Source organism: Hippocampus guttulatus, chromosome 15 (genome assembly GCF_054856545.1).
Source record: "Hippocampus guttulatus isolate MCC_2025c chromosome 15, RoL_Hgut_1.0, whole genome shotgun sequence".
Taxonomy (NCBI): domain Eukaryota; kingdom Metazoa; phylum Chordata; class Actinopteri; order Syngnathiformes; family Syngnathidae; genus Hippocampus; species Hippocampus guttulatus.
In genome coordinates this window covers 10,297,609-10,428,329 of record NC_141275.1, presented here as the reverse complement: position 1 = coordinate 10,428,329, position 130,721 = coordinate 10,297,609, and the positions used below count along the sequence as shown (strand labels likewise).

The 130,721-nt window shown below is 41.7% G+C and overlaps 4 protein-coding genes and 1 long non-coding RNA gene across 8 annotated transcripts; 1 reads left to right on the top strand and 4 right to left on the bottom strand.

The window, feature by feature from the left end:
- Positions 1-12,551: 12,551 nt before the first annotated feature.
- Positions 12,552-17,137, bottom strand: LOC147193819 (fibroblast growth factor 1-like). The gene is made up of 4 exons (XM_086130986.1): positions 17,047-17,137; positions 15,182-15,409; positions 14,231-14,334; positions 12,552-13,788 (listed from the first exon to the last, which is right to left on the bottom strand). Exons 2-4 carry the CDS (start codon positions 15,402-15,404, stop codon positions 13,549-13,551), a joined length of 567 nt encoding a protein of 188 aa, XP_085987112.1. The 5' UTR covers positions 15,405-15,409; positions 17,047-17,137; the 3' UTR covers positions 12,552-13,548.
- Positions 17,138-17,913: 776 nt separating this feature from the next.
- Positions 17,914-68,482, top strand: LOC147193817 (rho GTPase-activating protein 26-like). Of its 2 annotated transcripts, XM_086131011.1 has the most exons (25): positions 17,914-18,223; positions 18,304-18,560; positions 37,933-38,028; positions 39,830-39,891; positions 40,013-40,084; positions 43,642-43,743; positions 43,834-43,944; positions 44,052-44,156; positions 44,617-44,746; positions 45,027-45,127; positions 46,603-46,697; positions 46,918-46,996; positions 48,229-48,265; positions 48,538-48,603; positions 48,763-48,837; positions 49,137-49,221; positions 49,924-49,982; positions 53,438-53,543; positions 55,934-56,093; positions 56,421-56,565; positions 56,847-57,048; positions 65,237-65,272; positions 66,046-66,156; positions 66,480-66,571; positions 66,754-68,482. In XM_086131011.1, exons 2-25 carry the CDS (start codon positions 18,407-18,409, stop codon positions 66,840-66,842), a joined length of 2,370 nt encoding a protein of 789 aa, XP_085987137.1. In that variant the 5' UTR covers positions 17,914-18,223; positions 18,304-18,406; the 3' UTR covers positions 66,843-68,482. The 2 variants fall into 2 exon arrangements, with proteins under 2 accessions (XP_085987137.1, XP_085987138.1); XM_086131012.1 differs by lacking the exon at positions 37,933-38,028.
- Positions 46,715-55,916, bottom strand: LOC147193818 (uncharacterized). Its single transcript, XR_015103062.1, has 3 exons — positions 55,506-55,916; positions 50,017-50,082; positions 46,715-47,144 (listed from the first exon to the last, which is right to left on the bottom strand). It is a non-coding gene; the product is annotated as an uncharacterized LOC147193818 (long non-coding RNA).
- Positions 68,483-68,834: 352 nt separating the features above from the next.
- On the bottom strand, positions 68,835-111,760 carry LOC147193816 (glucocorticoid receptor-like). 2 transcript variants are annotated; one of them, XM_086131013.1, is made up of 10 exons: positions 111,308-111,760; positions 105,571-106,750; positions 83,079-83,251; positions 82,187-82,213; positions 78,941-79,057; positions 76,288-76,560; positions 75,230-75,374; positions 74,677-74,807; positions 73,114-73,271; positions 68,835-72,949 (listed from the first exon to the last, which is right to left on the bottom strand). In XM_086131013.1, exons 2-10 carry the CDS (start codon positions 106,740-106,742, stop codon positions 72,797-72,799), a joined length of 2,349 nt encoding a protein of 782 aa, XP_085987139.1. In that variant the 5' UTR covers positions 106,743-106,750; positions 111,308-111,760; the 3' UTR covers positions 68,835-72,796. The 2 variants fall into 2 exon arrangements, with proteins under 2 accessions (XP_085987139.1, XP_085987140.1); XM_086131014.1 differs by having other exon boundaries at positions 111,565-111,760.
- A 12,229-nt stretch (positions 111,761-123,989) lies between these two features.
- Positions 123,990-126,768, bottom strand: yipf5 (Yip1 domain family, member 5). Of its 2 annotated transcripts, XM_086131930.1 has the most exons (7): positions 126,644-126,768; positions 126,026-126,138; positions 125,565-125,737; positions 125,342-125,487; positions 124,953-125,134; positions 124,696-124,872; positions 123,990-124,565 (listed from the first exon to the last, which is right to left on the bottom strand). In XM_086131930.1, exons 2-6 carry the CDS (start codon positions 126,130-126,132, stop codon positions 124,710-124,712), a joined length of 771 nt encoding a protein of 256 aa, XP_085988056.1. In that variant the 5' UTR covers positions 126,133-126,138; positions 126,644-126,768; the 3' UTR covers positions 123,990-124,565; positions 124,696-124,709. The 2 variants fall into 2 exon arrangements, with proteins under 2 accessions (XP_085988056.1, XP_085988055.1); XM_086131929.1 differs by having other exon boundaries at positions 123,990-124,872.
- Positions 126,769-130,721: the final 3,953 nt, after the last annotated feature.

Here is a 130,721-nt window from a genome sequence, read left to right as displayed (position 1 = left end):
GCGACTCCCAGTTCCAAAGCCGCATCGGCGCTCCGCGCTAACGCTCCTTTCTTCTCATCGTCGGCTCCTCAAGCCTTACATCCATCCAGACGCAGACCGTTCAACAGCACCGATCTCTCCGCTGAACAAAGCGGGGCTGTGAAAAATGCTGCCCATTCCAGGCGCAAGACACAAGCGCCCCGGGACTGTCCAGCAACGACAGTCAAATGGCGCCGACATTCCTCCCAGTCAAAAACAGTGCTGGTATACCCATGCTGCTGAGAAGGCGCAACCGCCAAGCACGGAGTCTCCTCCTTGATGAATGTTGTGGCCAAAAAATGCTGAAAAAAGTCCACATCAGGTCCACACGACGTAACAACAAACACAAAGTGACAAAACAAACACAAAAACAAAAAAAAAAAAGCAAGGCTCATGAGAGCACTTGCTGACGGCTGCCTACTCGGGCGCCATCTTGACTTCAAAGTCAAGGAACAACAATGCCCCAAAAATAGTTTTACTCTTTTGGAATGCAAAACGATAGTCGTGAACACAGTGGAACCTCGATTCAGTGCACCCAGAACACACAGTCTCGGTTGAATAAACGAAAAATAGTGTCCAATGCATTCAAAACAATTGTTGGTATTGTGTTTATGAAAGTCTGGCCACAACAGACTGGATCATTTGTTTCTAGACTCGAGCAGGCTTATGTGCCTATGTGGCGGCCATGTTGGTAGGGGCAACATTCCCATCAAAGGCAATACATGGAAATGGGTGGCGGCCATATGGTTATTTTTTTCGGGGGGGGGGGGTGGTGGGGGAAATATATTTATTTATTTTGTTTAGTCTTTTATTGGTTTTAGTCTTAGTTTTATTTTTTTCTCGTCTTTTTTTGTTATAATTAGTTTTAGTTAGTTTTAAAAGCGTAACGAAAATGTTTCTTCAATTTTGTTCCTTTTCATCTAGTACAGTTGATCAATTTTGTTGTGGGATCGATCCCAAAGTCAATCTTTCATTTTTTTGTTTTGTTTTGTTCAGACTGCCCTCCATCCGTCCCCTTTCTTCCCATTCACTGTCTTCTGCTATCACATCCACAGTGCTGCGTTGCCATGTGCACATTTTGCACATCGTACAACCTCCCTCATGCACTGCGATACCCCCCACCCCCCCACCCCCCGCGACCGGTGGCACACCGCAAGACTTGTGGATGCGGTACAAAAGCCATTACTGATTGTTACGCCTGGCTGATGGTTCGCTTTCGTCCACTCAAAGGAGCTCAGATAAAGCCTTCATGCATGTTGGCCGTGATGGGATGTAATGTCATATTTATTCAGATGCATTCGAGTCTGCATTTACATGAACAAAAGTGCCTTTGGAGGATGATGTGCTCACACTGTAAGTGTGATCCTCAGGTGTTACCAGGGAAACAAGGCTATATTTAATAATTCACTGACACTCTCTCTCACCCGCAGATAAATGCACGCCTGTGTGTTTCCTCACTTCCCATTGAATATGATATTCCATTCAGTGATTTTTTTTTTTTTGGTGGGAGGGGGGGGGGGGGGGTCGGGTGGCATTAAGTCAGGATTGAAGCCTGGTGGGGATGTGTTGCAGTGTATGACGCAAGCACTTTTGAGGGTAACCCCGATCAGGAAGCATGCGAAGGCCACAGAGAGAGCGAGCGAGAAAAGGTCAGAACCTTCTCGGTGTCGGCTGGCGGTGCCTTCCGCCCACCATCCCATCCGATGAGGCTATAAATAGCGCAGGGGATCCATTTATAGCTCAATGCCACATTGTGATGCAGAGCGGATGACATGCCTCAGTCAATTGCGTTGCTGGAAAATAGGATTATGACTCCCCCCTTGAAAGGTCTCGAGGGTGTTTTTGGTTCACCTTGGATATTAACACAACCTTGTTAGCCATATTTGAAATCGGAGTCAAATTATGAATGTTACATATCTTAGGCTGTATTTCTTTTCCATGATAGTGGTAGGCCACTTGACTATTGACATTTTGCTCAACCAAACCCTAGAAACACTGTGCAGACACAAATTATGAACGTCCACTGAGCAAAAAGAAACCTCCCTTGGTTGCCATGGTAACAAAGGCCATACTGTACATTGGCTATGCTGCACTAGAGAGGGTGTGGGTTAAGTAGTCGTTTGCATTCAAACAAATTGAGAGTTAAGAAGTGGGGTATAAACGTAAAAAAAACTGGTTATAAACTGTCAGAAAATTATAATTTATAATTAAAGCTTTTTCTAATGTATATTACAGCTATTTCTATATTACAGGTGCTTTAATTGATTAATTGAATGATGGCTAATTGATTATCAAATCAATTGATAATTTTTGATGAACGATCCCTCTCTCTCTCTCTCTCCATATAATGCACAGCCGCAAATTATCCTTCATTTCTTGGCATAAGCAAAGTCATGATGATGCTCATCCTATTAGTCTTTCTTTTGTCTTAGTGGAGATCGTTGGCTGATTGCTCATTTCCCCGTGTGGGAAATGTGGTGCCCCCTTCCCATTCTGTGCCCTTATGGCCTATGATGACGTGGGTTGTGTGCCTTGATGCGTACTTTTCTATGCGCCAACATTGGTATTGTGTGGGAATTTTAGCAAGCTTCCTTTCACAGCTTTATTGTGAAATGAAACGACATGCTTCAGCGTGTTTCGTGCCACTTCCTGTGCAGACATTTAGACTACCTGGTGCTGTTTGTGTATATCCAGTACGTGCTTGTGTGTGTGTGTGTGTGTGTGTGTGTGTGTTTGTGTGTGAGGTAGACCGATACTGTGTCCCTTACAATTTACCTGAACCCTCTGAAACACGGAAAAATATATTCTATAATATCTGATATTATGGCCTCCACCACACCCCCCATTTAAAACAGTTCCGATGTGTCTTAGCATCCTTGCTGAAATCATCTCTCATGCAAATGAGCCACTGCTCACCTTGCCCTACTCTACAGTATGGCCATCGTTACCATGGCAACATTGCAACAAGGCGAGCGGCTACTGTTGTCGTCATTCAAATTGTCAATGAAACGTGAGTATGTAATAATAACTGGATTGCATTTTCACTTGTGGAGGCAGCACTTCATCGCCTATCAGCTCATGAGTTTGTTATTCCACTCACGTTTGAAGAAAGAGGTCAACTTCAAATAGAGAGTTTTGTGATTTTTGAATGACTATTATATAATACGTTTGGGTTATTAACATTTTTTTTTTTTTTACTCATATGACAAACCCACACTTGCCTTATTGCACTCATGCATATTATGGTCTGTCATTCCCCAGCCAGTCGGATAAGAGTGCGACTGACTCAACACTCAGACGCTGCATTATTTCCTGTCATTGTCTCTCTTCCAAGCAGTTATCGTGCACAATGATGATGAATTTTCCTGTGAACTCGTATTTGTGTTTCTATTTCCACCCATCAGTGACGTTAATCCCATTTATTTTGGGTATTTGTATTGTGGACGGAGGGTTAAGTATAGCTTTTCGTGACGTAATGGAGTTGTTTTTAATGTACTGTATTCCAAGCATTTTGGCTATAGCCACTATATTTAACTGAAGTCAGTGTGACATCAGGTGCAGAAACACGCAATCAATTCACATATGATCAAGTCATATTTTTGTCTTTAGACTTGGTGATGCAGCATGTGGTTCATTGTCTAACATTCTACAGTATGCTGTGTTACAAGTAAATAATTGGATGTTGGTGGGCACGTTGAATGACTGATGATTTTGTTTCTATTGGGATTTTGCTATGTTCATGGCATACAGTGTATAATGAGAGTATTCGAGTTTTAACAAAACACAAAGCGACTTTGTATGAGAAAATGTTTTCTTTTAGAATTGGAACTTTATTTTGGAAATATTGTGACTTTTTCCATCTCAAACTGTTGTTCTTTTTATGACTTTTTTTATTCTTTTTTTTTAATCTGGATGTTTCATCGTCATTTGTGACTTTTTTTGTGGTGGGATTCTGATTTTGTTTTACAGCTATGTTTTGGTATTTATACATTTACTTAATTATTCTGCCTTTGTATTTGTCATATAAAAACTAAAGTTATAAAATTGTGACTTTATTCTCATGACAGTAAAACCTTTCTTGTAATATGATTACACCATTCGCCAATATCTCAACTACTATTACAACGTGGGCGGCCCGGTAGTCCAGTGGTTAGCACGTCGGCTTCACAGTGCAGAGGTACCGGGTTCGATTCCAGCTCCGGCCTCCCTGTGTGGAGTTTGCATGTTCTCCCCGGGGCCTGCGTGGGTTTTCTCCGGGTGCTCCGGTTTCCTCCCACATTCCAAAAACATGCATGGCAGGCTGATTGGATGCTCTAAATTGTCCCTAGGTGTGAGTGTGGGCGTGGATGGTTGTTCGTCTCTGTGTACCCTGCGATTGGCTGGCAACTGATTCAGGGTGTCCCCCGCCTACTGCCCGAAGACGGCTGGGATAGGCTCCAGCACCCCCCGCGACCCTAGTGAGGATCAAGCGGTTCGGAAAATGGATGGATGGATGGATATTACAACGTTGTACTTACACTGATGAGATTCTATGGCTTTATTCGCGATAATACCACAATATTTTGAAATGTCATGCATTGGTTGTGCTTCAGGAGAGAAATGTTAATTTTCCAAATTTCCTTTTGCGTTGACTTTATTTTTTTTGTGCAAACAACTTATTTTGCGCCATACCGTGTCCATATATGACATCACAAACACTCAAAGGATGCCCGGTGGAATACAACCATACTTTTGTGCGTTTATAACAAACGTTGAAAGGAATACGTTGGGGGCAGCTTGTTGGCTCGGCCTGTATTTTAACTTCCACGGGTTAGTAAAGACCTGACTTGACTGTCACTCCCGATAACAAGTGTGTGTCCGTCATGTGTGAGTAATAAAAGCCAGCAGCGCGTTTATTTCCTCAACCTGACCTCCTTTCCGAGAGCAGGCCTAACTGGATTAAAACGCCCACCGCAGTGAAGGTCTGTTTTTAACGCACGCCAAGTTAAGTGTGTGCGTGTGTGTGTGTCGTTATGTGATTGACAGCTACAGCTTGACTAATTGCGTGTGTGTGTGTGTGTGTGTTGTCACAGGAAGTCAACATGGCCTGTGATGTCACCTGCTCCTTGCTGCCCTTTTTGGCTTATCTTTTTCTTGGCTTTATCTTTTTTTTTTTTTTCTTCCGCTCTCCAGTCTGCCATCCCTTCCTCAACCCCCACCTACCCCCTCCCCACGCCTCACAGACCTCCACCCCCACCCTTCGGGCGCCCACAGGAGATGATAAGGTGATGTCATACCTCCGCTTCCTGGGGATATGAGTAACTGTACACTGTTGGCCTCAGCCATCTCGGCCATGGCAGGCCGTGCGTGTGCGTTGCGATTGTGTTGCGCTTGTCTGAAGATGAAAAAGATGAGTGAAAAAATACAAAAGCACATTCTTTTTCAATTACTCTTAAGTTGGCTAAAAAGTTCGGTGCTTAATGAAAAAAAACAAAGCGAACAAATCTCTACATTTGCTTTGTTTATTTTGGTCAAGAAATACATTGAAATAATAAATGGGGAAGTTCAAAGAAATTATTGAAATCAATGAGATATTTTTCAAATTGTATTCATTTTATTTGTATTTTCCTTTTTTTGCTTATTTCTTTTTTGTTTTACTAGCCTATGATATACTGATTTAAAAAATGAATTGTCAGTTACTTAAATATTATTACAATTTAATTTATTGTATGATAATTTTTGTTGTTGTCATTATATATATTTTTAACGTCATTTCCATTTGTTTTGCATATCGGTCTCATTTATTTCTTTTGATTTATTAAAAAAAATAATCCAATCATTATTTTTAACAATAATGTAAATGCTGCTTTGCTTCTCGATGCTGTTATTATTGTACTAGATCTCAAACGGTACATTGAAGTATTTAAATCGTTTTTGTATTTTATTATGTTTATTCATACTTGATATTCACATTCCAAAAATTTGTGAAAAAACAAAACAAAACAATGAAATGTTCCCGGGAAACTTAAAGAGAATAAATAGCTCCCAAAAAATATAGAAGGATGAACATGTGTAAACAATAAGAAAATAAGTCAAAGTACTACAAAGTAAATAAGCACAATTTAACCACTTGTATTTGTCTATTGCAGCTTTCCAAACTGCATTCAGTGACTGTAAACAGATAAACACACAAACAAGCGTCCGCTGTTTGTCTTCCCAGAAGGGAACAGCACACACACTTGTCCTGTGGGCTCCACCTCACCACCATCTGCAACCACACTGCCACTCTTTTCTTAGGTCTTGGCACGCAAATCGTTCATGCTCCAAAATAAAGCGCACAGCGGACCACGAGGCACATTTCTTTCTTTTTTTTTTTTTGGTAAAACCCCATGTTTCTTTCAAATGCGGACCACTGCTTCAATGACAGCAAACACAGTTTACAAGACCGGCACATAAAAAGCCGCTTATCATCAGTGTTGATGGGGTTGAATTGTCTGAAATCATCCCAAAACTTTTTTTCGAGTAAATTATAACCTTTTTTGAAATTGAAAATGTATGTTTGTAAGATGACATATTTGTTTTGTAAAAACAAAAAGAATAATGTAAAAGAAAAAAAAGATTACTACAATTATTGACTTTTTTCAAAATTTCTGTAAAATTAAAAATTAACTCGTGCGTAATTACCAGTAATATTTAAGGGTGGCCTGGTGGTCAACGGGTTACTACATCTGCCTTACAGTGCACAGGTGTAGAGTTTGATCCCGGCTCTGGCCTTCCTGTGTGGAGTTTGCATGTTCTTCCCGTGCCTGCGTGGGTTTTCTCCGGGTATTCCGGTTTCCTCCCACATTCCAAAAACATGCATGGCAGTTTCACAGAACACTCTAAATTGTCCCTAAAGGTGATTGTGAGCGCGAATGGTTGTTCGTCTCCGTGTGCCCTGCGGTTTTTGTAAATTAAAAACTTTTATTTTACAACTTGATTGTTGTCAAAATATTTACAGCAAAAAATTTAGCATTTTCTTTTCATTAAAAAAAAAAATTATGTATTCTTGCAAAATGACAGCCTAATTATTAGTATCATTAACTCAGATAAAATTCACATTATTGTTGTTACATAACAAATGTATTCTGATAAAACTGCAGATGAATCAAATATTAGTACTAAATAATAAATTTGGCTCCAGCTGACTTTGGGCACTAGGGAGCGTAATCCTGGACTGGGCGGTCGGCATTCACTCGCAGGGCAAACAGGCAAGCATCTATTCACACTGAAGCTGGATGCTGCTGTTTTTCTTAGCAACAGACTTCAAATACTAACCACTGGTCCACTGTGCCGCCTCACATTTTCATCCCGCTCCTTCCTTGCGATTGAGTGCGTGTGCCTCCCACTGCCATGTAACAGTACAGATGTGCTACTTTATTTGTGCGGGCAGTTCGCGGTGTTCATTTTTAGTTAAATTATACATCCTGAATTTATGGGAAGGGAGAACGGGCTAGAGTCTGAAAATAACTGAACCCTTCCAAAAAAAAAAACAAAAAAAACAGTGGGGGGTGGGGTGGGGGGGCCAATTTCGTTGGACCCCGCTTGAGCCCCGAGTCCCCCGGCGGCAGCACCAAGCCATAAAATAACATTGAGAGTGTGCCCCGAGCGTTTCCAAAGGAAACGAGAGCGAAAAGCCCGCTGGAGCTGCAGCAGCACTTTGAAGCGCCACCGTCATGCGGAGCTGTCCCCCTCCGACAAGAATAGAGCGGCGTTCAGCATGGATGCTCCACTTGAAAGAAGCGAGCAGCAGTTGTTTTAAACGCGTCTGTTCGGATCGGCCCGGCCTGAGCCGCCCGACTTGCTTCGTGGAAGTTCAAAACAACCAGACGTATGATATAACTCAGTGTTTTTTGGTCTTCCGTCGGGATTTATTTTTTTCCTCATTGGTCTCCAGGGGTCAGCTTTGGTTCTGATCGTGCGCCTTGCTAGGTGCTGCTGTTTGAGTTAGCAACGGGGCTCAAATGAGTTCAGATGCTAATGGCCGCGTAGCATAATATAATTTTTTTTTTTTTTAATACTGCGCAGGAAAGTCAGTCACGACCTGCTAGACTTGAATTCACAGATTGTTTATTTGCCGCTGGTGTTTTTCTTGGCAAAAGATTTTCAACTGGCTCAATTGTTAACTCTGCGAACATTGTGGTTCGTTCTTTTGTTTTCTGATTGCAAGAAAAGGAAGTCGTTCATTTGTTAAAGTGCTGCTGTTTTGTTTTTGTTTTTTGGGTGAGCAGCACGGTTCAAATGCAAATTCCACAGATTGTACGATTATTTTTGATACTGCATAAGGGTTATAACATCCCCTACCTGCACTCCTCTCACTTGACGTCATCTTACATCATGTTTATCTTATTTGAAGTTTCCGTTAGCAACAGGGTTCAAATCAGTTCAAAATAACTGTGTAGTGTAATCTCACGATTTATACCGAGTAGCCAACTCGTCGACAACACGTGGCGTGTCACCACTCCCCAATACGAGAGACGGCTTGTGTGCCTCGTTCGGTGCTGCCGTTTTGCTTAGCATCCGAGTTTAAACAGGCTCAGTTGTCAACACTTGACCGTCTGCGTGTGAACCACAGCATTCATATATTTTAAAAAAAGGGAGTGGTCCATTTGGAGAGAGATGTTTATTAGGGTGGGGGGGGGCACTATTTGAGGAAATGTACTGTTGGCGCCCCTTGTATCACTTCCTCAGTCGCCTCCTCACCTCCAGACAATGGAGCACTTCAAAAGGTTTGCATTAGACATTCCTCTCGACAATTATAGCTGCTTCTCGAGTCAACACACACACACACACACACACACATGAGGATGTGGCCTGAAAAGAGCCAGGAAGTAAAGCGGGGACAAGTTATAAAAAAAGGTGGGAGCAGTGACATGGCCAGAGCCACATTCAAACCGTCGTGGCCAATCCGGGGACCTGTGGAATGAGAGCTATTTGCCTGAAATAGCCCTCTGAAGTGATCTATGTTTCCTTTTGCTTTTCATGTTGTCAATGACAGGAAAAGGGGAAGAGGAAGAGATAAGAGGTTCAACTCAGACGTTTCTTTCCCAGAAAGGAGGCGCAGGGGGGTGGGGGGGGGGTCGTCCTGGCTTTGCTTACGCACACGTGGGCCAAAATAGGACTTGTTCCATGGAAAGAGAATTTGTCCTTTTTGCATCACATCCTCTCGAAAAGTGGGCTCATCACGGGCTCGATTGTGTTTTACAAAATGACCGTTCTGTCTTTTTGCACATGACATGACGTCCACGTCGATGCAAAAACCCCCAAACCCTTTTTGCATACTTGAACATTCTCTGCTCTATGTACAGTCTGGTAAGTAACTGAAGTAGCTGCTCAAAATAGACCCCTCTACTCTTCGAGCATGTGTGATTTACCCCCTGCTCCTCACTGAAGACAAATAATGGTAACGTTGTCGTTATTTACCGTCAAGTTAAACATTTACAGTTGTGTTCAGAAGTTTACATAGGCTAACCTGGGGTATGTAAACTTCTGAGCACAACTGCACTATACTGTATGTATATACAGTATATATATATACAGTATATATATACTGTATATACAGTGTATATATATAAAAAAATCGAATCTGCTTGTTCTCACATATATACATGCACAGACATACTGTAGATTTACAAACAATATCACAAGGCACATAGAAATTCAATCCAGCTCGTATAAACCAATCATCCCCAGGATGTTAAAGGACCAGAAAGAGGAATTTCAGAGATATTTTTGACCAGGATATTTTTCCCACAATGTGTCACAGAAATAGTCATCCGCAATTTTCCCAGAAGAAGTCTACTTTCCACGAATGGACAGACATTTTGTTCTCCGTTCAGTTAGCCTACATGCTAATCTCTTTGTGGTCATACCAAGCTGGTTTCCAAGTTCATTTATCCTATAAAAGTTGGAAGCATCTTTTTTTTTTTTTTTTAATCTGGCAGCTGACGTAATCGGTTACATTATTGATTTCAAGGTTTGACCAAAATGGCGTTCCTATTCTCAGCATTTCCGAAGCGCTCGCAAAGCTGTTCTTGATCGTTAAGGGAACACAAAGGAAGTTTAAATCTCGCGTTGTTTTTGGCCCCTTTGGCTTTATTTTGCTTGGAGGTGCCAAGCCTCAGCTCAAATGCTTTGCGCCGGCCTTTTTATGTGACTGCAGCATCACAGCAGCGGGCTCAACTCATGCCCTGCACGGGAAGTCGACTCGAAGATATGTCTCAGTGGGTTTATAAACTCCCACAATGCTTTGCTCAGAAGACTTCAGAAGTCATTAGAAGGCGACACTTGTTGATTGTGTGAATAATTTGCTGTCAAATCAAGAACCTTAAAATTCAGAATTCTACTGGTACTTTGTCTTCTTCTCTGCTGCCCTCACGTTTTTTTGTTTTTTGCTTGAGGATCAGCTGTCACATATGCACCCTCTGTTTCCGCTTGTGCATGCACATTTGTGTTTGTGTGCCCGTGCGTGTGTGTGCCTGCAAAGAACAGAGTGACCTTTTTAATTCCCATCACAAATCAGATCATTTTGCGTCTGCAATGTGATTCAGTGGTAAATTCTCTGATTAACTCGAACACAACATTGCTTTGTGTAATGATTGGCCTTAATAATGGGCTTCAATGGACCTCGATGATCTTTGCCAAGGTTGTTCATGATTATATTTTTAATATCCCTCCATTTTGTATAATATCCATCCATTATTAGGATCTTTTGGAACCTATCCCAGATGACTTTTGGTGAGAGGCAGGGTACACCCTGGACTGGTTGCCAGCCAGTTGCATCAAGACAATATAGTGTGACAATGAAGTATAACAATTGCGGTTGACAGAGTTGAATTTCCACATTTTAGTAATACGTTGATTTGAAGGAGGTAATGTTTTTTTGAGGATGTTTCGATATGAAAAGGGAGATACAGAGACTTGTGCACAGAAAATATATGATCTATATTAAAAAAAAAAAACGAACAGGAAAGGGAAAAGAGGCGACGAAATGCAAAAGGGAGCAAAGCAAAAAGACAGACGGACGTTGGAGGAGATACAGGCAGGAAGGACGAAGAAGAAAGAAAGATGGAAATAAGGAGAGAGAAAGAGGAGTAACAGATGAGAGAATGGCTCTGTGCGCACGCACGTGCGTGTGCGTGTATGTTTGTGTGGTGGAGGATCTTGGCCGCTGTCGGGCTTCGGGACTCCCAGAGGAAGCCGGCCCTTGTTCAGTTTACAGTATATAATTCCCTTCCTGCTCCGCACAGACCCACAGGCCAACGGCCAACCAACACTCCATGTGTGTATTCGTGGTTTTGTGTGTGTGTGTGGGAGAGAGAGAGAGAGAGAGAGAGAGAATATGTGTGTGTATGCAGTCTTGTATTCTGTGTTTGTGAGACAAAACCTTGACATCAACCATATTTTTTCCCCCTTTGTCGGGGCATTTTGGTCAGTTCACGCAAGTGCTATGATGTTTGTGCGTGTATGCGCGTGCATGTGTGAGTTTCTTCTCAGGGAGAGGTCACAGGTTGCATAACTTGGATGGGCCTATTTTAGATTCGGTTTAAACTTATGATGCTTGATAAGACGTTTGTAAATGGCGTTTTAATATGCTCATCATTTGTCATGTAAATATTTAGATATTTGTAACTCACATCTACGACACAGTAAATATATATATATATATATAATTTCAAACTAAAACAGTCATTTCAATTGGAACTACTTCATAAAAGAAATTATTGACATTTATGGCAACAATGTTAATGAACAAAACAAAGCCAGTAAGTTGTTTGCTCGAAAATAATTTGGTGAGTTGCTTTTATTTCAAGTTGGGCGGCCAGCCCAAGGGACAATTAGTCCTGTAAACTTTTTTTTGTTGTTGTTGTTGAAAATGTGGGGAAGCCAATTTTCACATGAACAGAAACTTGAAATAATTTGTCGAATTGTCTATCTTAAAATTGTATCCATTTTTATGCCTTGAAAATTTGATCTCACTCAACGCCCCCCCCCCCCGCCACCCCCACCCCACAAAGTGTAGTGAAAAGCTCACAAACATACTACAAAACAGCTTTTCCTCAGCACAGAGACATTTGAGACAAGGTTTAAGTGCGCCTTGTTTGCGTTCAGCTGTTACAGATTAAATACACATTATGTGGAAAAAAAGGACCGATTCTTCTCGATCCGGGGTGAACTGAGGTCGCTGTCGTCTGAGCTGTTGTCATTTGCGCTGAATTTACATTCGCCTACATTTCATCATCAGAACCAGACTTGTTTTTGTCCGGATGTAACTCATTTTAGCTGCATTAAGAACATAAAAAAAGTTAGATATTCAAAATTCATATTGGCTTTAATGCATCCATTATTTACACGAATTATGATTGCGTTACCACAACAAACTGCAAGCTTTAAACAGAGCTCGAGCCGAGTGAACGACACAAAAATTCTGTTTATCTTAGTTGATATTTAGACGATGCTGCCCTCTTGTGGCCATATATAAATTGCAAGGGAGAGAAACTTGTCCTGACATGTCGAGACTTTTTAGCAGGGGTCACCTGCCTTTTTTTTTTAATTGAACATTAACAATAGAATACATAAGAGTGTAATGTATTTATTTCAGTAAACAACAGCACAAAATACAAGATGAAAGATGATCACATTAACAATGTGTGAGTATAAATCATTTTCAGAAACGATATCCAGGGACAGTAAAACTTTATTAAAAATTTTAAAAATAATAATGTTCCATAAATAATAATAAAACAACATGACTCATTCAAACAATAATGTTACTTTTTATAGTGTCAGTAAATGTCACATTTGGGGGGGGGGGGGCTGCTATTGCGCTCCAGCTTTTATATTTTATGATTTATAAAAAAATTTTGCACGGCTCCATCTCAGACTTACCAAAAATAAAATACATCATATATATATAAAACTGTAGCATATAATATCATGAAAAGTATCATACAAATATCATTCAAGAGCGAAGGTATGTGAAAAAAGTGTCAAACCTGTAAATATTTGGTGATCAATAAGACATTTGTATCAGTCGATACTGTACTGTATTGTAAAAAAAAACCCTCAATATGCTGACATTGTCTATGAGAAGCTATATCATAAATATCATGATGTTAATGCAATTACAATCGCATACCCTAATGCAAATTTGAGTTGAAGGAACTTCATAAGTAGTTAGCAAAGAAAAGTAGCTTGAAAGTTTTGCATATTTTGAAGGCAGAGTGCTTTAGTGTTAGCTTTTTTACCCACTTTTCTGACCAAAGTCAGCACAAGACCTATTAATGGATATCTCAAAGAGACAATGCTGAGTGATTATGATGTGGTGTGGCATGTGTTGAATAATTATTCCTCCGCAATGCGTGACTCAGGGTTATCTGTGGAGTTGTCATTATGTGTATGATGTGCTGTGTTGGTCATCGCGTATTTATTTATTTTTCTCTCATCATGTGTGCAGTGCCTCACATTCCAAAAATAAAATCTGTTATGAGTCCACTTGGATTACTCGGTGTGCTAATGGTACAAACAAAAGTCTGTCTGATCCTTCGGTTCGGTTTCACCGGCGGCATAATGCCCGTCCGCCGACCTCGGCAGGAAGAAGACGGCCTTCTGACTCAGGTCCGCCTTGGGGCCCAGTTTGGGTTTTCCGTTCTTCTTGAGCGCCACGAACCACTGGTACTTCCGTGACCGATATGTGTTGTAGTGGTTCTCCTCATATTTCTCCGAGAAGTAACACTCATCATTGAGCGTCAACTGCAACAAATAGGGAGGATACCGCTTATCCATCGCGATGCATCACTAAATTTCCTCGTAAACTTGTTTTATGTGACACGTGTGTCATAACTTGCCTCTAACCGTGAATTTCATGAAAAGCTTCCCAAAATAGCTTCATAGCACTTTGAAACAGTAATGCATGCCTTCGTCACATCTCAGCTGGATTACTGTAATGCACTTTACTCTGGAGTCAGACAATCCTCCATTAAGGGTTTCCAGTTGGTCCACATTGCTGCTGCCTGCCCCTTGACTGGTACTCATAAGAGGGAGCACATAACTCCTACTCTGGCATCCCTTCACTGTCTCTCTATACATTTTCGAGTTCTTTTTAGGATCCTATTCTTTGTTTTCAAATCTTTAAATGGCCTCGCCCCTCCTTACCTCTCTGAGCTGCTAAAAAAGTAATTAGATTCATACTTACTGTTCCATAGAGGCGCCCTTTCTTGTTCATGGCTAGGTACTTCTTGGTATTCTCACCCATCAGCACAACCTCACCCACATTTGTAGCCCGCAGCCTCAGGATGTCTGCATCACATAGGACATGTCGCACATTGTGTTACAGTAAATGGGTTTCATCAAGCAGATCTTAACATAAATCCGCGATATACCTTTACAGTGGTGCTTTGACTTCGTAGCATAATTCATAACGTTGTAACTTAAAACCACTATATTGCAAATCATCTTTCCCTATTGAAATGAATGGGAATTCCATTAATCTGTTCCATCCCCAGAGGAAAAACACCACCCAATTTTTTTTAAATAAGACAAATAGCACTCTACTTCATAAAATCAGACAGTAAAACCATAATTAAAGTGAAGAATTAAACTAAATGCGTCATGATTTCATGAGTCAGTGCCCATTGACACAATGCTGCTCCGCAGACAATAAACGATATTACATTGTTACACTGTCCGTTTCTTGTCTGTACTTTCATACAGTTTGTGTTCGACAATCTGTTGCTCAAGGTGGTATAACTAAAGCAATACCAATGCTAAGCCTTTTTGTGGCATTTTAAATTGTGTTTTAGCCTTAAGCTATTGGACTTTTGTAACCCCAATTGGGCTTGGTTAACTTATTCTTCAATCACAATCCAACGAGATATCGCATCAAGCCACTGGGCCTTTTCTAAAAATCGCTCATGACACCTAGGAATGCTGTTGATCATTTGAAAATGTAAACTCTTGCTGATCTTTATCTCAATTAAGTGTTGGACACTGACAGATATTTATCTATTTCCCACCTTGTGAAACAATTGATAATAAATCAAACATGCACGGTCAGTGTCTTCACATAAATGGATATTATTAAATCATGTAAAGAATAATAGAGGGGAAAAAATTGTAGTTAAGTACTGGTTAAAAATGTACTTACCATATGGGTCATTGTCCAGGAGACCACCAGAGACACTCCCATCTGGCATAATCCTCAGCTGGTAGCCCCCATTGAGACAGTGCAGCCGAGTGAGAGTGCGAGGCTCATGCCGGGACAAGTCACCCTGCGGGTTGCTCGGCAGTGTCATCACATCTCCTTCAGACATCCTCCCGGAGCGTCGAGGCTCATGATGTGAAGCAGACGCACTGCCTTCTCCGCTCATGTCACCTGGAGAATGTTTTACAGAGGGAGAGGAAGTTTGGTCCAAACAACTCCTTTTGAGATAGGAGCACAGGAAATGCTTCACCGAGTCCACGCGTGATCAAACGTGATTTCACAATTACCCAAGTAAACAAACACAAATGGTTCCAGATGGCAGCGATGTAACGTTTGAGTGAGATTAGTAAAAGAGGCAGACAAGACCATTAACGTGAAATAAATGATGTAACAATGCGCAACATCGTTTTTTTTAACTAACAATGGGGAGTTGACTGGAAATTGTTCAACTCCATTCATGTTTAAATGTTATTATGGGAAACCTAAAATAGAGAAGTATCGATACTTTCATATACTCGTACATATTTAAGACATCAAACATTTTTCTCAAGCAAATTCTTGTAAACTTAAGTCTGTATATGGATGGATAAATGGTTGGATGGGATATTCTGTTTTGTCTATCTAACTGGCTGAACAAAATTATTTGCTCAAATGAATAACCCAAATAGCCAGCTAAGATACTGTACTCTAGATAGATAAGCAAATTAGCTAGCTGTGAAAAGTTAGATTCGACTACCTTAGTTATTTGCTTGCTAAAAGAGAGAGGGCCTAAATAATTAGATTTGTTACTGTGGGAAAATAATTTTAGTCATCACATCGGATGTGATTGCGGAATAACGAGTCATCGGCCATAATTCCGATGCAGCAATTTTCCCGGCATGTCATCAGCCATAATTCCGATGCAGCGGCATGTTGAATAGAAGTAGCTCAGGCGCAGAAACAGCAAGTCAGCTGTTGACGTGACAAGTTTGGTATTTACTCAATAACACCGCGAGAAGAAGGGTACTTGGGAATAGTGACAGCATGTGTCAAGAGTTCACATATGGCTCTGTAGGAGGAGTGAATATAAAAGGACTTGGGGGGGGGGGGAAAAACTGTTTTCCCCTCTTCTGTCTTCAGCCTTGTCCAGGCAATAACCTTGTGGGTATTAATTATCTGGCCTCACAATATCTAAGGTAACTGAGATTAAATTTCAGATCAAGAGTTGAATGTTCCCCCTCTGTTGTACTGGCGGATACATATATAGATATATATTTTTACCAGCTTTCCCTAAAAAGGCAAATTGAGTTTTAGGGTCAGATTTGGATTTACATGTTAATTGTTTAAAGTTCATATGGTTAAAATGTTTGATAAGTATTTCTCCAAAATGTCTCTAAGGAAATCGTATTAGTACCCCAAGTCCTTCATTCCCTCTGCCTTTATACTTTTAATTCTTACCTTATTTGCTTTTATGAATGATATTCGACCTTATTCTACTACCAAAGTAACTGAACTAAACATCAGATCAGGACTTAGATGCTCATTGCCATCAATCTCCTGGGTGCAATTTTTATGCAATCCTTTCCATGAACTAGAACCCGATTGATGTTTATACTAAAAAATGGTTTTCAGGATGAGTGAGGTAGCCTTGCCAATGTTCTACCAGGTGCAATTTTCAGCCATTAAGCAAGAACCACATTGATTTTTTTTTATGCTATCCTGTGCAGTGCTTGACTATCATTCACATGAATGCCACTTATATCAAAACATTCTCAACAAATCAAAAATCAAAACAATGAGACTTGCTCACCATGCGAACATCTCCTTACCTGTGAGCAAATGAAGTAATTGTGCAGTGTAGCAATCCTGCCTTTTAAAAACGTTTTTCTTTTCAACACAGCTGCCTCCCCGTCTTACCCTGCAGGCTCATTTTAACAGGCTCATGCCAAGACTAAAATTATCACGGCAGGAAAAAAAAGGGAGAGCGGCATCCTCACATGGTGCAACTCAACTCAAGTGTCCTGTTATTATATATACTGTATTTATATACCTTATTTATTTCAGGCTTTTTAAAATATATTTTTTAGGAATCCATGTATTTGTGTGAAAGTATGCTAAACGTGAGAATATCTACAACGCATACGTACAAACTGGCCCAAATCCTATTCCGTTTCAAAGGTACAACTGAATCAAATTAAAAATAGATGTAGTGCCTCCTTAAGGACAAGAGATGACGCCAGATAGCTGCGAAAAGTGTTCAACTGAGCCTTTGTGAAATCTTCTCATTTATGGTTGTGCTGACGTCACCATGACCCCCTTCAAAACAAGTGAATCCCCCTACTGTAGGCAAAATGGGACTCCACATAGTTAGTAATAATAATAATAATACCCTAAAGTGTGTGACAGCAAGATCATCGCAAACAACTGGAGAGGGAGATTTCTATTTTATGTGTATTTTTTTTCTTATTAAAACACACATATATGGGATTAAACTAAATTGTCACATAATCTCAACGCTTTTAGTGTGAGGACACCGTGGTGCGGTATTTTAGGGAGGGAAATGGCAGTAGGTTCCTTTTCCCATGTGCATATCGTGGGGGAGAAAAGGTCCGCCCCCCTAATCCTTCAAACGCATCGGATTGGGCAAGTGAGACGTCAGTCAAATGATTAGCCCTGTGGCGGTAGGTTGACCGCGAGCTGTCGAAACGAAGCCTTCACGCGAAGAGTCCACAATTTGTACGGGTCTCAGTCGTATATTGCATTGGCAGCCTCCCTCCCGCCCTCATCATCTCCCTCGTCGGACTGTCCGCTCCGGAATGACTCGGTCGACAGGAATGCAGCACTGGTTTACATGAGCATCCGGACGCTATATTGCAATATTGGATTTATTCTGAGAACTTTTTACATTCACAGTTCTTCCATTGGATATTGCACTGGTGTCGTTTTCAGAGAAGCGCTTGAATCAAACCGGGGTTTTGCAGGAGGTATTAACGCCAGGTTATGCAGGTAAGGCTCCCGCCTTATCTGATCTTAACATTTCACGCGTTGTTTACATGTAATCGGATTTTTGCATCCTTCCTTAATAGCCGCTATAGCAGCCCACGTCAGGGATTGCTCCTCTGGTTCCTCCTCGGAGCTTTTATTGTTGCCGGCTCGTCCTAGCAGCTTGTGTGCAAGCAGGGGGCGAAGATGGGATTGCCCGCCCTGGAGTTCAGTGACTGCTACCTGGATAGTCCGCAGTTCAGGGAAAGACTCAAGTCTCACGAGTTAGAGCTGGACAAGACCAGCAAGTTCATCAAGGAGCTCATCAAGGATGGCAAGGCGCTCATCCAGGCGCTCAAAAGTAAGTTTGATGTCTGCACACTTCATGTCCAGGGAGACAAATACATTTGGTGACTCTCACAGATCACCATTATTAGGTACACCTGCACCATCCAAAGATTATGCAACATCCACCAATATGAGAATGATGTTACATGAAACATTTTATCCATGATCATGGCCATGTGGGATGAATAAATGTGCTCATGTCGTAATTGTGAATGAATCGGTCAAAATGTGTTGCAATAATTCTCTAAATTGAAAACAAAGAGCAGTGGAAATGGGGTGGGGGAAATAACAGCAACAGAAAAGGGCTCAAGATCTAAGATTCAAATAATACTGCAATAAAACACACTCAACGCTTTGACATTCAGAGGCCCTCTACAAAGGCAGCAAAACCTGAATCACAGAGCGACATCTGCAATTACTGTACAAAAAAACAAAACAAAGAAAAGCAACATCACAATTGAAAAACAACTTATTGACAGTCGGTCCGAAAACTGAAAACAAGCATGTCAGAATGAACTCAAACAACTAACCTATCTCTTTTCACGCTGTAATAGCCTAATTAGATGTTCGTTTATTGTTGGTTAAATTCTAAAATGACACATTTCTTAACTTCTAATAAAGAAGCCCGTGGCTCTGAGCTTAACTCTGTCACATTCAAAGGTACAATACAATGGCAGATCTAGAAGCTTTTAGCTAAACTAATGTAATAATAATGTAATAATAATGTAATAAACGATTAAAAAAACATCTCCCTATGGAAAAGCAGCTGAGTTATGGGTTCCTAACTTACCGCATTTCACAATGGAGAAATACGCGTTTTCAGAAGTAATTGTCCCTTGTGTTGTCGCGAAATTTAAAAGACATACATAAAACAACTCAGAAAACTGTTTTGGAGAGCTTGCTTGATTTGTTGTGCTAACTACTAGTTTTTTTTTTTTTTACAGTATGTTTGCTGCCTCATTGTCGTTGCATGACTTTTGCCGCCGCTCTTTGACTGGATCTCACTTGATGTTGCCGGCGCACTTAATGTTGTGACACGCCAGCATATTTTTCAAGACTCACATTGGAAGTTACAGTGTCCCAATGTGCGCTTGGGAGTAGCACCTCACCCCTCTTGTTCAAGTGCTCCTTGTTCGTGGTGAAGGTGTAAAAATGCCAGTGTCTGCCCCCCCCCCCCCCCAAAAAAAAGTTGTCAGCACCTCTATTCTCATTATTAGCTTATTCTTGGGAGACACCGGGAACGCTGTGCTCTTGTGTATCACAGACTTATGAGTGCTGGTATGTGCGAGAGGGTGTAAAGAGGCTCCCGTGTCTGTCTGGATGTCGATAACGGATTGAGCTACAATGAAGTTCATCTTGTACATAAGATGCTAACGGCTGGTGCTAGTCGATTTCCACGTGAATGTGGTCCATGTCATAGTTAAAGGGAGTCCCTGTTGGCAGTACTGATCTGTAGCCTCTTTTTCACCAAACCTACTGAAAAGATGTGCTAGTTTCAATACGCTAACTTTGCTAGCCAGGGGAACCTCACTTTATTCAAAAATACAAACTTGAACTTTCCGCTGTGTGTCAGCGGCAGTGTTTTTTTTTTCTTTCTTTCTTCCCGCCCCCAACTGTGTCATCTCTTTCTGGTGTTGTCTATCTATTTTGTTCATTGGTGAGATCTGGAAAATCCAAACGAATGCCCATTGTGACCTTTCGCCGCTGTTCTAGCAATGCTGCAGCTCATCAGGAGACATTGCATGTACTGTTTCCCGCCATTGGATCACGTAGTCGCCTTAGCTATTGCTGATGTTATTTTGTTGGGATGATTGTTTCCCAGTGTAGACATCAAATGAGGCAACCTGCACGACAATTGTTTTTTTTTTTTTTTTTTTTAGGAGAAGCCTGACATCAAAATGTTCCTTTCTCTTTTTAAATTGAATTTTTGGAACATCTGACAGAATAGAGTCTCGGTCACTGCTGGTTTGTCTTTTGTTTGGAATGCATGTCTTTGTAATTCTGTGCACATATGTTGTAAATATGGATATAGTGCATTCCTTATGAGCCCTGGAGCTGTGCGTGTGTGCAGTGTGCACACATGCTGTGGGAGTGATGAGGTGTTAGGACAACGCCTTAGGATGCATTGAATTGATTAGGATGTGAGAAAATGCATCACCTCCTGCTTTTATTCCATACGTTAGCCCAGGAAATTATACGCCACCCCGGAAATTGAATCCCCGGTCACAAGAATGGGAATCTTGGATGATCTGGCATCCATTCCCGTAACCAGTCCCACTTTTTCAGTTGGACTATCCGGATGTTAGACTAAACATGCTCTTCCCCTAATATGGCAGATGCAACGCCCGAGGAGTGACTATTGTCCTCAAAGGAATACTGTTGCCGTACGCATTCATATCACATCTTATAAAAAGTGGGCATTGTGATGTTTCTTTGAAATTGTCGAAATAATTATTGTCTATCTTGTCCTAAATTAAGAGTAACAGTGTTTTGAAATGACAAAAGCTGAAATTTGCAAACGTATACTCCAAGGCCTATAATGACAGCCCCGCAGCCTCAATTACAGCACGCAGTGTGTCCGCGCACACACACTCATATTTTGCGGCACGTGAACGAAGCATGCGGTCGCTTAAAAACAGCCCTCCATCCCGACCATTAGCACTGTCTTGATAATGGCCTTGCCTTTTTGCCCTTTGCGCGACTTCAAACCAGACCTTTAACATTCGAGCTTTTGTGTAAATGACTCGGTGCTGAATAGGAATTCTTTCCTCCTGTGACCTTTTGCCCTCCTGTCATCTGACTTCTTTACTTTACGCCTTTGTCTTTCCGCCGCCACCCGCTGTGTCGTTGGCGACATATAATGCGGCTAATAGCAGCCGTTGCGTAGCGAGCGAACGTCAACTGTGCTGATAGATGAGGGCCTGGCACGCACACACACACACACACACACACACACACACACACATGCATGCACACCGCACCATAAGTAATTGTCAATTATGGGCGACAGAGGGAGTCGGACGTTCTTTTCAAAGGTCCTCCTGCAGTATGTGCCAAGGGGCAAATGGAAAAAGAGAGAAAAAAAAGGACACCATGGCCTTATTATTTTTGTTTTTTTTTCCCCTTTTGAATATGGAATCTCGTTTGTGGAGGAGAGAATTGGAGCGCTGAGAAGGAAGCCTGCGTGCCAGTGTCCATGCAGCAGCACTTGAAATATGAATATTACGTATTTGAAGCAGGATCTTAAAATATTTGGACTCCCAAGGGACGTGCATCTATTGTAATAGCTATGTGCATATCCTGTGTGTGTGTGTGTATGTGTGTGCCCGCAAATGAAATGCAACAACAGCACCAGAGCAGAGCTCAGTCCTGCCCTATTTTCCTTCACCGGCAAAGTACATCACAGCTTGAGGAAGACCCCCAACCCCCCACTATGCTCCGCTGCGATGACACACTCACGCACGCATGCATGTACACAAATGCAAAAACTGGATGCAAATTGCCAGCATCAGCGGGTGCAGCGTCTCTGATTCGAAGAGCTTCAAAAATGTGTTTAATTGCTAATATCAGTAGATTGCAACTTAGTCTCCAATAGTTGGCAAGCAGGATCACATGATATCGGTGTCGCCTTGCACCAGCGCCTCTGCTGCTGCTGTTGTCATCATGCAGATTCGCCATGATCGGAAACTGGGTTTGATTCCTGGGCGATGAATGCTTTCAAAACGGGCCGGTACTTCAAGTAACTTGGTTTGAATGCGGCAGACTTGAAACTCGCTAGAATTGGGCGTCTGTGTTAAAAATCAAACATGACAATTAACTTCCCCTTTAGGATTTATTGAGGATATATTTTTTAAGAATTTCCCGAGACATACTTTTTTACCGCAGACATTTAAAATCACAGTATCCCAAAATTGATTTAATTCTTAAACCCAACATTATGCATGTCGTTTTCTCACGTCACGGGTTGACTTTTGAATATTTCATCATGTCAACTCATCAAGTTACACCGCCTGACGCGACGACGGTGACTCAGCCTCTCGATGCATCGCGGTATCGCAGGCGTTCTCGTTTCTGTGCACATAAACTCCTCGCGTCGACCTCGTTACCACAGCAACCGCTTTCAAAAGGACTCGCGAATGTCTGGGCGCAGCAACACATTCGAAGCGGGTGAGGAAATGTTTCCAGGCAAGTGACATAAAGTGTAATTGTGTCACTGAAGTCGAGTCACAGTGCTGATTGCAGAGTTATCCCTTTGCATCTGACCCTTTATCCTGAACCTCCTTGGTCCACGTCGAAAAATCTCCATCTTCATCTAATTTTAACGCGTGAGTTTACACTCCGACCAAAGTGTCGTGAGAACTGCCTCCCAGACTATACCAACGTGATAGCGCCGCAGCCTTCAGGGAAAAGAAGGAAGAAAAAACAGCAGAGGAAGCCAGGGGTGATTTATTTCATCCTCTGAACCTCTTAAAAGGGAATTTGCGGCTTGAGGTCTCCATTTGCCTCTCAGCCTTGCGGGCGCGGATTCAAAACGAGTGCACGATAATGAACTTGGAAGCTTTCGGCAACACCAAGGTGTGGCTCTAATTTTTCAAGCAGCTAAAAAGGAAGCTAGCGAGGAAGCAAGCGAGGAAGGAAGGAAAGAGAACCTCGGGCTTATTGGGAACTGACTGCCCAGACTTGCAAGAGTGCAAGCTAGCTGCGATGTTCCCATGTCGCGCCACAGGCGGGGCTTAAATGGCACAGAAACGCAACATTTGCACGCATATTCCCCAGACGTGCATGTCGGCGCACGTTAACATTAAAACAATCGCCGGCCTCCCACATCAAAGCTTCGAACGCGAATGGAGAAGAGCCGGTTTCACGCGCTCGAGGCCGTCGTGGACCTTCCGCGTCTCACGTCCGCGTGGCCTCACACGTGGGAACAGCAAGCATGCCAGTGATGTCATACTTTAATCGAGCTAGCTTGAGTTTGGCTGGATGAGATGAGTTGTCGTGGAAACGAAAAGAATATGATCGAACTGGTTATTTCACTATTCGGGAAATATGGAATAACTCTCCTTGAAGTTCAGCGATTATGACATACTTCATCCAAATGTTTTTGACGACCGCTTGCTGCGTCATGAATACATCTGTAGGTTGTTTCGTGGGCATTCCGGTTGGGCGAAAAAAAATCATGAAGCAAAGTAACCGACGTTTGCGTGAAAACAAAGTCAACATCCCTCTGAGCTCCCCGTCAAGGCGCCGTCTGCTAGGATACTTAAAACATGTCAAGAAAGAATGCTGAGTAAGCTTTCCTTTGTGTTCACTCAAGTGGCCTTGAAGAGACGCCTTTTTTTTTCGCTCGCTTTCCGTTCAGCTGTGGCGGTGCTGAAGCTATTAATCCAATCCACTTTCATGAAAACATGTCTATTAACTCATTCACTCCCAAAGACGTTTTTAAACGTCTTTTCAGACTTGGTCCAGAATTGGCTGGTACTGAATGAGTTAAAGGCCATGTAGCATATTTTAGCAATTTTCCTCATAGCCCGTTGCCCGAGGGGTCTTGAAAATCCCTGACGTAACAAAAAAAAATTTAACACGACAATGTTCACGTCTTCCTTCATGTACTGAAATCACTGCACGCTTAAAACAACCGCGAAAATGATTTTATTTCATTTTTTTTACATGTATCACAGCTAGCTATTTGCATTGCAGTGTTGAAAAAGACAGTCAAGACAAGAACGTGGTGCTAAGAAAATTAAAAAAACAAAACAAAACAAAAAAAATCCAAAAGAACAGGTGGATAAATTAGCCATTATAATTTATGTTGAATTTTGAATGATGAATTTGTCAAAAACATTTCAGCCACATGATTACCAGCAAATACAGGAAGTTCTTTGTCGGATGGTTTTATTAAAAGCACGTGCGCGTTTTGTCAAACAATTTTTGAAATAGTCCTCAAAATCAACGCGCGGATGTTCATTCATGTGTTGTATTGATCAGTGAGCAAAGTTATTTACGGTAGTCAGAAGATGCTGTAGAAACATAACGGTTGTTCTTAAAAGTGCCTGGAATGATCTGTGGTTTGTGTCAACTTCTTTCATGGCGTCAAGGTTTCAATTCACCATTTTTTAAATGTGCTTATCCGATCCGCTTAATCCTCACAAGGGTGGCGAGGGGTGCTGGAGCCTATCCCAGCCGTCTTTGGGCATTGGCGGGGGACACCCTGAACCGGTTGCCAGGCAATCCGGGGGTAAATGTGATTATTCATACCATAAAGTTGGCAGTATTGCATCTTGTCATCTTTGTGTTGATAGCGAGGCCGAGAACATGTCGTCGGGCGTGACTAAAAGTGACGGAGCACGCGTCCCGTGTGGTGGTGAAGACGCGCCTCCACTACTGCCAGAGGCCAACCCAAACAAACCAAAACCCACTGGCATGAATTTGTGCGTGTGTGTGTGTGTGTGTGTTACACGTACAGCTTCCCATCCGTTTTACTACTCTTAAAATAACGGCCGCTAAGAATATTTAATCCTCGTTTTATCACACTGTCGTGCTCACTCTGCCTGATCACCCCCCCCCCCCCCCTGCACATTTGGTCACTCTGCCTGATCACCCCCCCCCCCCCCCCCTGCACATTTGGTGCGCATCCTGTACACACACATGCGGTATGGCTTCATTTCGGGCGGGGTTGGGAGTGTGTGTGTGTGTGGCGGGGGGGGGGGGGGGTGACCGTAGCCCCCTCTGCAAAGCCAGCCAGAGCTCAGCTTTAATGGGGTAATCTGGTTGGAGTGTGGGTGGTTCGACTGCGTGTGCCGATGTATAGTGTGGGGGGGGGGGGCAAAGCTGCCTTACTTTGGGCTGGTGTCTGGTTCACGAGTGAGGAGGGGGTGTTAATTATTTATTCACATCAATTTACATTTGTATATGAAGTCTCCATAATCCTCACGTTGATTGAATGGTGTTTATGAACCTAGATGCTGTAGAATTATTTCTATGGTAAACTTTCGCACCTCATTAATTCAGACAAATGGATCAAACAGTTCACAAAAGTTTTAAGGGTGGTGGGGGGGGGGGGGTCAAAAATAAAAACTCTCACAAACAGCATTTCCATACTTTTACGTTTGGCTCCTGTAACTTTGGTGCTTTAAGCATGGAGACACAAACCAAAAAATGTTGAATAAAAGAACAAAAGACGCTTGAAGCGTATTTGGTCACGGCCAAAATGTTGCAGGGAATGAAATTTTGAAATGGCGCTGAAAACACGGCGATGATGTAAGGTTCATTTATCGGACTCGGGCAATGCGCTGCGGCTCAACAGACCATCACGTTGCTCTCTTTTAACTAATTTCTGCATGATTGTGACGACTCTATATATTTTTTTAAGCCCAAAACGACATAACACGGCAACACCGCATACCGCTCAGATCAGGGTACAGTGAACTGGAATCGATCACTTTGCTGCCAACATTGCTTTATTAACCCCCATATTTAAATCAAGATAAGAATTGTAAAGATTAAAGACAGTCCTCGTGCCCTGTGGCTGCTGTTCACCAATCTGATCCGTTCATGATGCTAATGAATAGATTGTATTGTCAAGCTTTTTTTTTTTTGTACAATAACGTGTGGTTGAGTACTAACAAAGCATGCGATGGTGCCTTCGGGCCCGCTTTGAAATTCCCATCGGGACCAAGAATCACTGCGAGTCCCTTTTTAGGCTGCCTATAAAAAACGGCGGGGAACTGCCGGGTCCTCAGTTATGTCTCTGATGCGGCCATTTTGTGTACTCTGCGCAAATGAGGTTTTGTAGGAGGCATGCCAAACGGATGCCGTATTTTCTCTCGTAAATTTGATTTATTTGACATCAAATTAGAAGTAGCTTTTATTGCCCTTTCTTACCAAAGAGGTGGTTTCGTACATCCCTTTCTCCCATTCACTTCGCGCTTGTCCTATCGCAGCTGCCTTTTTGTGAGAGGCAAATAAATATTCACATTCACACGTATACACCGGGGGGAAAACAATATGTGTTGAATTTACTCCATTTTATTTTGTCAAGTGCTTGCAGGAAATAAATTCAATCCATCGCTGAATAACGGCCTTGAAAAAAAAAATACAATTCCATCAGCCACTTCTCGGCCGCTTTTGCTTTTGACTCTTCATTCAGAGCAGCAGCAGGTGTCAGAGACAGCTTGCTCTCATGCATCCACGAGCGTTCACCCGAGCGTGAACGCACGAGCGCCGCGGCGTACGCACACGCACCGGTGCCGTTGTGCGAAACGAGAGCGTTTGTCGTCGCTCAAGTGCCGATGCAAGTCAGCACGGGAGGGGAACGATCGCCGGAGGTGTCAAACATAAGAATCTTAACCTGCGAATGTTCTGAACTGTTGACAGAAAGAAAGTCAGCAAATGATTGCGCCGGTAATATGATACGAGAGCTTTGGCTCCAAAACAGGCAGTGTGAGACATACTTAGTCATTCTAAGAATTGGAGACAGGAGAGCAGTCAAGGTTCAACCCTTGGCAGACTGGTGGTGAGCTTCAGATGGCTTTCCAAACACAAGCGATGACTTCCCAGTTTGCAAAATACGGTGCACAGAAGACCTCATGTTTGACAATTACGTGTTTGCAGGCCTTGAACTGTTGATTTCCACGGCATTGTTTCAACCGCGTTCCCATTCTGTCGTAATGTCGGTAGCGTGCACGCCTGGATGTGGGATTTACTTCCTCATCCTGTTCTAGTTTTAGGACTTCCCGCTTCATACTTCCCAAGAACAAAGAAAGTGAGCAGAAAGGAAAAAAGCTCATACTTTGTGCATGTTCTGTGTAATACAGTACATGTATGTGGAGTTGTTCCAGTTGTCATGGAAACGTCGCGGCTGTCATCGCTGTCCAAAGGGACCGTAAATTAAAACAATCCCCGCTAATTTAGACCAAGAAAGAACTCTTCACGTTCAATTCCTTTGTTTTTTATTTCACTGACAGTGTTCATCACTGTACGTGTCGTCGTATTGAGCGATTTGAAGATAAACGAGAACAGGACGTCACATTCCTTCCTACCGCAAGCAGTTAGGTCAGCCAAGCTGCAAAAAATGTCTCGTTTTGTCTTCCACGGCGTCTCCGGGAGTCCAAAGAGGGAGAGATGAGCAATCAAATAAAGTCAGGAAGGACTCAGGCCAAGACTGTTGGAGGCTGCTCTTTAGGGGTCATTGTCTTCAGCGCTCTAGTCAGCGCCGGCACTCGGGTCGCCCGCCCCGCTCGTAGGCTCATCCTAGGTTTGGCGGGAGGACGTTTTGTTCCGCTGCAGATACTTTGGCATATCTCGGGCATAATCCATCAAACAAGTTTCAACCCGGCACATCACATTCAAACAAAAAGCTCTTTGAAGGTATTTTTACGCAACATTTGCCAGGTGCGCGTCTGAACAGTTCTCTTGAGAAATGCGCGACACAAACATCACGGCAGATGTTACCAATTCTTTGGGTATTTTATTCCAGAGCAGCAGGATCACAAACGCAGAGTCCAAAAAAAAAAAAGAACCAAACATGCAGACTGTGGTTTTGTCCACTGATTACACAGAAAATGTACAAAATTGGAAAACACGGCACACACTGGGGCTAATACATCCCAATTTGACCAACAATGTGACTACGGTGGAACCCCTGAAATTGAGCATAATCCCTCTGTGACGCTGGTTGACTTCCAAGTGTTTCGAATTTCAGTGCAAAATTTCCCATCGGAAATACTGCGAACTGAATTAATTTGCCTTTGCCTTAATCTACCACAATCCTAAAACCTTTAACAACTGTACAGAGACTCTTAACAACACGAGGAGCTTTTACAAGTACAAAGAGCGGTGAACCACTGTATCAAACATTCGTCAGTACCAAGTGAAACCTGCTTTCACCTACCTGCTATTTGCATTAGCATCCGCTTCGTAAAATACATTTTTATGTACAATTTATGGTGTTTTTCATATTGTAATGAGCAACAGAGACGTGTTTGGCGTTTTCCGAAAATAACTTCTGTTTCTGGTTCAGTTGATGTTGTTGTTATCGTTGCTGTATTGCTGCTTCTGTAAACTTATGTTAAATTATTGATCATCTTCATTTTATATGTAAGCATTATATTCCTTTATATTATAGTTACCTAAATTATATTCTGTTTTAATAATTGTCGAAACATTCTTATGTTGCTTGCGTCCGATTGGCTGAAGAGAAGCAGGAAGTGTTTTCATGCGTTCGTTCGGGAGTTGCGGCGGTGCACAACGTTGAAAAATAAAATCTGCATTCAAACGAAGTCCATCTCTCCTTTTTGCCCAATTCCCAACGTAGAGCCATCCATTCAAAACCTACGAACCCCCTCAACTTACACTTCAGTGAATCGGGCAGCTCAAAGGCTAGCAAAGGAGAACTTGCAAACGGCTCACTGCCAAATGCATCGCTCGCATTTAATCTGGTCAGCAGCGCCGCCGTCCTTTGCCGCGATGCAGTGTTTGCCACCAGACATTTGAGGCGTTTTACTGTATTTTTTTTTGTGCGTGCTGTCTGGGACAGAGTTCAGGCTTATGTTGGGCGACGGAGAGGAAGTGGACGAAGGCTATTTTAGAAACTGGCTCTAATCTGGTTATTGTGGTTTCCATGCTCTCTCTGCCTTCTCTCGCTGTCACTACTACGCTCGAGCTGACCTGATAAGTAACATGCACATGAGTGCGACGAGTCGCCTTCATGGGTTGTTTTTACCTTGCGCTAATGCTCGGATGTTACAGTCTTCAGTATGTTTTTTTTTTTTTTTTTTTTGTCAGACGCGACACAATGCCCATTTAGAAAGGCATGTTAAGTGGTCAGAACAACACAATAGGTTTGCCGATGATCATTAAATACGTGCTAACATCTCGTTATATATTTTCTAATAGTCATGTCGCTGCACACTGAAATGTAACAAACACCCCCCACCCCCACATGATAGTACGCAAGCGTAGCAACCCTGATCACGTGATGTAAATGTAAACAATGGCGATAACAGCGTGCCAAGACATATCACAGCAAACACCATCTTGACAAAAAAGGCTTCATTCTGTGACAGCAAAGTGTGACTATCAACCCATCATTCAGCATGACTTTCGAATTTGCCTGATCATGTGATACCAGAAGAGCGCCACCATTGTTAATCTTATTATTTTTTTCATCTTGGGTTCAGCAGTGTAGCATGCAATGTCTGCGAAAAATGCTCATTTGTGTGACAGTTATAGGTAAGACAATCCTCCACTGGAGCATGCAATGTGACATCCTACTATCTCGTTCAATAATGTGTATTGCTCAAACAAAATCCTGTTTAAATCTCGGGTGATTTCCTCAAAATTACAAGGCTGTCCATTTGTAGGCCAAATGAGCTCATCACGCATTCCTGTTGTAGATTTTTCCAGAGGCGGCCGGCGGTCCGCGAGGCGATTTCACCCCACAGGCGCTCTTTTTAAAAGAGATGAGGGGGGGGAAAAAAAGGAAAATCGTCCCTTGTTGTCTGAGTTGGCTGTGTCAGCAGCAGGCGTGGCAGAAAATTCCAAAATGAGGGCGGGAGACCGAGGTCAAAGGGGGCTACAGAATAAATGAGGGTAGGGAGCGGGAGGGTTTTGGGGTGGAGTGGTGTGTTGATTAGTGCCGGCGAAAAAAAAAGACAAACTGTTCCATGCCAAATCTAAATATCAGTGAAGAGGGAGCTTGACAGAAAAGACAAAGCCACAAGGAATACGAGCTACTGTAAGAAAAAAAAAAAACATGAAACGGAGAAACAGAACTTCCTTCTTGTGGTGTCATGGCCTCTTTGTACCCGTTGCTTGGATACCAAAGTTATTTGGCCTGGAACAAGAGGAGGGAGAATATAAAAGCCTCACTGATGTTTACGGTGTTTTTCTTCCTTATGTCAAACTCAATTCAATAGATAATAGTGTTGTCTCAAACTAAGTGAATAAAAAGATTTGCCATTTCGGATTTTTTGGAAATTATTGGCTAATTTAGCATCCATCAACTGGAATGACATTTCACAAATTTTGACACTGTCGAGATGGTACAATTTAAAAACGGATATGTTAAAAAACAGAAATATCTTGCAAGCCTCCAAAATTGATTGATCAAAACTCTAATGAATCATTTTTAATTCATAATCGTGAATTAATGTTTTGGTCCATGTTTGGTCCCTTCCGTGTCATTGATGGAATAATCGAAAAGATAATCAGTTCTAAAAAAAAGTTTGTTCGTGACAGCCCTTTTTATGGTATCTGGCAGTTACAAACGTCAAAAATCGTACCGGAGCTCGGTGAAGGAGGACGTGTGCCGTAGCTTCAGATCTTTCCTGTGCACTCCTGTTGATATAGCGCCTCCATAGTGGCTTAACGCTGCAACTGCACTTAAAATACAAAGCTGCCGCAGAGGGACATCAGTGCCTCAATGAGTACAGGTGGAACTTTATGCTGTGTTGAGCGATATCAATCGGTCTGGCTGGGGGTGGCCCAGCATTAGCCGAAGGCAGCTGCCGCACAATTTTGAACGCATGAAAAACCCAGATTGATACATGCGTGCACCGTACTCATGACGATTGGGGCTTGTAACAAATTCATTCCATTTCCATGACTTCTTGCGCCTTGGACCAGAGTTTGTTCAATCTTTAAGCTTCACTGTAATTCCCAGAAACACCCAATGGCGCTTGACTTCAACATGGCCCACATTTTTACACTAGAGAAACCGTAAAAGCTTTTCAGCGGCAAGAACCATAAATTGGCATGTGACATTTGTGGTGCCTCTCAGGGTTGTTTCTCTGCTCAGCTCCTTGCATCCCTCACTCGCGTCACTCCCTTTCCCTTGTCTCTGCCTCTTTTTTTTTTTTTTTTTTCAAACAATTGCTGCCCCCTATTCACCATCGCATTCACAGTTCATTCTGCCGGGGGGACTTTATGGGCGACTATTGTCGTCCCCCCCCCCCCCCCCCCGGCTTTATATGTTCATTGTTCCGTCGGCGTGTGTTGCGCCCTGACCGCCATTCATTCATTCAGTTTGGGGTGAGCAAAAGAAGTGTGGTGAGTGAAAAAACCCCCACCATAAACTCAACAGATTTTCCTTGTATGAGATTCATCTCTGGTGTGTACGCGCGCTTCGGTACACACAAAATTGTAGGCTTTTTGTGCGTGTGTTTGTGGGTTCTTTCCAAATGGTGGAAGTGCTCAGTAACATGCACAGATTTTTCACGTATCAAAATTTTTTTTTGCTCACACTTCAAGGCACAACTGTAGACGTAAAAGAAGAAATAGAAGAAGCTATGTTAACCTTTAGCTTGGCTACACTGTGGTGACACATTCTTATAATTTTCATTGGGGGCGGGGTGAAGCAAATACAGTATTCAACAATACAAATTAAAACAGCACAAGCTTCGAGTTTGCTTCCTAATTGACTATCGTTCCGTTTCACGTCACAATCATGGAACAGTTTAAATTCTTGGGCAATTTCTGAATAAATTGGAGAGGAAAAATGTTGGGATGGACCTATTTTTGGCAGTGGCGGGGGGGGGGGCTGGATTTTGGCTGCCATATTTAAAATTTTGAAGGCAATCGGCATTGGCATTTGCAAAAATTGCAAGGCCAATAAGAGATCAATTTAAAACTATTTTGGAATTGCAGTCGAGCAAAAAATGCTGGGAACTTCCTGCACTCTTTGTTTTTGTTTGAACTTAAAACAAACATTTCAGTGATACAGTATTGAAATTGTAGAACTTTATTGACCCGAGAAAACTAGCCCACCCTAACAAGTCGGACTCGTCAAGATGTGATGAAAGCCATCTGCCGAGACAGACAAAAGAATCGCTTTCCAGTGTGTGCACGCTAAATTTGCTTTGTCAACCGGCATGCTGTGTCATGCGTTGGTCTCTGTTTGCATTTTAAGTGAATCCAAATGCGGGCTATTTTTGGGCTGCTGCTCTTGGTCCTTTTCTCTTCATCTGTGTGTGAAGAGAATGAGCGTGCGAGAGTGTGCGTGCGTGCGTGCGTGCGTGTGTGTGTGCGTGCGCGTGTGTGTGTGTGTGTGTGTGTGTGTGTCCACTGTCAATCCTCCCCTATTTAAGGAGCGCTTTTCACACAAACGTTTTCACAACATTGTTCTCATAAATATTTTTAAAAATATACATTTTCTCGACACGTGTTTCAAATTTCCCTTGACAGTTAAAGTATCTCTTCAGTCTTTTTTTTCTTACCGGGTGGACTGTCAAAATAGGGTAAAGTGTCCATCTCTGGAGTCACGTTACGGATAGTATAACCAACCGTTAAATGCCTCTGTTAATGGTAACATCCAAGAATAAATAAAACAGTCAGTCTTAATTTAAAGAAACAAGTGTGCGTAAAAATCTGTCTCCTTTAATGACGAACCATTTCCTTTCTTCTCCCTTGCGCTCCCTTATCATAACATACAATCCGATGATGTATAACACCGATCATTTTAGTCGCCATCTTCGAAAAATGCGTTTGTGATGCATGCTGACGTTCCAGATGTCGCTCGAAAAGACATTAAAGTGGGTGTTTTTTTTGTTGTCGTTGTTTTTTTGTTTTGTTTTTTGACGGTTCGGCTGAGCTAATTACGTCTCAGCTGTTTTATTGCTGTGTGTGCATAAGAGGATACAGTATATGCGTGTGCATTTGTAGGCCGTAGCTTGGCCGCGGCTCGCCCTGATGACGTCTTTACTGCTCTTGGAAGGTGAAGGAAAAAAAGAAGCTACTTTCCACTTTTACTCCTCATTTCTCTTGCTTTCTGCGCTCCTCAATTGACTTCATGGTGACCCGAGCTTACGAGGTGTTGATAGGCGAGCGGATAAGTTTGCTCTCGGGACACCGCAATTCATTTAAGTGGACTTTCTTGTTTGGACACACTCTTACATCACGTTGAGAGACATGTGTAACACCTGCCTGCCTCGCTCTCATACATCACCGAAAAGACGTCATGCTTTCATGAGCTCAGCAGTGTACCTTTAACCTTTAAACATTCACCAACTGAACGCTGTGATGTTATTTAAAAGGAAATCAAGTCACTATTTCCGAGTGATTCTGCTGTTCTCCACAGCTGTGTTTCTGGATCACATGGCAACCAGACGATGCCCCTGAGATATATATATATATTTTCCCCTAACGCGATCTGCATTGGCGTGACAGAACTGACCCCTAAAGACAGCCGCACACCGAAGGAAAACGGACAGTTTGTTGCTTCGGCGAACAATTTTTCAACCCAAATATTTGTGTAATGTTTCCCATTGAAATATATGTTCCAGCCTCAGAACAAAGTTGTTAATATGCCCCAGACTACCTCATATCAAATGTAAGCCACCCCCCCCCCCCCCACACTAAACGTTATCTTAACTACACAGTCGGTGTCCGATCTCCACTAATATGCTAAATTGCTGATTCATGGTCGCCATTGCATCAACACAGACTTAAATCGCCTTATTGCAAGCCAACCAAATGAGGACACCCTGTATCGTATTGTTGTGTTTTGTTATTCTATTATTGAGCAACACAATAATACATTTGATTTATTTTCTTAAACGTTTATTGATCCAGGCTACTGAATTTCAAAGCCCTAAAATTAGCTTAGCGTCGTGTCTTGTAAATACAGTATCCTCTCAGCAATATGTCCGTGTGCATCATAACTCAACACAGGAGAAATCCTTGCTGGTCCACTAATAGGAATGACTCCTAAAACTGCCACTCATAATATTTATTCCCAGAAAGATTTTTTAAAAAATGGCTGATGCTAACGCAAGTAAGTGCTGCCCTGTTGATTTGTGATCGAGTTCAGACACTGATCTCCAGGTTCCAAGCCGTGATACCACCTAAATGTTATTGAACGCGTAACTCAAAGGTCAAACAGACACACATTGTCGTTTAAAACCTCCAAACAATCACGTCATCCGAGGATGCTTTCCGTCAGTTGTTTCCTGTTTGCCAGCAGATTGTCATGACTCTTGTTGAAAGCTTGGAGGAAGAAGCCATCAAATTATGGATGCGATGGGCATTTTCACTACTTTCACAGGAAATATACAAAGGGTCCATGACGTACATCCGAGCTCTTTTAAAGTCAAATGCAAGTCCGGTCACACACACACACACACACTAAGCTCTGATATAAAATTTCAACCGAGTGTTGGAAAAGTCGTTCTAAAGTGTAAATCATTGACTGGTCTGGAGTCTCACGGTCCGATTCAGTTTTATGTTCTTCTTGGCCGTTGTGTGTGTTGTGTGTGTGTGTGTGTGTGTGTGTGTGTGTGTGTGTGTGTGTGTGTGTGTGTGTGTGTGTGTGTGTGTATGAGTGCGGGTCTGTGCCACTCAATGTCAAAAAGGGTTATCTATTCGTTCGCATTCTCGTGTGACAAAGATGCTCCAGAGTTCCAGCCACGGCTCGACATCCTGTTCATATCACACAGGCCCATTCTTTTGACTTTTTGTGTGTGCGCGATAATACGCATTGTACAGTGTTTCACCACAGTTGTACTTACACAGTTCCTTTTGTTTAGTGTATAGAGCTTTCTCTCTCTCACACGCACTCTCTCGCTCCCTCTGGGCTCATTCCAGCCACTCAAATGACCTTCACATGTCTTTTTTTTTTTTTGACAAATGGGCTGCCATGTGATTTTCTATCCTGTACTACATATGACATGAAAATTCTATCAAGTGGAACATGATTTCTGTGCAGTGGCGTGCGGCTGACTAGGTAAAGTGGTCTGGATGTTGGCTGCTGTATGACTGATTACCAGGTTGGATACTTTGATAGCATTTGTTACTCATGAGTCAGCATGTCAACACGATGGTGCGATCTCCACCGCATGGATTATGCAGTTATGCAATCGGGCCGGGTGATCTATCCATTTGTCGGCATCAATCAGGACAAAAATGATCTCCTTTCCATTAGCGCTAGCATACCGTATTCCTTTGCTTAACTCATTCAGTACCAGCCAATTCTAGACCAAGTCTGAAAAGACGTTTAAAAACGTCTTTGGGAGTGAATGAGTTAAGTTCTGGATTCAATTCCAGTCTGTTTGTAGCTATACTGGGCCCTTTTCGTGTCGCCATTAACCATGAAATTAGTCGAAATAAAACCCAGGTACCCTGAATCTTTTCTGTTGTTGCTTCTTGTGATGTCTCGTTTCGAACGGAATGAGAGCGAGCGCCGTGTCAGCCCTTATATATAGCACCGCTTTTTTTTAGCATGCGTGCATTGACAAATGATCTATATTTGCATGTACATGCACCAGTAATTGGTTAAGGACCTCATCATATGACTTGTCAGCCGTCATCTGCCAAAACAACAAGTGCATCCCGTTTTTCCCTCGCCGATGAGTGATGCAGTCGGACCGCAGAGCACAACAAAGTCATCATTCACAGCTGAGCCTAGAGTGATAACAAATGGAGATGAACTTGCTGATGTTCTGGAATATCGTGTAACCCAACTACACTGTGATTATACAACAATATCATGAGATCCAATACGGGAGCCGTATCAAAATTCCTTCTCCAACAATAATAACGCTCAGTTTTATATGAGATCGGTATTGATTCGATAGTAGCACGAGGACTGCGATGTGCTGTGTGTGTTCCTGCTATATTGATGACCTTGTTTAGAGTCACGAGCTGCTGCTATTGTTGTGTTACCGGAGAATGGTTTTTTTTTTTTAAATGGCCACCTCTCTTTTGGAGCACGAGGACGTGGAGCATGGCTCAAGAAGAAGAAGAAGACGAAAAAAAGGGCACGCTCTGTACTCTCATGGAGCTGAGTGGAGCTGTCACTGACAGGAAGCAGAAGATGAAGCAGTTTGAGATACCGGCCAAAAATAAGAAAGCCAGCAGTAAGCTGGGGGGAGTGGAGAAAGAAGATGTATTGTGTGTTTAGAAGTGCATTACATCAGTGGAGCCAGCTCTGATCCCTGAATGAGGCCACCCAAAAAGTAAAAAAAAAAAATATTTTTTTTTTACCTTAACTCGTGTATTCAGTTGGATTACAGAACAAAGAAGAAGCTTTCCACTGTACTGTCTGTCCACTTATCTGCGTGGGTCTGCCTTCCTGTCATGTCATTCTCACTCTCCTTTAGGACATTATTAGTTGCAGTTGCTCTCTTTACCCCGTGTTAGCTTGCAATACTACTACTACTACTACTAATAATAATAAGAATAATAATAAGAAGAATGAATTCCGGCCTTCTACAGGATCTCATTAGAATTGTGCTTGTCCACCTCACGTCATGGCCGTATTGAGTGTAGATTGTGCAGTAGGCAGCCATTTGGCACCCGATAGCCGGCTGTGAAGGAAAAAAAAAAAAGAAAGAAAAGAAACGGTTTTGACAATAACAGCAGCTGGTGATAAATTGAGCTTTCCCGAAAGTCAACAGTCATTTTCCATGAATTATTAACAAGTGAGATTTTTGCTGTCGTTTGGTAACTCAACCCTGGTATTGTCAGTTGTGCATCCAAAGGGTTGATGAATCACTCATTAGTAACACATGGATGGCGTCCACACATTTAGCTGCAAGTAGGCTTCATTATACTGTTTGAGTACGATCTCAAAAGATGGAAAAGGTGGTTAAAAAAATAAAAAAGTGACACACAAAAGCATCCTGGCTTGCAGGGATTTTATAATTTCTGTTGTTTCCTGTCATGCAGGAAGGTGACCCCGTCCTGACTTTCACGGCGGGGGAAGCTACCTTCAAAATCCGTTCGTCTGTGGCGTAGAGCCACTCGAATGGAATTTTTGCACTCGACGTGCCGAGGTTTTAGGAGCCGACACCCTGACCATAACTGTTACTGATGGATGACTCCCAGAGTGATCTGCCCCTTCGCTTTGACTTTGACTGATGAAGGCCATAAAATATCACCCGCACTTCCCGCTCCGCTTTTATGACAGCCTTTAAACAAAGATCACAAGTACCATGGATATGCTTCTTGTATATAGTTCTTGGCTGCATCATCTGGAATGATCAATGAAATATGACTTGTTTTTAACGTTTGTTTTTAACCGTTGTTAGCGAGAAACTAGATCTATTTCACTTTGCGGAGGCGGGAAGCATGGGCCAATAGGGAAGCCATTCCATTTTCCATCCGTAGCGCTTGTCCACATTATCACAGGTGAGCACATGTATGTTTTTGGAATGTCGACAGAAGCCGGAGTCTCTAGAGAAAACGCGCGCAAGCGCTGGGACGTCATGCAGAGTGCTTATTGTAAAGTTTGTTTCCAGACAGGTGACACATGTGGAAATATACAGTATATGTTGGCTATTAAGAAACATAAGACCCCCGTTTACGCCGCTCCTTAACGCACTCGCCGCTGCGCGATAAAAATCGGATCCATCGCTAACTCCCTCTTGTCTCGCCGTTCTCTGTCGTGTCAGGTTTGTCTACGGCCAAGAGGAAATTCGCCGACTCGCTCAACGACTTTAAATTCCAGTGCATCGGGGACGCCGAGACGGATGATGAGATATGCATAGGTGAGCTCGCTGATGTGAAATCCAACGTTGCACGGGTGCATCACAATAAAGTAGAGCATCGTGGAGAACTTCAAGGATTTCAGTCGGCGTCGGTTTGGGATGACGTCACTTGGTCATTGTGTAATTGGGCTTCGAAAGAGTGTCATTGTGCACTGTGTGGTCAGTCCATGTGGAGCCTGTTGGTCATGTGACTTACAGCAGATGTATCATCAGTGCTTGTACTAGAGCCTCTTGTTCACCACAAGTGTCATTATCTACTGTACAAGTGAAAGATGTTCACGTCAGTGGTCGCTTTGGCTCATATTATACCATACAATTAATGTATACAGCACGCAAACACAGTCAACGTGCACGTTATGTGGTTCTCTCTGACAAAACGCACAAAGCATCCGGAGAAACATGCTGAGTCGGACCCAACCCTGACATGAAAGTCAAGGCTATTGTTTTGTATTGAGAATTGCATCATTATTCATTCCATCAACTCACCAAGGTCCCTATTGGTGTCTTCGGAAACTTGTAAGTAACAGTCACCACACCCCGTGTGTGTGTGTGTGTGTATGTGTGCGCGTGCGTGCGTGCACAACCCACCCACTGCTGACCATCTCCAGCTATCTTGCTTGAACAGCTTTGCAGGACTGCACTTTTTTGTTTTTAGAATATTATCACACATACAGTGAATTTAAAAAAAAAAACACCCCTGTTCCAATGGGACTGTTAAATGACGAGAACAAACAAGAACAACAAGAACACCCTCCCTACTGTGAAGCATGATGGTGGCAGCATTTATGCTTTGTGCCTATGTGGGAATTTTGCCCAATCCAAGTCCTCTGAGAGAAAGCTAAATCAATTCAGGAAAAGCCTACTAGAACAGCTAAGACTGCACTGACTCTCGTTTAACGTGAGTTTGAATGCGACGGGTTAATCCTAAACACAGTCACATAACCGGTTACAAGAGGGTGTGCTCACTTGTGCAACGAAATGATCCCGATCAGAATCAGAACCATCTTGATTGGCCAAGTATGTAGAACGCACGAGGAATTTGTCTCCGGTAGTACAGGCTGCACGAGTATTGCAATAACAAGCAAGAGTATCGAGCAGAGATCAAGTGATCATTGGTGCAATACAATTCTATGACCGTCGTGCAGATCATCATCGTTGCATCTTTTTTTTTTTTTTTTTTTAAGTGACCAGTAGCAGTAATTGTAGTGCAATTATATAGAAAGTCCTTGAGCTCGTTTTTGTTCTCGTTTGTTTGTACAGGGGTGTGTAGACTTTTTATATCCACCGTATATGGTTGCCCTTGAATTTCCTGTTATCGTAACTTAAAGTGAGAGAAGCAATTTCAGTTTCCACAAACTGTTATATACTGTAATACAATTTCAGCTTCATTTCACTCAAACGATGGCCTACTTGGCAAACAAATGGAAATGAAAGAGGTTCTTCCGAGTTTCAAACCCACATCAAAAACCCATTGAAAAAAAAATCGGCACTTCCAACCAAGTCCGTCTCATCGTTTCCCACTGTTGACTTTGTGATTGATTGATTGAGTGACTAAGACGAGCAGAACTCGAAAACAGCTTTGTTAAAGGTCGCTTTCATTTTAATGCATTCCAAAGTTCTGATACTCTGCGCTTGGATGGAACTTAAAAGACAAACGTGGTCACAAAACAGTTGCGTTTCTCCGCTGCCTCGCGGCTTTTAATGGAGTCTGTTCAAGATCCAAAGGGGAAAAGACGGAACACCTTCATCCCCCGCTACCTTCTGCATATTCTCTGATTTTTTTCACAATTGTCCTCCCCAGCCAAGTCTCTTCAGGAATTTGCAGCTGTTCTCCAAAACCTGGAGGATGAGAGGACACGGATGGTAAGTTGGCTGCCGTACACTTCATCAGTAACGTTTCGTCTATAACGTCATGTTTGGAAAAAGATAGATGTGTCGTCATAATTCGCTTTTTTTTTTTCCCCCTCAATGTGTGTGTCCTCAGATTGAAAACGCCAATGATGTGCTCATTATGCCTCTGGAGCGGTTCAGGAAAGAGCAGATCAGCGCAGCTAAGGTAAACCTGTGAGACCTTTGTCACCACAAACTTGCACTGTACAACACATACTAATCTATACCGTACATCAGCATCCATCATGTCCTTCCGCTAATCAATAAAGAACCTTTTAGCATCATTAAAGAACCGGCCTCACATCCGCTCTGCCGGTTATGTAAGAGTGGCAGTAGCTCATTGTCTGAGGCTTAGGGATTGCTTACAAAAGGTGTTTGGTGTCAGGCCAGTTCACGTGTACACACGCAAAATGTGGGAGGGGGTGCAACCTTTCTCATGAAGAGTAAATGCGATGGAAGTCATCGTCGACGACAACATGATGCTTTCAGAGTTGCAGACGCTGCCGCGTTTCTCCGCCGCTGGTTTAAGAGTCCCTGTCTCGAAGGACCAAGTCCCATTCGAAACAAAGTTTTAACTCTACTTCTTTTTATAAATAGAAATTTTTAAAAATTAATTCAAGTGAACACTTTCATTTACAAATCCAATCATATTTTTCAGTATGATCAAACCATTTTAATGAAACGTTTATTTTAAAATGGAGACATTTGGGCTAAATTACAAAATTGGGTAATATTGTTACTAACAACTTTCAACATGTGTACATAATGTAATTGAATGTATTAATTTACAGCACAAATTATTGTTTTTAAATAGTTTACTAAACCTTATGTTTATCAATTTTAGAAAAAAAATACATATCATTAAATCTACATTTCAAGAAATATTTTTCTTGCTAAATACCAAAGAAATAATGTAAATGTAAAGTTTGAAGCACAATTTCTAACTAGTACCCGCATCACTCAGCTCGACTCTTTCAGCCTGCAGGCATCCATATGCAAACAAGCCAGGCGTTTTATCCTCCAGCTGTACAAGCGTTCCTTTATTACCTCTCCTAAATTACATGCAACTACGTATACAACATTCCTAGTTTTTATCACGCTTGTAACAGAAATTTAGAACACAAATAAGCTGCGCTTCTCCTTTCGCCGAGCCCATGGTGTCATTCAAAGCATCACAACATGACCTTCTTTACAGCTTAAATAACGCTGACATAATAACCCATAATAATGCCATGAATAGGGAGTGGCGTGTTTGTGCATTTTTGTAGATGTTGGGGGTGAGGGGGCTGGCTGCCTTGTGGCATCTTGTCACAGCGAATATACATCTCTGTGTCCCCCTTTACAAGCATTCAACGTGAGCTACGCTGTCCATTAGCTGCTCGTTAGTCACTCCTGCAGAAACATTCACGTACCTTGACTTTACGACTTTAATTCATTGCGTTCCATGACCAAATGGCAATGCCATTAATCCATTGCAGCTAAAAAAACAAAACAAAACAAAACAGAAAAACCAAACAACACATTTTTAAAATAAGACAACGTAGCTACAGTATTCTACTTCATAAAACATACTGTAATAACAATTCAACAGAAGGTTTGTGCATTCTGATTTCTTGCTTAAATCCTCATTGACATGACTTGGCGATTGCACCTTGGAAAACCAGGGGGAAGCATAATACTGACATTCGTAATAAATGAAGACATGGTAAAATGCATAACATTAGTTGGCTTTTACAGAGGATAAAGAATATATGCCGTGGCACGTTGTCTGTCTACATGTGCTGCTGTACTGATGGTGTTCAATTATCTGTTACATTGATGCTGGTTTCGCTTTGCCTTGTGTGTTAGCATTAAGACAGCAGACTTTACAAATCGCGTGGTTTGATGACAGACAAAAGGTCATTCTCTTCTGTACGCACTCAGTTGTATGTTCATTAGCCATGATGTTGTGACCCAGAAAGGTCACCGTAGGGGTTCATCAACTATGGCTGAAGACATCTCCCCCTTTGACAGCAGGTCATGGCTTGATTGCAACATGGTGGGCAGATTAAGGAGTGATCGCACGTAATCTGGGTGGTGAGGACATGGTGAGCACTAATCCCAGTTTAGCCTTGAAAGAAGTGACATTTTAGCCCGGCACACGCCTTCTCACCTTGCCTTTAGGTCTCGCCCACTTTGGCAAAACTTCAGCGGGAAGCACATCAGTTGATGTATTTGAAACAGGCGGGGCTGTTTTGTCATACGGTATTTAGAGCATGACTCTGGTCAAGGTTATTTTATGATGGATTGCACGCATGGCAAATCTCCAAGCAGTCCACCGTTGAGATTTATATCTACTGGTGTTGTAGATGTGATGAAAAATTCAGTGCTGTTCAACATTCATGTTTTTCACACCCGCCCTTGATTTTGTGGATTTGATCGGATTTCAGGAAGTGGCAATCTGGGAAAATACTGCTCTCTGCTGGCTGGTTTAGGAAGTACTATTAGATTTTTTTTTTCCGTTTTGTTTTTATTTTTATTTATTTTGTTTTTTTAGCCCAGTGATTTATGGCAGTGGTTCTCGTACTGTTTACACGAACTATCACCACAAAAAGACATGACCTTTCAAGAATAACTGTACTGATCAACATTAACATACAGTAGCTTAGTAGTTTCAGGTATTCATGTAAAAAAAAGCAAAAAAAACAAAACAGGTTTTACAACGAAAAAAAATAATTTAATTGTATTGCACGCCGGTGTAACTTTCATTATGTTCAGGATGAACATTAATGCTGCTTTTCCATATCGGAAAAATAAAATCAGCACTTTGAGAATCAATGATAAAAGTGTTTTTTTTTGTTGCTCTTTTTAGTCTGATCTTCTTTAAGTGATTACTGTACTACCATAGTGAGAAAGAGTCCTTTTAGTTCGTCTCTGATGCGTCACCCAGCTGTTGACTAATCCTCTTTCCTTGGACACTTGTTAAATCTGGTCGGGAGGAGGGGGGGGGGGGCGTGAACAAGGAATCGTTTTATTGCTTTTACTTGTGCATTCTCATCTTTTGGAATTTACAAGAAGTCGGAAAAGATTTGGGTGGCTAAAGACTTGGCCTTCAGAAAGAGCACGGTGGTACTGTGGTTACAGCCTGCGCCTCACAGTTGAGGAATCATGGGTTAGAATCCGCATTCCAAAAACTTGCATGTTAGTTTTATTGAAGACTTTAAATATAGCCAAGTGTGAATGTGGATGGGAATGGTGGTTTCGCCGCTTGCCGAAAGTCAGCACAGATTGGCCCAAAGCTCCCGTGACTTTGGACTGGGTGAGCGTGACAGCAAACGGATGGACGGTTCTCTTCCGAGTAGAAATATCGAAATGCTTAACAGACAACAGCACATGCACGGCATGTTTCGTGTTCGTTTCAGTTTCTCCGTCTGTGCTTTATTATCCGTGTGTCACTTAATGACAGATAGCTTCATGAAACAGCCTATTATTTAACAGACAGCTGCACTCCCCTGAGGAGCACAACTCGAGTAAATCACAACACACTCGTTCCAAATTCACATTCGGCGTTTCTTCTGCAGCGCAAAAACACTTGTCCACTCTGTCTACCTGGCTACAACATTAGCCTGAACATCCATACTAAAAAAAAAAAAAATTAAAGATTCAGTAGGCGGATTTAGATTTCTACTTCATTTGTCCATCAACACCTGCCCATGTGCGTTTTATTTATTTTTTTCTTCAAAGGAAGCCAAGAAAAAGTACGACAAAGAGACAGAGAAGTATTGTGCAGTACTAGAGAAGCATTTGAGTCTTTCGGCAAAGAAGAAAGAATCACATCTGCATGAGGTAAAAATTTGTTTTATTTTTTTTCTCCGTATCATCATATGTCTCATAACGCAACTGTGCCATCTGTCCTTTTGGTCTCGTTCTCTGCAGGCGGACAACCAGGTAGATCACGTGCGGCAGCATTTCTATGAGGTTTCTTTGGAGTATGTCTTCAAAGTGCAAGAGGTCCAAGAGAGGAAGATGTTTGACTTTGTGGAGCCCGTAAGATTACGTTTGGAATTTTTTTTCATGGCCGCGTTGAAACCCGTCGTCGCCGGACATTTCATTAGGTACACTGGATCATGCATTAAACGCTTTTGCTCCCTCAGCTGTTGGCTTTCCTCCAAGGCCTCTTCACCTACTATCACCACGGCTACGAGTTGGCAAAGGACTTCAACCACTTCAAGACGGACCTTACAATCAGCATACAAAATGTAAGGTCACCTGTGCTTGTTTTTCCTGGATTACCTTTTAATATTTCTTTGCCTTGATCGAAAGTAGAATTGGAAGTGAAAGAATGTTTCCCCCATTCCTCCCCAACTTTTGCTTAATTTTTTCGTGTGCCATCTATGATGGATTTGAGATTTTTTTTTTACTGCTGTTTTTTCCATTTTTCACGGAATCCCTTTTTCGATCCTTTTGACCATTATTTTCCGTTTTCCCCATTTTCCCTTTATTTTTAAAGTTTTTCTTTTTTCGTCTTTTCCATCTTTTCCGTTTTGCATCTGTGACCCTGTTTTTCTTGACCTTCACCTTTCATGATTTGATATTTTTCCGAGAAAAAAGACTCTCCGATGTGAAGCACCGCCCGCGCCAGTAGCAGTGACTTAAATCCTGTGCTTCAAGTGCTCATAGTCGATCTCACTTTTTTTTCTTTTTTTTTTTTGTGCACAGACGCGGAATCGTTTCGAGAGCACGAGGTCCGAGGTGGAGAGTCTGATGAGAAAGATGAAGGAGAATCCGCATGAGCACAAGAGCATCAGCCAGCACACGATGGAGGGATACCTTTATGTGCAGGAGAAGCGTATGTACCAACACACAACACAGAAACACACTCACTTGATTCCTGCAGACTAGGCCAATTTTTTGGAGGCATAACAGCAGCTCTTATCACAACTAGTCATCACAGGATCACGTTGAACTCAAGCGTAATGCACATACAGTGTATACATATTTACCTACCGTAGTAGCACAAACCCAGAAATGATACAAAGAAGCAAACAAGCAAAATACGCTGGGTCTTTCTTTCCACACAGTCAGTAATACATCTCTATTTTGTTTTGTTTTTTTTACCCTTTTCTCAGGCTCTTTTGTGTCTACCTGGGTGAAGTACTACTGCACGTACCACAGGGAGCCTAAGCGGGTCACCATGGTCCTGTATGACCCGAAATCAGGGGGCAAAACTGTGAGTGGCGCTTAATCATTTCTGCATTTTGCTCCATCGTCACGGCACAGTACCACCGCAGCAATGTCAAGTTCTGACTCATCCAGCGTCGTGTTTTGGTAGCGCACAGTCATACCTGTTGAGACCCATGTAACAAACGAAACAAACACACACACACACAAAAAAAAAGTGCTATCTTCACATAACCACAGAAATACTGTAAATGCGTAAGCAGCTTGACTCTCAACGGTGGTTTTCGCCCACGCACCAGATGAGCCACAGCTGATACAAGTTCAGGCCTGATCTCCGAGGAAACGGCTATCGCTAGTCGTTTTGTACAAGCGGCGGAGAAGACAAGCTAAAGCGTAGCCTGTTTAAGCCGGCAGTTGTGTAAAGGGCTCGGAAAAGTCTTCACAGATGTAATTGTCTGATGTCAGAATTTATTTTATTGATTTATTTTTTTGGGCTTCAAAGCATTCAATGTTCATTCAATTCAATGTTAAAAAAAGTATTTATTAATTGACTCAAACATTAACATTATGTCTGTTTATTTAAAAAAAAAAATTTCGAACATTAATTTACCAAAGATAAAAGAAAGACGGTCAAAAAAAAAAAAATTGGCCAACTTCTACAAAAAGATACACGTGAATATAATTACAGTAAATATCTCACAATGCCATGCAATGTTGTACATGTCATTGGTTTATTTATATTGAATTAAAATAGCACACTCCCATGTATTTCAATGCCGGCTCGAAATAGAGCAAAGGTGAGGGAAAACATGTTCCATCATCTGCTATCTGACATGTGAAAACCATAACACATAACACAGGAAACACAAAGGGGTCAGGGAATTTCCACACGCGGACACGCCCTCCTCGCATGTGGATGATAAAAACATATTGTCCCCTTCGTAGCGTTGGGTAATGTTCCCATTCATGTTCGATTTTGGAGCGAGGTTAAATTTAGATTGATGTGCATAAATTATACCCCGCTGAAAGTGTGTGTTGGGGGGGGGGGGGCGGGAATCAGACTGTGAAGGTTTGGATGGCATTAGTTCTAAATGTAGTCTTTTGATATATAAGACTCAATTGCACATTTGTCTTGGGCAGAATAGCAGGGTGCACAAATACAATTATTCTTTTCAATGTTTTTTTTTTTTTTTTTTTTTTTTACAGTTTTTAACATCTTAATCAGTTTTTTAAAATGTGAAAGACCCTCAATATGTCATGGGTGCTCATATAGTATGTATTGACCGCAAGCATAAGAATCTGCAAAAACACCGGAACTGATTTAACTTATCCAATTGTCGGCCTTAATCATTTGGGGGAGGGAACATCACCGTTAACTCACCTTTTACTTTCGTATCATCTTTATTTAAACAATCTTTTTACAGGTTTTATGCTGCGTACAAAACATTCAGCAATACAACATTTGAGTAAAGCAAACGTATTTTCCTGAAAACACCACTTTTTTTTGTGTCTTGTGGCTGACAGGGTGATGAGGAGAGCTTCATCCTCAAGTCCTGCACCAGGAGGAAAACAGACTCGATTGAAAAAAGATTTTGCTTTGACGTGGAGGCCGTGGACAGGTGAGATTTCAAGACCTCAAAATTCCTCTTGACAAGCCCAGTTGCAGTGAACATACTGTACGCAAGGGGGAGCCACTACTCAAATTTTTGGAGTTTGTACACTGGCATGGTTGTGTAGATCCCTGAAATTTACAAGGTAATTTCAATCTGTAAATATTTATGGTATATTAACTTTATTTGGATGAGTCAAATGTTTTTTTTTTCTGTTCTTTGTGTTCAGACCGGGAATGATTACAATGCAGGCTCTGTCAGAGGAAGACCGCCGGTTGTGGATGGAGGCCATGGATGGGAGAGAGCCAGTATGTTGTCACGGCTACCATTAGGCACTGTTACACGACGACAACACGAAGCGGTACTGAAGGTTCAGGACAGAATGCAGACAAAACTCCCTGGTGGCTGGAGAGGGAGATCATTTACTCCACTGCAGATGGGGCCGGGGGGCACAATCTATGGAATTGGAATAATACTAAACAAACGTTGCCGGTATATTATCATATGTGAAACTGAGGCTTAAAAATTAAAGAGCACAAATACAGAACATAAACCTGGATGCATGCAACATGTTGAGTGATCCACGTGGAAGTCATTTCATCGTTTCGGACCAGGCAGGAGTCGTGCGGAAGACCGTTTAAAGATTTAGAAGGAGGCTAGAATCGGTGTTACTCTCTGTGCTCCCTCTTATGTGCGCCAGTTAAGAGGGGAAGCTGCAGCGTTTTGAGGCAACAGAGGCCTTTGTTATCAAGTTTTCACACTGCTCCTGACTGTTTCATGCCTCAGTCGGTGCTACCGTTTTGGTTGGGCAACACAAATAGACTGATTTTGTGGAGAAAAAAAATGAGATGGTTACCCATACTGCCATTTTTTTCCCCCTCCCTGATGAAAATTGAAGGTGTACTCTTTAGCTACGGTATGACTACTTCTGCAGTTTAATGCCACGCTTTTAAGGTGTGGATGCAGGATCTTGAGCTTTCCGTTTCCACGGCAACTGAAATCAAGAAGCCCGCTAGCTAGAAACGTGACATTTATTTATGTTCCATTAGTTGCATTTGTGCAGTACAATTCAAAGAAGCAGAAAAAAAAACAAAAAAACAAAACAAATGGACTGCACTGGTACATCCTGGATCCAATAGACCACAGGTGTCAAAGTCAAGGCCTGGGGGCCAGATCTGGCCCGCCACATTATTGTATGTGGCCCACGAAAGCAAATCAAGCATGTCAAGTTTCATGATGCTTGCTAAAGTCTGAACCAAAATTTCAAATTGTCATATGTAATCCATAATTAATGTAAACAGTGTTGAAACAATCCATTATTCTTGACTTCTGATTTTAAAACTAGTTATCTATCAACTTGTTGTGCACTGCGTATGTAAGATGCGGAGGCGATTAAACATTTTTATGGTTTCACAAAATTCACCGTCATAACGGCCCCCCGAGGGAAACCGTAACTACAATGTGCCCCTTGACAAAAATGAGTTTGACACCCCTGCTTAAATCGACCACTTACTGATTTGAATCTATGTTCTATTCTTAGGTGTACAATCTCAACAAGGATAACCAGACGGAAGGCAGTAAGTTGTAACTTTTCTTCAGGACTTTATATTAAGTACAGATTGATCTTATTTTGTTTCTTTTTCGTGTATAGTCGAATTCCTTTGAATGCAGCTTTTGCAAGATCAATTTGCTTGCGTGGCTAAATGTAACCGACAAATGCAGCTTGTGTGCATAATAGATTGCCGGTGCAATATTCAATTAGGTTGTGTAATTGGTATTGTATTTTATTGATTTTTTTTTTCACTAACTCTGTTCTGTCTCCCTCCCTTCCTCCCTCCCTCTTTCTCAGTGGCCCAGCTTGATGTGACTGGTTTCAACGTGATGAAAAAATTTATTTACGCTGTGGAGACTCGAGGTAGAGTCCGCGCTTACCTGCCCCAAACAACTTGTTTTATCTATTGTGTAAACTTGCGATACAATTCTTCGTCTGCAAGCTGCGTTCATGCTTTTGCATGAGTGAAGTGATGTCGGGCGGATGAAAAGCCTCAGAGACATTTTTTGGATATCTTTTCAGGTATTGACGAGCAAGGCTTGTACAGAATCGTCGGCGTCAGCTCTCGAGTGCAGAAGCTATTGAGCCTCGCCATGGGTGAGCGCAAAAATACACAGTAAAAACACTCATGTTCACACACACAAACATGTTTTTTTTAAAAAAAATTTTTAACCCCCTTCTTTGTGGGGACCTCCGCCCTTTTTACCAACAACTAAACACATCAATTCACACAGCTCAATACTGAAAAAAAAGGTATCTATAGCAGTCTGTCTGTCGTAACAATAATCAAGGACTCACATCAGGCTCCTTTCAAATGACAACACAAAACCCAACAATCATCGTCTGCATTTCCTTCGATTTAGTAACATTACCGTCAACATTTTTTGTCCCGTCAGATCCAAAGACATGTGCTGATGTGGAGCTGGAAAACCCCGAGTGGGAAATTAAGACGATCACGAGTGCGATCAAGCACTATCTCAGGTATGTTTAAAAGAAAGGGGGAAAAAAAAAAAGCTTGCATAAGTGTTCAAACAACAACAACAACAAAAAAATCATCTTCAATGTTTCTCTTTTTTTCTACTCCACAGCGCTATGATTGTGTTGAGTATGTAAAAAACTGAGGTTGTTATTCAGATTTTTTTTTGTTGTAATGCTTACTAAATACTATAAATGCTTCATTAAGACTTTCTCTTGCTCTTAAGTAAACACAACAGAATACAGTAAGCCTTTATCGAGGGAAATTCTAGTTTTATGGCAGCAAAATAAAGGGGAGGAGCCCAAAAATTTTTTTTTCCAAAGAGCAATTCATATATTTACAACATCAGGCGATAAGACTGAATGATTGACTGGACTATCCGCTACATGGATCAACAATATTATACTATTCCCGGTACAGTATACATTCAGCAATGAAGTCCCCACTGTGCATGAATAAATCATCTACACGGGTGTGTACAAGCTTTTTGAGAAGCAGCGTTTGTCCGTTACTTCCTGTATCAAGGTATGGCCCGGTTGAAGTGGGATGAAAAATGACGCGTTCAAAGATGCGTGTCACCTACTGTAACTGAATGGAGCCACTGTGCACACGCTAATATACAAAGTACATCTGTTGCACATATTTGATAACCTGCCATTGGTCAGTGCTTTGCTTTTTCAATTTAGCTTTTTTTTTTTTTCTTTTAGGGTTCTGCCTGCACCTCTCATGACATATCAGTATCAGAGGAGTTTCATCAAAGCTGCCAGTGAGTATTCTTCCTTCCTCGCCGGGCACCTTACCTGACCCTCGAATGTCACTCTGTGAAGTTCTATCTCTCGTGGCTGTTTGTTCCACATCAACATCACCTGGGGGGGAAGAAAAAAAAAAGCACACATCCTGAACGATAAAGGGAGATTAAGATTCTCATGGGTACTTGAAACTGGGAACAAAAAGCTTCAATTTTACATTTATATTTGGTGTTAAAATGAAGCCAATCTTTCACATCCAACCAAGTCGTCCATTTCTGGGAATAAATAAGATCAAGGAACTGAAATAAGAGATTAAGTGCAGGAAACTTGGTTGTGGTTGAGATTAAAAAAAAATAAAAAATCCTTTGCTATGAAAGAAACGGAATTTATGATGGCAATAATAAATGATCAAATGAGGCTGCATGGTGGACCATACTTGGATAACGCAGTCAAGAAAATTGATGCATGCATAATAAATTTTAAATTATCTTTTTTTTTTTTTTTACGTGTCGAGGAGAATGTTAAAGGTATGTATGCTCGAGGTCTTGACATGAACTCGCCGGCTAATTTATTGTGCCACCCACTGAGCTTTGGCGGGTATTCCGTTCTTCAACCACCGCAGGCGATCGGTGGGCCGATATTGCCGTGACTCACGTTTTTGATTGATACGGATTCTCTCTACGCTTTTACTTCATTCTTCGAAACACGCCATGTTTGAACATAACTTTTCTTTTGATGAGAAAAGTTGCACTGCATATCAAGGCTTCATCTCCTTTTTGTTTTGGGCTCAAAAAGCTCCGGTTTATGCGAGTATAGAGTCGTGCGCACTACTTTCCAGAATCTGTCACTGGCCTGTGTTCCCTGTTTGTGTGCGGTGAAGCCTCTCCAAAACGAAGCTATCACACAAAGGAAGTCCAGGAAATGACAGAGTGTCTGGCTAGGCCACCAGGAAACGGCCCAGCGGCAAGAAAAACGAGAGAAAAGGCAAGCTGACGTCCATCCGTAGTGAATTGAAGCCAGCCGTCTTACTTTTAGGATTTTCTACCAATCATAAAAAAAAAAAAAAGAACATGTAGCAGTTTTTAAATACAGAGTTCAGGTTCCTCTCTCACCGTTCAAGGCATCTGGTTTCGTTTATGCGTCTGCCTTAATTTGCATGACTTTGTGTGAATTCATATGTGCAGATCCCTGGCGTTTACGGCACTGTTTTCGGGCCAAGCCGTTTTTTTTTTCCTTTCTTAACAACGCAGGCGAGCTCCAAGGTGATTTAAGGACAGCGTCCCGACGTGAACTCTCTGCCACGCTCCTTCTCTGTTTTGTTGCACTTACTCCCGCCCAGCCCCCAGGCCCCCATCTGGCTTTTCACTCCTCATCTGGCCTCAAATCTGCTACTCTCAGTCTGTCTGTAAATGCAGAAGCATCGGCACGGCACAGCGGGATAGCGTCGTGGACACCTTACAGAAGTGCACCATATGTACAAAAACATTGGGACACATTTTCTTGGCATCTTTTAGCGGTTACCAGAGCGGTAGTAGTTCATCTGTGAGGACTTTAGAACTGGAAAGTGTCAAGTACTGCTGCGGGTAGTTTGTTGTTGAAGAAATGGTCATAATAACCGATTAGGAATGACGTGGTGAACTGATTATTGTTGATTCATGTCTTAAGGCGCTTAAGACAAAATGCAAATGCACTACCTGGCTGCAAAGCAACGGGGGTGCTCTGGATTCGGTCTCAACCAGTTCATGCTGATCCACACGTCTGCACTCAAGAGACAATAATTTTCTGTTGCCTGAGAAGGCAAAACTGCTACTGAGGAGACATTTCTGTTGTGGCTGCGTCTATTTGCAGAAAGTGGGTGTGAGTCTGAGTATCTTGCCGAGGTGAGCTCCACTGTAGTTTTGTGCTTATTGTTGCGTGTTGACAGCGACGGCATCTACTGCCATTTTTTTTAAATGTGATTGATTAATTGCTCATCAGTAATGTGTGACTCAACTTTTCAATCGTTTTTTTTTTTAATCTTCCACTTCAAATTCCTGTCATCGACACAGGATGTTTTTACCTCGTTCCAACTGAACTGACCAAGCACCAAAAACCAAGGGCGGGTCACTCCACCTCTCAGCGCTTTTTACGACTTCCTTAGTATGCCTTTGGCACTTTGCTGCTATTGAGCGAAGCCCTGGAAAACTGGTTGGAAAATAAATAGGTCATGTGGAAAACAAAAAATGGTAACGCAGCAGTGAGGAGCAAATTGTCCAATAGGAATCCATTTCCATGTCTAAACTTAACTTATTAACTTGTACAGTGATACCTCTACTTACGAACGTCTCTTCATACGAAATGCTCAAGTTACGAAACGCCTCAACAGGAAAATGTTGCCTCTTGTTACGAAAGAAATTTCAAGATACAGTAAGGGCTGCTACTCGTAACTCCGAGTTTCCTGAACGCAACATACTTATAGCTAGCTGCTCTGCCATTGGCTATTACCGAGCATCTTCCTGGCATCCCGTTGACTAAGAGGGACCTCAACCGGTGTGTCCGTGTGAAGATAGGCAAATAAATATGTGTCTATGCAGCGTCCTCGACGGGCCATGAGACGTTCTGATAGTTTCACGTAAATGTCGATCACCGAGAAAAAATGTTCACCAGTCGGGCGATCGTTCACTATGCTGATGTTTGCCTTGGATATTTTTCAAGGATTGTTAAAAGCCGACAAAAGCGAACGTCCTTGGATCAGTTCTTTTCAAAACGCCAGGCAAAAACCACTTCTGAGAGAGAACATGAACTAAAGAGGGCAAAAAATGATGAGGGTGCAGTTCAAAGTTAAATGACCATCATTTTTATTCTTTATTCTTTGTCTTTTTTTACACGATGCACAACTCTTTTATTTTGCAATAATCAAATTCTAACATGTATTTTTTTTAACATATTTTGATGCATTGTTATGCTTCAGAAAACATTTATGTCTGAATTGTGGGGGGGCTTGGAACGGATTAGGGCATTTACATGGAAAATGTGTCTCTACTATCACAATTTTCTAGTTAAGAAATTTCTTCCAGAACCAATTAATTTCGTAAGTCGAGCTGTCACTGTACTTATTTTGTTGCATTTCAAGGCACGGTCAGTTTAGTACCCGCTGGAATCTTCTTGTGGGCTTTCTCAACGTTTAATTAAGCCTTTCACGCACCCTGTAACCTGATAACATGATAAAGCTGTTCACTGTCGTCACCGCTGTGCCTGAAAGGGTTCACAGAAAGTAATAAGCTCAAAATGTTTGGTTAGTTTCTTTAACATTCCAAGAACGCATTTTTTTTTTTTTTTTTGGAAGACCTGAAAGTGTTCAAGGAAACGTCGTTTAGCCTTCAAAATTCATGCAGCAATCGCTTTGCTGCGTGCGTCAACTAGCACCTGAATATCCAAACTTCAGCATCTTGTCATTTATTCCACTAACAACTTCCCCTCCCCTGCTTTGCAGAGTTGGACAACCCAGAGGCCAGGGTGACAGAGATCCACGGTCTGGTGCACCGACTGCCTGAGAAGAACCGGCAGATGTTGGAGCTGCTCATGAAACATCTGTCCAAGTAGGTGGAACTTGAGTAGAAGAGAAAAACAAAGCATGAAAGTCGTCACGTTTGCCGTTTTCAACACTTCGCGGACTTCAACGCTCTGATGTGAGCCAAATTGAAGCTTGAGACTTTGCCGGATGGTTGTTCTCCATCCTCAGGAAGGTGTCAAGTTCGATCAAATCTTTTTTTTTCCCCCTCTAAATGGAGGTTTGCCCCGAAACACTATCCCGCATTCAGTGCAACGATTCTATGACCTTCTTTGGCCAAGTAGCGTGTGAGCCAGACTGCAATTAGTCAAGGAAGCTAACATTTCATGTCAATAGACAGAGCCAAACTTTATGGAAAAGTTGTAAACCGCGGAATGGGCTACTTTCACTTGGAAAACCAACTTCATCCAGAGGCCAGTGGGCCGATATTAGTGAAGCATTATTTAAAATGAGCTTTTTTTTTTTCCCAACGTGAAGTCCAAATGTAATAGGAGGCATTTCATGTGTTTTAGTGCGCCAATCACCAAGTCAGTGTTCATTTAAGATGCAGCCAACGCTGTAAGATGATAGCAAGTCCATTTGTCTCCCCTCATGGCAGACAATGTTCAGATGAGTTCACCAGAGGATCGTCTGTGAAGAGCTTCATGCTTCATGAGAGATTTTACACTAAAATGATTGGCCCAGTGACGCCTCTTCACGTATGTTTGCCGTAGACTGTTTATGGGATGTTTCTTTGGGGTTTGGGTGAATTATCTTGCGGTTTCTTGGAATTGGCCGGCTAAATGGTTCAGTAGACTTCTGTTTCCTTTCCACTTTTGACACCGTGTGTTGGATCTAAGTCTCCAAACTACGGCCCCGGGGCCATTTGCGGCCCGTCGGCCATTTTTCAACGGCCCGCTGTTACTAAAAATGACATTTGGGCAGAGTGAGGAAAGGAGTAATACCATCATTTCGCTTCTGAACACTGGTGAATAAAGACCATTTAAAGTTGAGAGGCAACAAGTTTCTGCTGTGTTATGTTATGAATGATACTCAAGTAACTGATTAAAAAAAAAAAGTCATCTTACTACTGTTTGCCGGGCAGCACGTTGGTCGACTGTTTTGGTCAGTGTAGAAGTGCAGGGTTCGATTCCGGCTCCCGTGCGGAGTTTACATGTTCTCCCCGTTCCTGTGTGGGTTTTCTCCGGGTACTCCGGTTTCATCCCACATTCCCAAAACATGCATGGCAGATTAATGGAACACTCGAAATTGTCCTTAGATGTTTATGTGAGCGCGACTGCTTGTTCGTCTGTGTGTGCCCGGCGATTGCCTGGCAACCAATTCAGGGTGTACCCCGCCTACAGCCCAAAGACAAGCACACCCGTGATCCTTGTGAGGATAAGCAGCTGAGAAAATGGATGGATTGTGAAGAGGCCCTTGCATGCCTCTTGCATTTCTGTAAAGGTTTCTGTCTGTTTTTTTTTCCTCTTTTTTTCTACCTGTATGATGTCTGTTACATCTCAGTACTCAATTGAATTTATTTCGTCCCCGGGGCATTCCTAAGCTCTGACTGATTTTTCCATCTTGTCTCAGCTTCTCAATTGATTTGGTTTTTCCACCCTTGAGCAGCTCTCTGCTTTTCATGTTGGTTTCACCTCTGACGAGTATCAATGCAGTTTTCACAAACAAAGCCCAAATTACAAAACGAGTGTGTGTGTGTGTGTGTGTGTGTGTGTGTGTATGTGTGTTCTAAGTATGTTCCAATACTTTTGCTTATGCTAAAAATAATTTCGTTCAAGTTCAGGTTTTGTATTAGTTGCAGATGCAAATTCCTGGAACTAAAAGCTGAACAGGGTCATTATTCTTTTATGAATAGTTTTTTCAGGGAGTGTATGTGACATGATGCTTCGAGGCAGTTCAAATTGACAAAGGCATCAATTGTCTGTCAGTCGGCTTTGGAAGTTCAACAACTCAAATCTGCTACTGTGACAGCACATCCTTTAACACTTACCTTGTGTTGAATTCGATGTCCGATCCTGGCTAGCGGACTTGTGGTGACACTCTCGACTGCCCTCTCATCTCTCTAGTTTATGTAGCTTACTTCAGGAACAGAAACATGAAATCTCTAAAGTTCCAGTCTGAAAAGGCATTAAAAAAATGTCATGGGGACTTTATATACAGCCCTGGCAAAAATTAGGAGCCCAAAAAGACACTCGCCAGACTTTGAACTTTTTCACCAATGTTTGTTTTTCTGCAAATAAGCTCCCAAAATGACAATATTGTACTTGGAACCTGGGCCGGTATTATTTATTTATTTATTTATTTTTGTCAGTTGTTTATAAAATACTGACTTGAAGTAGTAATAAGGACTGTTCAGTCTTTCCTTTCGAAGGTTTCACAAAAGTTGGAAGCATTCCTCATTCTCGTTCTTGACCACAGTGTGGCCAATCACCACCAGCACAACCTGATGACTGTGGCCAACCTGGGCGTGGTTTTTGGGCCGACTCTACTCCGCCCACAGGAAGAGACGGTGGCAGCCATCATGGACATCAAGTTCCAGAATATTGTCGTTGAGATCCTCATCGAGCACCACGAGAGAGTACGTCAAATGAATGTGTGTGTGTATGCTATACATATGCAGTGAATCGACAAAATACAGTAAATACATTTTGGATTTATTTCTTTTTATTTTTTTTGGTTGTAGGGAGTGAAAATCCTCCCTAAGACTGCATGCAAATGTGTCAAAACAAAATGCATGCGCACACATAATGACAGGCTCTAAACTGTATTTTTGTTTCATTTTTTTACACCGATTAAGTCACATTCAGCCACGTCATTCTGTGCACAGCAAGCCTTAGCTATACCCCCGCTTTGTTCCACTGACTGATTGACAGCATATCTCGATATTCCGGATTGATTGACGCAGATATTCAAAGATGCGCCAAGTTCCGCTGGTGTTTCAACCAACTCTCAGCTCAACCAGACCAGGAGGAGAAGCACTGAGAGCAAAGCTCCGTCCTGCATTGAAAGACCTCTCACACTCTTCCAGACACCAACGCATTCTCTTAAAGGTGAGCCACGAAGCTACTTATGCAAATTTGACATTTTATCATTATTGCCAGAACATTCTTCAATCTCAAAATTCTGCTTACTCATACTCATCCATGTGCCGACTGACAGTCAATTTCGTGATAGTCTTCGCATCATCTCCTGGCTGCGCAAAAAAAAAAAAAAAGTGGAATAGACATGCTGAGAATGAATGCTTGTTTTGAGGGGCGCTGCGGTGATGTCTCATGTGACTTCACTGGGACTAAAGCGCACCGTCCTTCCTCACCGTCCGTGTTCAATGAAGGTGAGAAAAGGAACAGTGTCGTCAGCGCCGCAGTGGGCGAGCCACAGCAGGCCGTGTCGTCCTCCGCCAATTGCAACAGCAACAGCACCAGCAGCACCAGTAGCAGCAGCAGTAGCGGCGGAAGCCAAGGTCTGACACCCAGACACAGCCTTACCAGCAACGACGGCGAGCACAACACCAGGCACGGCCGTCCCAGCTCACTGTGAGTGCCACCAATTGAAATATTGACGTCTAAGGACATGATCACTTCGATCCCAACTACCAAGTGCTAAATTGCATGTTCACTCACTCTTAAACAGACAGTGTGTACTGTTGGCAATGAATGGATACTTTCGATACTTGGGATTGACCTGCTAAAGAGAGGTCACTATTGGTCTACCCGATGAGATGCATGCTCCCCCAACACACACACACATACACACACACACACACACACACAGACACACACACACAGACACACAGACACACACACACACACACACAATAAGTCAACGTTATTTAGAAGAAGGAACCCTCCGATCTTCAGTGTTGTGTGTTTGCTGATTTTTTGGGTCTAAAAACGCAAACTATTCATGGTCGTTTTTTTCGGCTAAAAATGCCTGAAAATACATGGTCTTTTTTTTTCGGCTAAAACGCCTTACGATATACAGTACATGGTTGTTTTTTTCCCGCTAAAATTGCCTTACTATACATGGTCGATTTTTTGGCTGAAAACGCTTTACAATACATGGTCGTTTTTTTCGGGCCAAAAACGGCTTAGTATACTGTACATGGCCGCTTTTTCGGGCCAAAAACGCCTTGTATATATGGCCGCTTTTTCGGTGCAAAAAAGCCTGAGTATACATGGCCGCTTTTTTCGGGCCAAAAATGCCTTAGTATACCTGGTCGTATTTTTCAGGCTAAAAACGCCTTATGATACATGGTCGTTTTTTTTTTTTTTCGGCCCAAAAACGCCTTACTATACTTGCTCGTATTTTTCGGCCCAAAAACGCTTTACTATATATACATGGTCGTTTTTTTCAGGCCAAAAGCGCCTTATTATACATGGTCGTTTTTTTCGGCCCAAAAACGCCTTACTATACATGGTCGTTTTTTTAGGGCCAAAAACGACTTACTATATATACATGGTCATTTTTTTCGGCCCAAAAACGCCTTACTATACATGGTGGGGTTTTTTCGGGCCAAAAACGACTAACTATCCATGGTTGTTTTTTTCGACCCAAAAACGCCTTACTATGTATACATGATCGTTTTTTTCGGCCCAAAAATTCCTTATGATACATGGTCGTTTTTTTCAGCTAAAATCGCCTTACTATACATGGTCGTTTTTTTCGGCTAAAATCGCCTTACTATACATGGTCGTTTTTTTCGTCTAAAAACGCCTTACTATACATGGTCGTTTTTTTCGGCTAAAAACGCCTTACTATACATGGTCGTTTTTTTCGGGTCAAAAACGCCTTACTATACATGGTCGTTTTTTTCGGCCATAAACGCCTTACTATACATGGTCGTTTTTTTTAGGTAAAAAATGCCTTACTATACATGGTCGTTTTTTTCGGGTCAAAAACGCCTTACTATACATGGTCGTTTTTTTGGGCTAAAAACGCCTTACTATACATGGTCGTTTTTTGGGGGCTAAAAATGCCTTACTATACATGGTCGTTTTTTCGGCTAAAAACGCCTTGCTATATATACATGGTCGTTTTTTTCGGGTCAAAAACGCCTTACTATATATGGTCGTTTTTTTCGGCTAAAAATGCCTTACTATATATACATGGTCGTTTTTTTCGGCTAAAAACGCCTTACTATACATGGTCGTTTTTTTCAGCCAAAAACGCCTTACTATACATGGCCGTTTTTTTCGGGCCACAAACGCCTTACTATACAAGGTCGTTTTTTTCGGCTAAAAACGCCTTACTATACGTGGTCGTTTTTTTCGTCTAAAAACGCCTTACCATGGTCGTTTTTTTCAGCCAAAAACGCCTTACTATACATGGTCGTTTTTTTCGGCTAATAATGCCTTACTATACATGGTCGTTTTTTCGGCTAAAAACGCCTTACTATACATGATCGTTTTTTTCGGCCAAAAACGCCTTACTATACATGGTCGTTTTTTTCGGGCCAAAAACGCCTTACTATACATGGTCGTTTTTTTCGGCTAAAATCGCCTTACTATACATGGTCGTTTTTTTCGGGCCAAAAACGTCTTACTATACATGGTCGTTTTTTTCGGGCCAAAAACGCCTTACTATACATGGTCGTTTTTTTCGGCTAAAAATGCCTTACTATACATGGTCGTTTTTTCGGCTAATAACGCTTTACTATACATGGTCGTTTTTTTCGGGTCAAAAACACCTTCCTATACATGGTCGTTTTTTTCAGCCAAAAACGCCTTACTATACATGGTCGTTTTTTTCAGGTCAAAAACGCCTTACTATACATGGTCGTTTTTTTTCAGCCAAAAACGCCTTACTATACATGGTCGTTTTTTTCGGGTCAAAAACGCCTTCCTATACATGGTCGTTTTTTTCAGCCAAAAATGCCTTACTATACATGGTCGTTTTTTTCGGGCCAAAAACGCCTTACTATACATGGTCGTTTTTTTCGGCTAAAAATGCCTTACTATACATGGTCGTTTTTTCGGCTAATAACGCTTTACTATACATGGTCGTTTTTTTCGGGTCAAAAACACCTTCCTATACATGGTCGTTTTTTTCAGCCAAAAACGCCTTACTATACATGGTCGTTTTTTTCGGGTCAAAAACGCCTTCCTATACATGGTCGTTTTTTTCAGCCAAAAACGCCTTACTATACATGGTCGTTTTTTTCGGCTAAAATCGACTTACTATGCATGGTCGTTTTTTTCGGGCCAAAAACACCTTACTATACATGGTCGTTTTTTTTCGGCTAAAATCGCCTTACTATACTTGGTCGTTTTTTTCGGGCCAAAAACGCCTTACTATAAATGGTCGTTTTTTTCGGCTAAAAACGCCTTACTATACATGGTCGTTTTTTTCGGGCCAAAAACACCTTACTATACATGGTCGTTTTTTTTCAGCTAAAATCGCCTTACTATACATGGTGGTTTTTTTCGGCTAAAAACGGCTTACTATAAATGGTCGTTTTTTTCGGCTAAAAACGCCTTACTATACATGGTCGTTTTTTTCGGCTAAAAATGCCTTACTATACATGGTCGTTTTTTTCGGGTCAAAAACGCCTTACTATACATGGTCGTTTTTTTCGGCCAAAAACGCCTTATTATACATGGTCGTTTTTTTCAGGTAAAAAATGCCTTACTATACATGGTCGGTTTTTTTTCGAGTCAAAAACGCCTTACTATACATGGTCGTTTTTTTCGGCTAAAAATGCCTTACTATACATGGTCGTTTTTTTCGGCTAAAAACGCCTTACTATACATGGTCGTTTTTTTCGGGCCAAAAACGCCTTACTATACATGGTCGTTTTTTTTTTGCTAAAAATGCCTTACTATACATGGTGGTTTTTTCGGCTAAAAACGCCTTGCTATACATGGTCGTTGTTTTCGGGTCAAAAACGCCTTACTATACATGGTCGTTTTTTTCGGGTCAAAAACGCCTTACTATACATGGTCGTTTTTTTCAGCCAAAAACACCTTACTATACATGGCCGTTTTTTTCGGGCCACAAACGCCTTACTATACAAGGTCGTTTTTTTTCGGCTAAAAACGCTATACATGGTCGTTTTTTTCGGGTCAAAAACGCCTTACTATACATGATCGTTTTTTTCGGCCAAAAACGCCTTACTATACATGGTCGTTTTTTTCGGCTAAAATCGCCTTACTATACATGGTCGTTTTTTTTTCGTCTAAAAACGCCTTACTATACATGGTCGTTTTTTTCAGCCAAAAACGGCTTACTATACATGGTCGTTTTTTTCGGCTAAAAACGGCTTACTATACATGGTCGTTTTTTTCGGCTAAAAACGCCTTACTATACATGGTCGTTTTTTTCGGCTAAAAACGCCTTACTATACATGGTCGTTTTTTTCGGCTAAAAACGCCTTACTATACATGGTCGTTTTTTTCGGGTCAAAAACACCTTCCTATACATGGTCGTTTTTTTCGGGCCAAAAACGCCTTACTATACATGGTCGTTTTTTTCGGCTAAAAATGCCTTACTATACATGGTCGTTTTTTCGGCTAATAACGCCTTACTATACATGGTCGTTTTTTTCAGCCAAAAACGCCTTACTATACATGGTCGTTTTTTTCGGGCCAAAAACGTCTTACTATACATGGTCGTTTTTTTCGGGTCAAAAACGCCTTACTATACATGGTCGTTTTTTTCGGCTAAAATCGCCTTACTATACATGGTCGTTTTTTTCGGGCCAAAAACGCCTTACTATACATGGTCGTTTTTTTCGGCTAAAATCGCCTTACTATACATGGTCGTTTTTTTCGGCCAAAAATGCCTTACTATACATGGTCGTTTTTTTCGGCCAAAAACGCCTTACTATACATGGTCGTTTTTTTCGGCTAAAAACGCCTAACTATACATGGTCGTTTTTTTCGGCTAAAAACGCCTTGCTATATACATGGTTGTTTTTTTTCGGCTAAAAACGCCTGACTATACATGGTCGTTTTGTTCACGGCTAAAAACGCCTTACTATATACACATGGTCGTTTTTTTCACGGCTAAAAACGCCTTACTATATATGGTCGTTTTTTTTCGGCTAAAAACGCCTAACTATACATGGTCGTTTTTTTCACGGCTAAAAACGCCTTGCTATATACATGGTTGTTTTTTTTCGGCTAAAAACGCCTGACTATACATGGTTGTTTTTTTCGGGCCAAAAACGCCTTACTATATATACATGGTTGTTTTTTTCGGGCCAAAAACGCCTTCGTACACATGCTTTTTTTTTCGGGCCAAAAATGCCTTCCTATATATATATTTACATATATATATATATATACATGGTCGTTTTTTGGGGGCCAAAAGCGTTGTTTTTTTAAAGCTAAAAATGCTTTACTATTCATGCTTGTTTTTTTCGGCGAAAAATGCCTTGCTATACATGGATTCAAACCGGCATCTTCCCACTGTTAAACTGATGCCCTAACCAGTGGACCACGGTGGCATGCCAATCCCAAGCTCATAAGTAACAACCAATAAAGATCTTTACATAACTGGTCATTCAAAAAAAGCTTAATATGCAAACTCTGCAGATGATGGCCAAGACCTGGATTCGAACCGGCATCTTCCCACTGTTAAACTGACGCCCTAACCAGTGGACCATGGTGGCGCTGCTATGCAAACCTCATAAGTAACAACCCAAAAGTCGTATACATATGTGGTCATTCAAAAAGGTTTGATATGCAAAGTTTGCAGATGATGGCCAAGACCTGGATTCGAACCAGCATCTTCCCACTGTTAAACTGACACCCTAACCAGTGGACCATGGTGGCGCTGCTATGCAAACCTCATAAGTAACAACTCAAAAGTCCTATACATATGTGGTCATTCAAAAAGGCTTGATATGCAAAGTTTGCAGATGATGGCCAAGACCTGGATTTGAACACTGCACCTCTGCGCTGGTAAGCCGACACAGTAACCACTCGACCAGAGTGGGGCTGCTTTAAAAAGCTTGTAACAACCCAAAAAGGTCTTCATATATATGGTCGTTTCCATGAAAGCTACGCAGAGGAAGGCCGAGATCTAGATTTGGCTTTTTTGGTTTTTTGGTATGGTCGTTTTTTTCGGGTCAAAAACACCTTCCTATACATGGTCGTTTTTTGGGGGCTAAAAACGCCTTACTATACATGGTCGTTTTTTTCGGCTAAAAACGCCTTACTATACATGGTCGTTTTTTTCGGCTAAAAACGCCTTACTATACATGGTCGTTTTTTGGGGGCTAAAAACGCCTTACTGTACATGGTCGTTTTTTTCGGCTAAAATCGCCTTGCTATACATGGTCGTTTTTTTTGGGCTAAAAACGCCTTACTATACATGGTCGTTTTTTTCGGGTCAAAAACGCCTTACTATACATGGTCGTTTTTTTCGGCCATAAACGCCTTACTATACATGGTCGTTTTTTTTAGGTAAAAAATGCCTTACTATACATGGTCGTTTTTTGGGGGCTAAAAACGCCTTACTGTACATGGTCGTTTTTTTCGGCTAAAATCGCCTTGCTATACATGGTCGTTTTTTTTGGGCTAAAAACGCCTTACTATACATGGTCGTTTTTTTCGGTTCAAAAAACGCCTTACTATACATAGTTACTTACTATACAAAACACAGACGTCTTGTGAGTCAGCAAACTCCATGCTACTCCCGGTTTAGTAATATTCTTATTTCTCCTTGTATTCCCGCTGATTTTAAAAAAAAAGTTGGTGTGTCACATTCTTGAGATATATGCTGTATTGGTCATCATTTCCTAAGATGTCTTTCAACTGCACCCCTAACGGCAACAACGGAAAGACTGATTCTTCCCGAGACCACGGGATAAGAAAATCGCGCAAGCCGACCTGCAATTGGCGGCTTGTATCTTCATCTGCAGCAATTTGCATGCAATTTAGCTGTAATAACTCGCTTTATATGAGCACCAAGTGACGTCGTGATTGGGATTTTGTGCTCGAACGAGATCGCACGCGCACAAAAAAAACAGCCGCGGAGTCTCTAACCAAGCAGAGGTAAAAAAAAAAAAAAAAAAGAAATCAAAGATTCAAAGATGTGCCTTTAATGGATCTGAACCTCAGACCAGTGAGGCGGGCACGCGAACAGCTTGTCCACTGCAGTGCCCTCTGCGCATATGTGCAATTTAACTGAATTAATGCAACATTGACCTGGCTCAACTGTCTCACGCCTACGCGCACTGCTGGCGGCGTTCATTTCAAAACATGTTTCCCCGTAGGAACAAATGGAAGTTCATCCAGCCATCCAGTTTCCTTACCACTTATCCTCATTAGGGTCCCAAGTGTGCTGGAGCCTCTCTAATGGACATGAATTAATTTATTCTGTGGTCAAACCGCATTTTTTTTTTTTTTTGGTTGACATTCTTAATTGCCTTACAAGTGTAAAAATATGTTACCCTCTGTATAAAAAAAAAAAAAGACTCACTCCTTGAAGGTGCCATAATAAGAGAGAAAGATCTTTATGAGTACTGTGTGCTCATGACATTGGATTGGTTAAACAGAGTCATGTGACACAAGACACAGACGACCCCAAATAAAAATACAAGTAATGTGTCTTCCGGAATATAACTCCTCCAATAAAAGTAAAAAGAAGGTTGTATTAAAACTACTCTGACAAGTATGGTTGAAATAAGTGTCATGGAATAAATGTAACTTGTTACCATGGAATTTTTCTAGATGCTATTGGCTAGCAGCCTGTCCAGATTCTATGACAACCTCTCGCTCAAAAGCAGCTGCGACAAGCTGACAATAGACAGACGGCTGACTGGAACATGTGAGGAATCTGTCTGCCAGAGCAGCAAAGCGGAGAGGCAAAAAAATAAATAAAAGCACACCCTTTGAAATCCTTTTTGACGTCTGTTTTCAATGCCTTGTCGTGTGCACGCGCTGTCACTCGACTGTCACCCAGTATGCTGCAAGTAAATGAGGTAAACCTGCGTCGGGTGGTGTTTGTGTGGGCACGTTCAATCATCGACTGTCAACAGATTGTAGGACGAGATAAGACAGCTCTTTTGATGGAATCATGCTTGTCCAAAAAAAAAACGTCAGCCTGATATAAAACCTCCATCTGTCGTAACGTTGAGGATTATTCCAGCAGTTCTGCTTTTCCGAAGCCAGATCAACATCTTGAGCTGCCAGAAAGTAATACGACAGTCAAGATGTGCGGCTTCGAAGAGGAACAGATTTTAAAGATGATATATTAACCGGAAAAGTTTCGTGAGGGCACAGAGCCCTCATTTGAAAAGGCCCAAAACTTTCAAGATCACCTCCTGAGTACTGCGGTACCTTGAGTTGAAGACCACAATTTATCCTGTGACCACGCTCATAATTTAATTTTACTCACGAGGTGTGGAAAACGAACACCATTTTTAATCACAAAATCGGTTTGGATTTAAAGAATATGGGCGTATAAAAAGTGAACCACTGGAAAAACAATTAACACACTTCAGCAATACCAATCGTGTGTATGGGGTGGAACAGCTTTGAACGTGAGTCCAGTTCTGTCAGGTGGTTTAGACTACATCCCCAAAAAAAGACACATATCAACATGCAAGACTCTCTTTTCATTCTGTGCGGAGCCGTGTTAAGAGCGAGTGTTGGAACTTTCTGTCGACGGGCGGCGGGGGCATGAACGCAGCCAACCACAGAATTTGCTCACAATCCAAATGGCTCCTCTCATTCCTTTTGTCTGTCAAATGAATCGTCATTTTTGTCTTTTTAGGTTGAACCCCAAAACGCGCAGCAGCATGCCAGCATGGTAAGCAGAGAATAACAACACATCAAATGTGATGTCATTTTGAGAACATTTATTGTGCACATCTCAAACGATTGTAAAAACATACAACATGACTGGTGTTATGAATATTTTATACGGGGAGCAATATTCTTTTAAGATTATAGGCCACTCCTCCTGGTTGACGTACATAGTAACGGAACTTCATTTATGTTCATTTCCCAGTTCTGTTACGGAAGTCGGATTTTTGAGTCCAGACACATTTATTTGACTCTTAAAAGTTTTCCAAAGTTGGATGCTCTCCGCTTTAATGCGGTTCTAGCCAGTCCTTGGCGAAAAGTTAATCACCCAAGCACTTAACTCCGGTGTTCAACGGTCACGTGTCAACCTGAGGCTATCTCAGCGATTAGCATGACGTCTTCGTGTTTCGTCATCATTCCCTTGTGCGAATGATAACGTTTGGAGGATAATTTGCTCGAATGATTTGACTTATTTGCGATTCCGCAACGTGTTTTTGCTGCACTCGCGAGCCAGCCGAAGCTCTTTGCTAGCTATTCGTTGCGCCATCGATAGCGCACCGCGCTTGCCTCAACAACTTGCGGAGAAGTGACCAATCAGTGCTATTCTGTGTTGATGAAGCAAAAGAGCGCAAGGTTTGACTCGCAAACTGCAAAACAAAACATTATTTCGAGCCTTGGAACATATGTATCACTGTAAGTTATTATTAGCGTTATTATTATGATTGTTAAGACCAGACCATGATGACCGAAGCATCTACATATTCTGTGACTCTTCAGTGCATCATCCTCCAGTCCAAACTCACCACGGTCTCCATCCTGGCCCATGTTCTCAGCCCCGTCCAGTCCGCAGCCGGTTTCTTCAGCATCCAGCGACTCGTCCCCAATCAGGTCGGTCATCACGTTGACGTCTGCGCCGCTTAAACGACACGCACGTCCGCCGTTGCCCATTGTCTCCTCGGTTGCTCGGGAAACAGAGCACGTAATCTTTTTGGCATCAAAATGTTTCTCTTTTAATTATCGGGAATAGTATTGCCAACTTTGTGATCATTATCTTATCGTAAGTTTCAAATCGTGGTATCATATCGTGACGTTGGGATGTGGTTGCATCCCGAGCACATAGGCATGTGTCTTCATATGATAACCGGTAGATACAATGACAAGCAATTCCAAAAGCATTGTGTGTCTGATGTTGGCTCTTTCTGTCCATGCAGCATTTCTGGCAAGCGAGCTCGGGCACTTTATGCCTGCAAGGCGGAGCATGACTCCGAACTGTCCTTTATTGCTGGAACGATCTTCGACAATGGTGAGTCACACCTTTGCACTTCTCACTTGGAAGGGGGGAAAAAAAATGAGCAGAGTGCACTCACTGGTCACATTTGGTGGCACAGGAGTGGAAATTTTCTGCAAAGTATTGTGGAACCGTTTGCCGAACAACAGCAGAGTAGTAAATGTATTTTGGTTTGCTTTGTGTACTTTCTTGTGTAGTTCATGCCTCCAGAGAGCCGGGCTGGCTGGAAGGAACGTTGGATGGTCGAATAGGACTGATTCCTCAGAACTATGTGGAATTTCTATAGCACACCAACTGAACTGGCGGACGACACTGGACTTGGACGAGACCAAACTGGACTGCAAGTGCGAGGGGACATGGGGGCATGCTGAGGGCCCAGACTTGATCATCTACACCAGTGGGAATTCAATTCAATACACTTTTTTGGGGGCGGGCTAGGGGGGGGGGGGCTGATGTGGCGCATTGCACAGACTTTGGTGAGATCTCAGAGTTGCACTGGAGGGAGCCTCTGCGGCTCCAGCTGTTATTGGATTAGTTTGAATGGCTTCCCAAGTCCTTGCAAAGACGATGTGCTAATGAGTTTGGAATGTGTGTGTGTGTGTGTGAGAGAGAGACTGAGAGAGAAAATGAACTGATATATGCTAGCTTGTTTCTCCCCTATTGTCTTCAACTGCACTGACTGCTTATGGAAATCTTCCTGCAGATGCTGATGACAAATTTAAGTGTCCTGTCACATCGGATTTGAATACAGTGTCTCCCTCCCCACCCCCCACCAAGGTCAGGAGCATTTTTAAAATGATTCTCCTCTCCACAAGCCTGAGCCTGGATAGTGTTTGAGGCGATTAGAACCCCCCCCCCTCCACTCCACCCCCCCCCCCCCCCCCCACACACACACACACACCGTGGGCAGCTCACTGCAAGGTGGCCTCCGCGGGAGTTCATCCAAAGGTCATTCCACTTCTCTTCACTGACACACTAGAGGCCACGTAAAAAAAATAAAAATAAAATGCAAACAATTTCAAACGAGTGCCCAGCCGTTGATAAGAAAGCGCTCAGCACTGAGGCGCTTTTATGGAGGGGGCAGATGCTTGACCCCATATGTGCATTGACTTGTACAATCACTCAAGGGATTCTTATCAAGTCATTGGAAGGAACCAAATTCAAATGTTTCTTCAATTTCAATCACAATGTATCCATCACTACATTTTTGATCCAAAAAATGACCGAAACAAAAGTAAACAAATATTGTTTCGTATTATGCTCTAAACATCTCTGAAATAAACACTGATAAATGAGGAAAAGAGTCATACAAAAACAAGGATTGTAAACCTTCCGAAAGGTGAACACTGTAGCTCATTTTCAATAACGTGAACTGAATGAAATTATGTTTTGTTCCTCCTACAGTACATATTTGGAATAAATAAGCATAAGCTACCCTGCCGTTGGGACTCCAACATGCTCCTGTGTACAAAGTTGACATTTTTCTTTTGCCCTCCAAGTGTGTCCAAAGTATTGCGCTAACATCGTCAATGTGAAATGAGACTACTTTTATTTAAGACTTTCTTGTAATCTGAACTGAGGCGTTTTATTCACTTTGTACATATATACTTACATACACATTTGATAAGATTTTTTTTTAAAGTATGAAATTTTTATATTTGGTATTCTTAGCATACTAACTTAATTCCTTGATCTTGATTCCAGCTTTGATTCTCAGATTTTTTTAAATTGTATTTTATTTTTTTTGTCACTTAAGTTTATTTACAGCCTTAAAAAGTGGTGGAATTGCAGACTTGTTTGATGCTGCAGGAGTTCTTCTGGATTCTTTTTTTATTAATGCCTACTTTCAGTTTTTAATGGGACAGTCACATTTGTCAAGTGTTTGGGGAGCCAGAAAAAAATCAAATAAAATATTTCCAATATTTATTTTGTTGTGTGTGGAAATACATATTCTACGTGTATTGAAACGTAAGAAGCAATTACCGTATTTTCTGCATTACAAGGCGCACCTAAAAACATTCTAATGTCTCAAAATCCGACAGTGCGCCATATAATCTGATGCGCCTTATATATGGATCAATATTCAGATTTCTTGGACTTCCGTAAAGTGCTTTGTTACAGCTGCAGCGGTTGTGAAAGCTCTTCAAAAATGTTGTATTGTATTTCCTGTAACGCAATTGCAGCCACGATTGTAGCTTCTATTCTATGGGCCTTATAATCCGGAAAATACGGTAAGTATTTTTAGCACATTTTTTGTCAGAGAAAGAGCTCAAACGGGTTGGAAAAAAACTGTTGACTTTATTGTGTCATCGGCCTCAAGTCAAATCACTTACCGCAAGTCAACCAAATAACAACACAGAGAATTCAACATTGAATCAAAGAGGTGAAAATATCGACATTGACTACAAGGTGGGCGTACTTTAAATAATACACAAGTCATATCAGAAACCATTTGTCTTTTTTTGTTGTTGTTTTTATACCCTCCTCCCACTCAAACAAACATTGCTGTGTTTGCATTTATTACATCGAAAGTGAAATGCGAAGAAAACAAACCCGCCATACACACCAGCAAAACTTGATCGGCCCTTTAAAATCTTAAAAGATGATACTTTATACAAAATAGACTCTTATCGACCTACAGGAGCGTAAGTGCAGTTTTGTCCGGCTCCGGTCGCTTTACAAGTGATTTACATTCCATTTTTTTTATTTACCATATCTGGGGGGGGGGGGGGGGGGGGGAGGGTAGGGGATTAAAGTGACCAGTATTCCTCACATCAATAGCGATGAGATCCAAAGCCTGGACGGTTACAAGAAAGAAAAGATGCCTTTCAAAATAAGAAGAAACCTCAGTGATACTTCAAATGTAACTGAATACTTTTTGTTGTTTTTGTTTTTAAAGAGTTGGTTCCTCAAGCTTTGGTCACAAATCTTACCTCAACGAAACAAACCCGTCACACAATATCCCGTAGCATTTACATTGGCCTCACAAGACAGGCACCCGCTCATGTCGTCACCACGTTGACATTTTTAGCACAACTCGACAGCAATTCGCAAATTCACCAGAATAATTACGATTGAACAGCTATATTGAAAACAAATATTCTTCACAGTTTCCTGATTTGGAATTTCTGTTATGGCTCTCTGTCTCCTCTTTTTGTTTAGTAGATATGTGTACATCTTGAAGCTGAACGCATTTCATATGAGGTTGACGATATGGTAACCTCACAAAAAGTTTGGGGTCATCACACTCCCCTTCGAGTTACAAGCGCTTGTTAAGTGTCTAATTATCTGCATGCACTAAGCCGCAACGGCATGTGTGAATTTGGGCGAATTTAGTCTGAAAGTGATTTACAAGATAATTGAAGTCCGATGTCACACAAGGTTGTGTGTGAAAATGAGCCGTTATGTGACTGAGTGTCTGTTTGCGTGCTGCTCTTTTGGTTAGCAACATAAAAACTGAAGTCTACCGTTTTTTTGTTTTTTTCCTGGACGGGAAAACGGGGACGGGTCAATATCACTATGAAGTGCCTTAGACATCCTCATCAGAACGTTAGTCTTATTGTAAGTGGTCAAACGGTCTCTCAGTCTCCTGAAACGTGTTTCCTTCATTTTACACCCTTATTTTTTTCATTGGAAGTACATACTTTTGGCATAAGCCACACAGGGCTCAGCTAAATATAGCGTGTGTAATCGGGGGTTAAAATGACACTAAATAATTTCCTTTACATGGTGTTTCGTGCATACTAAAGTGATTTGCCAAAATGAGTCCCTTTGCTCATATACATTCTATTTTTAAAATCATAATGAACATTTTGCGTGCATCTCTGAAATGTCCGCCCTGTCATTACGGGGTAATTGCTTCTTTAAGGAACCCTCTGATACTTTCAGCGGCATTATGACCATCATGTTGTCTTTCTTCAATGGAGGCTGAAACTGTGGATAGTTGCAGACTGAATATATTTTGGAATATATGTGTAAATATAATACAATATAAAATCATTTGTATGTAGATGGATGGTGTCAAGCTTAACATGTTCACGCTGTCCTGTAGGGAAATATAAATCTGATACTAAAACCTTTCAGAAATGTGATTATTTTGTTTCACGATACAGCGTCGGCTCACTAACGGACTCGTGTTGCTCAATCAAGACCTGCTATCTGCTCATAAAATGTGTGCCAAAAATGTTCAATGTGCATTTTTAACAGCATACCCAATTACAATGATGATATGATGAAGTTTAGTGGAAAATGTCCATTGTTTTGGTGACATGAGGACAGTGACTCTTTAAGGTGTGATTTTTTTTTTTCCTGAAGTCAAAGTGGTTTACTTCTTTACAACAGAACAAAACAAAGTTGTTGTTTTTTCTTTTATTTCCCACACAGGTAGAAGCTGTTGCCCACACCCCCCTATGTACACCGACTAGATGTTACATTTCCATGTCGAGGCTGGTTTCTAAGCATCGGGGGGAAAAAAATGTGTGTGTGTGTGTGTGTGTGTGTTTGAATGTATGCGCCTAAGGCATGCTGTGCGGTTATCCCTAAGTAACACACAAATGACCAGTCGCCATGGCAACCCCCCCTACTGCTCAGTTCACTCCTCCAGAGCCCAACAATGAAAATCAATGGGCTCCAGGTAATGTCGAAAGAAAGAAAATTATCCAACAAGTTGTCCATCATTGGTTGACAGACCCATCTATATGCGTGCTTGCGCGCGTGTGTGCGTGTCTAAAATGCGCGTGGGAGCAGTAAAAAGACAATTTCGAAACCCATCCCGAAACACTACCGGATTTCATATGACCTGCATGATAATACCAGTTAATAATCAGTACATTGAAGCTGGTGTACATTGTGAGAATCTCGTATAGGAGCACCCTGAAGCAAAAGGTCACAATTGGAGCAATCACGCACACACAAGTCCACTGAAACATCAAACCAATAGAAGCCACCAAGTACAAATCTCCTGTGACTTTTGGCACCAGTGACCAAGCCTGAGCTTTTCGTTTTTTTTGTTGTTTTTTTTTTTTACCTCTTTCAAAGTGATTTTGCATTTGAAAATAGCAGAGAATAGAACTTTATGGGCATATTTTTTAAACAATTTGGAAGGTAACAAAAAATATTTCATATATATATATATATATATAATATCTATATATAACTCTCTTTTCTTTGACATGGTCTCTTGTGTCATGACACCTTGTAAGGGACTAAAGGGTTCATTCGCTTTATATGACAACTATTGAATGGAGATGATTGTTGAAATACAAATGACGCGTTAGACGTCATGTCTTTTAGCTTATAAAAACGGGAGAAACAAGACAACCCAGTGTCATTCTTGTTATATTTTGACTTTTTCCTGTTAGTATGATGACTTTTATTCTTGCAATATGCCAACTTGATTGGTGTTTTTTTTTTTTTACTTTTCACAACTTTCATTCTTGTAATAGTACGACTTGTGTTGTAGTATATTTTTTCTTGTAAAATTTTAACTTTATTCACTCAAAAAAAATAATACCCAGGAAAATGTTTTTCATGAAAATGGCTTATTTCTTGAGTAATATTGTGATTCATGATAGATTCCCCACAATAATATGCGATACTATATAATACGAGGAAAAAAAAATGATGTTTGAGTTTGAGTTTTTTAAGTGAAGAATTTTTTTCACGCGGCGAAAAGTTGGGGGCAAAGTTTAGCGTGTCAAAGAAAGAGAAAAAAATAGCACTCAAATTGAACGGATATGAAGAGCATTTGGAGCTGAAAGGCACTGGTTTCCCTTCTCACTTGTACGTGCTGTTGTTGAATTGGCTTAAAAGCGAGAGTGTGTGCAATACGACAAAGACGAAAATATATATACTGTATATATTTTTTTTGTTTCTTTTTTCAGTTACTGTGTTTTTGTGGCTTGTTACAAGCTTAAAGCAGTTTGGGGTATACAGTATTATATACACGCAGAGGAAAAAGAATTAATCACATAGTTGACACGTTACATTCTGAGGGTCGGCGGCGGGTGATGGGGTGGGAGCGTGAACGGCACGTGACTGTTTTTAGCTGTCGGCGGTGAAAGCGTGTGACCACCAAATTGCACACCCTTCAGTCTCGGGGGAGTAGGAGGGGTCAAAAATATTTCCTCTGTGGATCCAAATTGACAGGCGGTTGTCAAACCTGAGCAAGGATGCGGCGGTCTAGCGAAGGGTCGGTGGAGCTTTTTTTTTTTAAGGCATGGCTTGTACGCCCGACGGCGCTCACTTCTGATGAAAGAGGAGCTGCTTGACGCTGCCGTCTTTGACTTTTGGTATCTGGTTGGTGATGATCTCCGCCAGCATCTCGGGGAACTCCACACTCAGCGTCTTGTTCATGAATGTGTAGAAGCAAATGTGGAGGAGATCCTCCACCATCTGCCAAAAGACACATTTTGGCTATGGATTGACCCGTACAGTATATGATATTTTACGTATTGATTTGGCTTCATGGTTAAGTCGTGTTAGCTTGTAAGGTTCTTGGTTCAGACCCGTTCGCCCAAATGGTGAGCGTGTGTGTGTGAGTGCATCCGCGTGCTCACCCCCTGCATGGAATCCAGTAGCTTAGTCAGCTGGTAGAAGCGTTGCCAGTTCTGGCTGGTGTTCTCCTCTCGCTTGACGATGGCTTTTCCCAGCTCTTTGATGTACGTCATGCGGATCTCGTCGAACACCGCCTGACTCTTCAGCCCGTCTTTCGGCACTGAACACACATGCACAGTTAAAAAAAAAAAAAAAAAAAAGTCAATTTCGGCATTCACCCAAAATCTTTCAAAGCCAAACAAAACGTAGGTATTGAAACCACCGCTGGTGTGACAGTAAATCTCGTGAGACATCAGCTTTCGCTTCTTGACACCTATGCAAAATGTGACGGTGGCTTACAATAATATTAGATACATTTAGAAATCTTTGTGTGAGCATTTGCAGCAGGTCCTAAGCACCCCACGGGAACCTGGAGCCCGAGTGTGATGATGCTAATGAATTGCCAGTGAACACAAACATGGCTCCTCACAGAAACGCTCACATTTGACTCCCGTGCTGCTCGTATACTGTCGGCTGCGATACGGGAACATAACTCAGGAGAAGATTAAGCTAGCTCAGAAAATGAGCTTGATAAAATAAAGATAATATCCATTTAACTCATTCAGTACCAGCCAATTCTAGACCAAGTCTGAAAAGACGTTTAAAAACGTCTTTGGGAGTGAATGAGTTAATATTCTGTTTTATCCTGTTCAGGCTCGTGGGATTTTATTTTTTTATATGTTGATGAGCTAAGTTTCTAGCGCTGTACGCTAGGTCTGAAAACTAGTGGGCTACGCCATATAAGCTAAGTAGTGAGCTAAAATTGGTATTTCAATAGATAGGCAAACTAGCTCAGCTTGCTAAAAAATATACAGTAGCTAAAAGACAGTACGGAAGCATGGAACTGCCTAGGAACATTTTTAACTGTCAAACTTCTTTGATTGTATATGCAAATATGTTCAAATGTACTTGTAGGCTATATGCTAAAAACATTTCCTTTCATGCCAAGGGGTCTTGGATAGTTTTTCTAAATATCCTCAAAATCAATCATTTATTGATAACGTTTATGCGATTATCATTTTGGAGTTTCAGTGGAGGGAAAAAATAATAATAAATCCCTGTTCCACATAAAGCCTGCGACAGGTGACGTCAGTCGTCATGAATCCAACCGAATGAACCCGGGAGCGAATTAGAAATGATTCAAAGTTGTCGTGACCTGATAGTGTCGAAAAGCCTCCGGGGAGCAGATGGAAATAGCTTTGGAGTCAGCATAGAAAAGTCATTCTCCTTTCTGAGTGCACCCATTAGCTTGCCAATCATCCCCCCAGTGAGGCGCAAGCAACATATTCTCATTTTCCATCCATCCATTATCCTAGCCGCCTGTCCTCACGAGGGTCACGAGCGTCCTGGATCCTATTGAAAAGTTTTCCGGCACGGATTCGAACCCTGCAACTCTGCACCGTGAAGCGGACGTGCTCAACGGTCATCCTCCGCCTATTCTCATTTTCCTATGTATTGATCATTTGTATCTTTTAATTTGCCACTTATCATAAGAGCAATACTGCACCAAATGCTTGATAATTTACCTGTGCTGAGAAGCATCAGTACTTTCATGCACAGGTACTCGTCGTAGGACACTTTCAGACGCACAAACTCCGTGCAGATCTTCAGCATCTGCTCGCACTGCTCCGTCATGTAGGGAAGCTTCATCCGTTCTCTGAGGAAGGGCGAGACAACAAGACGGGTCACATGGTCGGTACTGGAAGAGCCACTGTTGTTATCATCTGTCCTGATATGCTATCCAGACCTAACTAAGTTGCACAAAAGCTGGATGGATAAAATGGGTCTTTTAGTTTGACTTTTATAACACTTTCTGGAAAAGTATAATTCATGTATTATTCTTCCTAAAAAAATATACGAAAACCCCCCAAAACAAAACACTATATGGTTTTCATTAAACGTCCATATGGAGTAGTCCAGCGGACTAACTTATCTATTGCTATTGAAACAAAAACAGAAAATTGGTGTCCAAAAAACAAGGAAAAGTCATTTTGTTTTTGTGTTGGTTATAATGGCAAAACTCGTAAATGTCATTAGCGAGAGAAAGCGCGAGATACGCTAGCATCCGACGATACACACTGGTTGATGACGAGGTCGGGGGCGAAGCAGAGCATGCTCCCATTGCACTGCTTGTACGACCTCCAGCCCAGACTGAAGGACATGAGGAAGAGCCACGAGCACTGCAACAACGTCATCTGGTCGTCCAAGTGCAGGTTACGGAAACCTGGGGAGGACAAAAGTTATACCTGGCATCAGATCCACTACATACTTTTTCATGTGTGAGAAATGTGAACTGTGGTTATTGTGGAGCAGTATTAGCAATCAGAGGACGGGAGCAAATCCTCAAGCGAATACTTGTAGCGATTAGCGAGTCATGTGACTGCTTTTTTTTTCATGATCAACGCATGGCAAAGCACGACTTTTAATTCTCCACAGCTTGCTGTTATCTTCGAACGATTTCTCCCCTGCACATGTTTTTTTTGCGCACAGCATAAGTCGTGTTGTCAATCTCTGCACTTTCAGTGGATGTCATGCAGCGAGGATAAACTACGCGGGGGACCATTTTGCATTGTTGTTTAATAATGCAAAGCCATTTAGTATCCGATTACTCCATTAATACTGGGAGAGTACTCGGTTTTGGAGAATAGTCGATAGCTGCAGCTATGGATTCTTGTGTTTATTTTTTTTCAATTATCTGAATATCTCATTTTTAAAATGATACTATTTCAAATAAATATTACAATTAAATGACCAACAATACAATTAACTTAACTCATTCAGTACCAGCCAATTCAAGACCAAGTCTGAAAAGACGTTTAAAAACGTCTTTGGGAGTGAATGAGTTAATTAGGTCATTTTTTTTTAAAGTACATGAAATCAATAATCAAGTACTTTTGAATTACCAAATTTTAGGGGAAATTTTTTAAAAAGCTGAATTGATGCAACTAATATTACAACAGTCTTGATCGTGTAACTCCTTAGTTGGCCAAGGCCCCATGCAAAAAAAAAAAAGCCGGAGAAATTTGTCTGTGTTTTCTGCCTAGACTCGGCTCATGTTTCCACCTGTCTGTGTCAATTCAAAGCCAGACGGCAAATGAGAAGGCGAGCGCTGCCCGACCGAAACGGCTTCTCATTACCTGGCAGCGACTTGGCCCACTTGACGGCCGAGATGACCTGCTGCCCTCCGAGCTTGTTGAGCGTGCTCATCAGGCGCGACGACGTGTCGGGCAGCGTTCCGTCGTAGCCCGAGTAGATGATCTCGGGCTCGATGGCCTGCAGCACCGACAGCATGGCGGGCACCAGCTGGGGCATGCAGGCGGGGATGACCGCCACGGGCATGGCGGGGACGGCGGGCTCCAACGCTCGCATGCTCTGCTGCTCTCTCCTCTTCAGCTTCTTGTTCTTCCTCGCTGGTGGGACAATGAGAAATATACAATACTTGATACAAAGCCAAATTTGTATCGAACAAGATATGGGCGAAAGATGTCAGATAATAAACAGTGCACAGAGATAGTCCGTCGCGCTTCCTCGCGCTCTCCCTATTTTTTATTCCCTCGCCTCTTCCACGGTTTCCATGACAACTCGTAGTCCCACAACAACAGCGGTGTCCATCAAATAACTATACTTGCCTTTTTTTTTTCCCTTTCCCTCACAGAGATATCAAATTGATTACACGTCCTCTTTTTCAAGCCCCGATGGAACGTCAGGCGAACGACACGACAGAATTGGGGGAATTTCTCGTATGTCTTTATGAAGTTAATTGTACGTCCAATTTGACTTGAGCCGCGATGATTCCTGGACACTAAATGCAAAACTTGGATTTTTAGGCTGTCTTGTCTATTTGCTTTTTTTCTTTTAAAAAAGATGTTCGCGAACCTTTGACCTCCCCCAAAAAAAAAATAAAGTACGACCAAAATAAATTCCAAGATCCACGATCGTCGGGCAAAAGACAAGATACATACACATCCGCAATCAGTAAAGTCAGTCACAATAATTTAATTTGCATTATATCAACAGCCTTCCGTTTTGTTTTCTTGCATGGAACAAAATGCCCTCGCATGAGATTTTTTTGGGGGAACCTGTTTTAGCCAACGGTGATCTTTTTACACGTGCATTCCTCTGCCGCAGTGTCTCCATCAAATTGATAGGCGTCTGCCACACATCTCTGAGGTTCCTTCCAAATTGTTACGCTCTGACTCACCACTGTGAGTTGTATTCTTGGGTTGGATGGCCTGCTTTGGCGAGCCACCGGCTCATTCACTGGCACGCCTTCAGATATCATTTCTGCGACTGCTTTTCCCCCTTATCTTTGTGCTTTTATCCGGCAGAAAAGTACACGGCATTATTCACTGCGTTATTAGGACCTCTTTTTGCGTGCTGTTCCCAACGTCCGGACTCAAGGATCTCATGTCCTTAAACGTTTTTAAATCTAAATTGAAAGACATGGGAACAGTTTCAGTAGACTGTCGTTTTAGCTTGGTTGATTGAGCAATTTATGATTATTTTTAACTTTGGGTGTTCTCTCTCTGAACGTCTGTGTTTTGCTGCTGCTTGTCTCTCTTGGAAAAGAGGTTCTTAACGTCACTGGGACCAACCTGGTTAAATAAAGGTTAAACGCTCAAAATTGATTGGTGAGCTTTAGCGGTTTAGCGCAAGTGGAGGTGCCCTTTGGACAGAGGCAGCGTGGCCGTGAATCAAGTCTTTGTGCCAAGCTAATTCGCCGTCGGTCATTTGATATTTAGAGGCCACAAACAGGAGCCGTGTTATCTCTCACTGTTATTTTGGATTTAGCCGTGTCTTATTACCTCCGCTTTGCAGGAGGAGCTGCGTGAACTCTGAGCATGTACGGTTGGAGGTGCGCCCGATCATGTTTCCAGAGTGAAAAATCCGTCCAACAGTCTGTGCGATCACGTAATTCAACACAGCTGCCTCCCCGGAGATATTAGAACATACTTCCACAATGTAAAACCGTTCCCAGGTGTCGTAATAACACGTCTGTGTCTTTGAAACGCGTTGGTCAAAACAAGCCAAAGAAACAGCAATTACAGGACTTTTATCGGCCCTTCAACAACGCTGTTGAAAGTTGCAGGATGTCACTTGGCCAAACGGCAAAACAAACGTTTTGCAGGTTGGAACGTAGGCCAAATACCTCACTGTAAGGCTGAGAGGTCGTTCGTAAAGCAATCATTAAATCATCATTTTCGTACTCTTTAGACGAATCTTATCATATTGTGCATTGCCATTTGAATGGGTATAGTTAGCCAGCTAAATGAGCATTAGACGGACTCTCCAGAAGTGTCTCGGCAGTGGATCAGTGCCTTTGTCATTTGTTTGCTGCCGGCCTCTCACTCAGTCCGTCATGCATGGCAACAAAAGAAGGGCGTGAGACAACTTCAGATCCCTCGCCAGCTAGCGAGCGTCACTATAGAATGGATTACATGTCTGAACTCAGTTACCAACTATAATGACTGTTTTTCATTCCACTGCTTTATATTTATGGCCAAAAAGTGTTTTCTCATTCTCTCGGCTTCATCATTGCGGTATCCAATTTGTTTGGTTGACGATCAACTTTGATCTTGTAAAACGTTAACATTTCACGGTAACATTTGTTTTGACATCAAATGAAAGATGGTGGGTTTTTTGAGGGGGTTTATTTTTCCTCATTAAATGACACTATTCATGGTTTTTTTCTTTTACATCAGTTTTTTTGGTCATTTTATTGTTACTTATTCATGATATATATATATTTAAAAAATATGTATCCCCTTATTCCAAATTGTGAAGTTTTACCTTCCAAATTCATTCCAGCCTGAAGGCATTTGCGGAAGCGGCAGGCTGGACAGTTTTTCCTGCGGATCTTATCGATGATGCAGTCATTCCTTCCTGCGCACAGGTAGTTGTGCTGGCCTGTTAAAAAAAAAAAAAGTAAAAGAAAGAAAAAAACAGACCCCAAAAAAAATAATGTATTCGCAAGCGAAAAGACTAGCAAGCGAAAGTAAAAGTGTGCGAGAGATTAAGCTCGGCAACGTCAGACGTCTGCCATCCAGCGCAGTCAAGTCTGAACATGAGGAAGGTGAGCCTTCACTCTCCCTTCGCACGACATGTAATAATTCATGACAAAAGGGTCATTAGTACGAGGCATGACCTTTTCAGGTTAACCATATTTTGCATGCAACTCCATTTTGAACAAAGAGACCACAGCCCGCAAAGAAGCAAACGCAGGCAAACGTGAGAACGACGGCGCTAAACGCTGGGTTATGTCTTTTGATGTGGGATGCATATAAACAGAAAGAAATGACGATAACAACGCATGGAATCACCGGTGTATACGGGCGGATGGGTTGTAGAATAAGTCACTGCAAATGCGACGGACATGACAATGAATACGTAAGTAAGAAGCTAAGTTGAGAAAGAAACGGGACTTTTGTTGGAAAGGTTGTTCAAAGAGGTCTTCGAGGTAATTTCATGATAAAACCTGACAACCCCAAAGTTATCGCATGACTACAATTACAGCGTAAGTAATAGGCATGGGACGATGACCGGTTTGACGGTCTAATGTGGTTTCATAATGTCAGGTTTCAATAACGGCAAATACTGTCACTGGTCATTTACTTTTGTTTTTGACTTCGAAGGAGGGCACAATAAGATTGTCTGCTTGCAGAGATGGGTAAACAAGACCTCTTTGAAAGTACTTGCCTCCAATTAAGTCTTTTTTAACTCCATCTCGGCGAGCAGAGAGGTGAGGTCTGAGCAGTTACGCACGGAGGAAGAGGAGGGATGAGGTCCATGGTTTATATGATATATCTGACCCTACCTACCCAATGGACTTTGGCACAATGGTGAATGTTGTTTTCAAATCCAATATCTAGCGGCTGGTATGTGAGCCCACCTTGAGTGCTTCTCATTGTGCTTCTTCAGCATCTCACGCGGGCAATGCAAGAGAGACGTCGCGGATACAGTGAACAACCGAGTGTTGCCGAGAACGCTACAAGGCGCAAGAGCGGCATGTTTTAAAAGTGCTGCTCATAGAGAGGCGTCTGAGCGCATTTGCTGGATGAGTCACAAGCTCAGCAAATGGCTTCATATCGCATGTTGGGATCAGGTTGTGGCAAGCAAATCAAATGCCTGCTTTGCAAAGACTTCATTTCAAAATTATAGTCGTAGAAACATAGAAATACTAAAAGCTTTTTACTATAGACGTTACAATCACGTTTTTTTTTTTTTGCACCCAAGTCTGAGTGAGTTGTTTCTCGACCCATTACCGCGGGAAAGCATTTTGAAGAAAAAAAATGAGTGCCTCTCCACTATCTTCATTTTTTTTTAGATTTGAGTGAAGTATCCCAACATAACTTTTTATATCAGCAGTGTTTGAAATCCAGCAAACATTTTATTTGTGACTTTCAAAATTGAGAAAATCCGATCTCCCCCTCCCCTCATCCACAGACACCGATCAGCTGAAAATAACGTCATCGGCCCCGATTTGCAATCTCATGATCGGATTGTGATCGAACAACTTATTACTGCTATTTTTGCAATGATACTTTCTTAATATTACTACGATGAGCAGCATAACCTTTATTGTTATAAATTGAAATTTAATTGTGAAGTCAAAAAGCTCGAATGTAAATGAGCGGCCTTCCGCTGTCGGTCAGCGTTAGTCTTGTTCCGACTGCGTTTAATGCGGTGCTAAATTGATGTTAATTCAATTTCTTAAAAGATTTATGAATGGGATTATTTTTGAGCAATGTTAACTTGCATGAATGTATTACAAAATCATTCCTTTTATCACGTATAGTCCATAATTTCAATTATGAGAAGAGCATGAACGATACCAATAAGTCAAAAAAATGTCACAGAGGAGTAGTAAGTGCGTCTTTCTTTTTCCTCCCACATTCCCCCCAAAAATGTACGTCGACACTCAATTGGTATGACTATTCATGTGAATGCTTTTCTATCTACTCTGTGGTTACTTGAGCGTGAAACGTTGACGAGAGTCTGAATCAGTGCGCGATCAGCTGCCGCAATTTCCTCCCCATAACGTGCAAATCGATAAGCAGGTTGGACGCGTGACCACAAGACGGCAGCCGAGTTCCGTCGCCGGCCGCCGGCGGTTTCGCAAACAATGGCGCAAAATCGTCATCTGCCGTGCGACGAATGGCAGCCGACGCCAAGCCAGATTTTGCTTCCTTGCCGAGAAGCTCGGCAACTTTCAGCCCTGCGGTACAATGAGAAGCGGCAGCGTCTGCTTCTACGGCGCATCGCTCAGCATATTTTGTCTCGGAAACCTTGAGAAAACACAGCAGGATGGACTGCGTCTGCGCAACATGTTAATAAGATGGCAAACCAGCAAATATTGGATGTTCTTATCTCAATCATGAGACCAAATGGGAGTAGATTCAAAAATTACTAATGCGAGGGAAGAAGTGAGAATAAAGTGAAAATAAAATGCAACGAATTCCTGGGCAGATTATGCAAATCATGTCTGGACATAGAAATCAATTGGTTGGTTAAAGGGAATATTTGCCCCAAAAGAAAAAAAATAGATATTTTTTAATTTCTTGCCAATTTGACAATAGTACATGATGAATACAATTTGTGGAAAAAAAACCACCCCAGAATAAAAATTTGCTGTTTGTGCCAGAGGCTGTGAGCTGCTTCGAGATGAGCCGCCGTTATACAGACTCCAGACAATCAGCAGAATAATGTACTTCTATGGCACGCATGTACTATACAATTAATTAAATCTCAATTATTTACCAAGCAGATACAGGTTGAAATTACGATTACAAAAACAGAACACTTTGTTCTTATGCGAAGGTGCGCCTCGCTTGTTATTCCCAGCAACACCAATAAAAGGCTCCCAGAGCAAAAGGTTCAAATGCACATTTTCATGCAAAGCCGGGGGAGAAGTGACCGAATGTGTTCGCAAGAAAGGATACAGAACAAGCGGGGGCAAATCATCTCATCAGGGAGCGTCTCTCATCATGATCATCACCAGAATGATTAGCATTATTTTTGAAAGTTGCATTTATTTACCATCACTCTTTTGTCGTGCTCTCCATCCTTCGCCATTGAGAAAACGACCGCAAAATGGAGAGGGCAGGTGGTTGTTTGAGGAGGGGGTGGAGGCGGGAGTGGGGTGGGGGGGGGGGAGAAAAACAAACATAAAAGTAACAGATGTAAAAAAAATATTTCTGAACAAATAAAAATGTCCAACCTTTCAATATGAAATGCAATTCATCTCACACACACACACACACACACACACACACACACACACACACACACACACACACACACACACATTAGACACACACACATTTTGATTTTGTCAAGGTTGTATTTCTGGTAAAGCGGGGTACACATTTGCAACAGTGGAACTTCATTTGAAATTTCTGAGGATCGAAGGCCTCTAACAGATAAGAAAAACATCCTAAGCGATATGACGAGCTTCTCCGCCAATCCAAAACACTGGTGAGTCGTCATCGCTTTGACAGGAAAGCACAGAGAAAAGGTGTAGTCATGCAAAAACAGGTCGGAACTACAAGGTGGAAGCCACAAGCGATGCAAAAAGTATGTGGTGTTTGTGCAGTCAGGGAAGAGGGGGCTGTGCTGGATCACAGAGGCTGAGGGGCCCCCACAGAGGTCACAGCCAACAGGGGCCATCAACCTGAGCGCCAACGGTACGGCTAAAGCCACGTTTCCACCAGGCGTTACAGTTCAGGTTGCAAGACGGTAAATTGATTTGCCTTTGCGCTGCACACGTAAAAGGTACATGACGAGCTTTCGGCTCAATTTCCTCGATCGATTCTTTGACTCGATCGCTGCGCTCCTGTCAGCTAGCTACATCGGCTACATAAAAAACGATTAACTGTGGCACTTTGTGGAAACGGGGCACAAGCGCGCTTGTTTTGAGTGCAAGACCAACCTTCCACGGCCCTCTTGAAGAAAACCTTGCAGCTGCCGCACGTTACCACCCCGTAGTGGCATCCGGAGGCTTCGTCCGAACACACCAAACACACTTTGTGGGTCTGCCCGTTGGGTTTCGATTGACCCGGCACGACACAACTGTTGGACTCTGCTCCTGCTCTGGGCGTTGAGCTAGAAAGCAGAGAGAGGAAGAAAAGAACATATATTGATGTCGTATGAAAATATGGAAATCTGACGCGTGCGATAATGGATTGGATAAAACTTTATTGTCAAATGTACTGTATGTGTAACATGTAACATACAGCACATATGAAATTTCTTCCCTCTCAACATAAAACAAGAGGAGCCACTGTGGGTGTCCACGCCGCTATCAAAAGAAAAGTTAACAAAAGATTCTTCAATGTCAAAGATCAAACCGAAAGAAAAAAAAAAACCCTCAACACAGACATTTTGAAGATATTGACCAAGCCAACTGTCGCGTCCGATTATTCAGCGGACCATAGAACAACCATTTGTGCTTATTTTTTTCAGAGGAAGCAAGTCATTCGTTCTGCATTTTTGGTTTAATTGCAGGACAAAATGTTTCTTACATGTCCCGGGGTGTTATTTCCTGAAAATGAGCAAACCAGAGATAAGAGGGAAAAAAAAAATAAATCAACTATTCAATTTGATTTTGATCGTTAGCTAAAGCAGTACAAGAGAAAATATTAGACCAAAACTCGCACTACTTTTGGATGATATTTATGTCGTACGCCTGTAAGTGTTGATTCACCGATATGCATAAAACATTCTGAGGTTTCGCTCCAAAACTTTCAGTCAGTGATTAGCAAACGCCTACACCTCCGCATAAATTTTGGTGGGCATCCACCACGGTTTTCATCCATTATGCCACCGTAATGGACCGGTTGCACACCATCGCATAGTACACTCGCACAATACGTTTTTTTTCTTCTCTCCTTTCTCAAAGGAACACTACGAAACCTGAGATGGCTAGGAGTGCCTTTTAAATAATGGGAATACTTGATGATGCCATTTGGCATTTTTATAGCACAACAGACCAGGAAATAAGTCCAAAAATGAACAATAGCGTGTTACACCACAGAACACGTCACGGCGATTACATAAACTGGTCAAACATATCAAAAATGGCAGCCATAAAAAGTAAGCCATTATTTTCATCCTTAATCGGCTTGCACCTTCTTTTTTTTTTCCCAGTGAATCAGATGCCATTGATATTTACTTTTTGAAGGTTCATAAATGATGCCAAATAGGGTTAAGGAAAATTAATTTTAAGTGCTGCGTTGCTTGAAGCTAAATATCCTGCAATGCCTCCAAAACTAGCACGCCAACTTTGGCCACCATCCCAACTCGACTATATTTAGCGGAGCGAGTTCAGCATACGGGGTGGATGCAGTGCCAGCAGACGTTATAAGTACGTCGGGTTCAAGGTATGCATTGTATCAGACATTCATTGCCATGTCGACTTAAAAGCAATTTCTTCAGTCTAATGGGAACATCCTGTAAGTTGTGAAGTTTGGTAATAATGCAGAACTTGATCCCGATTTTACATGCAGGCCCTGATATCGATACAGCTCATGCGCTGAAATGCTGCAGGTTGTCCCTACAGACTCTCTTATTTCCTTATTCATGTGCACAGTGCTAGCATGCATAAATATTCAGTGACCCTGCCACCCACGCACCCAGTCTAAATTGACACTAGCCAACACCTCACAACCGCTCGGAAGGACGACGTTGTCTTACGTAAAACCGGACCGCGGCTAATGGCAGAGCCCTGAGTGTTCGTATCTTGGAGGAGGCCCAGTTAAGAAGGTTAACCGTGGCTTACTTAGCCGCCAACTCGCTCAGATTCCTCTAAGCGCACACGGCCAGTCGCCAAACGGGAAGGACGTTTGCGTTGCCAACGGGCTGACAATATACAACTGCTGTGAAGATGGTATAAACAGATGATGGGGGCGGGCAGTGGTGCGCGGGAAACTCATTCCCGGAGTCTGGAATGAAGAGTGTGACCCTTGCATAAGAGAGGTGTAAAAGCATGTCAAGTTAACCAGAATATGGATCAATCTTCCATTGATTTCATGAGAGTCAAAGCACTTTGGAGGCAACCAGGAACATGGTGTTGCATTGTGAGGGTCTGGCACAGACTCATCCACCTGTATGGTATTAATAGACATGGTGTTTCTTTGTGCTCTCCAAGTGACTGGTGACCAGTCCAAAGTGTACTCTGCCACAAGTCAGCTAGGAGACGCCGCAGTTCAGCATGACTTTGAAACTGGGACAGAAAATACAGGGCATCCCATCGATGTGGTCACTCTTTGACCGACCATTACTTATTTACTGTACTGTATCTGGCCTTGATTTGGGTGTCCTTTGACATAGTAGTCTCATGACTGAAAGCAAATGAGAATAAGAATACATTTCAGACATGCGGAAGAAACGGACAGTCAGAGAGAAAGACTTTTTTTTTTTCGATATCCAATCACGTGATTAGGATCGGGACACCCCTCATTTTGAAGTCATCGTTGATAAGAAAAGAACGGAATGGAATAGACGAAAAGTGATTCTAAATTTCACACATTCCAGGTGAACTTTCATGCCTTAAAATGACCACAAGATGGTATTGGATTCCACGACTGCAGTCATCCCCTCTGGACTGTGCAAACAAACGCGCCTTTTTAGTCATCCGTGGAAGGTTCATGCCTCATTAGGAGTTGTCCATCAGAAATTGTCTCAACACAGTGACAACAAACACAATATAAATCTGAGGCAAACAAGGGATAATCCCACAAATAAAGTCACGCAAACTGAAGTGGAGGCAAAACTCAGCAACCTGGGATTTGCTCTGTTGGCACACATGCATGTGAAGCGCTATGTAGATTTGACGGCACATTGCAAACATAAAACACCGTACATGCTGGCAGAGGGGACCTTGAGTGAAGATGCAGACGGCTATGATAGCTGCCGACTGGTCATTTTTCATCGTGATTTTATGTTATGGTTGTGACAAAAACCAACACGGTGATTAGAAATGATCAAATGTTCCCTATCTTATGAATATTGTGTTTGTGTGGTCTTAGAAGTGGCTGCCAACTCATCAAATGTCAAAGTAACTCAATATTTTGTTTATTTACTGACTTCTGAAAATGTGTCTGCGAGCGTTCCGTCCTGAATTTCACCCAATTGTGACATCACAGTGGGACTCATTTACCACTGTCGAAGACAGTCTATCAAAAGCAAAGGTAAGCAGAGCTGCAGTGAGTTTTGTTGGGAGCAAATATTAGCAGTAGCTAACAGCATTGAGCTTTGTTAATCACGGCATTTTTGAATGCTGGACAGGGTTGTTGTTGCAAAGGACGCGGTGTGATATTTTGGTTTGCCGTCGTGTCCGCTGCATGCGCCAAATCACCGATGAAAGTCATGTATCACGTGCCGACTACGGGAGGGAAAATACAATCGATGCCGTCTTTTTCAGGAGATCACACTCGCCTTTTGAGATTCGAGCTTGGCCGCCTTTGTTGTCAAGGTAACGAAATTTGTACTCATCATTGACCCGGCAACATGAGGGCTGGCCACACAAAAACGGTCGAATTTCACCAAGACAAACAACAGGGTGTGGAACATGCAAGTTCTTGGGACCTTGGGCTACTTGGACAAAAGCATCTCACAGGATAACGGTTTTGAATTGTGAAAATGAAGCATGGCTCGCCATTTTCATGTATTATTAATGTTTTTTTTACCACATGAAACCCACAGAGGCTGCTCTAATCAGGATATATAACAGGAAGTGAACACAATCATTGTGTTTCCTCTATTCATTACGACCTCTTTCGGCAATGTGCTCCATTGCATCACATCTGTGTGTGTGTGTTTGTGTGAGAAGTCCCTCTGTCGAATATGCAACCGCACATGGCAGGAAATCACATTTCACTCTTTTACTGTACTGCTTTCCCCCCCCTTTTTTTTTTTCAAGCTCTCCCTTCCTTTGCGTCTTCTCACTTCCTCAACGTGCATCACAACAGTGTCAATGCTCATCCACCAGGGCCGGTCCCACACCCCTCCCACCCCATCTGCCACGGTTACATAATAATATTAGCGCTCCCTCCTCCCACTCCCTTCTTTTAGTGTATAGGCTCTCGGCCAATCGGCGGCGGCATGCATGGAGGAGGTCAGGCGACTCATGGGATTATCCAACTCACCGATCCGGAGACAAGCATACTCAGCTTGCTTGTTTTCTTGGCGCGTACACGCGCGTGTGTGTGTGTGTGCACATTTCAGTGCTGAGCTCAAAGTGGAAGTGCATTGAGATAAAGTTTCCCTTGTTTCAGAGGGCCTTCATGTGATACGATAATGATTCCTTCTTGTCTTTTCAACCCCCCCCCCCCCCTCCAGTTAAAAGGACCCCCACCTCCCGAGGTCCGACCGTTCATTTCATCCAAGTACCCAACGCTGTCACTCCAATGACCATTCCACATCAGCAGGCTTTTTATTCTTTTGTCCTCCCATGACGCGACACCTTTGGAATTATTTGGAAGCGCTCACCCACAGTAGCAAGTCCCTTGTAACATTAAAGTTAAAGCTCATTAAAGCTGGCAATAAATGGTAATGCTAGTTCAAATTAACCTCGGTGGCTTTGCAATAACGAGGACAGCGTCCAATGTGGAGCTGCCATGACAACCTTGGAGAGCTTTTGAGTGCATCATGACAACACAAGAGTTTTTGTGTTGGATTTTCAAATGCCCGTCTAAAGGCATTACGTGCTGTATTCATATGAACAGACGTACTTTAGTCCTTTCTTTTCTACCACGAGTCTTTTGACATGCTAGATTTTTAGCTTACATTGTTGGAATGACATCATTTGATCCAGGTCACTGGGTTCCTGATATGTTATGTTTGCATTTTAGCTAGTTTATTACGCACCCGACATGACAGATTTTAGCATTCCAATTCGTTCAATGTGAGGCACAACTTCAAAAGGCTTTCGGGATGTTCGGTGTTATCATAGCGATAGTTGGTCCGTGAGCACTTTATTCAATTACATCAGGTTTCTGACGTGCTATATGCGAGCATACCAATGAATTCAATGTTAACTACAATAACAGTCTTTTGACATGCTTCATGTTCATAACTACCTCATCATGACATGCTTTATCTAAATGTACATACTGTAATGTCGGCATGTTCACATTTTGTCGAGCGAATTTGTTTTCTGGCATGGTCGATTATAACATACCAACCGTGAGCATCTTAACTACCTCATTAGGCTTCAGACATGCTTGATTTGACCGAATTTTAACTACCTGATTGGGCACCTCACATGCTAGATCTTAGCTTTATCTGTTGAATACCAGGCAATATGTTAGTTTCCATAACATTGGTATATTCTTTCTACCCACATTCTTGCTGCTGGAGGCTGTAAATTTCCCCAGTGTGGGACAAATAAAGGATATCTTAATCTTATTAGCATTTTATTTTTAAAATGCTAAACATGCCTTTTCATTTTTTATTTTTTGTTTAATCCACCATTTATCAAAGATGCTCAAGGAAGCATGACAGCCTGGTCCTTTTATTCTAAAATCAGTTTTCAGCAGACAATCAAAAAGAGCCTTAAATGCAGGTAGCATGCAGCATGGACAAACCGAGGAGAACTCTTGAGCACACTGACAATCGCAGGGTGAAAGAAATTGTTAGGTCAGCGACAAGTGATTGCAACACCAGCCAACCGTTGAGGTTGGCAGAACATGAGGGTGGCGGCGGTAGTTTGAAGCAACACATGAAGTCCGATTACCAATTCACCATGTCTGATTCATAAAAAATAAAAAAATAAAAAAATCCAAGAGCCAAGATTGTGACATCTTGGGTTTGAGCCTTTAGTCAGTCCATAAACTCAGTTTCGAATCGCAGAATATTGACTTTTTGACATTTTAAATTGCGCGAGAGGCAAGATACACGGATTACAATGATTCATTTAAAAACATACTGGTGCATATGGCCACATCCTGAGCCTCCGGGAGAGCATAATTTATCTCTGCACAACAAAAATGCCTTTATGGATTCAGGAAGAAAAAAAAAAAAAGGAGAAGACTGGAGCAAGAAACATCCCGCATTTTGAAATTGAGAGCGAACCACCCAGAGCCAATACCCCAATATCTTTGTTTATATGCTTGCAGTGGCTTCATGTTGTGAAAATGCTGAGAGATTGAGGACACCGTGGTTGACAATTCGTGCCAAAAGAAAACAAAGAGACACAAATACAGCCAAGCAATAAGTTTCGAACTGCACATAGAGTAGTATTGAACTTGTTTGCTAGAGTTGATGGCAGTCATGCGGCATTAACGATACATAGAAAGACTTCCAATTTCACCAATAAGGTTGTAAAAGAGTATTTTATCAAAGGCAAAAATACTATTTTGGAAAAAACTGCAGAAATAGCAACTGAATTTAATGAGTATTTTGTCAACATCGGCAGTAACCTAGCAAAACAAATTCCTGATCCAACAAACTTGTTTGAAATAGATAGATATGTAGAAAAAAACTCCTCCACGATGTTCCTTACTGCTGTAAAACAAGAAGAAGTATCAATTGTGTTTTTTGTTCTTGTAAAGTGTCCTTGGGTGTCTTGAAAGGCGCTTATAAATAAAATGTATTATTATTATTAAATATTATAAAAACTTAAAAATAAAAAGTCAACTGATTGCTTTAATATTGATATGACAATAATAAAGCAGATTATAGAATATGTAGTGCGACCTTTCACGCACATATGCAACCTGTCATTCAAAGCTGGTATCTTTCCATCAAAAATGAAAATTGCTAAAGTTATTCCAATCTATAAAAGTGGAGAAAGACATCGGTTTACAAATTATAGACCAATATCACTACTACCACAATTTTCAAAAATATTAGAAAAACTATTTTCTCGCAGACTTGATAGCTTTATACAAAAGCATGCGCTGTTAAGTGAGAATCAATATGGCTTCAGGGAAAAACGGACCACCTCAATGGCAGTTATGGAGTTTGTGGAAGCAATAGCCACTAATATAGGCAACAAAGAATTTACTGTTGGGGTTTTCCTAGATCTAAAAAAAAGCTTTTGACACAATAGATCACAGTATATTATTGAAAAAACTAGAAAGATATGGCATTAGAGGTGTAGCTTATAAATGGATAAAAAGTTATTTAGAAAACAGATATCAGTACGTGCAACTCAACAATAAAAAAACGAATCAACTGAAAATCACTCACGGAGTTCCTCAGGGGTCAGTGCTTGGTCCAAAACTATTCATCTTATATATAAATGATATCTGCAAGGTCTCAAAACAATTTAAATGTGTCCTATTTGCTGATGATACAACTTTCTACTGTTCTGGAATAAATCTGAAACAGCTCCTGACAACCGTAGAAAACGAATTAAACAAATTAAAAAACTGGTTCGACAGAAATAAATTGTCACTTAACCTGAAAAAAATCGAAGTTAATTGTTTTTGGCACAAGACCAATCAAAAACCAAGCTAAAATTATGGTAAACTCAATTGAGATAGAAAGAGCGTATGAAACCAAGTTTCTCGGATTAGTAATAGACTCAAAACTATGTTGGAAGCCACATATCGATAACGTAAAAAGAAAAATAGCCAAAACCGTAGGGATCCTCTACAAAACCAAGGAAGTGCTAAATAAGAGATCTTTGTACACATTATACACTTCATTATTATTACCATATATGACCTACTGTGTGGAAATATGGGGAAATGCCTGCAAAACAAACACACTCCCTATTCTCAACCTACAAAAAAAAGCAAATCCAATTATTAATAGATCAAAATATACGGAACCCACAAATCCACTATTTATCAAATTAAATACGATGAAATTTTATGACCTGGTTGACTTTAAAACCGCCCAATGAATGTACAAAGCACACAATAACCTGCTCTGCCAAAACATTCAGAAGTTTTTCGAAATTCGAGAAAGCAGCTATGATTTAAGAGGTACCAATTTATTCAAAAAACTCAAAACAAGAACAAACATCAAGGAAAGAAGTGTATCTATCAAAGGTGTTAATCTGTGGAATAATCTCGAAACGGACCTGAAAATGAGTAAATCGCTTGCTGAGTTCAAAAACAAATTCAAAAAAAGAGTACAAACAACCTACATCAATCAGAGTTAAAATGATAAATTCAAAACATTAAATATAATGATAAATCAGAACTAAGTTGATAAATAGAGAAAGGTATATAAATATCCATTATGAATACAAGAGAAATTTGACACAAGAGTGTCAGGGTGTGGAAGTATATAATCCCGATACAAACCAAAAGTTGTAAAAATATCACGGTTAAGGGTAAAGTATGAGCCTTAATGGAGACTTCTTTCTTCTTACTTTTTTATTTTCTGATTGATATAAAAATGATTTATTAGATATAATCACATAACGGGGTAGGACTAGATAAGTTTTTTACTTCTTCCTACTCCCTTGAACATAACTGTGTTGAATGAAGATTGATTTCTTTCCTTTTACTTTTTTTATCTACCTTATTTTCTGTCAAATTATTACTGTATATATGTTTTATGTTCAATAAACAAACAAACAAAAAAATAATAATAATAATCAAGGACCAAGTGCAGAATAGAATGAAGCCATTTGACTTGAGGGCATGAATAACTTCTGCTGTTCACACAGTGTACTGATGATATTTACGGATACTTTTTCAACAAAATTTAAGACACATGATTAAACCCCTGCAGAGATTTATTTTGAAAAATAAGGAGCACTTGATGAAGGAAGACCATCTGTAAGTTCAGAGGAAATAAAAGTCGTTACAAATTTTGATATGTATGATGAAGAATAAACCGCTAAAATCATTGTTATGGTAACAGTCATCGTGACACGAGGGGGTGACAGTACACATGGTGGAGCAGTGGTCCTCAAAATCTTTACAGCAAGTCCCACCTAAAAAAAATGTGTTATCATCATAACTGAAAGTAAGCAACTGCACATTGTGTACACGTGGGATCATACTTTGTGGTATTGTTTTTGCTTTAGACAATGAATGCAGACGATTTGAATGATGTTTTGGGAAGCAGCAGTTATTTGCGGAAATTTGCCATCAGCAGCCAGGCTCGGTCGTCGTACCCCACAAATAGCAGGTCCACTGAATATGTAAATATAACTATCTGTTGGCCGATTGACACTTGAAATTGTGTGTGAACATGCCACTTTATATGTGAGGCAGAGAACCTTCACTTGCTCCCTGCAGATCCAATTTGTTGCAGACGCGTTATGTCTTTTAAATCAGATAGAAGGCCAAGGCCTAAGGCGCGCAGCATCCATTTCGCCTACTGTCCTTATTAGCTTTCAATTACTTTTCACAGAGCAACCTCTCGGCGCACAGTCACACCTTACCAACAGACAAACTTTTTTTTTTTGTGCCCATGCATAAAGCACAAAGACCACAAACACACTTTTTTTTTTAACAAGCCGAAGCAAGCAATTCACTAGACGTGTATGATCCTTGAAAATACTGTGTGCCTTTCTCTGTTGCGACATGCTGACGTCACTCTTAAACTCGGTGGCCACTTGTGGAGAACGCTCACAATGGTGAGTCACTGCTGATCAAACGTAAGGTTTTGATCTCGTTCTCATGATGTCAATGACAACAGCATGAGGAAGAACAGTGGTTGTTTTTTTTGTATCGGTCCGATGGCTGCGCGGCAAGTGAGTAGCGGCTAAACTGCTCATGATAAGTCAATTCAAATTTCCCCTGCAAACTTTTTGGTCCATTAAATACAACAACACCCTTCTCATCTCACTCTATTGCTCACACACAGAACAGCTGAGCCCATTTGTACCATGCCGACCAAAACAGTCACACCTATGAAGTACATAGTGTGTCAGAAGAATTCAATTGTGGAGTCCTATGGGCAGCTTTAGCTCCATGCACAGTATTGAGGATGATTGCTGGTTAGGTTGCAAGATCCATTACTCAACCACTGGGTGCTCCAGGAGACTCCCGACATGTGAATGCCTGCGTAGTGTTGTGTGCCTCCTTCCTCCTTCACTTAACTTGTAATTGAACCATTAAAGTACATGTACTTTCATATTTTTTTAATGCATTCCAAGGCCTCTACAGATCTGTAGCCAAGTACCCAAAGTGCCTCTGTCCACTACTTGGGTTAAAATTGTAACCCAAATTAAATGAACATCCTTCTTGTGCAAAGCTATATATTTAATGGCGGTCACCATGCCCATTATCACATGAAGCAAATTTATGTAAGTCATGCATACAGTATCTGGCCAGTGGCTAGCTGCCATGTGATACACACACAACAATGAGGGAATGCGAGGGAGCGCTGACATTTTGTGCACTACAAGGTTTCAACATAGCGGCGAGTCTGGACAGGAGTCGATCAAGATTATGATGTCAGCACGAGCAGCAGGATGTGACAATAGATACATGCAGCCAGAATGGAAGTTTAGTGAGGCAGACCAATCTACAGTTAGTGAGACTGTGTAAAACCTTTGTATCAGGCTGTGAGGGTGGGAAAACAAAACCAGCATACAAGCGAGTGGGAGGGAATACTGAAACAAACGTCAGCAGTAGAACAGTGCTGGCTAAAGCTGACTAATGGGCAGGCGCATTCACATCCTCCCACCATTACTGTCTGTACATAAATTAACACAAAGTACACTCACGGCACATCACACGAGCACACTAATCTAACATTTCATTCGAGACAAAAAGAAATGAGAGGGCTAATTTTGGTTTGACGCTGTCAATTAGAATTAAAGATAAGTGCAGCTAGCTGGCTTTAGACAGACAGACAGGCGGACAGACAGACAGACAGACAGACAGGCGGACCTGTTGAACCTGTTGGGCCATATCGTTGCTGTCGGGCGGAATCCTAAGACCTCCCAAATAAAAAAAATTTCAGCAGATCTCACTAAACGACACGGCAAGAAAGGCGGGGACCGCAATTAACATTACCTTTGATGTCAAGAAGGGGGCCGCAAATTATCATCTAGAAGGCCGCAAATTACCCCGGGGCCATGTGTTTAAGACCCATGGAATACAGCGATTGCTTCTGGACCGATAGTTTTGTGTTTTATGATGAGGCCACAATCCGCCCACACAGAATAAAACTAAGATTTTTAGTTTAGGTAACACAGCTTCTTCAAACTTTTTTGTGGGTTTAGAGGCTGGATAAAATAAATAAATAAATAAAAACATTTCTGGGAGTCATATCCACCATAATGAAGTTCATAAATCACAAACAAATAAATTGTGCTATAAACCTGACCTCCGGGGCGGCGGTAAAAAAAAATATATATATACCTGGGTGTGTGTGTGTATATATATATATATATATATATATATATATATAATTGGAATATACGTAGAATTCAAACTCTTTTTACCCACCAGTTATTGGTGGGTCAGTGTTTTGTATTGTAGAAAGTATAAAGGGTGAATCTGTCGATGAATACATTTTTAGCCCTAATGAATTGTATTTAATTCAAGGCTAAACGAAGATAAAATAAGTGGCTTCGGACCAAATCAGGGTCATGTGATGGCTTGGCCCAAAAGACCAGGAAGTCAAATCTAGGTCGGTCATGTCGACACATGCTGGAAATCAAGCGTGTGTTCTTTTTTTTTTTTATTGCCAGTCAAAGTCCAAGTGCATAAAAACAAAATAACCAGTTACACAACACTTAATTTATTCAGTAGCCGTGCAACGTGATCCACTGTTTTGGATCAAGAAAAGGCGCAAAAGGGCACGTTTCTAAAGGACAATCAGTGAGGCGATATGGCTCCATTTAACATGCGGCCATGCTGGAAAAGAACATCGACAACTGTTGAACAATGAAGCGCAGCTTTTTAAATCTGGCGTCATTCAGGCTTTCACGCATTTTACTAATGTGGGATTTTGAATGGAACAATGCTAATGGTTCTTCTCACATGAATTAAGTTTTGTGGTTTGAATCATCAACAGCGTCTATCAGGCCAGACCATCAATACTTTAAAGTCCCCCCCCCAAAAAAAATAATTTTGTTTGGATGTACTTGTCATTAAAAGCAAATTGGCACTTGTCAGCCATATGACACACATCATGTCTCACCAGCGACTGCGTACAGAAATCAGCTTCACATGTCTGAGCAAAGAGGTAAGCATTGATGGGACAACTCCATCGTGCTCCCTCCAGCCGTGTGAATCAGGAAGTAGACTGCTAGCAAAACAAATGATGGCAAAGTAAACACAAACAAAGACGCCCCAAAAAACAGGTGAGCCGTGATTGATTCGTTTGTCATTTTCAGTCCACAGCAAGTGGCAAAATGGCCGCCCCCTCAGATGGACAAAAAACGAGTGCATTTGACTGCTTAACTCATATTCCCCAAATACAATTTTTCGGTTGACTTCCTCTTTTAGGTCAGATGAAAGTTTTTGTTTTGTGCGGGGGTTTTTTTTTTTTTAAGAAGCAGGTTTTGCCCTTAAATGCTAAAAAATAAACACTCATGTTTTTGTGGAAGTTGCAAACAAGAAAAGCAGACTTTAGCCCCGAGTCCATGTGAGACAAAGAGCTATTTTTATTTAGTCATCATGAGGATGACACGCACACACGCACACGCACTTGATCCAATGGATATAATCCAATCAACATATCTTTTCACGGACTCTTATCTCTTTCAGAGGCTCGGAGCACGTCTCGATTCATTTTTCGAGGAGAAATGAGATGGTTTGCCAAAGGGTAGAAGCAAATAAAGGAGAGGAGGCACAAATGCGGAAAATATGTCTGACAAGAGGTGATCGAGTGCGCCATTTCATTCATCATCAACAAGCATTTAGGTCATTTAAAATGCACATCGGGGGTAAATGATTCTTGGAGTAGCCACAGAGAAAAAAAAACTCAATCCACAGCAGAGATTGAATGGAAGTAAACAAAACAATTAGCAACATCTCCCACAGCCCTTCAAAAGTTCAACAATAACTTCATCATAAAGCAACGAGGCCATGTGAGTCAGAGAGAGAGAGAGAGAGACATTGTGCAGACAAAACACACATGTAAGCTTCCCGACTTTACTTTCTCTTGAGACGGGTCGCCCGGTTCATATCAAAGTCCCTTGAACAACAGTAAACACAGCCTAGCGGTGATCTTGTAAGGAAAGGACACCAGCACGGAGGAATTCAGACAGTCTGTGACTGAATTTACGGGAGAAATAACGATAAAAATGAACAATCAAACCCATGCTGACTTTTAATGGAAGAGAAGAGAAATGTTGAAATTCGGCACAGTTATACTCTTTCAATTGTGAGACTTCATCCTACCAAGACAGTCTGGAGTCCCAACATTGTACGATCGTCCTTAAGGACTAAAAGTAGATGCAAGGAGGTGTGAAAAATTCCAGATTTCACGATATTTCTCTTCTGTTTACCCTGTTCAGGGTCGCAGGTGAGCTAGACTTTCCTTGATGCCTGGGTGGGGGGGGGGGGGGGGGCAAACTACACCCTGGATTTGTTGCCAGTCAATCCCAGGGCATAAATAACAAAAGACGACCATTTACAGCATCATTTCAGTGGGAACTGATACCTGCAGTCAGTGGCGTAATGGCCATTCGTCCCGCTTGATTGGACACCACTGTCTCGGATTGATCTATTACTCCTTTTGTAGAATAATTAGGACCCACAGGTAAAATAATTTTGAAATTCCATCCTGGATTTTACTACGAGGCAATGCACTCAAGACATACGGACAAAGTCGGAAGGTCTGGTATGAAAATAACATCACAGGCATACAGATGCTATTTGTCAATCTCACATCTCAGATGGCCTGATGCTCACTTCATCCCAGATTGCATCCGACTTTCCGGAAATGGTGAATATAACTGACTCTGGAGATCGGTGCCATGGCAACAGCGCTGAGGGAACAGCATGACTAAGCGACGACGTTGCACTCTCGCGCTGTTATTTATGTTTTGCAGCAAAATTATTCTGCAGATAACAAGGTTGCTGTAAGCGAGGGAATACATGAAAGTTTTAGACCGGCAGGTTGGCCCAGTCTCATTTGGGATGGTACAGGGACTTTGGGACTTTCAAGCGATGGTCGAACTAAAAGCTAAGCAGAGCTGCATTGAGATTTGTTGAACGCACAAATTAGTCAAGTTAGTGCTAATAGCGTTCTGATAAGATGCTGCTGTTGCTTATTTTATTTTAAATGGAACTTTTAAAAACAACAACAAAAACATGAGCCGATGATTAATCGATCTGAATTTTGCGGGAAATAATTGAAAATTATTTCATTGCCAAATTGAAAGCAAAATGCCATTTTCATTCCAAAACAACAAATTACAAGTCATTGATTTTTTGGATTTCTCCATACAAGCGTCCAAATCCGATCACGTGATCGGAAATCAAGGCCAGTCAGTTGATCGGTAATGAGTGATGAAAGATTCTATTTTTCGATTATTTTTCCTAATTTTTAACACATGAAGATTTAACTATTTATCCATAAAATATGTTATCGAGACATATTCCTACTTCTGGATTTAGCGTCCTTAATGGAGCAGACCCGCAAACATGCTGAGGAAAAAGCAAACTACACAAGAAGCCCCAAGCGAAGATTCAAAGACCGCACTTCAGAAGGGTGAGGCGGATGTGACTTAACCACCGTGCTGGCCAAAACAAAACGGGTGCAACATTAGGGATTGATTTAACAGTTGTTCTGCCAATTATGTTCCACATTTGGATGGCTACTTATTTAGATGAGCCACCATTAGTCCTGATTTGGCAATCAGGACACACACACACACACACACACACACACAAACATCGACAACACTTCATTTTCTCAGGCAATTTGCTTTTGATTCTTTCCAAATGAAACATTTTTTTCTTTGTGCATAATAACATGTGATGGTCTGAAACAGGTCAGCTGTTTCAGTGCAAGGAGAAGGATGAAGGAAGGAGTCAGCGAAAACTCCAAAAGAGGCAAGAGCTCAGCCGAGAAACCGTCGAGTGGCAGCTGTAATTCATTGATACGAGCAAGCAGCGGCCAAGAGGATGATCAAACTTTAGAAGCGACGAGTCAGAACGATACGGCGCTGGCGAGTTCAGTTCTCGTTGCCGTGAGTGTGCGGCAGATGAGCCGGCGTGACACGTCATGTGAGAAACAGAGCGATAAAGTCCACGCACGAAAAAGTGACTCACAGCAGAGGATATTCAGTTTTTTTGGTTTGTTTTGTTTTCAATACCTGTTTCACATGTCACCAAGTATTGTGTCAACTTCAACATTGAACTGTTCAAATGATACTCAGCAAAACTCCCTTTTGTTTAATTTCCCTTGAAGTAATGCCGATGGCGAAACGTGAAAAACATTCGAAAGGAAATTAGCACCGATGCTACGGTAATTATAAACCCTCAAACAACACAAACAGAATATTCATGGGTCAGCACTTGTGTGACGAATGAGTAAGCTTAAGACAACAACAGAAATGTCATACTGTACAGACATTCCGGTCAATGGCAAAAAAAAAAAAAGTGACACAAAAAGGACGCTAGTAAGCTAGTAGTGGGATTGTTTTTTTTTAATTATTGTGGTAAAACAATAACATGAGGGCCTGGGGGAAGAAAATAAAAGGTGAACCTTGCACAAGATGTCATGAAATGACAAAAGTTTCCCCAGAGGAAACAATGGTTAATTTAAAAAAAAAAAGTAAAAAAAAAAAAAGATTGAGGGTGATGGAAAATTACAGAAGGTTCGGAGCCAGAGATTTTTATTGGAGTAAACATAAATGACGTGAGCAAAGGTGGGACAATAATGTACACACAGACTTTGCTCCGACTGCCTTTTTCACTCTTATCGTCGACCCAGTCCACAGTTTATCTTTTTGTGATCCAATTTTACTGACCTCAATAAACGTGCAGCTTTACAATCGAATGAGATTCAGTACAAAAAAAAAAAAAAAAAAAAAAACGAACACCATCATGATTATTTATATAATCGCTGTGGTTTTCGCTACCCTTTATTTTATTTTATTTTTTTGCAGACAAAACTAGACTGAAAACATTGCAATAAAGATATAGTCAAAGGAATGGCCCTCTGATAGTGTCAATCAAAAATAACGGCCGACGACTTGCTGATACAGCTTCTACTGTACATTGGATCACATTACCCTGATAAGGTCTTTTTGATCCCTTTCCATGGTCTTAGTGCATAGCAGACTTTTATCTTGTGAGATTATGCTTGCTTTGTGGCCAGTGACTTGACTACATTATCACACTTTATGCATTCTAATTTAAAAAAAAAAGTGTTCTGTATGGATATTTAAATCCAACTACATGCATTCTCCAAGTCAGTTTTTACAGAGTGCTGATCCTTCTTCAAAACGATCCGGTTCTGGTTTTACTTGCAGATTGCAAATTGTATTAGTTCAACTTCAAACGATACACAACAATTATGCCGTTTGACGTCGCACCGAAAAAGTACAGCAGGCATATCCGAGTTTTTTTGCAGCCCCAGAGGAATGTTGAAAGTATGACTAATCTAATGGTTAATGGTTCATACAGATTAGCAATATGACACATGGTCTTGGTATGAGAGCGTCGGAAAACAAAGGCGAAAATGATTCAGGGTGTCAATTCTCAGTTTGCCATGTATCGTTGCAGCTTATAAAAATAAAAATAAATTGGGGCTGAATGATTTTGAAAAATAATCCAATTGCAATTTTTTTAAGTGTGATTTAATTTAATATGTTATCATTATTTCAAGATCCTCTAAGTTTTTTTTTTAATTTTTACAAATGCAAGCAATGAATTCATCTGTACTACAATAAAGAATATCAGATTTTTTATTCAGTAATGTTTTGGTGTAAAAGGTTGAGTTTACAGTCATAAGGGCCAATGAACCATGAATTAATATTAAAAGACCGTTTACTGATCTACTTTCTATTTCAATTTGAGTTAACTTATGTAACTCTTAAGCATCCACTGTGTCAATTTCACAAAATTCTGCCAAATAAATGTGGCGTAAACCTGAGTCAGTATGTTGCAAATCTGATTACTTCAACTTTTCATGTTTTCATGAAACAATACGTTAACACGTGGACCACACTTCTTAAGTATCGATCTTCCCTAGGCACATACAAATAATTAAGAGTAAAAGATTAAGTGTATTTTATTTTTATTTTTCTCAAATTGCAGCATTCGCAATTTGGAAATTGGTCAAATGACATCACATGTGCCAAAATGAGAGTTGAAAGATACTAGTGGTGGGAGGGGGAAGATGAGGGGTCTTTGGGTCACTCGTCATGGCGGGGTCTCGGGTAACCAGAGCTGGTCTCACGGGCTGGATGCTTGGCCTCATGCTCAACAACACAAAGCAGTGCTTGGATGCCAGCCAGAGCGTGACACTATTCTCACCCAAAGAGGTTAAAGGAAGCGGAAAGGAAGTGGACATGGCTTCCATGTCGGATAATTGAAACTGATGCAAAAGGGGCGTCAGAGGCCAAATTCCCACAATACAATACGGTCCAGTTCGGGTCATAAGAGTACCGTTTCGAGCATGGGATGACTTTTCCCAAGCAGTAATTTCTTGATATACAGTGGTGACATGAAATAAAAGTTTTAACTCAATGCGTGACTCAAACAATCTTAAATAATCCATTCCAAATGAAATGAACGGAAATGCCACGAATCCTGCATGACAATCTCAAAAGTAAATAGTTTCTTCCTGGACACATTATTTTAATACTGATACAAACGTTTCTATTTAAATTAGAAGAAGACATAACCTTTTCTTTCAAATGAGCTCAATGTTTAAAAGAATGCAAGAAAGTGCCCTCATATTCACATTGGCATACTTCCTTTCAGAATCGCAAGGTTTGTCGGTATGCCGCGTCAGACTCCCCTACCAGTTTCGCTTTATCGTCCTCCTCATCACGTTAAGTGACACAGGCTTAGCTGAAAAGTATGTGAGGGGGCGGGGGGGGGGGGGGGGCAGCTGTAATGTTGGACGGGTTATTTATCTTTGGAAACGGGCGAACCTGTTCAGCATGTTTAACACCAAGTAACAGATACAGATTAAAAGGTTTTTTTTTTCTTCTTTACTGGAAATTAAATGATTGTAAAATGTGCATCTAACTACAGTATGTTCTTATGTCTTCTATCTTCGGTAAAGTACGTTATACTAAGCAAAAGTATTTTTAAAAATTGACTTTTAATGTATTAAAATTAATTAAAAGTACCACACATTTTAGCGGCATAGATTTAGCACTAGGTAACAGGCGACTTCAATATTTTCATCGCAAGCGGGAGTGTGTTTAAAAATAGTAGCCTAGCCTTAGCGGTAGCCATGATGAGAATAGACGTGGTGCACGCAGAATGAATGACCACATGACAGGCTGAAAAGCGGGTAAGCAAAGTGGCGGATTAAATGACTTAGCCTTCAGTCAATGCAAGGTCAGTCACAGAAAGGAAACACTCTGGATCTTGCATCGTATTAAATGTCACAAGATTCAGTTTCAAGATAAAGACCAATTGGCTTTATTACGTTGAAAGTACAGTCATAATTTTGAATCGATTATTTCATTTATGGTTGTTTCATTTCCAAATCAAATCAGATCAAATCATCTCGCTGCTGTCTGGGAATGTTTTGCACTCCCATTTCGACACTGTGTACAGTAATGTTGCCACGTTGTTTGTCTTTACAAAGCTCAGCAAACTTATTTGATACCAGACTGAGAATTATGACATACTCATTTGTGGAGTGATAGCATTAAAACGATTTTCAGCATTTCAGTTTTCCTGATCTTTGGGATATGGTCAAAACTACGCCGTGGGACGTACATTGGAGTCGCCCTTCACCATCTATTGGAGCTTGAGCCCTTACGTCAGCGGTTACCTAATGCAATCGTAACGTGCATTGAGATAATGTCGTTTCAAATACCTTCCTGGCATAGCAGCTCTAGAGTGCCTCGTTGTCTGTAGGTGCATGCACGTCATGGAGAGAAGGCGGAAAAGTGAGGGGAGAATCAGGGCCTGGAGCTGGCTTGGCCGCTTTACAGCGCCTCATTGTCATTGCGTGGAAAATGGCCTCGCCGATGGGGTGGGGTATATTCCAGCCACCGGACCATAAGAAACACACTAGATGCAGACTAATTACTTTTTCCAGGTCTTCGTAGTGCTGCTTTTGCTGTATCAAGCCCTAAATGGCTTCCTAAAGATTCCAGAGAGGGGTTGTTGCACCACCAGATGCCTCACATACTCTTTGCTGACTTGAAACTGATCTCAGCATTGATTATCAGTCAGGCCAACTTGAGTTGTCAGGTTGAGCGTGGACCCGTCATTTCGCGGCCCACAGCGTCAGCCCAGAAGGAGAAGTAGGTCACCTGGAAGCTTTGCAAAGCCACAGCCCACACTGAATCATGTTAACTCTTTCTTGACCAAGAGGGTGCGAGGCCATTATCAAGTTACTCAACCACCAACCTCCGCACCCTCGCCCCCAACCTTAGACCAGCTGTCGTAGCTTGTCGCGATTACATAAGGTGCAAGACTGAGCAGCCTCTTAGGGGGATAAACGTTTGCCTGTGCACGGACCACAACCTTGGACGGGTTTAATTATTGACCGAGCCGCAGCGCAAGGTTCTCAGCTATCGCACGGCTTCCTGCGCACATGCACATGCACATGCAGCCATGGACGCACACCGATTTAAGTTTATGCAGGCAAATTATGTCAAAGAGATGAGGTCGACCCATGCTTTTTCTTGTTAATATAACCAACACAAACCACTTTCACTCTGTTAATATTCACACCAGCTGTAAAATTTTAAATAAGGAGCAGCTACTAATCATTAACTAACATGAACCACACACAGTAGAAAGGTCAAACAACTAATTGGGATGAGTGCCAATTTAAACACCCACCTCCTACATGTGCATGAACTTTCAAAGATGGATGCATTCATTGACAGAAATGTTTGATATCAGAACCCAAATGAAGAAACATCCATAGGTGTATCGAAATGTAATCAGGTTTTTCCTTTGCAAGACTCGCGGTAAAAATAATGTTGTTCTGAAAGGGCACTTTATATGGGGACATTTATTAATGTTGTTCTGAAAGGGCACTTTATATGGGGACATTTAACTAAAATCGGCAAAGACTGTTGCATTACACCAAACAAAATATATTCCTATTTATATAACATTAGTGGCAGTGGTGTTTAGCAAATCTGAATCTGCTGTTTCCAATTAAATTATGAGTAGCGGACTGTACCAAATTAAGTCACATATTTCCATGGAAAATGTACGCTGTGGAGCGATCACATGTCAAAACGCAGATCCTGAATGACTATGCGCTTTAATTCATCGAAGCGACTGCTGACGTGCTTGTTTTCGTGACAAACGGTTTTCAAATATGACAATTTGCTTTAATTCATCTAGGCGACTGCTGACGTGCTTGTTTTCGTGACAAATGGAATTCAAATAGGCGCAACAGTGCTGCTTTTCACAAGCTAATAATACTCTTAGCTAATTCTAATCAGTACATACAACTGAACAGTGCAGACCCATCCATCTATCCATCTACCCACCCTTCGATCAATCTAGCTAGTACCTAGCTAATCTTGCTAGTAGCTAGCTAGCTACTTAAGCATGATTATTTCTCGGTTTTGCCGGGCGGGGCTCAGTTTTTCTTACCATGCATGTGGATTGAAATGAGACTAGAAGGGTAAAATTTTTGCTTGTTATACCCGTCGAAGACAAGTCAAAAAATAAAATAAAAATCTTGACTAATTAACAGAAGTTGGGCTGCAGTGGCACATACAGCAAATTAAGCTTGAAAAGCAAAACACTAAATACAAAACCAGCACTTTCATCGACAAAAATACCACACTTGGAGACACTCGAGCAAATACAGAGTTCAATACTTCCTGGAGGAATGATGTAAAACAGCAAACACCGGAACAAGGTCTTTGAAACATGACGTGCTTCGGTCAATGTTGAATCAAAGGTTAAAGGAAAGCCCTGCAAGGCAGCTTCATCTTGACAGACACCCAAAACTTGATGAAAATATGATGAGCATCCAGTCACTTTTGAGGCATACGATTTATTTCGTCTATGGCCCACTTAATGAATTCCTCCATTAAGACTTTGGTAATGAATGAATTTGTCCTGATGATTTCTTTTTAAATCACTATTTAGTGGCTTCTAACTTCAATCTAAGAATGAGGATAAGGAGAAATAAGGAGAGTACCGAAATGCTTGCCGCGCTGTGTCAACACGTCCAAGGGTAAAAACAACAAAAATAGGACGGGAAGCTGAGCGGCATGTGTTGAAGCAAGCGTCACTGTGCTAAGAGTCAAAGCGGAAGAGGCCAAAGCTTCAAAGCGGTCAAAGGAGCCGACAGCTTTCGCTTTTCCAAATGCACACTCACGCTTTCCTGTGGGGTAGTCAAGTGCCGAGATAGACCGCTCTCCAAGGGACATCGGCAGCGCGGCAGAGATCTGTTTGAGGTTTCAGCTAAGTGAAATATATCTACTTCCTAACCTCTGAACCTCGTGTCTCAATCTATCTTGTACAAGTCATATGATAAAAGTCAAAAGGCTACAATACAGCTGCACAGTCGAATGTCATCCATGTTGTTTCATAACTACAGCTTCGAACAAAGATACATTTGCTCCTGTCAGAGAGGTATTAGACAGATTGATGTTCTATAGAACAGCACTAATAAAGACAAATCTTTATGTTATTATATTTGTTACCTTTTGGGAGCCAGGTATGGAGTGAATATGCAGGGACATAAATGAACTGAATCCAGATCAGATCCAGATGAATCAGAATAAGGGTTTTATCAAAAACATCGCAATGTACCTTTTTCAGATCAAATTCAATCTGATTTGCATGCAGGGTATAAAAAGTACATTTATTTCAGACTGAATCAAGAATCAGCACTCATCCCAATTCAAACGTATCGTCAAAAATCCAACCGAAAAAGTTCAGATGTCAAATTTAATCTACTTTAGATACAGGATGCACAACCAGATATGATCCAGAACTGATCCAGACTGCATTTAATACCAATTTATGTGTCATGCAAAACCCAACGAAATATGTTCCGATGCAAGTATCACTATCGCGATCTAATTTCATCCAATTTGTATGAAGGGTGGAAAACCAAATTCAACCCTGAACTGACACGCGTTTTGTTAATCGTCAATTCAAATTTCATCACATTAAGACTCCAATGCAGACATGTTCTCATACTTATGCCGCTGTTAAATCCTATATGTATGTAGGATGCCAGAAAGAACTAAGAACCCAATCCCATTCTTAATTTATATTTGAGAATAATTTAAAGGTTAGTCAACAGACTCTTGGTGGAGTAAATCACCTCATCAGTGAAGCTGAACAAGCAAAGAACTTGCCAAACAAATCCGGCACAGGCAAAATCATACAGAGCAAAGTAAAAATAAACAAAATATCACTTACCCGGAGAAGCTGAGTGGGTATGACATCAACATTGACGTGTTGGGGAGCCCATCGTTAGACCTTTGAATCGCGGTGGACTCGCCATACCCGTCCCCTCGCATCCAGCTCTCCCCCAATGAGGACAGGTTTGAGTGCACGGCAAAGGGCTTCTGGGGTTGTTGACCCATAGTGGAGAGCGCGTTGGTTCTGCAGCGATAGCCAGCCGCGTCCACGCTCATCGACGAGGACATCGGGGCTCCTAAATGAACCGAACCCATGCCTCCCTGGAGACACTGTTCCTGGCAGAACACAGGCTCCTGCTTCTCCTGCTTGACCATACTGGGAGTACGGATGTGGGCGAAAGGATTGTCGCGGTTCTCTTCTTTGATGATGACGCTTGAGAGAAGGGATGCGGGCTGCTGATGCTGGGGGTGAACTTGGTGCTGAGGAAGGTGATGCTGCTGGTGAGGAGGGTGGAGCACGTTATGATGCTGCTGGCCGGTGCCATTAGCATAACAGTTCCCGCCATTGCCCGTGAGCACTTGCGTGGCTTTTGGCAAGCCTCCGACAGGTCTGCCGTCGTCGTGCAGGATGTTATCCAAGTGAGCCACTTCGGAATCCAGCTCAAAGTTGCTGATCTCTGGCAGGGATCCCGGAAGGTCCAGGTCTTTCCAAAGCTCACTGTCTTCAATCAGGCGAGTGCCGCCTGTCAAATCGCAGGAAGTTGCGGAGGGAAGTCCTCCGTAAGATCCCAATTCTTTATCCAGGGAGAAGTCTACTTCCTGTTTGATGTGCTGGGGGAAAAGGTCAGGAAGAGGAAGGTTTCCCAGGACGGAGGTGCTGATGACAGACGAGGACACGTTGTCCAGATCGGCAATATTTTGGCTCAGCAGCGCCAGATCCTCCTCAATGTTAAACACACCGACATCCTGCTGCCTTTTCTCTATTCTGACCATTTTCTGATCGTTTGTGTTCGACACTTCGAACAGGGCCCGACGCTGCTGGTGGGAGTCGAGGAGGCTTCCGGGCTCCAGCTGGTCTTTGGTTCCTCCCCCATTTGGGAAAATGGGGTGGAGCGCGCAGAGCAGGGAACCAGTGGTGTCAGCTGCCTCTTTGCATTCTCCGGTTCCCAACTCTATGAATGTCAGGGAGTCGTCTCGATTACTGTTGCACTTCAAGCTGCCCTGGTCCATTTTGTTATCTTGACACGGCAATGGGGGTCATTATTCCCAGCACACAGACAGAGAGAGAGAGAAAGAGAGAGACAAGACAATCACCATTTAGTGGATCCAATAAATAGCCAGCATTCTGTCAATTGTTGATTATTTGTGTCTTGAAACAATTGAGGGTAACAGGAATTACAGTTTGCTCAGAGTGCCCACATTCACACACGTGTGTGTCATGTGGTTTTAGTCGAACAAATCACTACTTGCACTTACAGTCAACATACAGTAATGACAATCAAATAGAATGTGAATCATTTTAAAAAATATTGTTTGTCTGGTGTGTGCATCGTGGCCACCGGGGGGGCTGTACAATCCAGGTCTACATGATACACAAAGAAGGGTTGCACAACAAAGTGACTGTGAGATGCAGTAATGTATCAGTGGATCTTTGCAGAGGATAAAGAATATACTTTAATACAGACATGAGGTAGAAATGGCTTTTAGAACGGTGTTTTCCTATGTGTATAGTAAAACAATAACAGATTGATTAAAACAATAATGCTAGCTGATTGAAATGCATACAGTAGAACCGTGCCGCCTTATTGATTGAAATGCATATGGTGTAACCATACCGCCTTATTCATCAGAGCTTCCTAAATATTTTAAAAATAGTTAATGGATTTAATAATGATGTAAACATAGCATAAACAGTGATGTAACCGTCACAAACATGGACACAGCAAACTTTATTTTGGCTCGCTATTAGGTAAAATTAAGGTACAGTCACTGCTATTTTAATCTGATATCAGATGACATGATTGCGGAATGTATGTTGCCTTTACAAAGCAATGACAAATAAACTAAGAACCAATTTATAAACCATTTACAAACTCTTCATATGGCTACCCTAACTGGAAAGTGGTATGGGTAGCATATATTAAAATGTCCATTTTAACTTGTTCTCATTTACAACCTGTACTGGTTACCAGCCATGACTCGGGCAACTTTAGACAACATAAAGTCTTCAATAAACCAGATATGGATGTTTTCGGTATGTGTTAGGAAACCCGAGAAGGCCTGAACTATTCAAACCCAAAACCCCAAACCACAGAACTGTGAGGCAGATGTGAACACCAGTAGAGCACTGTGCTGCCCTGACAATTCATGTAATAAACTAAAATTTAAAATCTATTTTAGTCGATGGAGGATTTGGTCAAATGAGCACTAACTGCGCACGTGAGGTCTCCTACTTCACATGTGCCTCGTATTGACGAAATGTCAATAGCACCAAAGAGGCCATTTCCTGCCTTTACGCCCACGCTGGAACGACATGGCAGCTTCACAAATGACACACACCAATGTGACCTGATTTAAAACATGAAATAATGACGGACAGAAAATCAAATGACTTTGGCTCGCACAACATACAGTAGGTAACTAATCATGTGCTAATGTTATGCTTTTGAAGGGAACGCCCCTCCCTCACACTCCTACCCCTGTGCATGAACTTATATTTTGGTGCCGCGGACAGAGTGACCACGTGTTCGGCATTCAACACATGTTAACCCACACAGGCGAGGGACTCCTGGGCCTTTGAACACACGGTGGCTGTCTCCACTAGCAGGAAAAGTGCACATTGAGAAGAACTAGAGAAACCACGATCGCATGAGATAAATAGTTCGGTGGCATAGGCATGGGCCAGTGTCACATTTTGATCGTGTGATAACGCTGAGCAAAAACTATTGTGGTTTCACGCTATCACGGCATTGCAATTACAGCTCCAAAATGCATTATTGTGAAAGATTACGATAACCCTTTTTATTGGAAAAACCCCTTGAATAAACAGAATATTTTTTTCTAAATAAAATCTGAAAAGTACTCATATTTCTTTAAAAAAAAAAAAGTAGATATTTCTAAGTTGTTCTCTGTTTTGTGAAGTAACTACAGAGCAGAAACAAACTGACGTTAGCCATGCTAGTTACCAGGTTAACAGCATATTTCACTAATCGTCGACAAGTCAACTTCTGTAGCAAATCACAAACGTTCATTTCAAGACAACATTACAGTTATGCGACATTGATTTTTTATTTTATTTTTACAATTGAATTTGAGGAGTAGCTACTTCTCAGCTCTTTTCCCTTTTATGAAGTTACTTCAGTGCAGAAACGAACTACCGTAAGTTTTCCATGCCAGCGAGCAAGCTAGCCGGTTATCTGCCACAAGACTGAGTCTGGAGTAGACGTGCTAACTCTCGTAGCTAGTCGCAAACATTCATTTCCAGGCTGTGTTATAGTAATAGATTATTGGTACCCCATTCCTGATTTTGTAACATTTACATTTGGTGATGTAAACAGAAAATACTGTCATTTAAAATTGGTTCATTGGCTTGGTAAAAGTAAGGAAACACTGCTGTAAATGACAAACCATTACAATACAGTATGGATTGCTAACAGCTGGTGGCTGTCAGTGTGACGGCAAATCTAATATGGATGCACTCAAAGGCTCGTTGGAGCAACTTAGTTGTGATTTGGAGGTGTGCAACATGTGAAAAGCAGCGGTTTATCTGCACTTCCTTTTGTATGCCCACATCTTGTGATTGTTGATGTTAAAATTTGCCAGGAGAGGTGAGACACGCTTTTCTCACAACAAACCGTGGTGGGAAGTGATGAAGTACAAATATTGAGTATGAGCATTTACTTTTGTGATGAGTTTTTACCCTTTACATTTGAGAACTGATACCAAGACCGTCTACTCCTTATTCTGTTTCGTTACTTGGTATGCTTGTTATTGTGCTTTTCAGTTCGGTGGCCATGTAATGCGTCATATTGAGATGTTTCCTTAAATCTCTCAGGATGAAGTAGGGCATTCCTATATCACTACACTCCAACCGTAATAGCCAAAATATTGTCAAATAACACCCCCTAAAAGTATGCAACATTATTTGCATTTTTGCTGTGACTCAGAACTTGTGATTGTTATTATATATTAAGCATCTGGGTTAAATGTTCATGGCAGGGGGTTGGTTGCATGATCTAAGAGAGGTGTCTCAAACTCGGGCCCTCAGGGGCCACTTTCTCCCATGTTTTCCATCTATCCCTGCTGTACCAAACCTGAATCAAATGATCAGGTCAATAGTAAGCTCTGCAGGAGCCTGATAACGATCCTTCAGTCAAAATATTCACAGAGACGTAAAGGGTAACATCGCTGCGTTTTCCTAATATTTCGACAAAGCTATCATGTAGCTCCAGCTCATCCAACCCTAATGAGGAAAAGTGATGTTGAAAATAGATCAAGTGATCACATTCGTGCAGCACAGTGGTATCTGGATGTTACCATGTCTGCCACACAGCCTGAGGTTGTGGATTTCAATCTTCCTCAGACATTCTGAAAGCATGTTTCTCATGTTAATTTAAGACTATAAGTTGTCCATCGGTGTTAATGTGTTTGTTTGGGTTGTTTGTTTGTTTTTTGGTCTCATGGGCCTCGTGATTGGGTGCTAACCAGTCCAGGGTATACCCTCCCTCTCACCAGAAGTCAGTTAGCATCTTAAAGAGGACAAGCGCTATACAAAACTGATGATTAAGTGTACTTCATATTGCGTCCAAGCAGAGTAAACAGTAGTTTGGACCACAAGCCAAGTGCTTCACACATCCAAAAGCACAACACCTACAAGCAGTCACAAAGAAACAGCCGTGGACATTCAAAGGCAAAGCAAATAGAACAAAGCTTCGAAGTCACGTACAAAATGTTTCACGGTATTTAAAAGCAAGTAAAGGAATAAAAGGAAGCTTTCTTAATTGCTGACAGTGAAACTGATTTTAAATGCTTAAAAGACCTTCATAAAAAGTGTGGGACGGAAAAGCAGTTTATCATCTGATTTAAAAGAATTGACACTTGGGGCTTCACCATGTTTACTCTGAAACCCGTGCTCCCAATTGGCCGAAGTCTGCAGATCTCAAGAGCTCCTCTGGGTTTATATTCAATTCGCATTTCCTTCATGTATTCAGAACCCAAACCATTCAGTGATTTATAGACCAATAGGAGAATTTTAAAATCTATTCTACAGCTGACTGGGAGCCAGTGTAAATCATTTAGAACAGGAGTAATATATTTTAATCTTTTTGTTCTGATCAGAACCTGAGCTGCAGCATTCTGATTGAGCTGCAGCTGTTTTGATGCTCTTTTGAAGGGGTCCTGTCAGAAGCCCATTATAGTAATCAGTACTGGAGCTAAAAGCATGGATAAGCTTCTCCAGATCTGCTTGGGGCATGCGACCCTTCAGTCTGGATACGTTTTTTTCAGCTTGTAAATGGCTGATTTACTTTTACCACCTATGTTGCAATGCGTTTTGCAGAAGTACGTCACAGATGGGAATGTTTAAATAGGAACTGGTGGGTTTTCCACGCTTTCGTTGCATTGCATTGCTACGCAACATTAGTGCAACCTGTTGGCTGCTTGGTTCCACTGCACCAATCACACTATTGCTTTTTAACCAAAGGCAACATTGTAAGGTGAAACCATTTTTATTTTTATTTTTTTTTACTTTGAAAGGCGGTCAGATGCAGAGTTGCAGCCCAGATAGTGGCGCTTACCTGCTGGTTTGGAGAGGGATGCAGACCTCAGTTTTAGGTCATGTCCTGTCAAAACTCAATGAGAGACAACGAGGAGTGACGCAAAGTCAGCGCGGGGGAGCCGTGGGATAAAAGACATTCCGCGCAGGTGACACAGCAAAAATAATGATGAAAAAAACAACGCTCCTCCTTAAATCTCGAGCAAATATTCCCCGTTTGGCAGCAACTATTTGGTAACTAAAGTAAACAAGGTCGAAGCGATCCGAAGCCAGAAATACCTCGCTCGACTTTTCTCGTAGAAGCAGTGGGTTGGAGGAAAAGAAATCCAAAGGCGAGTCCAGCGGTTCCTCTAAAAGTCCCCCATAAAGTGGCCTACGAGCTCGACGCGCACGTTTAAGTTATATAAGAGCGACCGTGGAGAGCGGCTGCATTCTGCCGCGAACTCCGGGTAGGCAGGGCGGACAGTCGGAAACGTCAAAGTCGGAAACACAAAAAACACTTCCGCTCGCGCAGTGTCAGAGCATACGAAAAAATAAAATAAATATCAGCGGCGCCGCCCCAGGTCTCAACACCGTGTTTAAAACGGCACATAAATCGACTCTCCAGCTGTGTAAATGCAGAAACGCGACACGTTTTACCAAACGCCAGGTGTCGGTCTATCTCTCTCTGAACACCAGTAAATATTGCTTTTAGTTTATATTAGAGAGCTTCCGGTCGACCTCAATGTCGCTGTGGCGGCTTGACGCGAGCAGCTAGTTTGACACTTACTGGTGAACGCCCCTCCCCCCCCGCCCCCCAGCTGTAAAACTCGGCTGAGGAATCTGTCAAAACGTGTCCGCGCTCCTCGTCGCCCACTGCGAAACATGCACTCGCCCCCGCGGATTTCTGCAATCGAATGGTTTAAGCGTGAGTCCTTCAACGAAGCTTGCTCGTCAAAGGTTCGCTCAAGTCCGGAGACTTTTGTGTGGGCAGGGGGGTCGAAAGAAGTTAAGCGCACTCAGAAAAATGTTACGGAAGCAGTATTTTGCATGCAGAAGCATTGTGCGCTCTGATTAGAATCGGCTGTCTTCATCTCCACGAAACCAAACACGAAACCATAACAGGTGAATAAAGGATGGTGTCATTTGATTTGGATGCTATTCTCTTATGTTCGGTTGAGAGCTCGGTCCAAAAAAATTCAGATTTTTAAGAACACAGGAAGAATCAAGCCCTGCACCTCTGCACTGTGAGGCCGATGTGCGAACGAGTCCCCCACCCTGCCGCCCTAGCCAAGGCCAAACAATTACAAATATGAAATTGTCCCCAATGCAAACGACCCTAGCTCTTGCCCATCAGGTTAGGGTCAGAACCACTGACTGGCTCTGGCTACAGATTAGTTGAAGGCCGCAGCTCCAACTGTAGTTCAGCTGAAAGCCCCTGGTCCCAAGGCACACGTCAGAAAATACTTAAAACAACCCTCAGACTCACAACACATACCTCTACCAATGCCCGCATAATACTGTGTTTCTCGGACAAGTGCCCAAATAAAACCTGACACTTGTGGTAAAACACAACCTTGAGGATGGATGCAATTAAACTGCCCACAGGACATCAATCACTTGTATTGGTGCAGAGAAACGTCTTAACTTCCCCGCAACTGCAATGTGGCCTGTGGTCAAACTGAAGTGAGACTCTGGAGACCTGAAGCCTCCATCTAATCCTTGCAGTAAGCACTCCACATAGATGAAAGTTACAACCATCCGCGGACTCAGAATGCTAACGTGAATAACAAAGCTAACAACAGAGAAATGGGTTTCACTTCGCTCTGCGTGCTGAAGTCTATCAATGAACATTTTACAAGATTGTCATTAAAGAACAACAACCGATGCAGGTTCACGAGGATAAAGATGTAATTTCATGGGAATACAGTTTTTGCTGTTCAACTCAGTCCAGAAGGTATAAGTGTAAAATCAGTTGGACAACTACATGAACTGTGACGATGGTAAACGATATTCTCCAAAGATAAAGTGGTAATATGATGAGGATAAAAAATGAATTTGTCGCTGTTTAACTGCAAATGTGGTTGGCACGTGTTTCGAAATTGTTATCAACCGCCATATCAAGTCAAAAAGAAAACAAGGCGTCAGCTGCCTGCGCGGTCTCTCGTCGTGCCGAGATCTGCGTCGAAAAATGTGTCAAACCGTGCGAAACCGCGAAGCAGAATTGGTTGACTGGATGGATTACGAGAACATCAGCTTCAAAGACGAATCAACTGTGCTGTAATAGGACACGAGAGGTAAAAGAACCTGAGTTGGAAATGTGTCTGCCTGATATGCACTGGAGCCAAAACAGCAGAAAGAGAAACTGAAGTCACAGTGTGAAAGTGAAGAATCCACCATGAGCAGCTCATGCTCTATCTGAAAGCGGAGAACCGAAGATAGAAGAAGAGGAGGAGCATGAGCATGAGAGGGGCCTGGGGGTAGGGGGTGGGGGGGTTATAGGAGTGGTCGCAGATTGGGTCGGCTTCTTCAGTGTGGCCCTCCATGCGAGAGATTTGATTAGGAGCAGCGAGTGTGTGCCGTGCATGCAGATGTCACATTAAAAAGGTAAAGCGTAGCCGGAGACAAGCGGGAGCTCCCCCAGGGCCTGAGAAAACCACACTGTTCTCAAAACATCGCTGGGAACACGGTGAGTTTTTCTCTTTCCGGGCGATGGCGGACGAACCTATTAACCAATAAGACGGGACGCCACGCACGTACGTCCAGCTGTGGATAGGTTAGAGTGTGCTTGCGTAATGCCACATGCTCCCCTCACACAAGCGCCAACTGTTTTGTCTGCTTACACGCTCACAAGAGAACCATTAGCGACGCTCATTAACACACATATTTAATCAGCCAATAACATGGCAGAAATTCATGGAAGACATACTGGGATAAATCATCGAAGCCTCGTTCACCTGCTACTTGGCAGCAACGGGTCACCGGTGACAGGTAACGGTTATTGCTTGTGACTGATTAATTATCTTGCTTTAATTCATATTTAATTCATATTCCACAACCTTATTGTTTTATTATTAATATATTTTATTATTATATAATTATTATACATTTTTGTATTGGTTATTTTGTTGTAATTAATAAATTATATATATATATATATATATATATATATATATATATATATATATATATATATAATTATTTAATTAATAATATGACATTATTAAATGATGCCTCAAAATTGGAGGGCAGTATGAAGACTGTTTTCCAAAAGGGAAATATAAAAAAAAAGAAAGGAAGGATTTCTTTTTAAAGGTACGCCAGCGCATGCCCATTGGTGGAGTTCTTCCTGTGAGGTTTGGACAATAGCCTTTGGAAACATCTAAAAGGTGGCCTGCGGAATAAAAGGTTTCCTGGAGACTGAAAAGTGATGAGTTTGTCTGATGTTTCACTTTATTAGAATGGGCCCAATGGTGGCAAATGGCCAAGAAGTGGAAGCAAGTGTTGTCCAATATCTTCCACCTTGATGCTAAGAATAGCAACTGCAATATTTTCCAAAGTTGTTTGTCTGTAGTGCCTGCCCATTAAGTATGAACCGACCATTATTTTATGTGACTGGCAATATGGCCGCTGTATGTGCCACATGCGGCGATCAATAGACAAGTGTTGGGTGTCTTGGTGAAGGTGAGGCTCATTTGCATCCGATTTTGAGCCACCCCGTCAAAACAGGCTAATTGGGGGGGGGGGGGGGCTACAACAAAGACAACAGAAGCATGGATTGTAATTTGCACTCGAGGAGACAGAATTTTTATCACCAAGCCCAATTACACAATTTATCGTGGAACTTAGCATGTGGTGCTTTCTGTCCATCTAATCTATCGCCCGAAGTGCAAAAAAAACCAAAACTAACCTTTAAAATTCAAGGAACCACGGTGACCTTTGGATTCGGTGGCTGTCACAGAAATATGATCCATTAGCAGCCAAGGAGGTTTTTACAGGACATTAGCCTCACTAACTTTCAGAAATAAAAACCAGCCGTCCCACCTGCGTCGCTGGATGGTTCATCATTTGGCATTACGCTGGCTGCATTTTCATGATTGTTTATTCTGTATACACGGTCTCACTCAGCTACATGAAGATGAATTATTTGGATGAGGTCTAGCGCATTTGCGAGTGAAGTTTAAAAACCGCGCACGTGCAAGAAATGTACTTTTTAGATGCGGGTGTGTGAAATATTTACATCCAATATTGCCTCGCATGCCGCATGCGTGTTTAATGATTGTCTTATTTCCGACACTGGTGGTATTTTCTCAAGACCATAGCAGAGCTTGAAATTTCAAGATCAGAACAGGCTGTTCTTGCTTCTGTGCTCCTTCACTGAAGTAGTCAATTCAGATTTTTGGCATTTGACAACTCAGCATAATTGCGACGGGGTTTTATGTAATGCAACACAATTAGAGCACTAATAAAACTCAGGCGCGTTGAAAAGAGCGCTTACTATTTGAGACTTGTTTTTGTGGGTGTGGGGGGGGAAGTCACATTAGAAACGATTTTCCTGGTATCGCCTCAATTATCTTGCGGTAAAGTCACGTCGTCTCCGTCACCTCAAAGATTTGTCTGTTCGTGCCGTTATATTTAATGTTTCAAAAGTACAGCACACAAAACTGGAACTCATTTGATTTTCCAAAGTTGGTCAAATGTTTCACATGCCACAGTACGTGCATATAGAGCAGTTCTCCAATTTAGGGAGGCACCTCAAATGTATCCCTGGGATAAAATAAAAAATAAAAGAATATCCCTATAACGGTAACAAAATATGAACAGGTCTCAATATAGTGCTGTACACTTCAACACCACTGCAATCTGTCGCCACAATGACCTTTAGTATTGCGACTGTATATTTACCAGTAACAGTCCAAACTGTTGTAAAGGCAGTTTATATTGGATGTCATTAGAATGCGCATATTCAAAAATATGTACAATAATATACAAGATAAAAAGGGGCGGGGGATGCAAACATTTAAAAAAAAAAAGGCACGGCAGAATCTAATCCAAGGACCATGATGAATTGTGCGGTGAGCCTCCAAGTCATATAGAAACCAAAATGACTCTCGTGCATCAGCATTTTGTCAGCTCACTGTCCAAAGGCTAATGATGTGTTTGATATGTCAACAGATACTTGTAATTACTGTGTGTGTGTGCGTGCGTGTGCGTGTGCGTGTGTGTGTGTGTGTGTGCGTGCGTGTGTCAGCCATTGGGAATTCCCAAGTCAACTGTGACCCACTGGGCACAACAAGAAAAGTCAGTTTATACTCCAATACGTTATTTGAAGTTTACATTGTCGTCATGGAAAAGACGGTCATCCAAATGCCTTGCAGCGCACACGCAAAGAAAATAAGACGGTCATTCGGAATCCAAATCCAAACACTTGATGAACTTGTTTGACCAGAATATCGCAAGCAAAATCATGGTATTACCAGAAGCTCCGAAGGCGTATTTGCATGATATTTGAGGATTTAGTTGTCATAATAACATATTTCAACAAAGTGGAATTGCAGCACTTAGTACAGTAAACAGTTTGCAGTTTTGTATGAATGTGTGCAAATGTGCCAACCAAGAACCAAAACGAACTGTGGTGGGAATCTTAACATATTAACATTCTTCACTGTCATAAACACAGTAAAATAAAAGTAAACTAAACCGGCATTAAAACTCCTCACCCTTTGAAGACGCCCAAAGGAACAGTAGAGGAGACTTTTCGTTTGTATTAAAATAGCTAGTTAGCTATAATTGGTGAGCCACCCATCCAATGACAGCACATTAAAGGCACACATATTTCCATCCCTTTTCGAAGAAGTCACTGTAACAGGATATTTTTATTTGCTGTTGTCTGCTCATGGAATTTTGGCAGCGACGCGTTTTTAAACCAAATTGTCAGAGGAGCAATTTACCTTTATGAGAGGGATGAGAAATGTGAGTAAAACAACCTTCATCTGCGGACATGTCACAGCATGTGTACAAACATACAGTCATCAAGTTGTTAGGTAATCTTTTTACCTAAATGAACCACTCAGGCAGTGCTTATCAGGCCTCTTGGCTTTCATTGTTTAGGCCAACTGTTGTTTGCACAGATGTTCTATTTAAGAAGGTGACTCACTCATATGAAAGCGGGATCCTATTGCAATTACGCAAAGCATGAGATACTCGCATTTAAATAATGAGTAGGAATTTTTAAAAAAGCGTCCTCATGTAACATTTGTTGATAAGAAGTTGGGGGGTGGGGGGGGGGTGTCCCTGTTTCTGTGTCTCCTGTATGGGCCACATACATGGATATACACACTTGTACACAGCTGTATGAAGTGCTGTCTCCCTGAGTGAAAATGCTCTTTTTATTTTTTTTTTCCAGGCACTTGCTTGATTCATTTGGGGGCTTCTCGGTGATATCCAGTGGACACCATGCTCAAATTGAAATTTAAAAAGCTAAATTCTGTTTGAAATGTCTCATCAAGAGGTTTGAAATTGAAGTAGCCCACATTAAAGCACTCCATGATGCTGGTTGGCCACTATTTTTGCACAGGACTGCTGTAAGGTGTCAGTGGTCAAAGATCTCTCCGGTATATGTTTCGAGTATGCACTGCGGCCAATTAATTCTGACTAAGTATAGCCTCACATGTGGTCTGACGGTGACTGCAGTATTGCTTTATATGTATATTTGTAGGAACATGAGACTTTGAATTATTTTATAGACGCTGTGAAGCCAACACGGCCACTGAGCTCTTTTCGCAGAGGATAAAAGTAACTACTGGGAAAGGGGGTCTCACTGGTCTCTGTTTAAATGATCTGTCGGTCATGTTACCGATTCCGGTCCCACCTGACCCATTGGAGGGTAGGTGGGGTGTATTTATGATAAAATGCTTATTATAGAAATTGATGGTACCCACCTTGAAGCCGAGGTGCCAGCTGGAGGCGGTCGCCGTGGATACACGCTGCGTTGGTGCGACCTTTCAGGGTCGACTCGCCTTGTGCAAAGTGGTTGCTGGGGACACAGCTTTGTTGCTCTGTCTCACACACACACACGCATAGAGAGGCCAGGCTTTAACTTTCATCATCTTTCAGCAGTCAAAAACATGCATTGCAGGTTCGATGAACATTCTAATTTATCCGTAGCTGCAAATGTGAGTGAATGGTAGTTTGATGACTGGATGGATGACGCAGTTCCATTGATTCGGTTGTGACGTAAACCAAATTTGTATTTAAGTTGGCATATGCCGAAGTCTATCACTAACTTCCCCAAATTCAATATGGGAGTAAAGGCACAAGGTAAACCTAAAACACCTCTATGCCGTAAGCCATTATCTATATGCCAAGGTATTGTCATGAGTTTTCCATTTTGTGTTCTTGTTTTTTTGGGTGGCTTTCTGGATTCCAGTGATGACTCCATCCTGCGTCAGCAGAGCCTTTTCCGAGAGTAAAGTGCAACCGGAGAAGCCATTGAGGACAATAATGTGGGAGTAACTTTGCATGCAGTGCGCCTCGCTTCAAAACCTTTTCTCCACAACAATTAACTGTGATTCATGCGGTATTTATGAGCCTTCATCTCGGAAAGTTGGACACTTCCTGTTTGACGGATGGAGGGGGGGCGGGGGGGGTTGTCATATTCATTGTCTTCTTTCTGCGTGTTTTAGTGGAGTTTTTGCAGTAAGCTCCTCATACGCAACTTTGGGAAGACGTTTTAAAGGAGCCATGCAAAGTGAAATCATTTCGACAAAAACATGTTGAAAACGTGCAAAAACTGGGAACTGTCGGTTTTTTGGGGAGGTGTGGAGCTATGTGATGTCACGCTCTGGTGTTGTAGACGTGCATGCCTCATGTATCTCATTAGTCACCAAGGAATGTGTGTGAGGCGCATGAATCGGGAGGGGAGGGACAGAGTGACATCAAAGCGCATACCCAAATGGAAAAACAGAATTTGAGGCTTTCAGTGAGTTTTCATACGAGTTCAGAAAACAAATTCTTTTCATACGAGGCTGTGGATTCTATGAAATGACACACTTAATTTATTGTGGCTGAGGAAAAAACGTTTTTTGACATTTTCCAAAAGCATGCTGTGTGTGTGCCTGAGAATCGGGACAATATAATGACATTCGATATAAAGAGCAGCAAAAAAAAAATGACTTCACCAAATAATTTTCAAATGAGATTGATGGGCAAGCACGTACACAGGAAAAAAAACAACAAACCACAATCCAGATTGAAAACCCAAAAGAACATGTAACTACCACTTCAAAGTAAAAGAACCATGAAATGGGCTCTTTAAGCGCTCGACCTTTGTACAGAGATGTTTCCTCACTATGAAGTCATGATCTGTCCTTTTCCTTGATCAGCTATGACATTGGGCAGACATCCAAAACCGAGAGATTCATTAACCGGCTAATTGATGCACTAATCAGGAGTTTGTTTATCGAGGAAGACCAATTAGATGTGTCAATTTGCACTCATTAAAGCAGTGGTGGTTTAAATGTTCCATTAGCATGCAGCCAGCAACAATGTTCCATTGCCTTCTCCAGGCTGGACACCGTCCTGATGAAGGACGAGCCACGTAATTCACCCTCCACATCTCGTTCAAAGTGATCGCAGTGACTACAATTCAAATATTGTTATAGTCAAATGTGTAACAGCTAGTTTGGATCCGTGCCCATGTTGAGAGTAACAGCATCAGACGATGATTGTGTGCTGAGTGAGTGTGTCAGTCATTACTCGCCGATGACAAACGCAACATGCCGCGCCGCTTCTACCCTCAAGGCAATGCCATGAAATAATGAGAGTTAATGACGTGCTTACATGACCTGTGAAGCAGTATACGCGCCTTTGATCTTTGTTCACATACAGTGGATGATTGTCACTCAGCATTTACAAAATATCGTTTGGTATCTATAATAACATAGGAGCACAAGTGCACGTACTCTCTCATCAGTCATGCAATTATTGTAATGCTTTTACCGGTACATTTAACATGAGTGGCACCACAGAAATAACGTTCCAAGGGCATTTGGACCAGTTCCAGGATCACTTTTGCAGTGACTCGCAAAGAAACCTTCCAAAGACACAAAATAGATATATTTTTTAAATCCACTTTCATGGGGGGATCCATTTTTGTCAATTTTGTAAGGTCGGCTCTAAGTTGCTCAAATACACTTTTAGGTCAAGGAACATTTCCCATTTTGCTCAGAACTTATTTTTGTGTGTATTTTTTTCCCATTTTAGGGTACATTAAAAAAGGTTATGTCACAATTGGATCTTTAAAGCGTCGTATAAATCTCTACCTTTAAGTAGATGCAGAACACCTCTTATTATCTTAAATTTTGTGTCAATTTATCACCAATGTACTTTTGAGGAACGATGCACGGATTAAGAAAGCTCATTTTAGCTCACTGTCTGACTACATCAATGACAGTGGGCATTGTTATTTTTTTAACAAAGCGAAAATTTGCACTGGGTGTGATTATTGCTCGTCACACGTCCGCATACAGCAAAGCAAACATATAGTTCATGCTTGTAGTGCACACACAATGCCTGCGCACACATGCACGCGCACCCCCTGCTGATTGTCCCTCGCCCTGTTTGCCTTTGTTCATTGAGTCCTGGATCAAATGTTAGAAGAGTCCACAGTGGAGTGTAGTCCGGCGATGGTGACAATTAGCCTAATGAAGTGCAAAGCCTAATCACACTCAATGCTGTGCTTCCGCCGCCGTGAATATTCATGTGCTGTTGGCTTTGTGGCTACATTAAAAAGGCGGCGCTGCCTTGTGCTGAATATCAATCTTCACATTTGCACTTGTCAGCTTGTCTGCTGCCTCCGCCACGATAACGCGCTAAACTGCAAGGTTTGGGGATGGGGGGGGGGGGGGGGGGGGGGGGTGAGGGATACATCTGTTCCCTCCCATCCTTATGCAGCTGCTGCGGCCTGATGGGATGGTGTGTGACGGCAGTGAGTCTGTGTGTGAGAGTCTGGGCGTGAGCTGTGGCCGACAGCAGCACCTACATGAGTGCTCTTGTCACGTTCTGTTTTTTCCTGCTCTTCCGGCGTTTCATAAATGGCATAACGCCTAAAATTCGGCCATATAGCAAGAGCGCAGATGAGAAACTACAATATTGTGGGGTTGCACTGAACTTACCTTTTGTTGAACAGACACGCTGCCGCTTGGACTCAAAGGTAATTGCTCAAAAAACATTCACTGGATTTACTGGAACATTTACACTCCAGAGACCAAACTACAATATTTGCATACACGCAATTAAAAAGTTACATTCCATAAGATGCTTTATATCTTATGCATTTTTAACATTACCTCATACTTGCTTGAGTTTTTATTATTGTTTCATTTACAGTAGTTTTAATTGCTTCAGATCAGTGCCTGGAAATAATAGTGATAATTTAGGACGATAATTATTAAAATTTGCAAACTGTTGCCACCAAACAAAAATTCTGTGTCTCCATCCATCCACACACAGTTCTTAAATTCAAAAACAACAAACACCAAGACTGACACACTCACCAGGCATAAGCGCTGAATGAAGGAGTCCTTGCCAAGAAGCCATGGTTCATTGACAATGGCGGCCATCTGGAAATCATACAGCATGAAGTTTTCATGAGACTTGTGAATGTCATCGAAAACAGTGAAAAAGTTCAACTGCACTTCCAATCAAATGGAAGTAATTTATTAAGACAACTGTGCTTATGTCTGATGTTCTGAGAACCATCAATAAAAAAGGCATGTCTACCGAGCTTTGGAACTATTGACATCATATAGCTTTAAATATGAGGTTGTTATAAATGAGCCGTATAACTCTGCCCGGCCACAAGTTGTGAAACAAACCTTTCACTTATTTAAATTACCAGTTTGGTTAGAACTATGTTGTACTGTATGTTACAGGAGAGTTTTGCGCTGCAGTTATGTTACAGTCGAGACAAGAGGAAACCAATGCAATAGCTTCTTCCACAAAGAAACAATGATGATAAACTCATGACTACAGCATGAGACGTTTTCTAAGGTCACAATCCAAATATAAAGCATATAAAAAGGAGCTATGCGCCCTCAACTCCAACAGTCAAGACATTGTCTTAGTTCCTAAGTTTTTGTTTCTACCCCTTTTGGAAAATGTCCATTTAAAAGCGAGCGTCAGTCTCTGTAAAATAGAGAAAGGAGTCGACATCGGCCAACTTGATTGGCAGTTCTTGGCCAGGGCACACAGACCTGGCTCGGGCCTGCCAGATGGGAGGTGGGATTATCTCTCCAGAGGGCATTAGACCTTTCATTTTCTAGATAAACACAACATCTGACATTGCCTTGAAACAGACTGTAGGGGGGTCGGACAATGGAATGGAATGTTTACCGTGATGCCGAAGGGGCCCGCTCACGTTCAAGTGTAATCTAGAAAACTACACGGTCCGCTATTTGCAATCAGTGTCCTTCGGGCATTTTGGAAGCATGGCCAATACCTTATTATGTAACATTGCCTAGATAATGACTGAGCACTTTTCCTAGATGAGGTTGCCAGAGGCAGCATGCATTATACTGTCAACGGAAGGAAAATATACTTACCAAGTGAAAAGGACGCTTTTGTAACCCCACTCTGCCATCTTGAGGTGTGTCGGTGTAGTGACGCTCCTCTCATGAGTAGTGGCCATCCCTTTAAAATTCCTGCACAACTTTACATTTTTTCACTTTGTATTTCATCTTTTATTAAAATTAAGATGGTAAAATCTTGCAAACAAACTTACCACGGATGCATGAGAGGGTGTCAGACAAAAAACAGACTACAACTCAAAAGACACAATTTTCAGTTAAAACGCCACAAATGGATATCCAGCATTCACAAAGAAACTATTCATAGGCATTGAGTTGAGTGGATATTTTCCTATGAGAACATCCGGTTTGAGACTTTGGTTACTGTGGTTTGGTTACTGAGGGTGACCCCTGAATCAAACTTGCTGCACGTTTTACTGTTCGGTTCCTTGTTTGGGAAAAAGCAAGGTGAGCAAAGAAAGAATTGAAATATTGAACATGTGAACAATGGGCATTCAAAGTTTAGAGAAAGTCACATTTTAAAGTGCATTGGAAGCTAATCCTAAAATTTCACCGCCAAAAAATGAATTTCCCGAACATTTCATGTGCTGCTTAGGAGTTCTGTGCGATTCAACTGCTTGTATTTTTTTTCCTCAATACAAAATATCCTCATGCACTTGCGGGAATGGGAGAGTACTGTTTATTTTGGAATTATTCATAACGCCAAAGTGGGCTATGACGCATTTGTGAGGTATGTGCAATAGCGTTATCTTTTTTTTTTCTTTCAAGAAACCATGTGGTAACTAAAGCGGGTACTCAACTTCTGTTTCTTTAAGAAGTTTGGTTTTGTCTTTTTTGTGTGTATGATTATTGTGTGATGCCATCGTACCCAAGACTGCAAGAGGTCAAATTTGATGATAACCCAAGATGCAGAAATGGAAATTACTGCAATAAAGCAAAGCGTCTGGCTGCTTACTACAATATAAACAGCCATGCATTTTCTATTGCGCTTGGCCTCACTGAGGTTGCCGGTGAGAGGGAACCATTCCCAGCTGGCAAGAGGCGGGGGACACATTCAGTCCAATGTATTGATCTCATGCTAAAGCATCCACCTGTATAAACTACTTCTCAGGCATTACACATACCAAACCAGCTCTATCATTTTTATCAGTCTTCCATTTATTGACAATATACCACTTGTGCATGAATATACAATTTTAAAGACCATTTTGACATGAATGACACGTGGCACGTCGAAGCATACAAAACTGTGCTTTCTAAAAATAAACATCAAGAAACTAAAGGATCCAATTAGATCTTTGAGAGGCATATCCGTGGATGTCCAAATGAGTCGGAATGAAGTTAACTATCTTGGCCTCTTAAAATGTACAAAGTGGAGTTTTGTTTTGCCGAAAAGCATGCCGACAGAAAAGAATCCCAAGCGAGCCTCTTCCACTCTGTGCCAAGAAGCAAAAGATGGTGATGTCCTGAGCGCAAGGGTTCATGGATGCACATGACATCTACAACATGATGACATGTGGCGCTACCTGCTGGCTCTAATCTTAATCTGCTGCATTTGCTGATTTCAGTCCTATTTAAACAGAGGCAGGGCCCAAATGGATTCTCACCCTTCTGCGGTGTTTTTTCATGGCTCCATCGCAAGGGAAAGAAGAATTGAGCGGTGGAAAAAAGTTGAAGGGGTAAAATAAAAAAAAAATAAGACCACACTCCAGCCTGCAGATCGTCCCGTTGGAATGATAAAAGAAAAAAAGAAAATGCGGGCTAAATTTTTAACTTCTGCGGGCATTGGTGCAATTAATGTAATAATGACAATCACAAAGAGCAAAGAGCCGTTGTTTCAAACCTGAAATGTGCTCACTAGAAGACGGAGATGAGCGCAAAGACGCCGTAAAGTAGCGCGCACGGGTAGGCCACCAGCAGCTGCTGCCCATCCATGGCCAACGCAGAGATGAAGATCTTCGAGGCCGACAGGCTACACCACCCGATGATGGCTGCCGTGAGGATGATTCCCATCAGGCCCCTGGAGAGAACGACCAGAGTGAGATGGTGCTCAAGGGACAAAACTCTCCTTACTTCAAACATACTAGAAAGTACTCTCACTGTAATGAGAAAAGGACTCCGAAGCTGGACAGGACAATCATGGGAAGGAGGCAATATCCCAACACGCTGGCCACGCAGCCGAACGACACGCCCGTCATGCTCATGAGGTTGAGCAGGCAATACATGCCCAGGCAGCCAATTGCACTGATGCCGTACACATAGCCAAACTGGATTTTACCGGCCTGTAAATGGGGAGACCGAATTTTTAAAAATATATTATTACGAGGTAAAAACAAATGACAATAAACATTCATCCCAAACTAAAAAAAATAACTGCCCATCGTTAAAGTGTAATGCATATAGCACAGGAATAAAATAAAACAAGGCAGTGACTACGCAACATCCACCTCTTGAGGCAATTTTGATTTCATGCTCATGTAGCAATTTACCAAGAGGAGTGTTGCACCGAATGCCAAGCAGAAGACCATGGGGCCAGCAAGGTCTGTCTCGTTCATAATACTGCCATCTGCCAACTTCAGAGGATGAAGGACCGTCAGAGTCTTCTGCCAGATGTGGTCAAAGTTGATTCCTAATTCTACAACAGAGACAAAAAAAAACCCCACACATAAGAATTCTCCCAAAGAGGGTGATAGCTTCCAAGTTTATAGGTACCTTCCAGTAGTGGGGGCTCATCATCAAAACTGCTGCTGTACATGGATTGTGACGAGGACGGGGTGTACGTCTGCGTGGGCTGAAAGATTTGTCCTGTGTATGGCTGTTGGGGCTGCATCATCCCTGGGGCAGGGTAGCCCATTTGCTGAGAGTAGTCATACTGACTATACTGCCTATGGAAGAGACAAAAACACTCAACAACAACAAAACTAGCTTCGATTTAACATCAACAGCACCATTGTCAGGCAGAATTTCATGTTCTCTCACAAATCAATGCTATTGGCCTTATTGTGCATTCTTTCTTTCTTTATTTTTCATTTTATTTGTTATTTTTTGTTTTACTTTCCTGAAAAGTAGTGGTGTTGGACATGCAAGGGATTCAGCCCAATGGCAGCGATGTTATATTGTCATTGGGGGAGTTAACAGAGGAACAATTCCCTTCTGCAGCGTTGGTCACTTACTTGTTATACTGATTTTCATTGTTGTATCCATAGCCAGCCTGGTTCTGGTCATCAACGCTGTAGCTCGACTGGTAGAAGTCCGTGTTGAAATTGTCAAACCCAGACATCTCTCACTGCCAAAAGGAACAACACCTTTTCATGACAGATAGTATATTCTGTCTCTTCAACCACAACTGACACACAACAAGTTAGATTTTCTGCACACATTTGGTATCCAACGAGATCACACATAAATTAGGAATATATGTGAATTAATGTACTTACTATTTACATGACATTTATTTACATGGCACCCAGCTGTTAGCAGCAGAAGCTTGAAGTAAAACTACCATTTTCGTACTCATAGATTAATTAAACCGTATCTATTCTCATAATTAATGTATATTGCAGTGCAGTCATCGCCCTTGAATTAATACACGTTGTCACCAAAACAATAACATGTACATGTTTATTTTCCAGCACTTCATACCGATAACTAAGCTAGCAGTTGTTTGTCTAGTTTATACAACAGTCGGACGAGCAGGCGTTTCCGGTGCTAAACAACAACACCAACTTTATGTTTAAGTCAAGCCAATTTGTGCAAACGTTATTATTCGTAGCCCATGAAAAAACGCTTACCCTCGGAGTTCGACAATCCGCTCGGGGAGATGCCAATTCGGTAGCGGCTGCTACGTGTCAGGAGGGAAGGGACATCTTCCGGGAATGAACGTCACACAGGAAAGAGTCAAGAAGTCCTTTGCTGAAACTGTAGCGACACGCAGAGGTAAAATAGGGTATTGCACATTGTTATCAGGAAAGAATAGTTTACTACAGAATTGAAAAATACAAAACATGAATTCATCTTGGTTCAATTGGTCCAATGTCCCACAGTATAATGAAGCTCAGTGTTTTCCAACCTTTACTTGGGCCCGAGGTCAATGCATGTGTCAATTATATTCGAACCTAAAATGCACTTTAATTTTCACAGTTAGACTTTGACCTTCTCTAAACTTGTCGTTAATACATGTCCAAATGTTTTGTTTGTTTGTTTGTTTTTAGCACAACTTGGTGCTCTACAGCAGGTAGCACGTACAGTATGTTCTGAATGTAACTCCCTTCAAGCTCTTTGAGTCAGGAGCAATAGTGGTGTCAAATGTAAACTGGTAATACATTTGGGGAGTGATGTGCAGGATGTCACTGAGCTTTTTGCAAGAGTAAAGTTATTCTTTTTTTTTTCCACCAGGCAGCTGAGAAGATGATCAATCACACTTCTTGCACAGAACAGTACCGCTCCCAAACACTGCAGGCCGGTCTTTGATGCTGGCACATGATGATGAGCTCTTCTCAGCGTGGCGTAGCATGGGAGGGAATGGAAGAACTAGCATAAAACACGAGCGGGGTGTTATGTAAATGTATTGCATGTACTTTTCCGATAATAATAGTAATGAAATTCAGTATTTTAAAAGAACATCCAGTTGGAGACATACGGGTAGGATGTGTGTGGGGAGGGGGGTTGGGGGTGCTTTTAAGTGTTTCATGCAAATAGTTGGGTCCCCAGCATGCCTGCCCACCCAGCAGGAAAAAGTGATTTTTTGGGGGTCTGCCAATTTCTAAAAATGTGTCTGCAAGTAAACCATTCTGCACATTTGTCTAGAACGTGACAAAAAGCCTTTTAGAACATTTTAAATGTACACTTTCAAGCATCACAAAATGTGGCATTTAAACAGGGGTGTCTTGACTTTTGTTTATGTCCACTGTGTGTGTGTACTGTATGTATGTATGTTTTACTATGCACACGAGAGAGTTATATATTAAACTGTACGAGGAGTTCAAGTTAACAGTAGTGCATGAGTTACAGTGTTGTTAATGGGTATAGAATAATGAAGAGTCATTTTTTATTGTTTTAATCTACAAATATGACAGTGCAGTGATCCCCAACTGCAACATTATTTGCATTAACGCAGATAGTATACTTCCGCCCTACAACAACAAATGGGAAAAATACGGCAGCCGCGTAGTGCCGTATGCAAAATTGTGCAGCCTTCATTTTTTCCTCACACTTTGAATCATCTCTCCACTTGAGGAGCCCGCCTCACATCTTCTTAATACACTTAATGAAAATAAAATTGAAAAGAGCTGCAGAGGGTAATTGAATTTAGCGCAGCGCACACGTTCATAATTGCCTTCTTTTGTGGCGTCGCTGCTGTAATCCCGCCGCTGCTGCTTGACTGCATGAATGGATATAAATATTGAATTTCTTTTATTGCAGTGAGCCCCCATTTCCAACCATGCCCTGGATGTATCCTCAATTAAGATTTCTCTCTCCACCTACCCTGCATCAAATCGCGATTAATTAAAGTGTTTCGTGTTATATACACATCTTTTTTTTTCGGTTTGTGTATAAACTACAGACACGTTCATGAGAGAGGACGCAAGGAAGCAGGAGCCAGTAGGCACGTCTGCTCATATTTCTTGAGAACATTTACACTCAACTAATTAAATTCTCTGTCACCCTTTCATAGCGCTGCTACACAGCTCATAAATTAGTAGGCATCAGCTGGTACAGCTGGGTTCTGCTCACTGGGCACCCAAGCTGAACCGGGACTAAAAATTAACAGCTAACGATCTTAAAATGATTCTTGATAAATGTCAGCATGCAAACATATTGTTCTCCGACTATGAATGCTATGAAAGTAGCTGCGAAAGACTCAAAATGATAAGACGCTAGTTAATAGATCTTCGCATACAGTATCATTTAATAGCCGGGTGCCTCTTTCTGTCTGCGCCTTCAAGCAGAGAAATCTAATCGGATGATTAGTAAACGCTCGGGGCAATCACTGATGTACGATATCATAAAAACAAGGCCTCCGGGTGAACTAGCGTGTAAAATAACATGAATGTGAATTCTCTGTACACAAAGCAACCTGTTTGGCTCTTCCAACCAGGATTCGTTTTGTCTCGGTGATTTAATGCTGTACTCATTTGTTCTCAGACTTGACGTTGAAAGGAAAGTCGATGATGGTTGCATATGTCGACATCTTGAGGCGTGGCATAGACAGCATGTCTATCGTGTCAGACCAACATCTTTAAATTACAACCCTGCTGATCAATTGGGATTGATTTTTGCCTCAACAGTCATTCCATGGCCAATTAGCTTCCATAAAGAACTGCAAATATGCAGCATTTACTGCACCTAGTGATGCTTTGCAAAAGTATGCAGTGGCTACTACATTAGGTAAACACAATCGAGACCATATTGACATAACCTAGAACCTTTGGCATTTTCATAGATAGGCGCCGTTCGAAACGGCCGTTTGCGCCGTTGTGGGACTGAACACAGCCGACTTGATTCCCGGGGCCAATCAAGGCAGCTCCCCTCATTCAATTTAAAATCAGGGTGAGTGAACTACATGGCAGAAGCTGTAATCCTAAAATGTCATTTTGAATAGAAAATGCCATTGGTCCACCGGAAAGCACAGCAAGGCGTAGCGCAGCCTGGCAAAATTACCAAACACAGTTAACTAAACTTTACTCAGCATGAAAATGAAGATGCACCAGTTTGTTTGCCGAGCGCACGTGTGCCCGTCTACAAAAATAGAGTCCAGAGAGAGAGAGACAAACATTCATTTGCTGATACACGCTATACACTTCTTTCTGGTTATTTTATCTTTGCACAGTGGCCAACAAACATTTGCAAAGACTTCCACAATACCATGTAAAAATAAATGTTATGGCAGTGTTATCGAAAAGAAAAAATGAGCATTAACATCTTGGTAAGGCAGTATTTCATTTCATTAGCTTGCACATGTGCACTTAATGTTGTTACCAGGTGTCTGCGCCCCTTCGTCTCGTGATTGCGTTGCGGGCCTCGTCGGTTTGCGCTATTTATTCCCGGCTCATGGTGGCTTTACACAAATGAATCGTGACAAGTCCTTTGAGAACAGCTTTGACCTTGTTACCTTCCTTTCACAAAGCAGCGGCAAAAAAAAAAGAAGCGATAGATGCGTCTTTCTTTCACTCCACTCTCGTGTGTCTTGAGGCGCAGGAGAAATGTTGGATTATTTAATTTTATCGGCAAAGTCATACAAGAGTGTGCACAAAAGGATCCACCCTTGAGGGTAGAGCTTGCATTCAGCGACTGAGTGCAGCATGACTCTTCTAAGCCATGTTTCATTTGACATGAGCTGTTCTTGGAAAACAACGGGGGAGGGGGGGGGGAGTCATTTACAGGACGAAGCCATTTAAACAACCGTGGACAGTGTGCATGTAAAGCTGATGAAAACTCTTAGTGATGAGATCACGAACGACAGAGGTAAATGGAGACCCCTGGCACGTTTAATTATGCGCCTTCAAAATGTATCGAGTCGCATTCACCCGCTCTCGCTCTCCCTGGCTTTGGAAGGGAAATGAACCTTTTCGCAGTGATTATCCCTCACGCACATTCATGACTTCATTCATGTAATCAATAATTCATTTGGAATATGATGGAAAAATAAAAGTGACACAAAAGGAAGAAAGGAGCCGTAAAAGTACGAGTCGTATAATGAGAATGAAGTCGTTGGATGAGAAAAACGCTGTCAAAGAATCCAAATTGGATGAGAGCAAGAGGTACTGTTCCAAGAAAAATTCACAATTGCACCGGGAAAGTGTTTTGTATTGTTGCAATTTTATGACAAACACTTTAGAGCAGTAAAATCATAACTTCCTATTTTAAAAA

Bases quoted from the DNA above. Each gene is read 5' to 3' on its own strand.
- LOC147193819 (XM_086130986.1), bottom strand. From the start codon at position 15,404: ATGAGCGGAGAAGGCAGTGCGTCTGCTTCACATCATGAGCCTCGACGC. The intron at 14,335-15,181 runs GTAAGTACATTT...TATGTGATGCAG, and splicing joins CCTGGACAATGACCCATATG to ACATCCTGAGGCTGCGGGCT. The intron at 13,789-14,230 runs GTAAGTATGAAT...TATTTGTTGCAG, and splicing joins AAGGGCGCCTCTATGGAACA to TTGACGCTCAATGATGAGTG.
- LOC147193817 (XM_086131011.1), top strand. From the start codon at position 18,407: ATGGGATTGCCCGCCCTGGAGTTCAGTGACTGCTACCTGGATAGTCCG. The intron at 44,747-45,026 runs GTATGTACCAAC...CCCTTTTCTCAG, and splicing joins CCTTTATGTGCAGGAGAAGC to GCTCTTTTGTGTCTACCTGG. The intron at 49,222-49,923 runs GTATGTTTAAAA...TTTTTCTTTTAG, and splicing joins GCGATCAAGCACTATCTCAG to GGTTCTGCCTGCACCTCTCA.
- LOC147193816 (XM_086131013.1), bottom strand. From the start codon at position 106,742: ATGGACCAGGGCAGCTTGAAGTGCAACAGTAATCGAGACGACTCCCTG. The intron at 79,058-82,186 runs GTAAATAAATGC...TTTTTTTAACAG, and splicing joins AGCACGACAAAAGAGTGATG to GCCAGCACAACTACCTGTGC. The intron at 72,950-73,113 runs GTGAGCACGCGG...GTCTTTTGGCAG, and splicing joins TACTGGATTCCATGCAGGGG to ATGGTGGAGGATCTCCTCCA.
- yipf5 (XM_086131929.1), bottom strand. From the start codon at position 126,132: ATGTCTGGGTTTGACAATTTCAACACGGACTTCTACCAGTCGAGCTAC. The intron at 125,738-126,025 runs GTAAGTGACCAA...TCTCTTCCATAG, and splicing joins AATGAAAATCAGTATAACAA to GCAGTATAGTCAGTATGACT. The intron at 125,135-125,341 runs GTAAATTGCTAC...CCCCATTTACAG, and splicing joins TCGGTGCAACACTCCTCTTG to GCCGGTAAAATCCAGTTTGG.